The sequence below is a fragment of the Epinephelus moara genome, chromosome 9 (genome assembly GCF_006386435.1).
Source record: "Epinephelus moara isolate mb chromosome 9, YSFRI_EMoa_1.0, whole genome shotgun sequence".
Classification (NCBI taxonomy): domain Eukaryota; kingdom Metazoa; phylum Chordata; class Actinopteri; order Perciformes; family Serranidae; genus Epinephelus; species Epinephelus moara.
Window position 1 is genome coordinate 20,180,978 of NC_065514.1, and position 143,627 is coordinate 20,324,604.

The 143,627-nt window shown below is 40.6% G+C and overlaps 8 protein-coding genes and 1 long non-coding RNA gene across 11 annotated transcripts; 5 read left to right on the top strand and 4 right to left on the bottom strand.

The window, feature by feature from the left end:
- Window positions 1-2,170: 2,170 nt before the first annotated feature.
- ssh1b (slingshot protein phosphatase 1b) lies at window positions 2,171-26,762 on the bottom strand. Its single transcript, XM_050053788.1, has 15 exons — window positions 25,443-26,762; window positions 22,481-22,518; window positions 16,963-17,063; window positions 14,637-14,701; window positions 14,308-14,429; window positions 14,153-14,221; window positions 13,705-13,770; window positions 11,442-11,636; window positions 11,045-11,138; window positions 10,662-10,790; window positions 9,617-9,663; window positions 9,241-9,387; window positions 8,518-8,718; window positions 7,675-8,317; window positions 2,171-7,524 (listed from the first exon to the last, which is right to left on the bottom strand). The coding sequence occupies exons 1-15, from the start codon at window positions 25,521-25,523 to the stop codon at window positions 6,880-6,882; spliced, it is 2,643 nt and encodes an 880-aa protein (XP_049909745.1). The 5' UTR covers window positions 25,524-26,762; the 3' UTR covers window positions 2,171-6,879.
- Window positions 26,763-27,544: 782 nt separating this feature from the next.
- LOC126395991 (synaptic vesicle 2-related protein-like) lies at window positions 27,545-33,896 on the bottom strand. Its single transcript, XM_050053793.1, has 16 exons — window positions 33,779-33,896; window positions 33,429-33,556; window positions 31,745-31,830; window positions 31,561-31,659; window positions 31,378-31,449; window positions 30,962-31,086; window positions 30,787-30,850; window positions 30,544-30,669; window positions 30,341-30,469; window positions 30,145-30,218; window positions 29,236-29,312; window positions 29,033-29,137; window positions 28,706-28,817; window positions 28,520-28,601; window positions 28,344-28,433; window positions 27,545-28,236 (listed from the first exon to the last, which is right to left on the bottom strand). Exons 1-16 carry the CDS (start codon window positions 33,838-33,840, stop codon window positions 28,039-28,041), a joined length of 1,629 nt encoding a protein of 542 aa, XP_049909750.1. The 5' UTR covers window positions 33,841-33,896; the 3' UTR covers window positions 27,545-28,038.
- Window positions 33,897-43,972: 10,076 nt separating this feature from the next.
- myo1hb (myosin IHb) lies at window positions 43,973-58,825 on the top strand. Of its 2 annotated transcripts, none has more exons than XM_050053588.1 (32): window positions 43,973-44,022; window positions 45,390-45,551; window positions 45,953-46,068; window positions 47,848-48,046; window positions 48,150-48,230; window positions 48,344-48,523; window positions 48,619-48,717; window positions 48,810-48,923; window positions 49,033-49,104; window positions 49,441-49,560; window positions 49,865-49,932; window positions 50,010-50,115; window positions 50,248-50,328; window positions 50,420-50,511; window positions 50,985-51,079; window positions 52,559-52,605; window positions 52,851-52,931; window positions 53,029-53,134; window positions 53,294-53,411; window positions 53,571-53,684; window positions 53,769-53,845; window positions 53,934-54,002; window positions 54,872-54,956; window positions 55,048-55,210; window positions 55,325-55,408; window positions 55,613-55,706; window positions 55,947-56,002; window positions 56,082-56,217; window positions 56,344-56,414; window positions 57,944-58,041; window positions 58,155-58,254; window positions 58,339-58,825. In XM_050053588.1, exons 2-32 carry the CDS (start codon window positions 45,426-45,428, stop codon window positions 58,363-58,365), a joined length of 3,075 nt encoding a protein of 1,024 aa, XP_049909545.1. In that variant the 5' UTR covers window positions 43,973-44,022; window positions 45,390-45,425; the 3' UTR covers window positions 58,366-58,825. The 2 variants fall into 2 exon arrangements, with proteins under 2 accessions (XP_049909545.1, XP_049909546.1); XM_050053589.1 differs by having other exon boundaries at window positions 55,953-56,002.
- A 2,098-nt stretch (window positions 58,826-60,923) lies between these two features.
- Window positions 60,924-73,372, top strand: LOC126395831 (sushi domain-containing protein 2-like). Its single transcript, XM_050053570.1, has 16 exons — window positions 60,924-61,167; window positions 61,333-61,528; window positions 62,154-62,305; window positions 62,394-62,561; window positions 62,650-62,824; window positions 63,210-63,411; window positions 64,864-64,949; window positions 66,208-66,476; window positions 66,563-66,697; window positions 66,853-67,011; window positions 68,181-68,429; window positions 68,935-69,118; window positions 70,328-70,422; window positions 70,504-70,683; window positions 72,431-72,527; window positions 72,699-73,372. The coding sequence occupies exons 1-16, from the start codon at window positions 61,104-61,106 to the stop codon at window positions 72,730-72,732; spliced, it is 2,445 nt and encodes an 814-aa protein (XP_049909527.1). The 5' UTR covers window positions 60,924-61,103; the 3' UTR covers window positions 72,733-73,372.
- LOC126395834 (uncharacterized) lies at window positions 68,303-77,609 on the bottom strand. Of its 2 annotated transcripts, none has more exons than XR_007570498.1 (3): window positions 77,433-77,609; window positions 71,613-71,712; window positions 68,303-68,427 (listed from the first exon to the last, which is right to left on the bottom strand). It is a non-coding gene; the product is annotated as an uncharacterized LOC126395834 (long non-coding RNA). The 2 variants fall into 2 exon arrangements; XR_007570497.1 differs by lacking the exon at window positions 68,303-68,427 and adding an exon at window positions 69,023-69,112.
- On the top strand, window positions 75,927-79,357 carry LOC126395832 (heat shock protein beta-1-like). The gene is made up of 3 exons (XM_050053571.1): window positions 75,927-76,519; window positions 78,322-78,385; window positions 78,585-79,357. The coding sequence occupies exons 1-3, from the start codon at window positions 76,129-76,131 to the stop codon at window positions 78,742-78,744; spliced, it is 615 nt and encodes a 204-aa protein (XP_049909528.1). The 5' UTR covers window positions 75,927-76,128; the 3' UTR covers window positions 78,745-79,357.
- Window positions 79,358-83,689: 4,332 nt separating this feature from the next.
- Window positions 83,690-94,895, top strand: taok3b (TAO kinase 3b). Its single transcript, XM_050053728.1, has 8 exons — window positions 83,690-84,672; window positions 85,485-85,721; window positions 85,863-85,991; window positions 86,143-86,346; window positions 87,495-87,734; window positions 89,778-89,990; window positions 90,264-90,446; window positions 92,379-94,895. Exons 2-8 carry the CDS (start codon window positions 85,536-85,538, stop codon window positions 92,538-92,540), a joined length of 1,317 nt encoding a protein of 438 aa, XP_049909685.1. The 5' UTR covers window positions 83,690-84,672; window positions 85,485-85,535; the 3' UTR covers window positions 92,541-94,895.
- A 1,949-nt stretch (window positions 94,896-96,844) lies between these two features.
- m17 (IL-6 subfamily cytokine M17) lies at window positions 96,845-98,470 on the top strand. Its single transcript, XM_050053201.1, has 3 exons — window positions 96,845-96,954; window positions 97,404-97,552; window positions 97,709-98,470. Exons 1-3 carry the CDS (start codon window positions 96,900-96,902, stop codon window positions 98,162-98,164), a joined length of 660 nt encoding a protein of 219 aa, XP_049909158.1. The 5' UTR covers window positions 96,845-96,899; the 3' UTR covers window positions 98,165-98,470.
- A 2,686-nt stretch (window positions 98,471-101,156) lies between these two features.
- On the bottom strand, window positions 101,157-106,945 carry tescb (tescalcin b). Its single transcript, XM_050053005.1, has 8 exons — window positions 106,675-106,945; window positions 105,958-106,027; window positions 105,631-105,711; window positions 105,370-105,509; window positions 105,218-105,279; window positions 104,691-104,798; window positions 104,560-104,607; window positions 101,157-102,727 (listed from the first exon to the last, which is right to left on the bottom strand). Exons 1-8 carry the CDS (start codon window positions 106,736-106,738, stop codon window positions 102,650-102,652), a joined length of 651 nt encoding a protein of 216 aa, XP_049908962.1. The 5' UTR covers window positions 106,739-106,945; the 3' UTR covers window positions 101,157-102,649.
- Between the last annotated feature and the right edge of the window lie 36,682 nt (window positions 106,946-143,627).

Here is a 143,627-nt window from a genome sequence, read left to right on the forward strand (position 1 = left end):
TGTTTGTTTGCTATGACGTGGCTCCCAGCGATCCACGACAGATGCGTGCGCTTGCAGCTTTAGTGTATCTGAAGTGTTATTTCGGGATGGATGTGTTATAATGGCAGCAGTGGGAGGCATCTGTGACATTGGCCTGTGAAACTCCCTCCCTCATATCTATCTGTCCAGCTCCCGTTCTTGTGTCTCTCTAATACTGAGCAGACAGTTTATAAGAGACTTGTGACTTTGAGTTCACAAGCTTTCTAACGCGGTCTCAGGATAGGTTTTGTTTTTCCCAACAGAATACTGTGCCCTTCCTTTAGAGCAGTAAGTGTATCACATGCAGTGAAGTCAAATTCAAATACGCAGTATGGCAGGGTGATATTCAGACACCTAATCTAGCTTGACAGTAAAATTTGTACAGCATTCTGTTAGGCAGAACTTAGAGTCATAAAATTATATATACTCTATGTACTGCTAGTTTACAGTGGCACAATGGATTCATGCAATGTACCAGCTCACAATAAGATATCTATGTGGTTTGACTAACATAGTTCAGTATAACCTAACATAACCACAAATGTACAGTATCACCACATACCAGCATGTCATTTTGAACACTGAGGAAGGAAAACCTTTAACTGACCTTTAACATTTAAGCCCTCCTGGCCTGTTTCTATAACCTTTACCATAACAGTCAATACTGACTATATTTATTAAAACTTCTATTCAAACAACTTACCTGTTACCGTTTCGGATGTTATCTAATTAACTTAAACTAACACTGACATGAAATCATCACAGATAACAGGTAGATACTCACTGAGGCTGATGATCTGCCTGTCGTTGTCCTGTAGGACTTTGGTGTTTCTGGGAGATCGTCTCTCCTTCAGCTGTCACCTGCCCCATGATCTCAGACCGACTTCATTTGACTAACTCAATAAAGAGAGCTCTCTGCCCTGTCCATAAAGAGAAAGAGAAGGCCAGAGGCAGACAGAGGCTGATTCATATTATCAAGGATGTACTGTATCTTGCAATAAAGCTTTGTTAACAGGGGCCATTTTTGCATCAGTTATGTTAATTAGCCAGGACCTCTCGTCAGGGGGTCTGGGGGGGTCCTTTTTAAAAAAATAAATAAATAAATAAAAATACTGAAAAAAATACTGCTCCACTGTGCAGTGGTTTGGGTTGCTGGTTTGAGCCCCAGGAGGGAGCCCCTCTGTGCAGAGTTTACATGTTCTCCCTGTGTCAGCGTGGGTTTTCTCCGGGTACTCCGGCTTCCTCCCACAGTCCAAAGACATGCAGGTTAATTGGTGACTCTAAATTGGCCGTAGGTGTGAATGTGAGTGTGAATGGTTGTCTGTCTCTATGTGTCAGCCCTGTGATAGTCTGGTGACCTGTCCAGGGTGTACCCTGCCTCTAGCCCAATGTGTGCTGGGATAGGCTCCAGTCCCCTCGTGACCCCGAACAGTATGGGCAGTTATGGAAAATGAATTTGTGAATAAACAAATTAAGGAACAAGCTCTGTTTTGATGATTTTAGTGTACTATTTACAGTTAAGATACAAAAGAAAATCCCAGTGTGAATAACAGGGTGTCTACAGGTATCACACATTATTTAAATGTAATGCTTTTTAAGACCTTTTCAAGACACATGAATATGTATGTGCATGCAGAGGTAGGTTTTATGTAGAAATATGGTTAGTAGAGTCAGTTAGGTTTATCTACATTTAGCCACATTTAAATCCAAGAATAAAGGAAAAAGACAGTATTAGGTTTGGAGGTGGGTTTAAAGATATGTAACATCAAAAATGTATACTTTCATGCAAAAGAGCTTGATTAATTTTGACAAAGAAATTAAAAGATGGGTAAATTAAATTAGATAAAGTGTTTGTGGTAATTAAGACCACACAGATTAAAATTTAAGACTATTTAATGATTTAAAGCCTAAGATTTGGAAAATTTAAGACATTTTAATACTTTTTAAGGACCCACAGACACCCTGGAATAAATGTATTTTTTTTATTGTGGATTAGAAAATGGTGGGCAAGCCATCGGGGCACCCTATTGGATCCAAAGTTGAGTATCACTGTTCTGCAGGGGAATCTAAATATAGATCCCTTTTGTAAATCAAATTGTTTAAATACCAGTAGCCTACAAGCACAGGAAAGCAACTTAACTCAATCAACAGATTATGCAGAGGAAATGGTTTATTTCCATGATAAACATTAGACTGGACATCATTTTAACAAAATGTAAAAAAAAGTGCATTACACATGAACATTGGCAATGTACAGTACAGTACACAAAAGTTAACAAAAAAACAATTAACAAAACAAAATCTTACGCCCAGGTAGGTTTTTCATGTTCTACATTTTCCACTCGTCTCAACCTCGCATGCTTTGGGGCAGACTTGTGCTCTATAAATACACTCTATAAATGCCTGCATCCCCCTTGTTTTAAATTACAATATGTCTTAATATCCTTCCACACAAAGTCCTCAGCGTCTGGCTCTAAAGTAGGATTGTCAGTTTGATGCCTGCTGCCTGGGAATAATGCAATAAAAAAATTCAATCGTTGCCTTTTTTAATAGAGCCTGAAGACGTTTGCTTAAATTAGAGATGGCCCAAAGTCTTTTTTTTTTTCTTTTTTTTTTTTGCTGTGGTACAAACACGAGAACTTAATTATGAGTACTTCTCAATACACAGTAGCATTATCAGTGCTTTTCTTTATATCGACCACATCTGCAAGCTAATGTACTCCATAGCAAATTGTAGAGAAAAATATATACAGACTGGTAAATTTCAAAGACTGAAATCGATCCTATCTAATGTTTTAATGTAAATGATAGTTCTCATTCCAGCAAGGTTCCTCAGCCAGCTATTGAACCAATACAGTGTACCACACGTTTCAACAATATCAAACAAATACAATATTATTATAGGCTATTAATAAATGGAAGTCCATCAAGTATGCGTGTTTTTCGGGGGAGGTGGAGGAGGCTGCTGTGCATGAGCTTATGTGTGTTTGCATACGTTATTATTCTGTGCCGAGTTATACATTTGCAAGGAGCGCGGTTAAATTTCGGGAGTGAGGGTTAAGTAATGTACAAAAAGCCAGACCATCAACACACTCACAGAAACTGTTGCGACGCCTGTGATGCTTTATGATGGAGCTAAGGCCAAGGTTAAGGCACTTAAATACAAACACAAATTCAAAACATGGAGCAAACAACCAAAAGTAGTGCTGTGGTCTGGGAACGCAAACAGAAGGAGTTAGTGCTTAGCACATCGCGTGGATGTCCGGCACACTGATCAGGCCCACCTGTCGACACACTGACAACAACAGGCTTAAATTAGAAACACATTAATAATATATTAAAGGAAGAGTACAACATTTTGCTTATTTGCTTTCTTTCTGAGATGACAGCATTGATACCACTCTCATGTCTCTATAGGCTGTCACCGTGTAACATTTCCCATTTCTTTTAGCTGAATATTTATCAACAACTTCATGGTTATTTTAACATTTTTCACATTTTTGGACATAGTCTGTAGTATCAAATGCTGTCAGCAACTTTGCAAGTGCCTTATGTTACATCATGCTCATGTGAGGGAAAGAACAGGCTAAAGGAAAAACTAAATTACTCAAATCTAACTAGCGGAGCAAACCTGCAGCTCCCTGGGGTCCAGTGAAGGGAGGGGAAGGAACAGGGGGTGCACTGTCGAGGTTTCTACCGATCTAACTAAAAAAGAGCTAAATCTACAAAAAAAATAAATAAATAAAAAAAAATACAATAACCCCATGGTTAAAGATGTTTAAATAATTTGCATTCATTCTTTGCACAGTTTTCTTCTGAAGCACTCAGATCTTTAAACACAGTTATGATAACACTCGCATGTGCTTTTCCTGCGTACAAACAGGCATTGTTCAGCACACCCAGCGTGCCAAAAAAAGGAGGAACACAACATCAGTCAAACAGAGGAACTTGTAGAGCAACACCCTGTGGCACAGCAACTTTGGATTGGTGGCACAATTTAAACAAAACATGCCTCAAGCTGTCTGAACATGTAGAAAAGTAACTAAATAAATGATGTGGAAAAGACTTAAAGAGTTAAACAACCTTTGAGTGCTGGGCTTTGCAGTTTCTTGATCAGTTACTTGCTCTGAATTTAAAAATCAAGGAAATCTCGCATTGTAAATAAAGAATATAATTTCTAATGTTCACACTGTAAATATAAATATTTCAATTTGTAATTTTAAGAGTCGGAATTATAATAATAATATAGAATTCTTAGATCAAATAAACTATAATCACAAGGGTGGACTCTACACTGCAAGCCAAGAGCAGAACTACTTTAATGTTCTCAAATGAATTTGTTTAAACGTAGCTACAGATCTGAAACGTGTCTGTGCGCTGTGTGAACGGATACTAGAGTTGTGCTCAAGTGCTAAATCTATACATGGTTAGTGTGCCTTTGCAAATGTCTGTGGGTTTAGGGAAAGGTAGCTTGTGGTTTTGTAGCTTGTGGCCAAAAAGTTAACTGGGTGAGCCATGTTTACTGTGGGAGCCGCTTAGATTAAAGGGATAGTTCGGGATTTTTGAAGTGGGACTATTGTTAGTTAGTTTTCGTGTAGGAATGCGGAGTTACACGGTTGAGAAAATGTAGCGCCAATAGAAAGGGCAAAGTAAAGCAGTGAAAATACTGTAAATATAGTGTCCACTTAGACTGATATCGATTTTTTTAGGTGGCTAAAAGTTTTGTTGTTAACCCTAATCCAGAGCAATGCTTAGCTGAGTTTCTGGGGTGCAAGCTCTGTCGGTTTCTGCAGACAGGGAGTGCACTGACCGCCATCTACTGTATGTAATACACTTACTATTAATAAGTATCTCATCCACCCATCCATTTTCATCTACTTATGCAAGGCTGGGTCACTGGGGCAGCATGCTAAGCAAAGCACTCCAGACGTCCCTCTCCCTAGCAACTCTTTCCAGCTCCTCCTGGGGGACCCCAAGCCATTCCCAGGCCAGATGAGATATGTAATCCCTCCAGCGTGTTCTGGGTCTACCCTGGGGCCTCCTACCTGCGCCCAGGAGGCATCTTAATCAGATGTCCGAACCACCTCAACTGATCCCTTTTGGCGCAAAGGTGCAGCGGCTCTGCTCCGAGCTCCCTCTGGATATCTGAACACCTAACCCTATCTCTAGGGCTCAACCCAGCCACCCCACGAAAGGAACTCATTTCGGCCGCTTGTATCTGCGATCTCATTCTTTCAGTCACTACCCAGAACTCATGACCATAGGTAAGAGCTGGGACGTAGATGGACCAGTAAATCGAAAGCTTCGCCTTTCAGCTCAGCTCCCTCTTCACCACAACGGTCCAGCCCAGCACCCACATCACTGCAGAATCTGCACCAAACTGCCGATCCATCTCACACTCCATTCTACCCTTGCTCATGAAAAAGACCCCGAGATACTTGAACTTCTCGGACTGGGAAAAAAAAAAAAAAAAGAACTATCCCTTTAATGACTAATGAGATGCAGACTGGGTAAAAAAGTAAGAGAAGACTTTAAATCATGACGGTGATTCACTGGATCTGGCAACAAGATATGGCTTTGGTTACATCAGGAAGTGATCAGATCAGGTGTGGAAAACAAAATTACATTTGAGCTTCTGAATGTTTCCTGACATTTAAATAAATGAATTCCAACAACTTAAAGTATTTCTTCGGTCTTTTTTGTCATTCTTCCAGGCATAAGACGAGAGGTTAGGTCCAATTCAACCAATTTATCATCCATCTGATGAATGAATGCTGCTCACTTAAACTGAAGAATGACACATTTGAATGTCAAAACTTTGTTTTTTTAGTATTTAAAAAACACGACTTAAATATGTTTTCTTTCTAAGCATGTTGATATGTTCTGTAATACTGCAAAGTCATGCATGGGGCTAAAATGAGTGCTTTAAGTACATGATTACAGTAACTTTAATGGAGGAGGTCAGGGTGAACCAGCCACTGAGCAGAGACAACAGAAGAGTCTTTGACCAAAACAGTTCGAGATGCTTGTGGTCCGAGGTACGACGCTTTACAAAGAGGCATAAAAAGGCTCACATCCTTTTTAAAAATGATTATGCTTCCACGTGAAATGCCCTTCCGTGGTGCGGAAGCAGCTGCAGCAGGGAAAACATAAGTGACGGTTAGAGAGGACTCAGCTATCAGCGGTAACATGAGGAGATGCTGGATGCAATCAAAATGGCTCAACTGCAAACATTCATTGAGCTCCTTCATGAATACTGTTGATGAGTTAGGATTGAAAAACATACAGTACACTGACAGAAGCATGTTACTTCAGGTATTTCTCTTTCCATCAACATCAAAGTGCTAGCTATAGCGTTCTCAGTAGTTAAAAAGGAACAACCAGATCTTACAAACCACCACTGTCTCCTATCTTGGGAATATGCCAAACCTGTCTGTTGAGGGTAAAATGGCAGCATAACGCTCATCTCCACTGGGCTGTGGGGAAGTGTGATGATCCTGTATGTGGTGTGGGGCTGACAGGCTCAGAAGAGACCAGATCGGCCTCAGTCAGGTTTAAGGGAGAAGTGGAAGGACACAGGAAAGTCTCAAGTCCTTAACTGGCCAAAAGCGTCCAAGCCTTTAGCGTATGGTCAAAACAAGCAGCCTCATCTTGGTCTTAATGCCAGTAGATAATGACAGGAGACTCTCTGGAAGTACAGAGAGGCCTTTTGCAGCTTGTGACAGTGCAGCTATGAGGCCAGGACATAACAGTACAGGTCAGAGCAGAGCTTCGTTTCTGGTACGACACCACAGCGGCAGTCATCTACAGACCCACAGCCATCATAGTGTACCTGCTGGAGGCATCTCATCCATGTATATGTTAAGGCAGGGGCCCCACTGGGAGCTGGCCCTCCATGGCCAAACTTGGCAGCTTCTCCAGCTGCTCTGCCCTTTGTCGCATCAGCTCCAGGCCAAATTCTATACCCAGTCCTGGCATTTGCAGCTGGGCCAGTGCCTGCTGCTGGAGCTCCACTGCACCATCAGGTTGTAATTCTAAACCTTCAGCCGAAGTCGCACTGATGCCCCCTGCATCCTCCCTCGTTATTTCTCCTCCCACGCCGTCCCCCTGTGGTTCATCCATGTCCTCTGTCTCCACCGAGCTGCGGTCAGGAGGCGTCTCCTCACAGCTCATGGGTGAGATAAGTTTCTGGTGGTTGGTTTGCGGGACAGGTGGGACACCGGGGGTGCAGGTGGCACAGCGGTACAGATGACTACAGGGCTGGACCAAGTTAGGTGGGACAACTGCAGGGGTTTGGAGGGACTGCAGAATTGGGGTGGAGGCAAAATTGGTCCCGGGCGGATCTATGCATATTGTGGGGACAGTGCAGTGGCGGGAGGGGTTAAGGCGGTGAGAACGGCCTCCTGCTGGACGGTCACAGCGCCGCCCTTGTGGTAGACGCAGGCAGTCTTTACAGGACTGATAGGAGGGCTTCACTTTTAAAGGGTTTCCTGTGCTAGCACTGTCCTAAACGGAGCAACACAAACACAGTATATAGTCAGTGGCAGTGGGATGCACAATATTCAAAATGCTTAAAAAAGAAAGCGGTTTAAAACAAGATTGCTAAACACAAAACATGACTTTACCACAGTTAAAAGTTATATTTTCTTAACTCACGTCAAAAGCTGCAGGGCAGCTGCGCTTGGCGGCCAGGCGGTTGCTGTTGTTGGTGTTCAGGTTGGCCAGGCCCAACCGGCTTTCCTCCGTCCTCTCGGCCTCATCCCCTGCCCTCTTCCCATCCGAATTTCCAGGCGTTTGAGCCAAGGCCGCCATCTCAGCCTCCTCTTTCTTGGCCTCTTCCTCATCCTCTTCCTCCAAAGTGCTGATCTCGAGCCTCAGCCTCATATCCTCCAGGGGGTCGAGGCGCCCACACGTCTGAGCTGCCGTGCCCTCGCCAGGCAGGGCTAAATGGGCCATGGGGAAACCCTCGTCCTCCAACAGGGCATCCCTCTCTACGTCTTCAATCTCAATGAAAACTCTTTCCATACCGAGCAGAGGGGGACCCCGCACCGGGGTGGAGGGCTCACTGTCTAGTGCAGAATCTGACAAACGTCTGAAGTAATAGTTATAGTTGAGAGAGTCAAGGGGCTCCATCTCTAGACCCATACCCCTGCAGGGAGAGGCTCCGCAGCCTCCCCAGGCTTCTTCCCCTCTGAGCACTGGTGTCTCCTCCCCACCAGTGCAGTGACCAGAGGCTTGCAAATCCTCTGCTCCCTCCTCATCTGTTCCAGGCCTCCATAGCTTGTTGTGGCGCTGTTTACTGTGAAAGCAAATCATACTTTAGCTCATATATGAAGAAAATAAGTGACTCAGAAAGCTTCAGAAAGCACAACTGACGCCAGCAGATGGTGTGTAATGGATAGATGAAACCTCATTGCTGCACTACAGTGGAAAGAAATACTCCCAGATGCAGGTAGCTGAGGAAAGTGCAAACCTGAGTGAAACCGTAGACCTGCTTACCTTGCGTCCAGGATTCCCTCGTACTCTGCCAGCTGTCTCATGAAACCAGCGTTCGGCTGAGCTATACTCCGTTTCTGCTTGACAAAGTTGTAGGCTTTCTCCAGGGACCAGCCGTATTCCTTCATTGCATAGGCAATTACTGTAGAGGCAGACCGGCTCACCCCCATCTTACAGTGCACCAGGCACTTGGAATTGTTCTTCCTATTGGACAGGAAACACTTCATTTACATCACGTATATTCACAGTGATTAGAATATTTTTTTATCATCTTGTTTTTTTGAATGGTGTTTTTCAGGATTCTGCTGTGAGCACTCCACGTCTCAACTCCAGCCTCACCATTTTTATTTTTACAAACATCCTTTTTTTTTTTTTTTACCTCAGGTTAACATGCTTAGACAGTTGCATAGCAACCAGACTGATTGCGCCATTTCACTTCTCTCTCTCTCTCTTACTCACAGCTGTGTCAGGCATTCGAGAAAAAATGTGTCGTCCTGTGTAATCACAGCTCCAGCACTCGGAGAGAATACATGATGTGAGTCAGTCAAACTGTGACGACTTCGAAACGATGACTAAAGATCACGTCTATTAATAACAAAGTGCTGTGGGGGCACAGTGCTGTTGACTGTTGTTTCTTGGGTAACAGTCTAGTGTTACAGTTTATGATCTGTATAATTTTTCTATCAAAACACGCATCCTACAGCCCCCTCCCCTTTCTGCCCTTACTTGGCTTTGACTATAAAGTTGTAGGTGTCATTCCAGTGGGCCAGCAGGTCGGTGGCATCCTCGTCGTACACGCGGACGTTGTGATAAGAGAACATCCCTGGGAAGAAGTTGTCAATCTCTCTGGTAACATTGAGGATGTAGCCCACTCTGCAACCAGAACACGTCGACATCAATCAGACTAAACATCTATGAACACTGCTTCACTGACTATATAATGAAAATAATGAAAATCATACAGAGACACATGGCTTAAAGATAGCAGCAACTTTCAGGTAAAAAATATACATGTATAGCCTTTATTCAATCCTGTATAAGAATAAACATTTCACATTAAATAAGGATAACACTGTCTGTTAGAGTTAAACTTTCAGCTCACCCGCAGTCACGTAGTTCTTCCAGGTTGGAGGCGTTCCACTCAGAGCCCTACGGAGGCAAAAAGACAGAAACTTATCAGAATAATAGCTGAATATTACTGTTAAGTTAATCCCTCTCATCACTTATGGCCATCTAGAAGTGTGTCGCTGGATTTATCTGTCCTCTGCTTGTATTGTCTTCTTATTTTGCTGTGTTCGGGACGTTTCTGTGCGCAAAGCTCCCGTAATTGCGCACAGGTGAGGTCAACACCAAATAAAAAGGTGAGGACCAGGATTCTCCTCAGAGCAATCCCTGAAGGGTTTGAGGGGAGGGCCAAAATGTACCTATTATAAATCCTGTTCAGGGCTGCAATTAAATGTATCACAATAAGATGGTTGAATCCTGAACCTCCAACGTACAACATCTGGATTTTAAAGAATATGGGAACTCATCTTAAACCTGGATAACCTGAAAACTCTGTACAATGATCAAAGTACTATGCACTATATAAGTTATGTAAAAACTGTATTGCTTGTATAAAATGCCGAAGTTAAAAAAAAAGTGAGGACCAGGTGCCAGAACGTAAGCACCACAAATCCAAAAGGAAGCTATGAAAACTGCGTGCACAGCGCAGTAAAAATGCAAATATAGTGAGTTGAAATGCCAAGCAGACGAAGCTTGTTCCAATTCGAGAGTGAATCTGGGGTTGTCTTTCACTTTTGCTGGCAAGCTCTGAAGGAAAGGATGAAGAGTGACGCAGAGTTGGTCTGTTTTCAGTTGGACAGGTAGGTGCCGCCGGATAGCTTAGTTAGGTTGCTAAAGATTCAGCTTTTCCATTATAACAAACGTAATGTTCCTAGCAGCGGAGGAGGGGCCAAGTTTGAATGTTGTGTCTATAAACGACAACTGACAACTCCTGCTTAGCATAACTGTATGTTACTGAGGTAAGTACTAACAACAGTGTGACAGTGTGTGGGTCTCAGTGTGGAGGAGAAGTTAAGAAAATAATGCTGAAATATGAAAACAGGTAAAGGTAGCATAAAAAAAGATGAATAACCCATTCTCACCAAGTACACATGATCAAAGATAAGTGTGGGCTTGTCCATCTGACCCAGGATCAGAAGCATCTCGTTGTCGATAAACTCTTTGTACTCTTTGAGGTTACAGCTCATATGCTGCTCCAGCTCGTTACGGATCTGAGGACGAGGATTGAACATGAAACACTTTACACTCCTAAAACAACAGCGATACACAGAGAAACACTAAAACACACTGGATCTTTACTGCAGAACAAAGCTCTCCTCTCTGGTTCTATGTACCACACAAAGTTTCACAGTGTATTCCAACAATAATCTGATGTATCGTTTTCTCAAACCTCTAAGTACAGCATTATAAAACGATCTGGACCAATCACACACATCGCTCACTGAGGTGTTGATCTGGCACATACCTCCTTTGAGGTGATGTTCTCCAGGTCTTGAAATGTCATGATGGTGCGTAGCTTGGCTTTAATGAGGCACTCTGTTCTCTCTCGCTCAGTCGGCCTGCACATAATGAGTCAACACATCAGTGCTGCTGTCTGAATGGAAATTAGCATAACAGTGAAACATGTTCCCACAGCTGAAGACAAAGGGACAACAGCTGGTGTCCAAAGCTTTGCAATCTATGCTATGACTAACGACATACACACGACAGGCATGTTAGAAAGCAGCAACAATTGGTGTGTTTGGCCACATGACAGATACTGTTTGGAATCCCCCTCCAGGGTACAGGGTAATTACACAAGAGTGTGAATTTTATCATAATTACAACAGTTATGTTACATGAAGCAGGCTGCTGGGTCTCACCGGTCGACGAACATGGTGGGCGAGTCAGGCCGGGTGGACTCCAGGTCGGTCATAGCGTTCCACTCATTGATGCAGCTTTGCTCTGAGGTGATGCAGCTCTCATAGAAGGCCATCCACGTGAGAGCGATGCCACCTTGGAAGTAGTTGAAGCGGCGCGACACCTCGCATGCCTTGTGGAGGACCTGCAGAGCAGACCTGCAGAGACACAGAGAAAATGCTTTACCATCAAAAATCAGGGCAAATAAAACCCTTGCAGACTTATAGGTAAATTGGTCATTCTGAGAAGTGACCAGCAGGTGGCATGAGGAGGTCTTGAAATCTTTGAATAAACAGTGGCAGAGAGCAGCTCAGGAGAGAAATCACAGTGGTGACCATAGTGAAAAATGATTATCAAATGCCCAGTACTTGTTTGTTATTTTACCAAAGCCAGTAATTTTCTTTTCTAACACTTGATTTTTTTTATTGTTTTTACAAAATATTATATAAAGGAAGAGAAAAAGAAAAGAAAACAAAAAAAACCCTGTCATACTGCCTAAGCACAATACCATACATGATCTAAGTATATCACCGCCCCAAATTTTTAACTATAACCATATGATCATTTACCCATAACTGTACAATTTCAGCACAGAGCCAACGCATGTGTATGATCCACATTTATTGCCCCACATCTTCTCCAACATGGCCGTGCTATAGACAGATATGTTCACTTAATTTGTGGTGTAATAAAGAATCTAATTATATTCTTCCAACAGTGCTCTCTCCAAGTAAAACCAGTAATTATCAATAATTTTAATTTGGTAGATGTGTGAGGTTGAACAGTCTATAGATAATGGTACTTTTCCCTGATGCTGTGTGTGCATGGGATAAAGAGCACCCACACAATGACAAGGCACTATTTAAGGTGTCTACAGGTTTCAGTCACTAACATTCATGTTTTTAAGGCAATTTTAGGATGATTTCTTAACCAAATTTAAGACTGATTTTTTTGGCAAATCATCTATTTTCTTATTCAAGCATTTAAGTTAAGTATAAAGGTAAGTACTACACATGTGGTCCTGTGCAGATGTTGTTTTTTTATGTAGAAATACTATTAGAGTGAGTCAGGTTAATCTACATTTCACCAACAGGTAAGTGTGAGTAAAAAGACACTATTAGTTTCAGTGCTAGGCTAAAAGATTAGTGACATCAGAAATGTGACTTTCATGCAGTAGAACTTGACTCATTTTGACAAGTAGTTATTAAAAGATGGATAAAAGAAATTAGATAAAATGTTTGTGGCAATTAAGACATCTTAAATTCAAATTTTAGACTATTTAATGACTTTTGAAGCCTTAATATTTATAAAACTAAATTATGGACCTGCTGACAAACAAATGAAACCTATCCAATGAGCCATAGCTAGTCTAACACATTTACATATTCACGAAGTCCCAAATTCCAGCAACAAAGAAATCATGTTTACGTCTAAACCCCCATTTGCACAGGACTAGTATTTGTAATAATTGCGGAGGTCTCAACTCTGTGTGAATCTGCCATTCTGTAATTTGTCAATCAAAACTTTCACTGCAAACTACCTACCACATTTCACCAAACACAGAGCGAATCGGCATCTCTGTGATTTGGGGTGGTATTTAGGTCTTCTGTTTTCTCCGCGCCTCGTTTCTGCCTCTATTACAGAGGCTGCACTAGCAATTATAAGAAAGTTTTGACAGCGTTGTGGCTGCAGGAGGCTCATCTCGCGACACAGCATGGACACACATTCGCAGAAAATCCAAGCTCAGATCAATCAGGAGAGTGAGATCTTGAAAGCTGAGATGGATGACGTGACAGTGTGTGGCAGAATTGATTCGGTTTGTTTTATTTACATTTAAAAAATTGGGTTAACACTGTACGTTGCAGCTAGTAGTGCTGTGTAATGTGTTTACAGGGATGACAGAAAGTGTACTTCCAAGCATTTGACATATCATTGAACTTCTTGTGTATTTTTCATATGGACATGACTGGAATGACACATAATTGGTGGTATTTTTTACATACGTACGTTTCTTAAGCATCACACTGATCTAAGAGTACAAACATCCAAGTTTGTACTCTTAGCCCAGTGTGATGCTATACTAACAGTTATTTATTACCTTTTCGTGGTGCTGCTTCTTGATCCCATAATTGAGCTAACCAGGCTAATCTGATCATTCACCATTCTGTACCTTCACACCACAAACACACAACAGTAATCCCAGGTAAACACGAAGGATACACTCACCACATGGCCTGAACCGACACAGGCTTGAAGACATGTGACCGCCCTGCCGTGTTCACGCTGAAGCCTCTGGTGAGGAAGAGGAGGAGAAGGAGGGTCAGTTTGGGTGGAGATGAAGGATGTAAACAGACTGGACACGGCTCGTTCATGGGGACTATTCAGGACACCGGCCAGTGGAACATTCCTCCAGCATACAGAGACAATGTTAACAGGTCAGCAGGAACTGTTCCCACACAGAGAAAGAAAAATGCATGTAGTTCACTCCTCTGCCACCAGTGGGCAGCAAATCTAAAAGGCAGAGAACAACCAAAATACAGCTGGAGGCCTGCAGACACATACTGTACATTACAACCTCTCGCTTCACATTCATAGGTGTACCTTTAAAATCAGCCTGTTATCAGCCAGCTGATTTAAGTACTCCATCTTTAGGAAAGGACAAAGTGAAACTCACCCGTCTCCGTCTAAATGTATGTTGGTATCACTCCACAGTGGCAGCACCATCCCAATAGAGCAATTTTTACTGTAGATCACAAACAGTTACACTTTAACAGATCTAATAATCAGATTAAACTGCACTTAATGTGAGGCTGCGGAGAGAGTAATTACCTGTCCTTGTCTGTAAAGTCCATTCCCAGGACGATGTTTTCCTCCGTATCTTGATGGCCGTTGGTGTAGATGACGACCATGTAGCGCACCCGGTCTGACCAGCCGCTCTCTAACCGTACAGCCTGTGGAACAGAAGGAGAGCGTGCAAGAAACATGCAGTATTCAGTGGTGCTGTCATGTGTAAACATGTGTGACTGCATGATAATCAACAAACTGAAACCGACTCTCAGTAAACAACACTTCCTATTTACTGAATGTCATCAACTTCATGTGTACAGCACTCACACAAACAATGCATACTACCCAAATACTTTAAGTATCAAACTCACCAGCTTAATGCGATCTTCAGACCGGAGGATCTTGAACATGACCTGCAGGTGTTGAGGTAAATCACCTGAAAGTGAAACACACTGTCAGACTCAATGGGAAACTGAATAATTTTTCTGCAATTCAAAGGGTACGTTTACATGCGCATGAATATTCCACCATTATTCTGAATTTCATACGGGTCACGTAAAGACCATATTGCGTTTAGATATTCCGAATTAAGACCTTTGCACACTGAGGCTGTTTTTTGTGTGTTTTTTTAAATCCTTCATCCTAAAAAAAATGTTCAAATTCAAAATGTCAAGACACATTTGTTCCTTCACTTCTTTCCACTGCAGGTACCTCCCTGTCTGTCACCACTCTCTGCAGGCGTCTTGCATTTGACACGATGGCTGAAGGGGCTGAGCTGTCCTTCCTCTCTGTCTCCACACATTCATTTTCTCTGTCTGTGTGTGATCCACCTCCTCCATTACATCCTCCTCCTCCTCCTCATCATCATCATCCAACTAAATATTACTGTTGAAAGTTGGTTATCGGAGTTATGAAAGGAAGCTGTGCGAACTGTTCCTCTCTTTCGTTGTGAATGTGTCCCGCCTCTACATATTCGTCACTGCCTCTTGGTCAAACAGCTCTCTAAAGGTCTTTGACAGATGGCAAGAAACGCAGAAAAACAAACCTGTTCTGAAAACGTTAGACGTACGAAAGTTTCAGAGTCAGGTGAAACGCACCTACTTTTAAACATTTTAAAAGACTTGGATAACAACAAGTTTTTGGATATGCGCAAATATCGCAACAACAACAACCTTTTCAAGAAGGTGGCTGAAGGAATGAAAGAGGGGGGTTGTTTCTCACGGTCAAACAAGTCCGCCAAAAAATCCTGGCACAAGCAACAGCTGTTACACTTTTACATATTTTAACATGATAAACAGCATGTTAGGGCACATTAATCTGCGTATGTGCGGCTGCATGTTAACAGAAATATTAGTGGAATATTCCTTTTCATTGGACTGGATGTCTAAACTGAACTTTACGAGCTCACACAGTGTAGGAGCTTAGCCTATTACTTGCGGCTACATGGATGTTTCACCCGGCCTGACCTGGCTGACGTGATTGATGCCACAGCGTCCTTGGTTGTGTTGAGTTCAGACAATAAACTGCAGGTTTCAGTTGCAGAATAATTATCATATTCATTCAGACCACCAAACACAGGTTGAATAAATGCCCATTTTTTATCGTTCGTTCAAACTGAACACACAGCCTTCAGCACGTTGCACACTGTCCAGCTCTACAGCGGATAAAAACCTTTTGCCCTTCCGCATTGAAACACCTGACAGCAACAATGTTGTTCCTACCTTTACACACTAATGCACCAAATATCAACACAGCACCACCCTGTGTACATACAGAGTAAATACAATCAATGTCTGCTGGGTGAAATGACATATTTGGCTCATACACAACAATCCTGACAGAGAAAATGATTTCCCGCCACTGCAGTAAATAAAACTGCCTTCGGTAGGCTGAAAATATCACCAAGTTCAGACTGAACAATACAGAGCAAACAATGCACACTTTAATAACCGACAGGCTTCACTGCAGAGACACACTCTGGAATTTCTAACAGAAAAACTAAAGGTCAACTACAAACTGATCATTCAGCTTCTTCTATTGTACATTCATTGTTAGTTTTTGTCTCCAGTGGGAGGAAATATGCTCGTGGATTTATCTCAATGAGGACAAGTTTTAACTCTGTGACCTTCCAGCTGTGCTAAGCTAAAGTGTTAGTGGGTAAACACCTGAGTCACATGTGAGCAGACTTCTGACTTGTCCTGCAATTGTCCTCGAATGACTTCAGGCTAAACGAGGACGTGAGATTAGAAATCTATTAAAGAACCAAAAACACTCACAGAGGGTTGTTATTTTTAGATTGTGCATGATTATTCCACATTTTAACGTCACTTTGATGTGCAGACAAACAGCAGCAGCAGCATGGTTGTGTAATAATCATGTCAAGTAGTACTCAAAAAGTGTAAGAGCAGATACTGTCTGTATATTTCTCTGGAATAGCTTTAAGCAAACTGCTTGAGACTTGATCTTGTTTGAACTGATTTGTGAGAATCCCTTGTGTCAAACTGCGGGTCACTTCAGGTCAGACCCAGCGGGGCAACAGTTCCTAACACAATTTAGAATAAACACAGACAAACCCACGGAGAGAGAAAAAGCCACCTCAGCAAATACACTTTTCCTTTTGTCTGGAGCTCATTTGTGCTGAGAGTATAAGCGACAGAACAAGAAACAAAGCTTCTTCTGTGCGTGTTTTGTTCCTACCTGCATGCTTGTGGTGGGTCGGGGTCTTTGGTCCCTGTGCGCTGCCGCCCTGCTGGAGGAACAGAGCGGCTCCTTTGACCATGAAGAAGCTCTCACTGAGGCTGGAAAAAGCAGATGTGGGAAATACGATCAGGGCTTTTGAAACCTTAACAAAAACTTTTTACAGTACAGTGTACTCTATACCTGCACCAGGTTAATAATGTCTAACCAGTTTAACCACCGGTCCTTATGCTTCCTTCTTTTCAAAAGGAGAGTGTTTTGTGAGAGGATGGATTTATCTGATTTGATTCATTTCATCACTCAGCTCAGATATCTGCAGATTCCAGTCAAAAACCTCATCGTCATGGTCGTCACAACCCTTTAGTTTTACCTTATAAATGCACTTTAAACAACACAGGCCATCTTATTTTTGCTTTAGGCTCAAACAAGAAGAAGGTGACAGGTTTAATTGAATTCTTAATGCTACACAGACTTCACTCTTTCAAAATAAAACAATGCAAAAGCTATCGTTCTATGTTTTTTCCGCTTGTGACTGATGCTAGTCTTCAAGCAACCTTAAACCATTAAGGTTTTTTAATGTAACACCAACACTTGACAATGTTTCTAACATCATTACCTCTAATCTAGACGCAGATCCCCTACATACCAGCCTCAGCATATCTAACTCCACAATCAGTCTCTTTCATTACCTATTCTCTCATTAGCAATTAAACCAATGGATTTCAAGGGTGTAAATGTTACACCCTGATGAAGACTCTCTAGTCGAAACATGTTGGTTTATCTACGCATTATCTACGCCTCTGGTGCATTTTGGACTGCCCGCCTGTACTATGGACTTTTACACTGAGTGAGCTGGCCAGTCGTTGTTAGTGTAAGTACCTTAACCCAGTGTAGCACTCCCTATTTTGTCCTCGTAATAAAAACAGACTGACTGTTTTACGTTGACATGGTGGGATTATTTAGGCTCTTTGACTGTTAATTTCGTCTATACAACTGTTCCTGTGTGACTTACAGGAGCTGTACGTGACATTCAGAGCATATGTATGGTTCAAAGTCTGAGCCACGATTGTTTGCACTAGGCTCTCAACATGGAGGTGGGTGTGCCAGTGGCTAGCAGCTAACAGTGCTAACAGCACATACAGTGATAAAAACAAACTGGCACCAGAGGATGGGTGCTATGCTTCAGTGACAATGCCGTTGCTGTGATCAGTGGTAACCACCCATAATCACCATATGACCACAGTGTAGAGCAGTGGCGATTAGCTAGCTAGTAGGATACAAACACACACAAAACTCACATGCACTCACATGCACGCTCAGCCAGATCTTCTACCACACAGCCGACAGAGAAACTTGGATTAAAACACACACAGAGGGAGTATGACTTCATTCCCCTCTCAGGACGCTATTACTCTTCTATATCGTTACACAGAATAGCTGAAAATGACATCTTCAAATTGCTTAAATTGTTTGTTTTGTTCGATTATAACCCCCAAAGCAATTAATTAATTCATTTCATTCTTCATATCTGCTTATCCTCTTGGGGGTCACGGGGGGCTGGAACCTATCCTAGCTGACATTGGGCGAGAGGCAGGGTACACCCTGGACAGGTCTCCAGACTATCACAGGGCTGACACATAGAGACAGACAACCATTCACACTCACATTCACACCTACGGACAATTTAGAGTCACCAATTAACCTGCATGTCTTTGGACTGTGGGAGGAAGCTGGAGTACCCAGAGAAAACCTATGCTGACACGGGGAGAACATCCAAGCACGGCTGAAGCTGAAACCGATGGATGTTTTGCCAAAACATGAAACATCAAAAAACAAATTTTGTGGATTAATTTTCATCTGATCTGCAAATAAAGTCATCATGGCCAAACTGGAGCTAAAACCCAGTTTTAAATCATGTTAGTGTCCAAGAAATGCAATGACCAAAGTTGAGGTACATAAAAACATCTACAGTCAGGATACTGTGCGTACAGTGAGCAGCCAGGTGTAGGCTGCATACTTATTAAGTCCTCACTGGTTCAGCGAGCAGGACAGAGGGCTCATCAGCGGCTGAAAGTCAGCAGAGTCATGACGCAGTGACTTTTACAGCCCTGTGTTTTTATAGCATGATTAACAGACTCTACTCCAGCGGGTTCGCTGACCTACGGCGAATCAAGCGTTACACCGCGACTACCCATATGTGCTCGGGCCTTCAAAACTTCCCTCTCTTGTCCGACCTGTGTTGGATGCAGCAACTTCTGGGTCATGACTTTGTTATGAGGGCTGCAGTGAGGCAGGAGGAGAGCTTTAGTGTCTTTTCTCACACAGAACAGAGTGCAGCTTTGTTTAACCGCAGTCTCATTCCCCTGCTCAACCAACACACACACACACACACAAAGCCTGGTATGACTGAGTGGGACCATCACAAGGCCTTTTGTTTCAGCTCCCCTGCTACGTGGTATCACGGGGTCCTTTCAAACATATGTCAAAGATGTATAGCATGGAGATGACAGTGAATGAATCACAAGGTGTGATGTCAATTATTTAACCTTTAACAAGTGTACGCTACATCTGAGAAAGATTTTCAGAGTAAAAACCTTAAACTCCTGACAAGCTTGATCACAGACGTCTTTTTCTTATTTAAATTTAAAAAAAAGCATAGATAGAGTTTGAATTTAAATGTTCAGCTCCTCTAAAAAGTGTCCACTATGAAGTTGACTATCCACTTTTTGTTTGTGGTGCTGTTACAACTTACATGCGACAGATCTCCCTCCGAGTCAGAGCAGCTTTCTCCACAAAGTGAGGCAGCACGGTCAGCATAGGTTTATGTGAGGGTTTAACAACCAGATGCATCCTTCTAGCAGTTGGCGGACTATTTCCAGTCTAAAATCTCAAGAAAACCTCTCCAGTTTAGTTTCCTCTTCTCAACATCCTCCCATCCATCTTCTACACCTGCGTATTCCTGTCCGTGGCCAGGGGACCGCAGCCTCTTCTAACTTCTCTTGTTGTGGTCTTAGTAAAGCAAGTCCTTCCTCTTTTCCTTCGACAGCTTTCTCAATCCTGAAGTCTCCTCGTCTGCGCTGCCCTGTCCCCCCTCAGTCTCCGCTCACTATCTCCTCTCAACAGCACGTGCTTCGGCAATCAGCTCTCCCTACGCAACGCTCTGCCACAATACCATCATTCATGCAAGCACTAGGAGGCGGTGGAAATGTTACTTGGCGTCAAACTCAAGTCTGACATGCAGAATCCTAAATGAAGACTCTACACGCTGATGAATTACTGAGTCACAGAAACATATTGCTCATGTAGACACTCAAGACAAGGCATGACATGACTGTTTTCAACCGTGAATGACCCCCGCCCACACACACACAATCACACACACACAGTGAGCACAAAGACAGAGTCTGTGCCAAAGCTTTGCTGACACAAATCCTGACTTCTGTGACGACAGGTTGATCAAAGAAAAGCTTTGTAACCGAGGGGGAACAACGGTTTGTGTACTCTGTGTTATGTAACAGAGCAGAAGAAACATTTTTAAAACCTGTCACAATAAATCAGCTGCACTTGGGGCAGGTTTTTGTCCTTGACAACAGCGAGAAACTGCCTGACTGATACTTCTGAAACTTCAGGACTGAGGACAAGACAAGCAGCTCATCACGTGCCAAACAGGGGTGTAACGGTACACTGATTCGGATCTGTAGATCAGTTCAAATATCACTGATCTAATATCATTGATTTAAATACTGATACATATCACCATCTTTAAGATACAGCTTTCTTATGTAATTCTAAGAGGACGGCTGTGTCACCATCTCCTTCCTAAACATTCAAACACTTCCTGTGGCCTAGCGCTAAGCAGACACTGGAAAGCAGCCAAGAAAAAGACAATGAGGATATCTACTGATATCATCTCATGTCACTCACAGGCTCATAAATCGAATCAAAATTGTATTGTGGCAGACTTTGTGATGTCAGCAAATACTATATAGTTGTCCAAAGAATCAATATCATAAAGTGGTGAAACTTGTGATTCACACCCCTGCTGCCAAAGTACTTTCAACAATCACAGCAACATCACTCTTTGACAGTCTAATTAATTGCTTACAGTGAGTCAGTTAAAGTGTCATTGCCAAAGTTGTGTGTTCTTTAAACCCTCGTTCCAATTACTCATCTGTGTAACAAGCACTTGGTATAAACACGACCAAATAATATACATCACCAGAAGCCTACAAGATAAAAATCTAACCTAGAAACTAAGGGGAAATTAAAAAGTATTTTATGATGTCGTCCTTTTTACTAAGCAATGGTTTCTACTTGTACTGTTTACTTTCAGCTTTCCAATGCACTGCAATTTTATTTGGCATAACACTTTTTAAAAGAGCCTCACAAAGTGTTTTACAAATGATTAAAGGTTAGATTAATACTTAAATATACAAAAAAGACAGTTTTCAGGTTTAAAGGGACAGTTCACCCCCAAATCAAAAATACGTGTTTTTGCTCTTACCTGTAGTGCTGTTTATCATTCTAGATTTTTTTTTGGTGTTGGCGATATCGGCCGTAGAGATGTCTGCCTTCTCTCGAATTTAATGGAACTAGATGGCACTCAGCTTGTGGTGCTCAAAGTGCCAAAAAATACATTTGAAAACTCAACAGCAATGTCTCTTTCCAGAAATCATGAACCAGTTCAAGATAATCCACAGATCTTGCTGTGAGCAGTTTCATGTAGGAACTATTTTCTTTCAACTAACCTACACCTGCCAACTGTATCACTGTGCAGAAGGAAGCATGCATCTACTGCTAGCTCACCTAGCACCGATGAACTAGCTAACATTACAGCTCAGCCGAGGAAGACGCTATTAATGTTAAGATATTGTGCTGTCACAAGCATGAACCTCCTGTCCATGAGTAGATGCACCCTTCCTTCTGCACAGTGATACAGTTGGCAGGTGTAGTAGAAAGAAAATAGTTCCTGCATGAAACTGCTCACAACAAGGACGGTGGATTATCTTGAGTAACTGGGTCATGGTTTCTATAAAGAGACATTGCTGTTGAGTCTCTCAAATTTATTTTTTTTAGCACTTTGAGCACCAAAAGCTGAGTGCATTCTAGTTCCATTATATTTGAGAGAAGGCAGACATCTCTACGGCCGAGATCTCCAACACTGTACAACTTGATTTTGGACTGAACTGTCCCTCTCACTGTTACAGCCTGAAATGTTCAATAACAAGATAAACTGTGTTGTTAAGATGACGCTCTTACTGATTAAAATGTCATTTTAGAGTCGTTTCAGTCATACCTGTAGTGCGTCTAACACACAATCAGAGCCTGAAAATGACAGCTTTAAACATCTCTCTCTGCTAATCTCTCCTACTATAGGACAGGCTCATCCAGGGTCAGAAGGCCCACTGATCACATAAACGGGACAAAAAATATAAATACTCCACAAACCAGAAATACAACACGCTTGTATTTCTTTGTAAATTAGTTTGACATCTCTGTAAGAACAGACAGATCTTACCTCTGATTATTTTTCCGCTCATCATCACTTCCAAAATCCTGAAAGACAAAACGAGGCAGAGGATATAAAAGACTGCAACGGTATAATGTTGTGTAACTGCAGTGTCAAATGAATGTCGAGGACAAACTGGGAAGAGGGCTTTACATTTTCTGCCTGTTCTTAAACAACAGCCATCTTTGTTAATCTGATACTTGTAGCAGCAGTCTGGAGAATGTTCCTATTGAGCCCCAGAGTGGATTAGTGAACAGAGACTACTGCACTGAGCACATCTTACTGTAGTCTGGGTCATCCAGAGGCTGACATTCACTGTGAGCATGATACATCGTTACTAGGGCAAAAAGATACGTTTGTTGCGTTCATTTAGGACTGGACCTTGATATGAGATGGTACAGTAGCAACACTGGATGTTGAGCACCATCCCATCGGAATAAAGCGTACCAGCGCCAACTGCTGGTCCTCCCCTGTCAGTGTTGTGATCAGCTGCAACACAGCTGACAGTTGAATCATTAAGACGCCTTCAAACAGCACGAGTTCAGCAAGAACACATCCAAACATCACACTTCTCCTCCCTGCTGGCTGACTCTTGCAAAATAGTGAGCTGTGGTGCAGAAAGTGATATTTAAAATCCCCAAACTTCTCACCAGAGGAAGAATGTCACTGCTTATTTTTGTGCCTCAGTTCAGTCAGCCCACTTCAGAGCATGTAATCCACTTTCCTAAAACTAGAAACTGGAGCACTAACCCTGATGTTTGTCAAATCTGGCATTGCTCCACATTTCAATATTGACTTTGTTTTCAACTAAGATTTTGTTTTTTTCATAGGGGATTTAAAGACACAGTGTGTAAGATTTAAGGGGATTTAGTGGCATCTAGTGGTGAGGACTGCAGATTGCAACCCACATATTAGTGTTCTTGGTTCGAGAGGTTTTACCCAAAAGCCTAAATATCCACAGATGTCTCTTCCTCTCACAAACAAACAAACCAGGTGATTAAACCAGTAAAAACGCTGAATAAAGCAACTTTATGTTACAAGTCAGTGTTTCTCCAAAGGTGTTTGGCATAGCACACCTTTTTTCTCTGATAACTTAAGATCCAGATGTCCAAGAAGTTTTTACTAGCACTATATTTTCAAATGCATATATAATGGGAGACATTAAAAAGTTAATTTCGAGACTGTACAGAAGAATCACTCTGCAAAATATATTAAACAAAAATGGGAGAAAGAATCGCACATACAACAGAGGAGGACTGGACGGAGATATGCGAGACACAGGCAACTACTGCAAACTCAAGGTCCCTGATGGAGTTTGGTTGGAATTATCTTGTGCAATTCTTTCTCAATGGCACTGCGAACAGGTCTACAGAGCCGGAGCTTTTGTTGGAGGCAATGCAGAACGTCACTGGCCAATCATTATCATGTTTCTGGGCATGCCCAAAAATAGAACCATACTGGCAAGATATTGCAGGTGAGAATCATAAGATAGTTGGGATGGATTTAGTCTACTCATTTGCGACACTATACCTAGGAAAAATAACTGAAACTGTCCCACACAAAGATAAATATTTATTAAAGATACTTATGGCAAGTAGCAGGAAAGCCATGTTGATCCTCCGACATTGGCCCAATAACTGGGGATTATAAACGAAATGCACAATGTGGAGAAACTTACTTTTATTTTAAGGCTAGAGATGGAAAAATGTAGAAAATATTGGAAGGAATGGATTGTGTATGAACACCATTGAGAAAAGTGTGACACTGTATGCCAGGATTTAAGTGAAAAATGTACTGTGATTTGACCTTGTGACACCCATGATGACCTCACGTCTGTTTTTTTTTTAAATAAAAAAAGAGTTGCGGAAAAAAAAAGAAGAGTTTTTTTTATTGGGAGCTGAATGATTCGCAGAGTTCTCTTCTTTTCCAAAATGAATGGAACCGGATATTTTAACTGGTAAAACACTGAACAAAGCCGGTTCACATTTAAAAAAAAAAAAAAAATCTGTGTTTTTCAGATGCTCTCGTCGTAACTACGGAGGCTGACGTGAACATGCAAATGGCCCTATCTAGAGCCAGTGGTTCCCACTGGTGCAGCCATGGGGTCCAGATTGGACCGCAGCCCACCACTTGGGTGCCACTGATCTAGAGGCAGTGTTCTGTTTGTCTGTTTTGGGCTTCTGTAGAAACATGGCGGACTCTGTGGATGAGGACCAGCTCTTTATTTAGATACAAACGGCTCATTCTAAGATAACAAAAACACAACGATTCTTATTTTCAGGTGATTTTACGCTAAAATGAAAACGTACTTGTTAAATTATATCCCCCTAAATCCTACACACTGGACCTTTAATGTCTGATTCACAGCCTTAAAGTTGTCAAAGTCAACGTTACATCTCACTGTCAGGAGCTGAACCTGACTGGATGATAACATATAGTCACTTTTTTCATTGTGATGTAACAGTGTGTGAGGTGCTGCATACCTCAGTGACATCACTCATTAGGTGTTTCTTTCTGCAAGTTCATGAACACTTGACTGAACTGTGCTGAGCATACTTCCAAAAATTGCTGTCATTCCCCTTTAAAGTCTCCTCCCCAGCACTGAGGCTGCATTACTACATAAAAGGCCAATAACAAGGAGGGAGAACAACCTGAGTGCAACGCAGCAAATGTTTGTGCAGCAGCAAAATGACCACTTTGTTCTGACAGCTAAACCCAGCAGCCCCCCTCCCCCCCTGCAGGATTTTGTTTACAAATCCGCTCCCACAGCAGCCACAAACAACTCTGTGCTGGTAACAATGCAACACTAGATCAAGTTTAACACACAGCAGCGATGACGGAAGTAAGGTTAACCCTTCCTGCAGGATATTAAACAGCACCCAGTGTGGATTGATAGGGGCTCCTGAAGGCGCATTCACGGCGTCTCTTCGCACCGCGCACACAAAGACCGAGCCCCGGCTTTTCCACTTACCTCCCCCGCACTGCTGTTGGTCGTGCTGGCCGAGGATGCTGCACTGGGAGTGGGGGAGCGCTGCAGAGTCACCAGGGCCATGGTCGGTGGGCTGCAGGCTTGGAGGGCAGCGGAGGAGGAGAGGAGAGGAGAAGGGAGGGGAGGAGGATGTGGGAAGATGCGCCGCTGAGATTGTCTCTGTCACCGGGGAGAAAATGCCTAGTCAGACTCTCATCCAGCAGCACCTGACTCCACAGCCCCGGCGCTGCTGCTCCCGTTCGGTCCTGCTCCGTGCGTCCTCCGGTGTCACCGCGGTCCTCATGAGCGGGAAGTCAGGAGAGATTTCCTCCGTTTGTAGCGAGCCAGCAGCAGCAGACCCCGCGATTTCATCACTGCTGCGCAGACAGACAAACAAAACACGGTGCAGGTTGCAAGCGGGGCAGAAATGACATGCAGCTCCGGCGGACGCCTGTGATTGGCTGGCCTAGTTCGCGTGTGCGCTGTCATTGGGCCAATGTTGTCAAGGTGACTGGCCAGACTAGGAACTCCCAAATACAAATGTTGGTGAAATAATATTCTGCTCGTGTTATGAAACACTGTGAGGTTGACATAATGTCGAGGCGGGCACCAAATAACCATTATATGCACAATCGATTCATCTGCTTATTACAGTCTCTAATAATTATCAGCCTACATAGCCTTACATCATAAACTGTTAAACATGCCTGTCACAATCTCCTTGAGTCCTCGGTGATGTCACCAAATGTCTTGTGTGGTTCAAGCAAAACACAAATATTCAATGTACTGTATATTAAAACAAAGACAACACCTAATTTTCACATTTGAGAAGAATATTTGGCTTTTATCATGATTGCAGATTAGTTTCCTGACAACCAACTTCTCAATTAATGGAGTAATTGTTTCAGCTCTAATGACAGAAGAACCATAGGTGTATTATGAGACAATGGGCCCCTGAGGACAGATATGCAAAGAGCCTTAAAACCTCCCCTACACTGGAGCAAGACAGACTTTAGGCCCGTTTCTACCAAGCAGTACAGTACTGTGCAATTAAGTTTTATACGCTTTATTTCTGTTTCCACTGTGTAAAGTTGTGGATGTTACCAATGGGACTGCCGTACCATCCCCGTTTTTGGTCCCCCCTCTGTTGGGGTACCTAGCACACAGATCTGGTACTAAAAGGTGGAGCTGTGAACACTGCAGTTCGTTGATTGGTCAATAGCGAACAGTCGCTCTGCTCAGGGCTGAGTTGTGGCTGGTTTTATAGCCACTGTTCATACTGTGGACAGTTTTGCATATATTAGTAAACTGTAGCAGTTGTAGTCTGAGAAAAATAATTCACTGTGCCAACTGCTGGCAACTTTTAAGGTGGAGCATTTACTTGTGATGTTGCTCAATGCACGAGTTGACGATGTGAATCCATCAACACGCCTTAAATTTCACTGTGACAACTTTGACCATTACTTTAATTTTTACTGTCTCTCTCGGTTGACACAGACTTTTAGTAATGAGTGCATGTTCAAGCATTTAAAAATATTGCGACCGGATTATGTGAACTGCATAAATTCTAACCCTCACTCTGAGAAAAAATAAAAGCGTTGCAGAGTGTTGTTCCTGTAGGCTACAGCCGGCTGCACTTGCCTTAGAAGGACTGAATGCTCATACCCGCTATTTTTAAATATCCCATGGAGAGAGACTCTCACTGCAGCCTGTGCTATTTGTTCTGAAAATGTCAGCGTGCAGCCTCGTTCTGTGGACGATAAACGAGGTGCAGACTGATAAAGGAGAAAATACAGTGAGTGCTATAAGGAGCAGTGAGTGACAACAGCCCCGCCCATGTTCAAGGGTTCTGTTTGCAGTGGAAACGCTACGGTCTAGGTACCATGTCTGAAGGGTTACTTTGGTTCCAAAGGTACAATACTGAAAATGCTTGGTGGAAACGGGGCTTATGTGGTGGTTTTGCATCTCTTGTAGTCTTTATGAGTCTCTTCATGGTCAGTACGTGCTCATTTGGCATTTGACATCTTGCAAGTGAAAGTCAGGGGCCCCCCTGACACTTTGGCCCCCTGTGCCTGTGCTCAGCAGGCCTGATCAGTAATTCATCCATGAATAGAACCATGAACTATGATCCACTGACTTTATTTAATAGAGACAAAAGCATATTGGTCAACTTTAATTAGTGAAAGGCATCCTGGCTTCATATATATAAATAAATACATTAAGTCATTTTTATCCACATGTAAAATAAAGGTCTCTGTCTCTTAAAGGCAAGGCTTAAAGTGTGCAGCTGTAAGCAGAGCCCGTACAGTGAATCATCATTGTCCCTCCGTTGCTTGTCATGGCCTTGATGAAGAGAGGGTAAACAAACCAGTCCAAGCACAAGTGTGCTTCCGCTCTCATTAGACATGGGAAGTAGGCCTACCCTCAATTATCACTCCCAGCCTGTAATGAGATTGTCCCCCCGTTGTTCTTCACCCATCATCGCTCACAGGATTCATTTCAGAGTAAAACAGGCAACTGTGGCATCTACAGTTGCCTGAAGTAAACAAAATATCCTTTCTGTTCCATTTTTATTTCAGTCCTCCTGATTGTTTTATCTCTACTCCGAGGGATGTGTTGTATTATTTGAGTTGCTGGTTGGGGCGACCGTCTGCTCTCCGGCCTCCTGATCATGACCAGACTCCTGGAGAGTTCTGCCCAGCGTCTCAATGGGCAGCAGCAGGGATACAATGCCACCCAACAGACTTAAGACACAGTAAAACGACAGGGTCACAGGCAACGATGCCCGCAGCAACACCTAAAACCAAAACACAAGATGTGAGGAGCCAGGAGAAGAAACGTGAAGCCTGCGGAGTCTAATATCAGAATGCTACTGGAACTTATTTCTTGGTCACCTCTGCATACCTGTGCCACAAAGGGAGTGATCAGGGCACCCAGCCTGGCTACTGCACTACAAGTCCCCATTGCAAAGGCTCTGATTTCTGTAGGGTACACCTAATGAGAGGAGAGATGATTTTTTTCCAGTTGAAATGATCTATAAAAAAAAAACATTCCAGAGGTAAAATGATGAGTAGACCTACCTCTGGTGTGTAAACAAAAACAACCTGGAATCCCCCAGAGACAGAGGCTCTGGCAATAAAGATGCAGATTGTAATACCCAGCCTGCATGGACAGAAAGACAGACACGGTGAGTGAAGAGATCAGCCTTCATATTTTAATATAGTGCTGTTCCAATATGAAAACTAAACACGCAGACACAAACTTACCTCCCAATACAAGCATACAAGGGCAGAATGAACAAAGAAAACACAAAGAAAGTCAGAGCCATACTCTTCTTCCTGCCAATACAGTCAATTCCCAGAAGGACGATCACAATACCTGAAGCAAACATGAGAAACACACAGCAAACACTGTCAAACATTGTAAAAAAATTGAACAGTAACTGTATCCATGTTGAATCAGATTCTTCTCATGAATGCACTATGATGAATTATATAGCATGAGGGAACTGTTCCTGGCGACAGCATCATGAAGGTCTTCACCTAACAGTTTCAATTATATACTACATCTACTACTAATAGTGGGCATTTTACCTGGAAATTCAGCCATGGTCGTCCATAAAAGGTCTTTGTAGTCAGCTGATGTCAAATATTTGCATTCCAGATTACATTTCGGTTCAATCTTGGCCCCATGCGCCGCTACGTGGTAGAGGGACAGTTTTTTAATGGTGTTAGTTCCAATTTAAGACGCCACATGACAAATGTTAAGAGCTCATCCACGTAGAGCTGTTACTCACCTGCACATTTATTTCCAGTTTGGAAAAGCTCAGTTGTCAACAGGACTATTCCGTAATAGGTGAAAGCATTTACAAACCTTTGGATAAAATAACAGGAAAAGGTTTTAATTGTGTAAAAGCATCTAACACATGGCTGGATAACACACTAGCAGACACTGGAGCAAAAATCAGCTATGGTCCCCTGTTGCCCCAACTCTCTGTGCATCATATATGTACACACGTACCCTCAACTGGCTTCAACCACTACTTGGTAATCCAGTTGCTGGTAGGAATGTCAACAGTCAACTGTTAAGTGCCTCTGATTGGCTTACTCTGACATTCTTACCCTTACCCTAATAAATCTCACTCCTCCTGCCTAAGCATAACCAATCCAACCATTGGGAGCAGTGACTACTAGCCAATCAGAAGAAGATTAGGGTGGGTCATGCCTTTGCCATAGAAAAAGAAAATCTGTGTCCCGGTGGTGGTACCAGCGGTAATCATGAAAGAGCGGTGCTGCTAGCTAGCTAGCTAGCTAGCTCCCACTTGACCCGGGTGGTGTGCAGTACAGAGCATTCGAGGCTAACGTTACCTAACCACTGTAGATCAGAGGGTGGGCAGTGGGCACTATGTTTTTGCATGTTAACGTACCCAGCCAACCGTCTGTCAGCAAAGCCAACAGAAAATTCAATGAAAGGCAAGACATTTACATCACAAAACATTAAAACATCACCACCTCTAAATGGACAGCACTTTGAAATGCATCACCAAAGCTCCCACTTAGTCAACAGAGTGCCAAAGTAAAAGGAAAGGCCTGTATTTCATGTCAATTGCTTTTTAAAAACAAATAATTGGGCTATTGAAAGCAAAGTTAACCGAAACTGACATCCCTAGTTATGGAGAGGAGAAAAAAAAGTTACTCAAACTAACCAGGTAAACAACAGAAGAATAGTAGTTTTCCGATACTGAGGAGTGAAGAGATCTTTGATCCGTGCATGTTTAGTCTGCAAAATTAAAATAACAATTACAGAAGGCATGTTTGTTAATATCAACAATTGAGCATTGTAAAGGACACTTGTTCCCCTTATCTGAACAAATGTATGAACCTATTTATCTTTTACCTCACCTGTTTACAGGTGATAAGCCTCCCCTGAGGCATGGGCTTGCCGTTGTCGTTTGCGATGCGTGTTAAAGTCGCCATGGCCTTCTCCGTTTGTCCCAACAGCAAATGAAAACGAGCACTTTCAGGCAGCCACTGTGTAACACAGAAAGTTTAGTTGAGAGCTCCACTCCAGCTGGATTTATTTCATTGATAAACAGTATACTTACAAAACAGAAGCAAATAAAGATTGCCATTGGTATAGTGGACAAGCCGAGCAGCGCCCTCCAGCCGAGAGTGGGCATTATGAACAATGCCAGGAGGACCTCGAACACAGAGCCAATCGCCCAGAAAGCCTGATGCACACAAACACATCAGACAGAATGAAATCAAAGAGCAGTTTACTTAATCAGATCAAAGATTCAACAGAATGAGGTAAAAGTCATGCATTAATAATAAAAACACCACATTACCGCGATCAGCATGACGCAGATGCCTCTTGCCTTCACAGGGAGGAATTCTGAGTACAGCGTCACCCTAAAAAGAGACTGAATGTTTGTTGCTAATCATTTCATAGCTATTAAAATGATCTGGTGCACTCAGTGCAGGCTTCATCTCGTCAAAAGCGGAAGACACAGTGGAACTTACGACTGAGCCGATCCACCGATGCCAAAGCCTACGAGGGCACGCAGGACCAAGAGCCAGCCGTACACTGGAGCGAAGGCACTCAATATGCCGTACATAATAGCCCAGCACATAGACATCGTCAGACCCTGTTTACCACAGAGACATGTACATAAAACACACAAGTTTAACATCAAATAATGTACAAAAAACACCAAATCATTTCTGGGATCTCTGCCTTTTCACGTAAGCCAGGAGAGCAGCAGCAGAGACGCCCTAGTGTACAGACCAGAGCATGCATCAGTGACAACAGAAAAAAACATTCAATAGTCAGACACAGCTTGAAAACGAGGAGCTGGGGTTATAAACATAGACTTGAGTTCGGCATCTCTGAACTAACACTGTGCTCAACACTTAGAAAACCCAGACATGAGACTTACTACTCTTCTGCCGTACGTGTCGCACACATTCCCCCAAAAAGGTGCACCAAGGCCCATTCCGACAAAGACCACCTGTGGCAAAAAAAATCCAAAAAAAAATCTTCAGAGCAAATATTTTCACACATTGCAAAATCAACAAGCTGTAGAATAACACTTCTCTGAGAATACCTAAAGGGACTTTACCGATGTTATGAGAGCCACCTGATAGCCGGGGAGCCTCCACTCACAGTGCAGCTGCGGACTCAAGATACTAAGGAGCATCATCTCCATGGCGTCTGCTATCTACTCCCAGAGAGGCAGAGTGCTACATAAGAGATATATCTGGAAGTCAGAGTGAGAACTTTTCTACATGTTTTAGGATTCTTACCCATGACAGTCCGGTGAGGATAGACATTTTCCACTGGAACTTTCCAAAGCCGATGCCCTCCAGTACATCGTCTATTGTAAAGGTCTCTGTAAGGACAACACAGTCACTGCAGGTTCAAAGTCCCCTGTAGAATCGCAACAAGCACTACATAATGCATAAATAATATGTTAAAATATCTGTTATCGCACATCTCAAAAAGGTTCTTAATGATGTTAAAATAATATTTTAGTTGGGAGCTTACAACAGTGGTGGCCCCACGAATGAAAATCACATACTGATATACTTTGATTTCTTATTTTCCAGTTAGTGTTTCTCATTATGTTATGTGCACAGACTAATACTGAAATCCGATGGCCTGTCCTTGGGCCCTCCTAAGGTGTTGTCTGATGATTATGATATGTAAAACAACAGCTGATTTGTTGACTGAAGTGGTTTACTCAAACACATTATTACATCCACAGATGTCCCCAAACTGCTGTTGCATCATTTCAAATGTTCATACTTATTACATACTACATATTATCTGTAATTTCTCTGTCCTGCATGTAAAAGAACAGAGCATATTTCGCCCAATTCTTATGGGTCTTGTAGTCAATGACACTCCTGACCCTAAGTGCACTTTTGAACAGGTTACTGGCAAAAATGATAAACAAATGGCTCTTATGTTGTCGTCAGAGAAAAGAAACAGTCTGTCTTATCACCTTAGGTTTTCTAGAAGTGTTTTTAAGCTCCTAAATACACACTTCTGTCTGTGTTGATTTGATTGTCACCCATAATCACACATTATATACATTGTTTTATCTTTTTTATTGAAAAGCACCAGGACAAAACCTTAGAAAGACTGGCTGATAACTGTCTCCCTTATGAAGCAGAAGCAGAAGCAGATTAGACTTAACTATGTAAATGTGTTGCTAACAGGCCTCAGATCAGCACACAAACTCTAAGTCTGTGTGTTTTTGCTTTAAAGTACATCTCTGAGGTATTTGTACTTAAGTATCCTCTGTTAAATACAACTTTTTACTTCTACTCCAAAACATTTTAAAGGGAAATACAGTACTTTTTACCCCCTTTTGTTCACATACTACACAGTAGATACTTTAAAAATTAAAATTCAACAAAAAAACATTACATTAAATGATCAAATATGACACTTTGTTAAACAATTAAAATGATCTATATGCTGACCAACGACAAGATTGAAGGATTGCTCACATGTCAATTTGCCAAAAATACTGATCCAGTCATATAATGGTACAACCTTGACAGAGGACAATATGCTGCCTAATGAACATGTTTACCTTCAATATTTTAAGTACATTTTGTTACTAATACCTCTGTATTTTCAGTACAACTTTGAATGCAAGACTTTCACATCATGGTATTGCTACTTTTACCCAAGGAAATTCTCTAAGTACTTCCTCTACAGCTGATAGTAGGTCAGCTGATCTACTGATCACTGCTACGATGTACATCTGTTCCTCAGTTCATAAGCAAACTGTTGCCTCTTATTTCCTCAACAAAAACAAGTATAGTCAGGGTAGAGTGATTTTCAGTTTGCAAAAATTAGACACATACATTTGTACTGAAAAGCCACCGCGATGACTGTATTCTTCACATTTCCTCACATGGCAGACAGACAAGAATCAAACAGTGTACGAGCTACAATGAACAGTGTTGTACAAACCCTCAGTTTTATCACTCCCAGATGCAGACGTGTTTTCCCCTGGGTCGACTCCTGCTGAGGATATAGTGCAGATCTCATTGTCTGTTCCCTGGTCCTCATCACCTTGACCAATGAAATTTCCCTCATCCCTAAATGTCAGCACATCAAAAAGAGAAATTTAGGCAATATTAAGCGCAAAAGTTTGAGTTTTAAGTACAATATATCACCTAATGACAGCAGTTCGCCTAAGCCTGGACACACACAAGCCTGCGGCAACACTGTAAACACAGCTGACCAGGTTTTTGTCTCAGTGTTTCCGTATTAGCATTACAAACATATGAAGAAATACACCTGTCTACATGCTGTCTTACCTCAATTCAGGATTTCTCCACCGCTTGTAAGCAATCCTGGCTCCTCTGCTCAGCCTGTCCATTTTGGTGTTGGTCTCAAATAGCTCTCCCCTCTGCTACACACACACCTGTTTTGCCAAACCTGCTGGTGCAGTCACTTCAGGTTTCAGTGAGACAACCAATCAGAGAACAATACCTCAGGAGAAGAAAAGGGAGGGGTCACACCAGGAAACTAGGCTAATGTGAAAGAGTGAGTGGACATGAGCTTTGTATAGTTTTTGACACTGAAAGCGTGGGTAAGCTGTATTTATTGAAACATTCTCTCTAGAGCAGTGGTTCTCAGACATTTTTTAAATAGTGTGCTCCCTTTGAAATATTTTTTTTCAGCTAAGTGCACCATGACAAGCCCAAAACATTTTGGCCAGAAACACCTCACACAGTGAACAAAAGGAAACGTGATTGCATTTGTTGTGGCAGCTGACAGGTTAGGGCAGGGATTAACTGAACTGAAAGTAGTTTAAATATAACTGGGTTTTATTGGCTGTTTGTCAAAGTAAAACATTTGACAATAATTAAATTGCAAACATTAATCTAATCAGTGGAGTTAAATGAAACTCTAGCTTAGGTTCTTATCCAGTCCGACTTACAATACGTGTAACAGTGAGCAAAGCATAAGGTCAATTAATTGTTCATCAAAAGTTAAGGCAAACACAAAGTGTGTGTCAGAGTCCATACACTACTCCTCTGACTACAAGAGGATTATATGAGTGAATAATAAAAGATACAATGTTGAAGTAAGTGAACAAATATTTGACATGATTCACCAAGGGGGGTTGACATGACGTACAGCTCACAACTACAGCACTGTAGCTCACTAGCTGATTAGCAGCCATAGCCTGCAGCCAACAGCAGGTTGTGCTCTCATCCTTCTGGTGTTGGTCAAATAGCCAGAGGGCTTACTGTAACTGTGGAGGTGGCTGTTATCAGATGTTGCTCTTCCTGAGTTCATGGCTGTGTTTATGTTTGGACATAGTTAGACACAACAATCATTGTGGTAATGACACTTTCAAAAGCCTATTTTCTCTCTTCCAAGAAGCCCCAGGAGAGAAGGGGATTCTCTCGTTTAAGTAAAAGTATTACTTCCTGTTGCATGTATATGAGAACATGAAACTCAGACTTCATGAGGCTGCCTTTTCAGGCCAGCTGCTCCTCTGACACTGGACTCTGGGTTACCTACAGTATCTCAAACAAGTGTTTTAGTGGCAGAAAACTACAATGAGCTGAGACCAGTGGCTATATAGAATATACACAATCTATGTGTAGGATGCCTATTTGTCCTGTAGGGGTCACTATACTGTCATGGGTGTCTGTCTATATATGTAGAAACCTTCAGGGATAGGTGTTGAGTGTCAAGTCAGTGTTATGGTGAAAATGTGTTTATTTGAATGGTTTATGAACACAGATTCATGGATGTTTGCATGTTTTTCATTTAAGACTACAGTTTTAACCTGATGAGCAGCAGTAGGTTATGTCAGGCAAACGCGTCAACTACTAAACAGCCTGTCTATGTAGCCCCTCAGTGGCTTTAGGTTTAGGCTAAGCGGCTATATACACAATATGCTACAACTAGTTTCATATAACATATGTATGTGAAGACTTTGAAGGAGTTTCATAAAGGGTCTTTAGTGTATTTTTTGGCAAACGTGGTTGCTTCACACACATCTCCAACATGGTGGTACAGTCAATCTATACAGTAACCACACTTGTTAGGTGGACACCCAAGATTAGTGTCGCCAATTCAGTATCTCCCCCAATGTCTTCCCTTCTGTCCCTTCTGTTGAGTTATAACATTGAATAATGGCCAGAAAAGTGTTTTTGCAGAACATTGTGATGTCACAGTGAGGTTGACCTTTGACCTTTCGGATATAAAATGCCATAACTTTATCATTTTGTCCTATTAGACATTAGCATGAAATGTTTTCATAATTAAGAAATACATTTTTGAGTTACAGCCCCAAACATGTTTTGTGAGGTCACAGTGACCTTTGACCTTGACCACCAATTCTAATCAGTTCATTCCTGAGTCCATGTAGACATTTGTGCCAAGCTAGAAGAAATTCCCTTAAGGCGTTCCTGAGATGTCATGTTCATGAGAATGGAACGGACAGACAGTCCAAAAGCATCAAGCCTCCGGCCATGGCTGTCAGCGGTGTGGAGGCGTAAAAATATAAAACATGATGCCATGTTTCGGAAAATGGTCAGCAGTAAATTGAAAAGTACATGAGATCTCTTGTAAATGGATAGTGTTTAGAAACACTGGTACAGTCTCCAAGGTACAAAGACCCCTGAAAGTACCAATACACAATGTAAAAATACTCCATTACGAGTAACAGTCATGAATTCAACATCCTATGTATTATCAGCACATATTCATAGTTCGGACTTTTCACTTCTTTTTTTTTTTCTAGCATTTGGATTTTCTACTACAAAAACCTATATTTAATGCACTACTAGGAGACTGCTTCAGACTGCAGCCCCCTAACAAGCTTCTATCAGGTTAGGACTGACATTTTTTAGAGTGCTACTAAATGATGGCAGTTGGTGGCACCTCGTGAGTGTGGCAGAAATTAAGTTGTCATCAATGCTAGTGCTGTTAGCCAAAGTCAGCAATTTTGGCAGACATCTCTCAACAGCACTTTCTTGTATACCTAAAGTGAATTCATATGCTGAGTCCTTAAAGTGGCACTCATATCCCTTTTCCACTACTCTGGCTCTGGTTCTTCCACAGGTTAGTTTTGAGCGGTACAATTGTAATCGAGGATGTGTCATCAGTGGAGGGCGTTGCACCATGTGTAACGGGAAAAAAAACAGTAGTGGCCAGATGGCAGATTGCATTGATTACCTCTGAGCTTTGGTTCTGTCATTACAGATATTTGCTTTTATCTAAAAAACATGCATGGAAAAACGATTAATAATTAGAAGACTTCAAGACTTCCATACAAGACTCTATCCTCTCTTTACAAACTGTAGAATAAGACACGTCGACTGATGTCGTCACGGTTGAAACTTCAAGAAAAACCTATTGTTTGGTTTCAGCTGGGAACTAACTTTTCTGGCTCTAAACCCACATTCAGAAAAGTTGCATGCCACAAGTTATATACTTATAAATTACACCTTTATTTTATATCTATCATATATATATATTTTTTTTTTAGAAAATTAACTTTTGCTACAGCACTTGAGAGTACATGCCAATACAGTATGTTGCATAGACATGGCCTAAAACATATTACCGGCAGTGTGACGTGCTGGGAAGTATATACCACTTCATCTATATATTAATTTTATTTTTTTTTACTAAACTTGGACCAGTTAGATCTCCTAGTTGATACTGAGTATTTACAGCCACAGGAGGACATCTTGTCTGTGGCTGTTGGAAGCTTTCAGTCCTCTGCGCCCTGCAAGTGAACAAGGCCAACCTCAAAATAAAAGCTGTAGAAAAGTAGGACACTGTGGGGACATGCTGAGGCTGCTGCATTATGGGACGGTCATAAATACAGGTAGAATATACATCTCTGTCCTCACATCCTCCGTTCACATCAGCTGCTTGGTCAGACTCACACAGAACAACACAGAAACCTCAGCTGAGCTCATTTGCACAAAGAACTAAGACATGGATTCAAAGGTAAGATTTGACACCTACTGCACTTAAAAGCAAAAATATTGTAGTCCTGTATTTTTTATTTTGACATGTAAATGACTCATCCTGCTAACAGATATTTAATCTGTTAAAATGCCATTTGTATGCACAAATTACTGACAGCTGATTTTGTGATGCTGTACTTTAATTACTGTGTGATTTGTTCCCTGAATGCTCCACTTCTGAAACCAATAGTCTCACAGCTGGTTTTGCCCTGTCGACAGCAATCTGTTTGCTCACATGAATAAAGGATTAGCTGAAAGTTTAGTTGTTTGGGACTAACTGGGCCCGTGAATATTTATTGGAACAAGTGTTGGATTGAGGATATGTTGCGATCCAACTTGTCCTTCACTATTTAGGAACAAGATTGCAACAGCTTGTATGTTATTTATCTCTTACTACCTGTCTTGTGATATTGAGATGTTGAGGTTTTTAAGTGTGTGTTCTTGCATGACTGAGAGTTAATTCCTCACAGTGTATTATTTGAAGACTAAAATATCAGGTTTTTTGATTATTATTCAGGTGCACTATCACTTTGAACCTGCAGTGCAGGAGTGAGGCATGAAATGAACGCAAAAGTGAAGAGATACTCTACCACGTTTTTTGTGGTATCATTTAGGCTGACTACCCAATCTCAGCAGTATTTGAGGATTGACCAAATCGTGTCCAAATTACTAAATACTGAAAGCACCGCAAATTGATAGCTAATGCTCAGATGCTAAGTCTGCTTGACTTTCTATACTCTTTGTTAAATTAAATAAGTATGTTTATGCTAACAATAGAAAGGTATTTAAAAAGCATTTTTTCAGTCTAATAGCTGAGATATGAAATTGGCACGGGTATTAAAAAACTATGATACCTCAGATACTTGTCATCCTGTAAAACATACAATGGCCAAATACTTGGTGTCTAATTTAAAGCAAAACTCTGACGTAGAAATATTGTCAGATCTTTATAGATGGATGAAAGACACAAGATATAAATATGTTTTCAAGCGGAGGTTGCTAATGCATTTATATTGTAATTATACAATAGACCAGAGGTTCCCAACTTGTGGGTCCTGGTCCAAAAGTGGGCCCCAGGTCCTGTCTGAATGGACCGCAAGTGACTTGCTAACATGTCAAGTTTGTAAGTACATAATTAAGTATTTTGAGGTACGGTGAATTTCCAGCGCAGAGCTTTTACTTTCAAGTGCCATTCCCTGCTGTAGAGTGAGTGAATAATGGACAGCTACATGACAGAGACAGCAAACTAGCTCGGGGGGCCTCCTAGGGGTCATGGAGCCACTGCAGGTGGGATGTGGATGACCAGAGGAAAAATATGGAGTAAAACAAAGTTGGATATGATCTATTCAGGGAAAATAAACAAGAATTTGCTGATGCTATCATGCTGACCTTTACTTCACAGAGAGTCAACATGGATTCTTTTTAATAGTTCCTTCCCCATTTAGCCCACTGTTATTGGTTGATAAAAAAAAATAATAATAATAATAATCGTAGCTAAGGGGGGGGGCTTGAACTTTTTCGGCCTCTGAAAGGGGGCATGACAGAAACATTTTTAGAACAACTGGGTTAAACCAGCACGTGTCAAACACATAGCACTGGATTGCTGAGATATGTGGCGTCTGCATCACGTGATAATGGTCAAACTGGGTTTTTATTGAACGCACTGTAAATCAATAAGCTGTAGCCACCACAGCTTATCTTTGGTGAGCATAGTGTGTACATGTATGTGTGTTTTATTGGGCGCTTATTAGGAGAACAGTGGTCTTCTTTAAAGATTGAGTAGATCCTAAGAAACCCCTTAGTATTTGCATAATGGATTACATTATGTTAATGACGCTCTTTTCCAGCATGCTCTCTTATGTCACCGTGTGTTTCGGCCGATCTTAGGGCAGTAACGTAAGATGCCTTTGTTGATGCTTACAGGAAGCACAATGTTAAATTTTAAACAGACGGAATGAGAGGGCAATGTTACGCTGCCCGCAGGCCTGTCACAACTGCACCAGCTGAACTACGAGACAAAAATAAGATAAATAACCAGGGTGCAGAGCTGTCTTAGTTTAAAAAAACAGTATATTAGAAGTTTAAGAGCTGTTGTGTCTCTGCCCATATTTCCTGTTGGTGCTTTAGTACACCTCCTCAAATGAAGGCAGAAAATGCTACAAATTCTTAATAAATAACACTATGTGGCAGTTATGTATATATATGACATATAAAATCAGTTCCACCATGTTACAGATGAATCCCTTAGACACTAATTTAGACTTTTAATTAAGGTTTCACTCAAAAGCTTCTCTATATGAAAGATGGCACCAGCAGCATGCATAACATTTACAGAAGCACATCACTGTAGGTCTGAAACTAATATGTAATTTTGACAGCTGGTGTCACAGAATCTGCGATGGTTTAATCCCAGAACAGGTCCAATCGATGTGACTCTGATGAGCAGTTAGTAATTAGTTTGAAATGCATCTGCCTAATCAAAGATCAGTAATCGAATACCTGTGCTGTAATTTTGTGGGGAGGAGGGTGAGGACGGGTCTCTGGGAGGATACAGTTACTACATCCTTGTATTACATACCTGCACACACACACACACACACACACACACACACACTCTTCCTTAAACACATAGTGTACCCGTTCAACACTCAGGTGAAGCGCTGAATGAATGTTTGCTGCCTGGGCTCCATGAATGTTTAAGCAGCACAGTGCTCCCAGAGCCAGGTAGCTCATTACTGCCTCATTACCTACAATGCAGGGACACCGGCCCAGCAGGAAGCAGCAGTGCCACACTCCACCTCCTCCTCCTCCTCTTCAGCCTCTCTGTCCTGGGCCGTGGTACCTGGCCTGCTCCGTAACAGTTTTTGAATCAGGGATCGATGCAAACCTGAGCAGCAGAGGAGACAGTTGATTGTTGGTGAAATATCGGTGCTGACTTTAAGAGACCCCATTATGGGTGAACTCATCGGCTGCTAAAACAGCCACCGCAGGCTGTGTCTGTCTGAGTTTTATACCTGGAGGATTGACGTTCAAAGTAATTTGGATTTATCAGGGTCATCTCACAAGATTCAACCATGACGCACATGGCTTTGGAAGTGAAGGAGGTAATTTCAAAAACATTGCTTGTATATCTTGGTTGCTTAAACCCACTATAAGTAGATTTTTTAAGTGATTGTATCATCTGTCAAAGTACTTAGAGGCATAATTCTGTAATTGTAGGAGAAAGAAATACAGGTGAGAACTGGTCCGTGTGTCTCAGTCCATTCATCCGTCAGCTCCAAATATTTGGATATAGGTGCGTGTTACTGTCAATGTTCAAATTCCAAATACAAAGTACTGGCTTTAAAGCTGCACTTATCAATGTTTTTATATCCTCGATGAAACAAATGACTACATGTGATGTGTAAGAACTCACTTGTTGTGACAAATCCACAAAGAACTATCACCCGATTTTAGCTTCTTTCAGCCTGTTGTTTTGGTTTTACAGCCCACAACTTTACTGTTTCGGCTCACTCTGCCGCAGAAGCATTTTTCAACAAAATTGCCCCGAGAAACCACTGTACGCTACCTGCTCAGCACCAAACAACAGACAATGTTACCGTCCTGCTAATGTTCATTGTTGAGCATTTAGCAGTTAGAGACAGATATTTCCCTCAGCAGTTGGTGGAGACCAACAACAGAGCTAAAAGAGAGTAACTACTGGACATCAGGTGGCCAGAAACACGGCTAAAAAAATGCTAATGTTGCTCTGTATCTGTTGAATGAGGAGTTTGCTAATAGGTTCATAACAATGATTTTCTGATCGGATAATATGTGAATGTTCTGTATTCAGCTAGTTTCACTGACACATGGTCAAAAAAAGAAATCAATGCTGCTTTAAATAGAAACTAACCATATTTTACTGTCGAGAATTAAATGTTTGGCTGACTCTGTGCCAGTGAGCGATGCACACATTTAGCCTCACAGGCTAATCAGTTCATAGCATGTTACTGTATGCTTGTGTGAAACAGTAGCAACAGAGGAGGTACTGTACATGACTGGCACGATGGAGGCCTGTGACTCTCAGGTTTCTCTAGACACCTGGAGCCCCCTAAATGTGTGTTGCCCTGGGTGATGTGTGGTGTCAGTCTATGGCCCACGAGGAGCGCTATCTCTTTCAGGAGCCTAACTGCCACTTTGTGGCTACGTAACAGGATCCTGCACCATACTGGATAGACAGGGACAATGGAGCGCCCTCTCAGGTGATGGTCTCTGGGTCAGATAGACTTTCCTGTTCCGCTGTAGCTTGACATCAAAATTTGATGTTTATGGAAGTTGTTCATGTGGGATTTTTTGTGTGTTACCTTCCATATGACTGATATGCTCATTTGTGTTCACATCTTAAATCTTAAACATCCTGATTGTTGTCCAGTTTACATTAGATGGTAATATTGCCAGGAAAAGTCACCTCTTATTTTGTTAGTCTTTTCTTTGACAAAACTGTCCATCCTGTTACACCACAGTGTTGTTTCATCATCTGCCATATGCTTGGCAGAGGTCACGTTTCCTTTGAATGGCAGAAAATCTCTGCCCAGCGCTCGGTGCCTGGCCAACAGCCTGCTCACACAGGCAGCCACAGAGTGCCAACAACAGGGCAGAGTGTCTGAGACAGACACAGCGGCTTGCTGCTTGACCTCTTTTTGTTTGCTTTTGCTTTTGATGCGAGATATGTAGTGCCTTGACAGCAAAACCCAATTAATCAAAAAACTGTTGGCATGTTAGCGGGCCTTTTTTTTCAGAAAAAAAGTTTGAAAAGTTTGGGAGAGAGCACTTCTGTGATGAAATCAGAACATGCATTTGGTATGAAGTTTAATTGCGCCTGTTAATATTTTTCAGGTTACCACCTTAAGCCAGTATTTAAGGGATATGTCAGGTATTTAGAAGTATGTTTTATAGGCTTTCAATTTTTCATATCACAGAACTGCTACCAGATGTTGACTTCTCTCTTTTGTTGTGTCAATTTCTGATAAAAAGGCCTGCTCTGTCAAAGAGGCAAATCTGTACTGTTTTCAGCCAATCAGGGAAAAACTGTGCCATTTAATATGTACTGTATATACAGCATTATCTAATTTTCTGTTTTTTTTAATCAGCATTTTTGTCTTTTATGCTGCCAAACATTTTGTAAAACATGAGTACAGCACTCTAAAAACAAAAGGTATAAAAATTAGCTTTTATAACTAAGTCCAGGAACAAAGACCTCGCCCCAATGGCATCCATTTCTGCACTGAAGTATTTACGCACACCTTAACCATTTACCTCCCCTTTGACAAGCCACATCCCTCGATCCTCTTCCCTTCTTTCCTAAACCCTCTTCCCCATCATCCATTATACATAGTAAACTAATTGCAATCTATAAATCCTCAAATTAAAGTAAAACTAAAGAAAATCAGCCATTTCTTTCTGAACACATACATGTTAGAGAATACTAGTTTCAAACGTGAAAGGACTGTGAATTATATCATGCTGCATTGTGGAGTTAGACCATTAAACTGTTTTTCGCCAGTTTCATGCTCAGGATTTTTTGGGCGGGCCTGAAGTCATGGCTTGTTGATGCACTTGAGCCATCCTTAACGTAACCCCTCCCCTATGATATGAAAACTAACGTTAGAGCGCATAGCATCAGTGTTGTTATGTTTCAGTCCATGGGATTTCACTACTTCCACAAGCTCTCTTAGCTCTTTCAGTCTAATAATTAATTTCATGAATACACAACTTGGTTAAATGCCACAATCACATAAACACAACCAAAACAGCCTTGATGTAGTACCAGTTTTCCAGCTTGAATTGGCTACCCAGCCTGGCAGTTACTGCTCACTGCTATCGGTTTGTGGTTTATGCTAGCGTTAGCTTCTAAATGAGAGTCTGTTGCTACTCAGCGCCTTCAGCAGATACACCATCAGCATCTCAGAGCAAAGGATACTGCTCATTCTTTTACAATTTTGAGACCTAATTTAATACTTTTGCTGATTTTTTAGTTATTCAAATTTGTCTCAGTATAAAAAAAAAAAAAAAAACACCCTTCTCTATGATATGACAAATACAAAGAGACTTTTTTTCTAGTCATGAAGCATATCTGTTATATTTTGTAAAAGCAGTATGATTGTGGAGTTTTTTATTTGATTAGCAGGATCAATAAGTTCCAATTTTTTCGATGAATTACTTCTTACATTACAGCCTTTCCCCGCCTTCCAACTCTCTGTGTTTCAGACTTAAAATCATGAATTGATGAAAAGTTTCATCCAGTAAATTCTTCACAAGTATTTGTATGTTGTCAAGTTACATCTAAAGTAACCTACAAACCCAAAAACAAACACACATGCACGAACACATATTCTGAATGAGATTTGCCTCCATTGTTGCGTGCTCACTACATTATTAATGGTTTCCTATTGAAGGAAGTGGAGACTGTAATCTGTCAGTGTTTCCTGTCATACTACTGTCCCTTCCCTTCAATAAAAACCAGATGTTCAGTTCAAGAAGGGTACAGAGGTACAACCACACACACACCAGGGACCTCCAGGGTAGGTAACTTTTTGCATTTTTTTTTTTCCTTCTGTAAAACACTGTTGGGCATTTTAACGATCACATGTGATTTTTCAGGACACAATTTATTGTGACATTGTGCTGTAATTTTCTGCTGGGTCAGTAGAGCAGCAGGTTGACTCACTGGAGAATGATCTGCGAGTGTCAGTTACTCCGACTTGGTGACAGGTCAACTTGGCAGTGAAGAGAGCCAAACTACTGAAGCATAATACTGGGTGGCTCTTTCATAGCACCGTAATTAAAGTGCATTGATTATTTTACCTGGCGCTCCTTCAGTTGTGTGTCTTTAAGTGGCGATCATATCCTGTGCTCATACATATTATCATGTCTGTAATTAGGTCTAGATTTCACCATCAGTTATTGTTTAATCGTGTATTAAACTGTAGAATATATCGAGTTTGTAGTGTAGATGGAGTATGACGTGTTCGTTCCGTCCTTGCCATTAACAAGACTGATGGCTCTTAAGAGAGCACAGAAACAGATTAGATAGTGGTGGCAGAATTTAGACTTGTCATGGGCATAGAGGATGTAGCCAAGGCCACTTAGGGCTCTGCCTGGAAGTCACAGATATACAGACAAACTGCTGGAAATGAGTCAACCACTGGGATATATATATCCTAGATTGTCCCTGATTGTGAGCATGTGTGTGTATGTGTTCTTGAGTGGTGACAGCCTCAACAAAAACTGATGTCTACTGAGGAAAACAGGACACAGAGGAAAAGGATGGGACATATAGGTCTTGACAGAAGGAATGAAAACTGGGAAAAAACAGTAGATTTTGTCATTCTTACCTGTGGCCATTAAACTGTACAACTCCTCCCTCTGATGATCGGACTCATTTGGCTATTTATAAAACAAATCACACAATATAATTACTCATTCTTATTTCATTTATAATGCTACAACCATTTCATTGTATATTGTATATATTTCAGATTGTCTACTTTACTGTTTTTATTATTTATTTTACTTTATTGTCTACTTTAATATTTTATTTTATGTTAATGTCTACTTTAATATTCTATTTTATTCTATTTTATTCTAATGTCTACTTTAATATTTTATTTTATTTTATTTTATTTTAATGTCTACTTTAATATTTATTTTACTTATTTCATTGTCTATTTTAGTATTTTATTTATATCTTCATCTTTATCTCTTGTTTCCATTCATGCTGTATTTCTATTTCTACTTTGCACGGAGCATTGGAACAAAAACAATTTCCCCCCGGGGATTAATAAAGTATTCTGAATCTGAATCTGAATCATCAAGGTCTCATTAGTGCATGACACAGTTCTGACATGTTACCTTGTTGTGTCACTGATGTGTTTCTGTTTGGGTGCAGAGCCTGGAGGAGCGGTGTAACCAGATCCTGAGGAACATGGAGGCCTCCCTGACAGCTCGGGATCGTGTGGGCATCCAGGATTTTGTTCTCCTGGACGCCTACACGAGTGAGAGTGCCTTCCTGGACAACCTGAGGAAACGCTTCCATGAGAATCTCATTTACGTGAGTCTTCCTGTGCGGTGTAATGTTGGATAACCTGGCTCTTTCTCTTACTCTAATTAAACTTCGCACCCTCGACCTTCAACCCATTGAGGTCCTAATGCTGCGGCGCCTTCTGCTGAATCCGGCACCTTGTGTTGCTGAAACAGCAGCTCTTGTTCTTTTTATTTGCGGAGTGAGCAATCTAAAGGTCACCGCCGTTCGTGAGGTCATGACAAGTGATTAACCAAACTTATTGCTTTTGATAAGAGGAGCAAAATTACTTATCAGCAGAGTGATACATGGACATGACACTGCTGGAAGCGTTCCTTTGATGCCATGTTATGTTGGAGAAAAACAATCTCCTGTGTTATCAAATGTGCAAGAGTTGCAGAACATGACTTCCTTTCCTTGTCTTATTGCAGACCTACATTGGGACTCTCTTGGTGTCGGTCAACCCATATAAAGAGTTAGACATCTACAGCAAGAAGCAAATGGATACGTACATGGGTGTGAACTTCTTTGAGCTGCCACCCCATATGTAAGATTGTTTTTTATTCTTTATTTATTCATACTGTGTATTTGCACACAGTAGAGTGGGTGGATTGCCATGGAATTTTGTATAGACATTCATGTTCCCCAGGGGATATATCCTACTGAATTTGGTGATTCCCTGATTTTTCCTCTAGCACCACCATGATGATGATATGCTTGGTTTTAAGTGAAATGTTTAAATAGATTGCCATAAAATCCAATACGCTGGAGCGAAAGCCCTGTTGTCCAACAGCTCGTTATCATGAAAACATACATCCACTGTTTCGAAAAAGCACACTCTCCTAAAGAGATCGTTGGATGTTCCCAGGTGCCGATGTTTGTTCTTTCTAAGGCCATTCCTATAGTGTGATTGGTTAGGGTAAAAATAACAGGGTAGAAGCAGAAGCAGGGTAGGGCGGGTTGACTCTTTACAGGCCATGAATCTGCCAACCACAGGGAGAGTGTGTATTTTTCTGAGCAATGGGCCTTCAGAGCAATGGGCATTTGTTTTTGGGATGACGGGCCGTCGGAAGAATGGGCTTTAAATCCAATGGTATATTTTTCGTAATATTGGGGATTCAGAATAATGGGACAATTCAGGACAATAGCATGGCACCAACTTGCAATGAATTTCATAAATAAAAAACAGACATCTTGCATACCTGTCTTGGAGGCAGAGGGCAAATTCAAATCCCGCAAATCTCTCCATCTGTTCAATGAGCAACCGAGGTCTTCTTGTGTTTTTTTGCCTGTGCTCTATCACTGTTCCTTTCAGCTTTTAAAATTATTTGGTCAATTCATTTCTTTTCTCTTTGCTGATTCTGCCAAAGTATCAGCCATAACCACAAAATAACTTAAAAAATAAAATCCTCTAATGGAAAATACTCCTCCAGTTTCATTGTAACTGGCTGATGTACTTATTCACTGCGAAACTTTGCCTGAGAAAATTTAAACATAGGCTCCTCTAGTCTGTGTGACGTAAATTGTGTCATCTGATTTTGCAGGGAATTACACTTCGGGACAGGCGGTAGGAACAACTATACAGAAATAGCAAATCTTCTCACTTATGCAGGTCATTCAGATGCATCAGTATTAAATTGGGACTGTTTCATAAACAGCTGAAAATCCCTGTAACTGCTTTAAAAGCAAAACCTGCAAAACTAATGACATTCCTGTTCCCATCAGCCTCAGCTGTACTTTGTGTTTAGTGCTAACTAGCAAACTAATATTTGACCACGATAAACATTTTACCAGCTGAAAATCAGCGTAGTTATTGTGAGTTCATTAGGGTGCTCACAACAGCATTCAGCTAAAGGTATCCCTCTATCCAAGTCTAGCCTCACAGAGCCAGTAGTGCAGCTGTAGGCTCTTACTCTTGTTATAAGTATATTAAAACTTTTAATCGAATGAAGCATTATCACATTAGAAGGAAAAAAGGGAAGGATGTCAACATGACAAGAGTTTATGAATTATAAATGCAGGGCGTCGTGGTGGTCGAGGGGTCAAGGTACCATCCATGAACCACAGCGACAGGGGACTTGTGTTGAAGGTTGTGCGCCATCTCTCTCCCCCCTCATTTCCTTTCATCTATCCGCTGTCAGCTAGCCATCTGATAACGGCACCACAACGATATGAAGTTTTTATTTTTAAGTCTTAGTGTAAAGGAAGAGAGGATGTTATTACACAGGAATTTTCAAAACTACATTGTGGTTAAGACAGATTGTATGTCTATGTTGGGACTGATTTTTTTAAGGGGGATGACTTTGACCTGTTACTGTACTTTCAGTTACGCCCTAGCAGACAACGTCTTCCGCACCATGCAGTCTGAGTTCAACAACCACTTCATCCTGATCTCAGGGGAGAGTGGAGCCGGCAAGACCGAGGCCTCCAAGAAAATCCTGCAATTCTACGCTGTCAGCTGTCCAAGTACCAAACTCCTGAACAACATCCGGGACAGGCTGCTTCTCTCCAACCCGGTGCTTGAGGTCAGTGACAGGGATGTTTGTGCCAATGTTTCTGTCATGTTAACCCGTTTTTAGAGTAAAACATGATCTTAAAATGAGGCATTTTTTGTTTTATATCATCCAGGCTTTCGGAAATGCCAAAACCCTGAAGAATGATAACTCAAGCCGCTTTGGGAAATACATGGACATCCAATTTGACCACCAGGTGGACTGAAATGTGCAAATTACAATGTCAAGATAATACAACACAGCAATGTGATGATCAAAACAGTCACACGAAGCACTGAGTAGGGGTTAAGGATTACCTCTCTCCCTCAGGGTGGTGCAGTTGGTGGTCACATCCTGAGTTACCTGCTGGAGAAGTCCCGTGTGGTCCACCAGAACCATGGAGAGAGAAACTTCCATATCTTCTATCAGCTGGTGGAGGGGGGAGAGGAAGAACTGCTCCGCTGGCTCGGCCTGGAGAGGAACAGCCAGCACTACAGTTACCTGGTGCAGGTCAGTGGAAAAAGAAACACAAACACTTCATTTATCTGGTGACTGCTGCAAGAAAAACCTCTTGACTCAGAGTTTTTATTCTTTGTCTCCTCCAGGGTGATTGTGCCAAAGTTAGCTCTATCAATGATAAAAGTGACTGGAGGATGGTGCGGAAAGCTCTCTCTGTCATAGAGTTTGGTGAGAGTGATATTGAGGTGAGGTAGTGCAGTAAATCTTTATTAAAACTTTGCATGGTACATTCTGCTGCTGACTCAAGTGAAGTGTTTCTCTTTGGGTGTAAATGCAGCACCTGTTTGGAATAATTGCCAGTGTGCTCCATCTGGGAAACATCAAGTTTGAAGCAGATGCTCGAGGATACGCCTCTCTTAACAACAACCAGGAGATGCACTGGGTGTCAAAGGTGAGCCCCAAACAAACTGCACATACATCTGTCTCCATGCAACATTATGATGGAGACCAGGAAGAGATTTGGTGCTACATGTTGTTTTTGCTTTGTATTTGCTGTGCAGTTGCTGGGGATTCCTTCTCAGGTGCTACAACAGGGCTTAACCCACAGGAAGATTGAAGCCAAAACAGAGGAGGTAAGGAGACTTGTATCATTTAATTTTAGAGCTGTAGGTCTAGTGCGTAGGATTGAGTGACATTACTAGCTGAAGTTGCAGAATTTAAACTTCTCCTGTACATCAAACATGTAGCAAAAGTACAGTGGCCAACATGAAAACACAAATCGCCCTATCTAGAGCCAGTATTTTGTTGGTCCATTCGGTACAACTGTAGAACACCACCCTAAAAAACATAATCATTATAAATGAAGCTTCGAACTATTTAGAAGAGCCCTATTTAATTTAAAGTATAAAATATGTTTAACATGTTTGCAGTATTTATTTGTAATCATCTACATTTCTCTGATGTTAAAGGTGTTCAGTCCCTTCTCTGCGGACCATGCAGTTTATGCCAGGGATGCCCTCGCCAAAGCCATCTACGGCCGCACTTTCAACTGGCTGGTCAACAAGATTAATGAATCTTTAGTTAACAAGGTGAGGAAAATAAAGCAATCTACTCTTTCTAATCCTGCTAACCCAGGCCTGTCTCATAAAAATCACGGAATAGGGGAGAAAATTGGGGTAATGAGATTTTAGCAGGCCTGGGGCAGCCATCTGATTGGTTGTGAGTGTGAAAACACCCAATTTCAGAAACAACACATCTGGCTAATTTTTCTTTGGGCTGATTTTTTTTTCTCAAACAATGTAATTTTATTGGTTTAAAGTAACACTAACATATGAGGTTGAGGCCTGGCTTCACAATAGCAGATTATCTCATATCTGTGTGAATCATCTGCAGGATTCCTCCAGGAAAACAGTGATTGGTCTGCTGGACATCTATGGTTTCGAGGTTTTCAATGTGAACAGGTGAGATGGTGCACAGATGCGCTGATTCAGAGTGACATGAATAATCTGATACCGACAGTGCCTATGATTTATTTTAGCTTTGAGCAGTTTTGCATCAACTACTGCAACGAGAAGCTGCAGCAGCTTTTCATCCAGCTGACCCTCAAGTCAGAGCAGGAGGAGTACGAGATGGAGGGGATTGAGGTAATAACGCTATTAATCCTTATGTTTTGTATTCGGTTGTGGCTCACAGTGCTACTAATGTGTAAAAATAAACTTACATACAATAAAATAACGTTCCCAGCCACTGATGCTTTTCTGTGTGTTTACGCACAGTGGGAACCAGTGCCATTTTTCAACAACAAGATAATCTGTGATCTTGTGGAGGAGAAACACAGAGGAATCATCTCTTTATTGGTAAAAAGATATAATCCTACAGAAAGACAAGAGTACACTAACCCATAAACTGGAACATGGCTGAATTATTGATGCTTGTCCTCTCACATAGGACGAGGAGTGTTTACGTCCTGGTGAGGCCACAGATCTCACCTTCCTGGAGAAGATGGAGGAAAAGATTAGCGGTCACCCTCATTTTGTCACGTGAGCTCCACACTGTTGCTTTACAGAAAGTGCACTTTGTCTACACAAGGGTTACAGCGATATACTGGTTTCAAGGTATCATGATATAAAAGTTGACGGTTATTATACCATGTACATTTGCTTATCTATGATGTTAAAAAAAATGCAACTGGACAGAGAATCACCCCTTTATTTTAGTTATTTTCAACGGGGAGACTTTTTACTCACACTTCCGTTAACAAAATGTTTAAAAGTTTCAATTATAGTAATAAAATGGTTGCTCAACCACAAATAACACTTCAGTTTTCATTCCTTTATGGCTTATTCTGATTGATATAAATTCTATCATACCATGATACCGCACTATTTTCAGAGATGGTTATCATACCATAAAAATCTCATACCGTTGCAACTCAAGTCTGCACATGGTCAGACCAGCACATTGCATGACCACTAACATTATAATACCCAACACTATCTTCCATTTCCTGCAGACATAAACTTGCAGACCAAAAGACGAGGAAAACACTGGACAGAGGGGACTTCCGCCTCTTGCACTACGCTGGGGAGGTTACATACTGTGTTGTTGGTAAGGGATGAAATACTTCTGTATTTTGAATTATGTCTTTTTCTATTATGAAAGCATTAAACGAGCCTATGTAACACTAGCCCATTGCTAAAAAATAGTATAATAATAATAATGTTTATTTATATAGCACTTACCAAATCGAGCAAGTGCTTTACAACAAAGGCATTAAACACATTATCAAAAATACAGTTAATGTTTGGCTAAACTGGCAGGCATGAGTAAAAAAAAGAGTTATAAATGTGACAACAACGGATGTTTTAAAACCATAAACAAATCGCAAGGGAAAATGTCAAAACAATGTGTATAACACTATCACAAGCAGAGAAGATTCAGGAATTTAGCAAACTGACTCAAAGGTGTCAGTTACACACCAATATCCATATAAAGTTACAATATAACATTGATATAATAATAATTGTATTTTCATATAGTGTTGTTTTGTCAGTATTGACTCATTTCAATAACAATATGCCTGGAAATAACAATATTTGATTCACTAGTAACATTTATGAAGATTTATAATGAATAAAATTGATTTTTTTTAACTCTCTTACAAGATATGTGGTGTAAATACATGCAATTTTTCATACAAAACATTTGTAACACAAAGGATGGAGAAATATGTGGATAACTGACAGCAGGCGGCATGAACACCAGTTGCTATGGTAACGTTACCTTAGCTTGAGATTGGTAAGCTAGCATGTTACAACAAAGTGCTGTACTCGATAAAATTACCTTTTTAAGACCAGTTAAAATACAAAACAACATCAGACTAGGTTTTTGACACATAGAAAGTAAGACTTACACAGCTATTTAGCGGTTGTATCACCATTAACAGGAGCACTCCTGTGGACTCACCTCTCCTTAGCCTCTCCGGCTAGCAGTTAGCATAACTGGAGGCCATATAGCTAACAGGGTCAAAGTTCATATGACCAAAATAAAATTAACGAGATAAAATCCCCACAAAACACGTAGGGACCATAGACTGTAGGCTATATAAAGAGAGACAAATATATACATGCAAAATAATGTGCATATATAAAATAGGGATTTTTGAGAAAATATATCTTTTTACTATATTCATTTTAATGTTTATGAATTCAGCAGTGGTGGAGAAAGTATTCAGGTCTTTAATTAAGTAAAAATACTAATAGCACACTGAGAACATACACTGTTACTAGTAAAAGTCTTGCATTGAAAATGTTACATAAGTAAATGTGTGTAAGTACTGTACATTCAGGAAAATGTATTTAAGTATTAATGCTGAAAAAATTAAATCAATATTATACATCAAAAATAATTAAAAGGAAAACAGCAAGTCCTCATATTTAAGAAGGTGGTACTATGAAATGTTTTTGCATGAAAAATAATTAAAACAATTATCAAAATATTTCTGTCAGTGAATTAATCAATCAATCAATCTGCTAAAATTTTAGCTTGTATAATTTAAGTTTCTCTTTGTTTTTAATTTTTTTCCAGGATTCTTGGACAAAAACAATGATCTCTTGTATCGAAATGGAAAAGAGGTAATTTAATCTAATTTTTTAAATATGAAACCAGCCAGGTTGAAATCAAAGGTGTTTGATTCTTCATTACACAATACTTGTTCTTAGTCTACTGTACTGTACTGCTACCATAACACACCAACATAGAGCTTAAAATATATAAATATAAAAGTAGAGGAGCATAACTTTACATTACATTATTATTAAGGTATATGTTGTATGTCTGACATGTTGGGTGCTTATACAGTGTTTTTATTGTCCATAAGGTCATGCGGCAGTCCAAGAATGCTATCATCAAACACTGTTTTCCTTCTACTGAACCAGACAGCAAAAGGAGACCTGAAACGGTCAGAGACAATTCAGATAATGATTTAATCATTTACAAAACTTCTATAAACAGAGTACTGACACTTGTGTACCCACCATCTTTCTGTGACTCCGCAGGTGGTGACTCAGTTTAAGAGCAGCCTGGTGGGCTTGACTGAGATCCTAATGTCCAAAGAGCCCTGGTATGTCCGCTGCATTAAACCCAATGAAGCCAAGCAGCCAGGTGTGTCCTGAAAATCCTCCATTTGTGAGAGGACCTTAGAGTCCAAGCTGAGCTAATACTTTTTACTGTATGCTCAGCCAACAGTGAGCCAGCACATTAAGTTAGACCAGACAGGTTTGACCCCTCAGCTCTCTAGATGACCTTTGGCGTCCCCTGCAGGGCGCTTTGATGATGTGTTGGTGAGACATCAGGTGAAGTACCTGGGGCTGATGGAGCATCTGAGGGTCAGGCGTGCCGGGTTTGCTTACCGACGCAAATATGAGATCTTTCTCCAGAGGTAGCTATGACCGCACTGTCACTATTGTTTTCTATCAAAATGCACATGAAGCAATTCTTCTGGTCACAGAAGACATTTGGCATGTTTTGATTTTTGTCTGCTGCTGTTGGTATCAACTATAAAGCTGCGTGTGACTGAGCGGTCTCCCTCTATGCTCAGGTATAAGCCTCTGTGCCCAGACACCTGGCCCAACTGGAAAGGTTCAGCAGCAGAAGGTGTGCGGTGCCTGATCAAACACCTGGGCTACAAATCTGATGAGTACAAGATGGGCAGGTAGGAAGATGTTAACACATGGGTGCCACAGACCAGCTCACCTGAAAGAGGTACCAGAACTTCTTACTGTCTCTTTCCCTCAAGGACAAAAATTTTCATCCGGCACCCTAGAACTCTGTTTGCAACAGAAGATGCATTTCAGGACTGCAAACATAAGCTAGGTGAGACTGTGTTTGTACATTTAGTTGTAATACTACATTTAGCATCAAAACACTACTGGGGGTGAAACTGTGACTGTCATCGTTGCAGCAACACGGATTCAGGCCAAGTACAAAGGCTACAGAGTCAAAGGAGACTACAGGAAACAGAGGGAGGCTGGTGAGTGTTTAAATGCCCCAAGAGTTGTTCATAAGCACAAACTAAATGCTTTTCCTTGATTAAATGTAGGTGAATGGCTGACATGATGAGCATTGCAAAGGGACAGCTCACCCCAAAATCCAAAATACATGTTTTTCCTCTTACCTGTAGTGCTATTTATCAATCTAGATTGTTTTGGTGTGAGAGTGTTGGATATATCAGCCTTAGAGATGTCTGCCTTCTCTTGTTGAATATAATGGAACTAAAGGGCACTTCGCTTGTGGTGCTCAAGGTGTCAAAAAATACATTTGATCAAACTCAACAGCGATGTCTCTTTCCAGAAACCGTGACCAGGACGGACTTTGTTGTGAGCAGTTTCATGTAGGAACTATTTCCTTTCTCCCAAACTACACCTGCAAAGCCTATCTCGGCGCAGAAAGAAGCGTACATCATGGACGAGAGGCGCAAGATGTTAATCTAAATGGTGTCCTCCTTGGATGAGCTGTAAAATTAGCTAGCTCAACTGGTCCTAGGTATGCCATCAGTAGATGCACGCTTCCTTCTGCACAGTGATATAGTTGGCGGATGTAGTTCAGTAGAAAGAAAATAGTTCCTACATGAAACTGCTCACAACAAGGTCTGTGGATTATCTTGAGTAATTGGGTCATGATTTCTGGAAAGAGACATTGCTGTTGAGTTTTTCAGATTTATTTTTTGACGCTTTGAGTGCCACAAGTTGAGTCCTATCAAGCTCTGTAATACTGGCGAGAAGGCAGACATCTCTACAGCTGATATCTCCAACACTTGGCAACTCACACCAAAACATTCTAGATTGATGAACAGCCTTACAGGTAAGGGGAAAAACATGTATTTTTGTCTTACCTAAATAGCCACTAAGATTGAGACCTGCTGGAGAGGTCTGCTGGCCAGAAAGGAGCGTGAAAAGAGAGCATGGGCTGTCAAGGTCATCAAGAAGTAAGTTCACACGAAGAAGTCTATTTGATGGTATAATGCTGAGTATCATAAGTATATGTTGTGAGGTTACCTGTCTGTTGATTTGTTCTAGGTTCATTAAAGGCTTCATGACCAGAAATCAGCCAGCCTCCCTTGACAACAGTGAGTACCTGGCGTACGTGAGGCAGAACTACCTCACACGGCTAAAGGACAACCTTCCCAAAACAGTCATTGAAAAAGACTCTTGGCTTACCCCTCCGCCTATAATGCAGGAGGTGGGTGATGCATTTTGTTCAACTGTTTCTTTGTATAAGGGTGCACGCATGACGATGCAGGTTGGCGCTTTTAATAGCTGAACCCTGTAAAGGTGTCAAACTGTATTTTTCTAGGTTTCCCAGCTGCTGAAGAAACTGTACATTCGCAACATGGTACGGAAGTATGTTCGAGGGATCACTCCACAAAGGAAAGCACAGGTACAATCCACCCTCTGTCACACATAGTGTTAAAAGCGTGAGCGTAAGAACCACAATACATGCACTTACAACATTTTTCATATAAAACAATAACTTTATTTTTGGAAATAAATTTGTGGGCAACATTTGAGTCCCAAACAAACTGACTGTATAGTATCTTAACTTAACTTTCTTCCTGTTTTCATACTGTTTACCTGCTTCCAGCTTCTGTTAAAGGCAGAGACGAGCTCCATGTTCAAAGGAAAGAAAGAAAACTACCCTTTCAGTGTGTGCAGACCGTTCGTGGACACCAGGATAGGTAAGACTGCAGATTTATTTTATTTTAATGGAGCGTACTCATGAGAATATAGTATTAACTTTGTGATTTTGTGTGCACAAGTACAGTATACTTGCAATTTGACCAAACAGAACATATTATAATAGCCTGTAGAGACCATTGATACCAGCTCTGTACATTATGCAGGTTTCAGTATCTCCGGCAGTTTATTTGTGAAATCCTCTCTCATGGATTCTCAGTAGTTTCTGTCATTGTTTTAAGGTGCAGAGGACATCAACATCAAAGTGCTTCAGATGATTCGATATGAGCACATCAAGGTAAACTAACATTGGAGTTTACTTGGCATCTTTATCCGTCTTCATCTACTCTAAAGATGTGAATGCTTCCCTCCCACAGTACAGTGTGCCAGTGGTGAAGTATGACAGGAACGGGTTCAGGCCTCGTCTCCGGCAGCTCATCTTCACCCAGGAAGCTGCCTACCTGGTTGAGGAGGCCAAGATCAAGCAGCGGATAGATTACATCTCTCTGAAAGGTGTCGTGTGAGACAAAATAGGCATCATTATCTGAAGGGAGAGCTACACACACTTGAAACTTACTGTTGCATACACATGTGTGATTAAGGGTTGAAAGGTAACTCTTTTTTTGTTTGTTTTTTAAGGTGTGTCAGTCAGCAACCTGAGTGACAACTTCTTGATCCTTCATGTTACATGTGATGACATCAAACAAAAGGTATGCCCATCAACAGAATGGCATCTATAAATATCTAATGACTTGGAAAAGTACCAATATTTCTCTTTTTAAATGTCAAAACCACTTGTGCCACATTCTTATCCAATCTGCAAAGCCAATACAGACATTCCTTAGACTCAAACCATTCAATTAAAGGGACAGTTCACTCCAGAATCAAAACTACATGTGTTGCCTCTTAATTTGTTGTGCTATTTATCAATTAAGATAGTTTTGGTGTGAGCTGTTGAATGTAGGCGATATCTGTTGTAGAGATGATTGCACTCTCTCGAATATAATAGAACTAGATGGCACTCAGCTTGTGCTGCTCACAAAAGGAAAACAAACAAAACAAAACAAAATAGAAATAAATAAAAAAATGAAAAATTCACAAAAAGTCACTTTCCAGAAATCATGACGTGGTTACTCAAGATAATCCACAGACCTTGTTGTGAGCAGTTTCATGTAGGAACTATTTTCTTTCGACCAAGCTACAGCCGCCAACCGTATCACTGTACAGAGGGAAGCATTCAACAATGCTAGCTTATGTAGCACCACTAGGCTAGCAAATATTTAACCTCATTTGAGGATGCAAAGCCTGTGTATTAAAAAATCTTGGGATACGATACATATCACAATAAAGGGATTTTGATTCAATATATGGAAATATATTAGAATAATGTAAGCAAGGTGATATATTGCAACTTTTAAAATCTAATTTGAGCAAAACTGTCATTGCTAATGGTACATCCCTCATGACTCTGCCTGTTTCATAGGCCTGTGTTCCTTGTGTTTATGCAAGCAATACGGAGTGGAAGAGTCAAATGGCTGAAACTAGATTACAACACTAAAGGATCTGCTGTCGAGGCTTTAAACACAACACAGAACTAACCACTGCCACAAGTCTTTGTATGTAAACTATTAATTAAAATCTGAATATGGTGTTTTTCAGAGCCAATACAGTATCATAAAACATAATACTGCAATACTCAAGTGTACTGATATTTTTTTTACACTCCCAGTGTCCCATTTACATCACGAGCATGTGACTCTCGTCCATGAGTAGATGCCCACTTCCTTCTGCATGGCGATTCAGTTGTTGGTTGGTTGGAAAGAGACATTCCTGTTGTGTATTTTAAAGGTATTTTTTCGGCTCTTTGAGCACCACAAGCAGAGTGCCATCTAGTTCCATTATGTTCAAGAGAAGGCATCTCTACAGTCAATATCTCCAATACTCTGCAACTCACACCAAAACAATCTAGACTGACAAATAGCACTAAAGGTAAGAGAAAAATATATATTATTGATTTGGGAGTGAACTGTCCCTTTGAATTGGCTTTCACTTTATCATTCAGACACAGTTTGGAGACAGTATGGAGCACAATGCCCAGTTTAGTTTGAGCTGCCCTAGGGTGATGCTGACCCCAGAGTGTATCAGAAACAATACTTAATGAATTGTTTCTTCCAGGTTTAGGGATCATAAATACATCATGTCCTAACAGTTGAAGGACTGATGCCATTGTTTCTTCTAGGGGGATCTGGTTCTGCAGTGTGACTACCTGTTTGAGGCCCTGACCAAGCTGAGTCTTATTGCCAACAAGCAGAACTCCATCAAAGTGGTCCAGGGCAGGTACGGTATCTGGAATTTATGTATTGATATTATTTTGAAAGCTAAGAAATGGTAAAATGGTAAAAATTATAGCAGTGATAAATTTAGTGTGAAATTGTTTTTCCCACCTGCAGCGTACGATTTGACATCCAGCCTGGCAGAGAAGGCTTTGTGGACTTCAAGAGTGGTCAGGAGTCTATGGTCTACAGGGCAAAGAACGGCCATTTGACGGTGGTGAGTTCATCAAAGGATCATGCTATGACATGTAAGATTATAATTTGTATAAACAACTGATCAACCCTTTACTTCCCTCTTTAGGAATCTACGAGAAGCAGGTCCAGATGATGCTACCAGAGATCTGGGATGATGTTGCTGCAAATTCTAGCAACAGCCGTGTTTGTTCTGTAATCCTGCTCCATGGTTGTTGCCAATTGTGTTGTATGTCAGCTGATTTTTAATTTTTGCATCTTCACCACAATGTTATCAATGTATCCGATAATGACAATGACGCACTGCCAATATCTTAGTTGAAGACAGTAGACAACAAGCAAAGAGTAGAGCCTTGCCAGAATATGAGTTGGTCTGCTTGTTCCTAATGTCTGGAGATTAAATCATCTGATCCCAGCTCAGAGTCATGGAAATCAACTGCCCTTAATGACCAGAGGCACTTGTCATCTTTTTTTGTATTAAATGTATCTGAAATCCTGTTTAGAATAGACAAAAATATATGTGTGCAGCCATGAATGTTTGTAATACCATGTTGTACTATTACATTAAAACATATTAAATCAAGATAGGCACTGCGTGTGAAAGACAAATCAATTTTGGGGTGAACAGTACTTTAGTACAGAGTAAAATACACCAGCACAGTTCAAATGCACGTTTCAAAGTCTATGAGATGGTTCCTGGGGTAGCAGCTCCCCCTATGGGCCTACTGCAGGCCCTACAGGTCTTCAGATTGTATTTAGGTTTCTAAATGAAACCTCAGAGGGAATCCAGCACAGTTTTGTGATGATGTCATGTGAAGAATTATATTACTACTGCCCTCTACTTCAAGGTGATGCCAATTTGTTGGCCAAGACACAAATAAGGACATGAGGCATTAAAGTGTAATTTCCTCTGAATTATTAATTTTGTCTCAGTGAAGGCAGTGTTGTAACTTAATCAGCAGCACACTCACCTGGACAACACAAATACCAACATGAAAAGAAAATATTAAATTCAGAGAGAAATGGAAAATTGTCAGTCCTCAAAAGACTATTATTGGTTCCCCATGAAAAAAAGAAGCTTTCATCAGTCTAAGTTGTCAGCACTTTAGCAAGTTGGCAACGTTCAGGCTGACAACTGCTTGCTCAAATGCAGTCTTTTTTGTTTTTAATTCTATGAATCGTTGTGTTAGCACATATTATCTTCTTTAGAATATGAAGAAAAATGCTGATTGAGAGTAACAAAATGTAAAGACTGGATATGATTTATGATTGTGTGGCTCCCCTGCCTTCTCAAATGTCAACTTAAGTTCACCATGCACAATGTTAGCAATGTAACACGCTAATGGGGACAGTATGGGGTCAGTTGGGACAGGGGGACACTTGGGAAAGTGACTTTTTAGCCAGTTAGAAAGCAACAATACCTATGGCATTCACCATTCTCATACTCAGCCACACCCTTGTGAGAGCCCTCTGACTATTTCCCACATTTTAGTCACAGTTTTGAAATCTACACCATGGAAGTTCACTTTCTGGCTCTTTTGTATATTTTTCTTCTATCTAAATGTTTTAGTTATGGCGCATAGAAAAAAACATATTGTTGTAAAGTTGATATCAGTTGTTGTTAGTGTTAGCTGTCTGATTTATTGTTGATAGCTGCACAGGAGTCCAATGTGTGTCTGCTCTCCCTGGGATGGTAAAGATAGTTACTCTGGGGCAGTTAGGACAGTATTGCTTATAGATCCTACCTTGTTACAGATTAACAAAAAAGACAAAAACAAGACAAAGGCTTTTCCTAAGTGATTAAAACCCATCGTGAAGCCACTGAGTGAATGTTTACTACATGAACCTCATACAACCCAACTGTAGCCTATGTTAACAACATTGAGCTAATAGATGCTAATGAAGTTAAGACTCAGAAGACAGACACATTCCATATCTCAGTAATTTATGAAAATATAATAATTTTACATTTTTTTCATTTTACTCAAAGAAACACATTAATAATGTGACATCATAAATATAAGGTGTTAATTTATATCTATATCTATCTATCTATATATATATATATATATGTATTATCCCAGAACAAGGTGTGTCAACCCATCCTACCTATATTGTCCCAGGGATTAAAAAGGAGGCCAGGAGGTAAAATGCACATTTAACGAAATTGTGCCTTTCACGCTTGGGTTGGGCTCTAAAAAACTTAAAAAGTAAATAAAAAATAATAATAATAATATTTTTTAACACATGTTCAGGGATCAAATTATTTTCACTACAGCTGAAATAGTCTGTGAGTAATAGAAGATTCATTTGTGTTGATGAAAAAATATCCCAACTAACCCCGCTATCCCCTACATACCTACCTGGCTAGCTTGCTATATTTTTAACTGACACAGTACATAATTTTAATAATGAATTAAATACACAGTATGTCATGTATTTCATATCATTGCAATATATATATATATTTTTTAATATCATTTCACAGGATGGATTTTTGCTGCACCAAACATAAGATATTTAGCTATTATCTTCATAATTGTGTCTTTACAAGTGGAATCTTTATCTAACTATAATGAGTAATGTTGACCAAGAGCCAAGATGAATTCCTGTCACATACAACCTAAAACTAATTAGTCCTTCAATAAATCTTATGCACTGATTGGCAGTGAAGTGAGATATCAAAGGTCAAAGATAGTCACGTGAGGATGAAGTGCGTTCCTATCATAATGACCTCTGGTTGATGATTAAACAGATGTTTGTAAATGCCTCTGTTGAGAAGAGCCAAGGTTTAGGAAAATGCTGAGTATATATACCTGGGATGAAAGGAGCTGAGAGAGCAGCAGAAACCTTAGCTGGCATATTCACTCTGTTATGATGGACAGACTAACAGCGGTAATATTTGTCCTCCTGGTTTCATGTATCTGCAGGACATTAGGTAAGTACCCATACATTTCTGAATTGCCACATACATTGTGTTTTGTCACTGTCATTTAAAGTAATACCAACCTATAACTATAACTTGCTTTTGGATTTATCAATTTTTAAAAAATGGTGGCACAGTCCACACTCCATACGTAAGATACATCTCTTTTTCGGACAGGACTGACATGTGAAGGAAGCTGTGGGCTACAATTTCTCTCATGTTCATGCCACTCAACATGTGAGTCCCTGAAGACCTGCTGTACAGACTATAAGGAGTACTGTGTGGAAGCCCTTCCGTATTCCGGGTCCATTTTGGGTGGGACAGATTTTACTATCCTTGAAGCGAGTTTCAATAGTTCAGAAATCATATGCAGGTAAGACTTTGGGTTACACTTTGGACAGTCCACCCACAGATAAATGATAGGGTATCTGTAACATTTCAGCAGCTTGTTAGTTGAGATTCAGCTGTTTTGTTTTGTCTGTACATAAGTGTGTGTTCATGAATTTTCACGTAGACACATATAGACAAAGCAAAATAGTTCAATTGCTGATTGAATCTCAGCTAATAAGCTGTCGAAATGTTACTTTATAAACTATCTGAAAAATGTTCCATCTGTTCCTTTAGTTGTTGGTTTTTGTGGATTTGTGTCTGTGTGGTACATTTGTGTCTCCTTGTGTTTGTTTTGCATATTTTCGTGGTTGTTTTGTATCTATTTTAGGGAATTTTTGATCTTTTTGGTCTTTCTGTGTCTCTTTTGTGTCATTTTGTGTCTCTTCCTGCTCTGTACGTGTTGATTTGAGTGACACTTTGCATGTGAAGGCCCGGGAGCCCTGTCACGTTGTGCACCTGGGCCTGTGCCTGGTAGGCCTGTTCAGTAACCCATCCTTGTTCTTGAACCTGCTCTGGTTAAATCTTTGATTAGTTAAATGACTGAGAGAAATTACAACTTTATTTACTTCATAGAAACCTGCTGACCATTCTTTTATATCTAATGGCAGGTTCAACTACGGTACTGATACTGTGGGGTATGTGGATGACCACAGTAGAGGCCATTGTATCTCCCCGCTACTGTATGAAACAGGATGGATTCCCTTGGACATCTCCTCTGATAATGGCACCACATTCAACAGAGTTGGCAGCTGGCTCTCAGGTATAGTTACTGTCTAAAACTAAAACACAGTTTTCTATTTGGTGTTGAAATGACAGTAACATTATTTGATTCAAATGTGTTGCTGCAGTTCATACTGGCAAGTTAGATGCTAAGTTTAAGGCGACTCTGGTCAACTCAACAAAATGGCAGTACTATGGTACACCTGATGTCGGAGGCATTCTTGAGATGACGTGGAATACCTCTTTGGTCATAGCGGACAGGGTCAATATAGAGCTCTGGGGATACAGGGAGACAGGTGAGTACACCTGTTTATTTGTACTTTGTAGATCACATGACTATTAGCTAAGTAAAAACAAAGGATTCTGTTAAATGTTTCTCTGCAGGAGAACCCTACTCAGCCAACTGGCAGGGTGAGTGGAAATACCTGTACTCACTTGCAAAAGATCAGCCCAACAATGGCTCCTTTAGCTTCTTGCCTAAACCAGCAGAGAACGGTTTTGCAAGTTGGGAACTTGGCTCTCTACGCATCAGCCCCAGCAAGTACCCTGATGGCATGTGGTATGTACAGTACACCTCCTATTAGTGTTGTCACGATACTAGAATCTCTAACTTCAATACAATACATTGAAAAATATCAATATTTGATACTATTATCGATACCATGAGGAAAAATTGACAAATTTGACTGAATGAATTTGAATTTTCTTGGTTAGTAGCAGATAACAGCAGAAAGACTGTAGTAAACATTAATAATAAGAGAGAGCAAGAAAACACAGCTGATATCTGCGTATCTATACTGCAGAAAATGAGTACTGAAACAATTTCACATGTTCAGAATCATCACGAATCAATAATACAATATCTTTTAAACAATCCTTCCTATAATATAGAAAGACTGTATTATTCTGGTTGTCAGCTGTACAGTATTTGTCATGTCATTTAGGAATGTACAAGCCGCATGGACCGAGGATCACGCTCTGGCCTGGCATCTGGAGGAGAAGTTCAGGCAGAACTCGACAGTTTGGGCCCTGGATAAATGTCTAGCATGGGACAAGCTGGAAGATAAGCTGCCGAACTTCCTCAGCGAGATCATAGACTGCCCCTGCACTCTGGCTCAAGCGAGAGCAGACACTGGGAGGTTTCATGTAAGTGTGAAGAGCAGCAAGTTTGGCTGCAATCACATGAGACAGCCTTAAAAAATAACGGTTTAATGATTAAAAACTGGCCCAAAATCACTGTGAGATGATTCAAATTACCTCATGCACATAAATGCAGTTACAGGGATACTTTGCCATTTTCAACCAGCTTTGTATCATAATAACATGGGTAGTGTGTGTAAATCAGCATTTTTTTCCTGGCTCTTGGGATCTCGCTCAAACACAGACCAAACTCCAATCAAACATCAAAACTAGGCGGCGCTGATCAAATAAAAACATAAGATCCTTTTCCTGTATTGCCCATTTCTTGCCTAAAATGTCTTCAGGAACATATTTTAGTGCACTGTTTGGCTGTAATGTGAGAAATCGTGAAGTTCTGTATTGTAACAACAGAGGCCCAAAAAACGGTAGCGGTGGTGCTAATCAAATATGAACCAAGATTGTGTTACTGTGTTGCCTCTTTCTCGCCTAAAAATGTTTTCAGAAATATATTGTTCAACTGTGATTCGAGATCATTTGTTATCAGCCACCTGCATATTGTTTATGATTTCAAAATAGCCAAGCTTGTGTTTTGCCACCTGCCAGTGAAAGCGCTCACTGGTGTGTCAAAGTGCATGCTAGCAGATGCGGTTTTCTTTCTTTTTCCTCTCGAGCAAAAGTGAATGCCACAGTCCCTTTTCTTTGTTTTCTCAGGTCATTTAGCAACAATACGTCTACTGCATCTTTCCAGCAGTGAAATATTAAAATTTAGGCAGTGGTGCCTCGGTAGCTCACCCTTTGATTTTAGAAACAAATGTCTAAACAAGATATTATGACTGCTCAATTTCCTCCCCTCTCTTTTCCTCCTATCCCGTCTATCTCCAGCTGCCCTATAATAAAGGCAACAAACCCAAATCATAACATCATAAGTTATGTCAACGCAGGCTTAAATAGACAATCATCACACAATTTAAATAACACACATGCAATCATATGTCTCAGATGAACAGAAAAGAGACGTCATAAAAGTATTTTTATGTGCTTCATTAACTATGTAATTATTTTATGTGTTTATGGTGACTGTCAGTGGCTGTGGCCTTTTACTAATGCTCTCTGCTTATCAGTTAAAAGTCAAGGAGAGGTCTCCCCTAATTGTTTTTACAAGCATTCTTGGAATGTTGACCACGTCTCAGCACTGATCTCATGCCTTTTATCTGACACATTTACAGTAAGGGTTAGGCAAAGCCATTACTGTCTTCTAATGACTGTTGAGTGACGTGTGTTAAATCTGCATGTGAGCCTATAGTGACTGAATGTGTTGATGTACTGATGTAGTACGCCTCTGATCTGCATGTGTGAAGCTAGTGTGTGTATTGATGAGGATTATTTTCTCTCTGGATTACAGTATACATATGAACATGGTTGGCTGCTTGGTCACAGAGGCTTTCTCTTTCTCCTCAGACTGACTATGGCTGCGATATGGAGAAGGGGAGTGTGTGCACATACCACCCTGGGAGTATTCACTGTGTGAGAGCGATACAGGCAAGGTGAATCCTTCACTCAGACTTGCAGAATATTATATTCTAAATATTACAACTGCATTTACATCAAAAGCCATACTTTGAAACACAAAGTATTTATCTAATTTGCAAAGCAGGCTTTATTAATTAATCTTTATTTTCTGTTCTTTTATCTGAGCTGTTAATTACACATATAACCTCAAAGAAATGCCCACACCTGGCCCACCCTGCCTCACCCCAGAAGCAAACAGTAGTAAATACCCCCGTAATCCTCCTTGTACTCACTTGTAAGTTAGTGCACTAATGGTTAAACTCTGCACCCGCCCTCTTTATGAAAGCTTAACTTGAATAATGACACCTGACACAGTAAAATTTTACTCTGTGCACTGATTAATGGAGTCACCTGCCCATAACTGTACATTCATACCTAAAAATATATCAAAAGCATCCTGAAAGTAGTACTATACTACAAGGTAAACAGCTAATTAAAAATTTGATGTAACTTTTAACAATACTGCAGTAAATAAAATGTAAAAAAATGATGCGTAATCTACATCAGTAGATTTCATGGGGAGGATGGAGGATGTTTATGGGGAGATAATTGGTCAACAGTACATGCCACATTTAAGTGGTATACATCATCTCAAAGCTGGGCACCTAAAGAATAATTTGAGATACAACTCAACTCTTCTGGGTATTCATATGTAATAAACATTGTGTTTTGGTTAGGAGCCTGTATAAGGGCTTAGATCATTATAATTGAAGTATATGATGGCCATTTCCATGCTCAATTATGTCTCAAAAGTTTTTGTGGATACTTTTAGGTCGATAGTATTTGTCACATAGTTTTGGTGCTAAATTTAAGCATTTTTGACCACTTGAGAATTGATATAAATGGTCAAAAATCCCTCGAAAATAGACTTACCACATTAAGCCACCAGCACAGTAGAAAAATACATGCTGTGATTAGGTATCAAAACTTTTCTATTGATTGGATGATGAGCGTTTTTGTAATGGAAACTGCTGAGAAACCCCATTATTGCCAATATTAGGTACACACTTTCATGTCCTCCTCAAGATTATCAGGTCAAAATTTGACTTCGTTCAATACTTTATGACTGAATACCTGCAAAACTAATGACACTCCCATCAGTCTCAGGTGTACTTTATTTTCATTTCGAATTAAAAAAATGTTAGCAAGGTAACACTCTAAAATAAGATGACAAACATAGTAAGCATTACTGCCTAACTTTAAATTAAATTGCTGACATGTTTCTATCAACAGTCCTAGGTACGCAGCGGGACAACAGTGTTGCTATGACAGCACCGGCGCTCAGGTTCTGACAGGAGACTCCATTGGGGGAAGCACCCCAGACCGAGCACACGACTGGGGCTCACCTCCATTCAACAGCCCCCCTCGGATTCCTGGACAGTCCCACTGGGTCTATGACGTCCTCAGCTTCTACTACTGCTGCCTGTGGTCTGACAACTGCCACTACTACTTCAAACACCGGCCCTCCAGTGACTGCAGGCGTTACCAGCCACCCAGCTCAGGTGAGTCAACCTTTAATAATGGTGTTATCTGTTTCATAAGATTATTGTTGTACTGTGTGAACTTAAATTCTTGTGTGAAATGCCAGCTGTGGTGTTTGGAGATCCCCACTTCATTACATTTGATGGTGTCAGCTACTCCTTCAACGGCTTTGGGGAATACACTTTGGTGACCTCGAGAAAGAAAATGCTGACAATCCAAGGCAGAACAGAGCCTGTGAATGGTGAGTTACTGAAGGCACTGAGCTTTTCAAAGTTTGTCTTTCTCAACAATGATAATATCACTTGATAAGTGTGACAAATATTTCTAAAACACACTGCACATACACTATTATAATTCCTCATCCCTGCATCATTGATCTGATTCTTCCACTGTTAGAAACCTCAATAAAAGCAACAAAGTTGACGGCTGTAGCCATGGAGGAAAAACTCTCTGATGTTATTGAGGTGCGGCTGGCCAGCGGTCACAACAGTCTTGAAGTGCTGCAGAATCAGAGAACCCTCTCCTTTTCTGAGCAGAGCTGGATGGACCTGCACGGTGAGACCCTGATTCAACTTTCTGCTTATTATTTTCGTATCCCTGATAAAATCTTATAAAATGTCTTCCCTTTTTAGATTTTGTTTGACAGTAAATGGGAATTTGGACACAGTTGTGACACTGTGATTAAGACAAAGTATTAAGAATGACCTCCACCTTGAGCAACTACAACAATAAATGCTGCTTACACATTCAGTAAATGTATCAATTATAATCCAGTAATCCAATGTACTTTATATTAACATAACACTCACAGGGTCGATTTTTGTGTGTGAGTGCTTTTACTTATGAAATTTTCCTTCAATACTTCCTTCCACTGCATAAAATGTTGCCAGTATACCCCAGGTACGCTGCTAATTTGTGTTGGTGACATCATTTGGAGCCAGAGTCTCCACGGTATCAATGTTCTGCCCATACTGTCTAACCAATTGCGAGCAGCACCATTGATTGTGAGCACAACAATTGGCACATGCAACTGTCAAGCATGACATCAAACCCCCTTTTTATAGCATCAAATCGCTCGTTATATCCAAAATTATCAGAGAGATTAACCTTTAAACGAACGTCAGCGAGATAAGAACTACCTCAATTGACAGACACAATCTTTGAGAAAAACTTTGATCTCTAAGTTTTGCCCATGTCCTATCCCAGGGGTCAGCACCCTTGGCTCTAGAGCCACATGGGGCTCTTTAGCCCCTCTCTGGTGACTCCCTATGGCTTTGACAAACAAGCGTATTGAAATGAATAACAGTTATTTTTTAAGATTTTCATTTTCATTTGTTGCTGTTGTAGAACTACAATGATTCATACATTCTCCAGTTGTAAAAATGTGTTGCCTATACACCAAATTAAAAAAATATAACACACACATTTTCTGTACTTTTACTTTTTCAATTTTCAAAGCAGGGCTTTTATTTGTGTGTAAGTATTCTTACACAGTTGTGTCACTACTTTACTTTAGTGAAGGATTTAAATATTTCCTCCACCCCTGCAGAAATGTGAAATGAAAACTGTTCCAACTTTGGCATAAATGTGTGTGTTCCTGTAGGACCCACACAGTAAGATGCTGATTGAGAAAATATCCTCTCAGGGTCTTCAAAGTGAGGTCTCGATATCATCTTGTTAAAACTAAAAGAACTGCCTTTATTCTGACTTAATCTCCCTTCTAGGTGTGTTTGTGTTTTCTCCGTCCTCTACAAATGTGACCGTGATGTTCCCCAGTGGAGCCGGGGTGGAAGTCCGACTGAGAGAGGGAACCATGACAACCACCGTGCTCCTGCCAGAGGGTTTCAAAAACTCCACCCTGGGACTGCTGGGAAAGATGAACGGTGACCCCAGGGATGATCTCGCTCTCACCAACGGCCAACTTGTGCAGAACCACAGCAATCCAGAGGAGGTGTTCAGCTTTGGGGCAAGCTGTAAGAAAAAAATCTCACAATGCAGATTATGTGCTGTTCTTCAAAATGAATGTGGTGTTTACATCTGTATATTTTACATAGACTATGAATCCCATGAAATTTGGACTATTAGATGAAACCACCCACATAATAAGAAGCAACTCATTCACTGTCTTATGATGTGAAATGGTTGAGTAGGAAATGATTTATTTGATCAATAAGTAAAACAAATGTAGTCAAGGCCAATATAAGGCAACTAGGAGAGTAAGGTCAGGACTATTATCAGGTTAAAAATGGAAACCTGTAGTCATAAATTTATTCCTGACTCCTGAATTATCTTGGATATTAGTCAGGAAAAATTACACGCAGGTCAAAGTTTAAGGTCCTCTTGTCACACCGCATCTTGTCATACTGCTTCCTGTTAGGGGTCATGTCATACACCCTTTGAATTTTCATGTTGCAAAGTTTCCACTTAACTTGAAGCACTTGTAATGGTAACTGTCTAATGTTTCTCTCTGTCTTACAGGGGCCATCTCCAACAAGTCTGCCTTATTCACATATGATTCCAACTATCTTTTGAACACATATCTCTACTATCCGAGACACGACCACACCTTTATTCCGGTGTTTTCTGTCCCTGAGAGTCCAGATGATCCATTAGCCAATCAAGCAGCTGAGATATGCTCTGGAGAGGGCGCTCAGTTCTGCAGGTATGACAAGAAAATCTTTAATAATGTTGGCTATCTCAGTAAGAATGAAGTCACGTCTCTATATGGGGAGGGTTACACATCATTAGAAGTACCACTCCTGAGGAGAACTTTCTAAACCCTGATGATGTCACTGTGATGTCATCAGTGTTATCTTCAACCTGTCCTCAGTCCCAGGTCACTGACACTTTGTCACACCCATAGGTGTCTGATAACAACGCACCCAGCGCCCTTTAGTGTGTCTACGTGATGCACAGCTGACAAACATTGCAACACGTGGTTAATGTTGTGAAATGGTCACAGTTAGGTTTAGGCAACAAAACTACTGGGTTAGGTTTAGAAATAAAGTCATTTTTTGGGTTAAAATAAGTATGTTTGTAAAAAAAAAAAAATCATTGACCTCAGTGAGACTTATTTTTGTTAAAAATGGGTTAGATAATAAATAAAATAATAGAAATACTGTGACAGAAATACATCATGTGATATCAGTGTGGACCTGTGTAAATTACATAATGTTATATAAAAAATATTCTGACTTTTGATTTAACATGTGACAAGAACTGTGATACCCCTAAGTCTTTTTTCCCCCTTTATTTCTTTTAAAAAACAAAACAAACAAACAAAAACCTTAATCTTTCAAAAGAGTTTAAAGTCTGGATATTAAACCTGTTTCATTTCAATATTTAGATAAAGCTTTTTGCACCTGTACTTGTTTGTCCCCTGTTGCTGACAGACCACCTAGTGGTTGCATGTGGAATCAATCAAGACGGATCAAGAGAAATGATCCAGATTTCAATTAAAGTGTTTCTCATCTACCTCCCCACCCCCTGTCCTTAGCAGACTTTCTTGCTCTTTACACTACGTCAGTTGCGCCATTGGTGTCAATATTACATGTTAAGGATATCTGACAGTGTTTGACAACCTGGGAATGAGAACAGGCCATAATTTCGGCTTGTTGAATACAAAAAGGTTGCATTCTATATTGGAAGTATGAGTTTGAAGGACATGGGTAATGACCAAGCAAAGAGGTCTCACAAAAAGCATGTAAGGAAATGTAGGACGCAGCATTTTTAGATTTTGCCCCATACAGGGAATAAAAGTAATATCTTAGCTCCTGATGATGCATTCTTCAACTTTGTTTAAATGCACTGAAGTGAAACAATTTTCTTAACTACAGCAGCTCACTTTCTGATCAGTATCTCTGTGCTGTAGGTATGACATCCTGGTAGGCCGTAGTCCAGCAATGGGAAATGCCACCAAAATGTCTTTCCAGAGTCACATTTTCCTTGTGAAGGATCTAAAGCCAGGTGAGTTTATAAAAACACACAATGAAAAAGTGATTATAATAGACATTGGCATGACTTCACAGTTGTTGTTTTGCTGTGCAGTGACATCCTGTGGATGGCTTTCACCGCCAACTAATGGGAGGAAGGAGGGGACCACCTATTTACAAGGAGCTAAGGTGAAGCTGTCCTGCGATGACGGGTACAAACTCAAAGGATCAGAAGTGCGCGTCTGCCAGTCGAACGGCCAGTGGTCTGGACAGGACACATCCTGCGTGATTCCAAGTATGAAAAAATTATGAAATCAGTTTTGTCTGATAATTCTGATCTTCACAAATCAGCAGTGGCAAATGTGTCTGTATTTGAGAATGTATGTGTGTGTGTGTGTGTGTGTCCTTCTGTGCATCATTTGATCCATCGAATCAGCTCTATAGTGTTGAAAAAAAAAATCAGATCACTCATGACATTTTTATACAAATATTTATGTAAGCAAGAATTGTGGCTGCATTCCAATCAACTATGGCACTGGGCTTAAAAGCTGTGCTGCTGTGCCAAAGGTCGGTCGGTCACTCACGCTCGCCTGAGACTTTTTCATGTCACAACTGTGGCGTTCACAGGCTCAGCCACTTTTTCCCGTAAACTTGAGCAGACATTGATGTTTGCCAGTGTGCAGTTCATCCAAGAAACATCAGTGGCAGGTGACTAATGTGGCCATTTGTCCCACTCTTACGAGAAACACACCGCTTCACAGGAAAAAGGAGGGAAGCTGTCGGATGCAGAAAAGTGAGACCTGTTCCAGTCCAGAGTAGCTGCTTTTCAAAAACTTTTTGTGCTCTTAATGCCATTGAGTGCCTGTATTTGTGCTCATATTTGGCACAGAAAATTTGCTCCTTTTTTCTGTGTATAATTACTGACTTGTTCGGGAAGGTTTTCTTGTGCGTTCTTGGAAACAAACCTCTTCAACTCTTAGGTGGCTTATCCGCCTGGTGGGTGACACTCTTACATGAATGTGAATGCAGTAGCAGGAGATAAACCTGTGTTAAGCATACTAAACTAAAACCTCAACACTTGATGGTGCTAGAAGAAACATTTAGGGATCATTAGTGTTTACAATTCATCCTCTCAGGGACAATGAGAGGTTGTACAAAAATTTGTTGCAGTCTATCCAAAAGCTGACAAGAGATTTCATTCAAATCTACAAATGTTAATCTCACCTGTAGTCAGAATCTCAGAGGATAATAAAAGTCAGTAAAGTTCATCCTCTGGGCACCATGAATGTTGGTACAAGATTTTCTGCCAATCCAGCTAATCAGTCTGGGAAAAAAAGGCAACACAACAGACGTATCAACAGACATTGCCATACCAAGAACCATGCTTTCAACTGCCTGCATGGCTGGGAAGTATATTACGGCCAATCACAAATGACAAGAATTAATTTTTTCTTGCCTTTGTTTGAAGCAAATACATGCACTCAAAGGGTACACTTAACATACTGTATTTTTAATTCAATACATTCCAATGCATAGGTGCAGATTTCGGGGAAAGGGGGGATGCAGGGGAATGCTCCCCCCAAGAAAAACATGAAAGAAACAAAGGCTTTTTATTCTGACAAAATTGAAGACATATACACATCATAAATTGGTCTATAAAAGGCGCACATTGGTGCATAAAAATAAGTGTTTGACGCTCAAAATTTTCTGGCAGAAGACCCACAAACCCCCTATTCAAATGTGTCCCCCACCAACTCAAAGTGGAAACTGAACCTACACCCTTAATCAGTAGCAACACAAAAAATACTTAGGAGACATACGTACAACATTAAGCCAATGTGTTCCACTGAACTGGACAAGAAAAAAAAAGTACAGGCATGGGATGACTGTGTCAGCAGAACAAAGTTCTACCTGGTTGGGGATCACTGTTGCATGTACTCTTACTTTCTGTCTGAATCTATGCAGTTAACTATTAAAGGTAAAAAGGTAATGAAACTTCCTAGGAACTTCCTCTGTTTTAAAAACATCTTTGTCATTTGCAGGTAACGTCGCAGGAATTGTGGCGGGTTCAGTTGTTGGAGCTGCAGCACTGATTTTAATTATAACAACAATCGTACTCCACTCCAAGAGAAAGCAAAGGTGCAGTATCTTCAGTTGATGCGTTATTAATCTGCAGGACAACATCTTTTAAATTCATTAACTCATTTAATGAATGTGGAAAAGTTTCACAGAAGCTTTGTATAGTCTCCTCATACAGAATGAAAGTACATTACCCTCTAACTGTTTCTATTCTTTTTTATTTTATTTTAGAAAACGAGACAATGAGATGACATCAGCCTTCTAACCACAACTCCTCAGCTACTGGAAACTGTGTACCTTTAAAATGAATCGTTCACAAATATATGCTTTCAGTAGGTAAAGACACACATAACACAAAAGAGACATCTTGTATTGGTTGTAAGTCTTGTAAAGCACAGCCATGATCCAGGCTAAATATACAAAGGTCTCTGCTCAGTTAAAGAGTAACTATTCACTCCATCTTTTACGTGGCTATTATTGCACTGGCTTTTTGAAATTATAACTTGTGTTGCACTTTTGACCAGACGCACCGTCACTGCAAAGCATTCTAACATACTGTAAGCCTGTTCAATAAGTTAACAATAACTGATAAAAGTCTCATGAAAGGTGAAACATTAATAAAAACAAAAAAACCTGCCACTGTCTGAACACTCCATTATCATTGTTTTTGGTCTACTGAAGAAAAAGAAAGTCTTTGGTCAGCTTTTCAGGCCACCTGTATATTTATATATGTATATAAACACACACATATATGTATATACAGAAACAGGAAAAAAACTATAAAATGAAATGCTTGTTGTTTGTGCATTGTCATCAAATGCTGATGAATACTGTCATACAGTTTACTATGTTTAAATATGTTGGACAATAAAGTTTTTCAAATACAGTTTATTGTGTAACTATAATTCAGACTCAGTGTGATTTATGATTTTCTTCTTTTACTGTGCATTCTGCCAAGCTACAGACATAACAACATGTTGTTGTTGAGATGTTCCTGACCGGCCTTTTATCTCAATACTCCACTACAATGTGTATTTAAATGTTTCTTATTGTCTTTTCTCGTTATTTATCAGTTAAAACTAACAACAATAATATTTGGCAGTGGTAATTTATTGCTTTAGTAGGCCTATTGTTGTTTTATACTGTAATGAGGTAGGCCTATACTCTTAGAGAATATGGATAAGTTTCTCCTTACAGCAAAAGTTGCAGTGGGATACAAATGATTTCAGACTACATTTTCAACCCGCCACAAAATGTATCCCCGCTCTATAAAGCACAGACACAGCCCTACTATCAAGAAGCCATATTATGCATGCACCAGATAATTATCAAAAAACAGAAGAAGCTTTAACCCTTAACATCCTAACTGTTTGGTAGAGCACATTTTGAGTCACTATATCTTAATGAAAAATTTGTTAAATTTTAACTCAACCTGATTGAGCTACATTTGGTTTAGGCACGTTATGCTAAAAAATTCCACTAGATGTCACTGTGTCTTAATATCATATGCCTTGTCAGTTCACCTCCTTCAGACACAACGGCTCAGTGTGGTGGGATTTTCAAAGGTAGGCAAGTTTATTAACAAATTATAGTTTCAGAGGTCTTACTGAACAGGTTTGAGTAACCTTATACAAAAAATAAAAATCTAATAAGGGTCAAATAATTTAAAAACAAAAAAATCTCTGCAAAACAATTCATTTGTCCTTGAATGGTAAAGGCAGAGAAGCTAAGCTAATATAATTAAAACTGACAATCTGCTAAGAAATAAAACATCTTCTGATCATTTATTGTTGTTAAATGATACATTTAATGTTATCCATTTTATATATATACATATGTTTTTTTACTGCCTAAAGCTATGCTCAATGAAATGGATGAATTGGCCTTTAATGGCAAAGGTAGTGATGCTAAGATAATCAATTTGCAATTCTTATGAAATAAAAATATGAATGAATGAATATTCATTGTTGTTAATACCATAAATTTAATATTATTCCATTATATATTTGATGAAAACAATTCTATCAACATGATTTTTTTTCACCATTTTTGAGATGCTTTTGAAGTACTGCAATGGTAAACATCTAGAATACATACATGGAAATAATAGTAGTACTGGTATTACTACTAATTCCATGGTCACAAATTGGTATATGTTGGTAAACTAACACATTTCTAACATTATAACAGAACATGATTTGTAACTTTTTTCCTGTTGTACCATTACCATGAAGGGCCATCACAGCTGTGTGGTAGAGGCCTATATTTAAAAAACTATGGGGTCTGCTAAAAAAAAATTAAGATTGATTTTTGTTATTATAAGCAAATAAAAAATGCAAAGAAAAAGTTTTTCCTTTGATTTTTTCTTAGTGAGGACATTAAAGGGCTAACCTTTCAATAAAATAGTCCTTTTAACTTTTTCTTTTTAATCCTCAAGTCAGTTTTGTCATATGCGGGCCTTGAATGCACGTATGATGGAAGCCCTGCAAACAAATGTCACACTGAACATGGAAAACAAATAATATGCGTTTGAATAAGATGCTTTCAGTAAGAAGGTGCACAGTTTCATTCTTGATGAGGAAGAAATCATGTGTCCTAAAAAGGTAACAAAATCTGTGGACTGTCAGACGGCGACACTACAGTTTGGCCTGCAAGACACTGTATCCCTCTATAACTTAAAGAGGAAACTTCTCCATATTTACCAAGGTTATCACGATGATCTCAAGTATATACAAATTAAAATAGCCTATTTGATGGTAATTCAAGATGGTGTTGCTGACAATAGTCTAGTAGGCTATCTAGTTAATATCTTGGTCTGATGCTTTGGATGAGTGCAGATGGAAAGGCTTCAGATAGTGCCTCATAAATAAATACCATTCCTCTCTAATGCCAATGGTATGATTTATTTCTCTAAAGCTCACTTCATTATTTGCACAACATAACACCCATGAAGACGTTGCTCTGGATGCAAAATTCCTCACCAGCACTCGACAGCGTCAGCACCTCCGTCCATCACTTTGTCCTGAATGTAAACATGTCATCAACGTTGTAATTTGCCCTACATGCTCACAACAGAATAATGTTTGTTTGGAGTTCTTTTCCTTCAGTCTTGTGTTGAGAAACTGGAAGTAACTCTGTTGTTTACGGTGTGACTCTGAATGTACGTGCTGTTCCCTCACATAACACAAGGCTGTGATTTCTATGGACAATGAGCACCAGTATGTGACAAGACTGCAGAGGCCACTGCTGAATAAACTGTCTGCTTGCTGCTTCCAGAGTCACTCACCAACAACTTGCCACAGACACTCCAGAGATATAAATACTGAATAGTTAGCATTATCCTCTCCAGGTCCAGGGGCAACGGAGGAGTGACACCACAGTTCATGACATACAAGTCATTCTCATCCTTTAGATCACACTTAACATTGGACAAGTGCTAGAATGAATCAGCTGGGTATATAAAGTGTGTGAGGAGAGCACTACAGATGCCAGAGCAGCCTTTTCCTCAGACCTCGTGCTCACTTTCTGCCGGGAATAAAAATACTGCTGCCCTATTGTTTAGAGTCCAAATCATCAATCTCGACTTGTTTGTTAGGGTGGAGCTCTAAGCCTTTGCAGTTTCACCATCCTTTCCCTTCATTCTGAGCTTATTTTTTAGGATATGGGGGACCAAAATAAAATACTATCCCGTCCCATTTTCCGCCGAGATGTCAAGTGGGATCCCTTCCCAAACTGGACGCAGCCGAGCCGAATCTTTGCGCAGGATTTTGGCCTCCCTCCATTCCTGGATCCAAGTGATCTGGACTGGATAGAGTGGTCAAAGAGGAGACTGGCAGCTTTCTCCTGGCCTGGGCACACACAAACTCCCCTTCTGCCTCCATTCAGCAGTCAGCACCCTGCGGCGTTGAACCAAAAGGATCTGAGGCAACTTACGAGCGGGGTGTCAGAGATCCGAACTGGGCAAGACAGCTGGAAGATTAATCTGGACGTCAATCACTTCTCACCAGAGGAGATTACAATCACGACCAAGGAAGGGTACTTGCAAATATCAGGTACTCTGCATGTGCTATTTGTGAGATGTGAGAACTTAAATGTCCAGTGTGCAGGATTTAGGGGGATATGTTGGCAGATATGTAATGTATATATTATAAGTATGTTTTCTTTCGTGTATAATCACCTAAAAATATGTTTTTGTTACATCAGAATGAGCTGTTTATATCTACATGAGGAGTGGGTCCTCGTCCATGGAGTCTGCCATGTTGCACTGCCATGATTCTATGGTAGCCCAGAGCAGACAAACCAAACACTTGCTCTACACAGGGCCATTTGTGTCTTTGCTGATGCAAACACATGAATTCATTGTATTTGAAACTGCTTTATTTACTGGTTTTAATCACAGGTTCCATTTGTTTTGGAGAGGAAGAGATCTCTGCAAATAATTCAGCTCCCGGTAAAAACCTCTTTAAAGTCTGAATCTGGATTCCCGTGTTGGCCACCATAGTTAGCAGCCCTTCTGCGACGAGCTGAACACAGTCTGTAAACGTGAAACTGCTTTAGGGTCCATTTGTTTTGTAGAGGAAGAAACCTCTGCAGACATGCATTACTGGACAGGTCTTCCGAGCACAGGCCCAAGGGCTCAAAGTGTCAGTGCCCTGTCTTTTACCTGCAAAATATCACCTAAATTAACACATGCCGACAAACAAGAGACTCAAAATGACCACAAAGAGCTGCAAAGGAACTGCAAAGATACACAAAATAAGTACAGAGAGGGCCAAAACAATCACAAAGAGAAGCAAAAAGCACACAAAATGACATCAAAGAAACAAACGACTACAAAGAGACACCAAACTAAACCATTAAGGAGTCACAAAATTACCACAAAAAGATGCGTAATGACTACAAAGACACGCAGAGCAACAACAACAACAAAAAGGGCAAAACCACCACAAAGTCTGTGTTTCTTACCTCTGTATTGGAGAGTTGGTGGGGCCTTTTGCATAGTGGTGCCCAGGGGCCTGGGGCTGTATTCACAACCATTCTGAGAACACTCTCAGAGAACATTTAACTTAGCCTAAAAAAATAGTGAGGATTCCTAGCTTAGGGGTGATTTAGGAGAGCAAGGAAGGGACAGAAAGTATTTCCTTAGTGAGGAGGTGTGGTTGACCCCCTTGCTAGGTATGAAGCATTCTTTTAACAGTTGTGATTGGTTGTCACAGACACACCCCTGTGTGAGCCTGCAAGGTGTGGACACCCAGTGGAAATGAGATGAACTGCATCACAATGTGAGAATGTGAAAGTGTTGTCATTGTCAGTGTGATCACTCTGCTGATGGAAGGTTGACACAGACTCAAGTCATCACTGCTGCACTGTTGCATTTTTCCGGTTCAAATATCTTAGTGTTGTGATCATTTTATTTCTGGTGTTATAGAGTTATTGCGTTGGTGGGAAATGTGTGTATCTCTAATGAGATCTACCACAAATCTGCCATTTTCTCCTCTGCTTACGAAACTCTCAAAGTCCTCCCTACTCTTTTAAGGTCTAAGATGCTCTGTGAATAGCTTTTATCTTTACAAGGACCTAGTCTTAACTTTAAGGGGAAATTCTAAGAAAACAAAAGAATTTTCTTAGAACAGGTCTTTGTACAGGAAGCTTTGTGAATATGGCCCCAGGAGTTCATACTTGGCCCATGGGGGAAGTTTCAGCTGGAAACAATCTACAATCCTCACCGGTAGATGCTACTAAATCCTACACACTGCTCCTTTAAGTAAAAACATCCTGATGAATCTAATCAATTTGTGCTTTATCATTAACATTAACATAGCTTTTTAAAATTATTTCTGTTTTTCATTACAAGGAAATCATGAAGAAAGGCAGGATGAGCATGGATCGGTTTCAAGGTGCTTCACCCGGAAATACAAGTGAGTTCTCTCTGTGAATGTGACAAATGTTGAAAAATGATCTTGGTGAAATTCAATATAATTGCTGGGTATTGAGTTCAGTTCAGTTCAGTTCAGTTCAGTTCAGTTCAGTTCAGTATTAAGTCTTATTATTGCAAACAAATGGTGAAATGTCTAAGAGGCAAGAGGACAAAATAAACTTTCTCCTCATTTCTTCAAGGCTGCCGCAAGGGGTGGACTCACAGCACATCAGTTCTTCACTGTCAGGTGATGGAGTTCTGTCCATAGAGGCCCCCGCCCCCAGGACATCCATCACCGACTCAGCCAATGAGATTGTCATACCTGTTCAGATCAGGCAGACGCAGGACGGTGAAAAGTGAAACCAGTAAGCAAGAATTTGAAACTACAATCGGGATGTAGCCCAAGCTGTGTGCAGCAACTTTTTGTAGCAACTGGCATGTAAAAGACAAAACTAGTGCATAGTCACCAGTAGAACACCATGTTGCAATCACTTTTGGTTTCAAAATCACATGCAGACTCATCGTCATACTGACTCTGACTCTGAATAAAGGAATTATTTTTGCTTGTCAGCTCTTGAAAAGGACTAGCGTGACTTTGCATTCCTAACAACATGCCATCATTTCTAATATCCTTATTAGACGAAAACATACATGCTGACAGCAGGTAGTTGTGACCTTACATGACCTGAGGGACTGTGGAGCTTATGGATGACAATACTGGCCGATAATGGACAGTGGAAATGGACTATTTATATCTAAACATCTTATTTACTTCATGATAAAAAGGTTGCATTGTGCTTCTGTGTAACATGACAATCTAATTAACAATTAATTTGGTTGAATTTTAATTTGCTTTTGAGAAAGAGAAACACTGTAAAGGTTGTAGCATAGACTCATTGTGTGTGTTTGTCCTGAAAGTTGTATATTGATGTATGGAATAACCAGCCTAATGAAGCTGTCCTCATGTATAATCTTATACAAATGTATTAAACAGCTTCAGCCATATAAATAAAGACAGAAAGTAATTTTCTATAGTGTCTCTCATTACTGATGCATTTGTCAGCAGATTAAGGGATTACTAGGATCCACTTTAATCTGTATTAATCAATTATACATTGCTCTATTTCTCACGGCTTTCAAAAAATTGTGGTCAAATTATCCTATTAAGGTCAAACAGTCCACAAGAGGGCACCAATGTCATATTTAACGCAGTATCTGGACACTGTCTTATTTCCTGTTTGTCTGTGGTATTCAAGTTAATTTTATTTCTTCATGTTGACATTAATCTACAGTTTCCCTCATAGACCTGACAGAGAGAAGGTCAGCTGTTTTGAAGTTATCACATTGAATTTACTTCCTGAAAGGTACTGCTGTAAACACATACCCTCAAACACTAATGCGCCAAAAATCTGTTTTGAACCATATGATTTTCTACCATACATGTGTTGACAAACCTTAAAGCAGATGTGCAGCAGCTTGAAAGTGCAGTGGAGGCTGAAAGGGTCAAAGTCAGGTGCTGAGCGGATCTGATAAAGGACACTTCAAAGTAAACAGTGACACTTAGTGCCATAAGTTGGTATTACACTTTAACCAGGGTGTTGTATTTGTTCTGTATATCAAGACATGGACATAATTGCTTTAAACACAGAAAATATGGTGAAAAACGAGGATTTTGTCTGAAATATGTGCACAAATATGACAGATTCTGATTGATCTCTCGGCTTGGTTTGTTGATTGTCCTGCCAGTGGTTGGTTGTTGCATGCAAATAGAATAGAATCACTCAAGGACAGTTTAATAAAGTAAAAAAAATGATTTAATGTATTTTTAGTACATGATAAAAGATGGAAAATTAACTGTCATGACCTTCACGTTCCTGTATTTAGAAAATGAAAATAGTGTGGGATGAAATTACAAGTTGATTTAGAAGATAGATGCATCATCAAAGTGACAAAAAAAAGTGGAAAAAAAAAGATTCTTTAAGTGATGCTACCAATTTTTTCACATATCTTATGAGGATTGTTGTATTAATTAACACATCACCCTGAATCTGTCCTTTGAGGAATTCAAGCCTGCAGTGATGACATGTCCCTGCTCTTGCTTTGGATTGTTATTGACTGAGGATTAAAGCAAGCAGGGTGGGAAAATCCCTTCAAGTTTTGCAAAACAACATTCTTTTCTTCCTTCTTTCATTCCTTTGTTTCTTTTGTCTCTCCAGATCCTTACAATGGAAATTTTCACCTTACTAAATAGTTTGTCAGTTTAGATAAAGACGAGCTTAAAATGTCTTGAAATCATCTAAGACAACTAAAAAAGTTTTGCTCTGGCCAACAGACTATTAACATGCATTAACACATCCAGCAGAGGCTCTGTGCATCCATGGACTCACTTTATGCTGCAACCTCATCGCCAACGTTCACATACAGAACCCTCAGATAGCCTGTCATCCTTCCTCCATCCATCATCAACCTCACTATCAACAGGATAAAAATACAAGCCATAAATTCAACCACTGGACTTATCAGGCCTCAAGCCAAAAAAGTGCTCAGTGTTGTTTGTATGTTTCAGCTGAAACAGATCAGATAAACAGCAGATCAGTAAAAGTTCCAGTATTATAGATCATATTGAGTGCATACACTCTTTAGTCATACATAAGACCTTTAAGCTAAATTGTGATTCATACACAGGTTAAGTGTAAGTGTTTTAACAGGTGTAACTTGATGCTTAAATAACCCACAGCAAGACAAACATCCTGTTGTGTGGTGTGGAGAAGGTGGACCCAAACACAAGAAACAACAGTTCACAGGAGCTCAAAAAGATCACTTTCTATTCCACAGAAACACCAACTGAACATCAAATAACCAAACTCAAGGAGCCAAGACTGAAATGAAAACCAGTACTTAAATACAAACTAGTCTGATGAAGGGATGAATCACAGGTGGAGAAAAAGGGTGGCAGCTCAGGTGAGGTAAAGTCATGAGGCAGAAGAACAGGCAGGGAGCTGACTGGCTGGGAAAAACTCAGAAGCAGGGAAGGACTAATGAGGCTAACACAGGGCAGGTGTGCGACTGGGTAAATGAGGGAAAGGCACTAATTGGGGGAGTAAGAACAGGTGAGTGAAACTAATCAGGGTGGGACTTACAAAGACTAAAGCAGGAAAACACACAAAGACAGGAAATAAAAACACACATGATACATAAGGAGTGAATCTAAAAAACAAAACAAGAAATAGTTTTAACATAAATGAACATGAAATGAGGAAGAATGCAAACAAGACACCCCAAACAACATGAAACCCCAGAGTTAAGACTACAAAGAAAAAACCCTGGATCATGACACATTCAGGAACATGAACCTCAGCTCCTGCTCACACACTCACCAACAGACACAAGTGGAAAGTAGTCAGATCAACAGCAGCACAAACTAGTGAGCAAAATTTCTCTGATTAAGATTTAACTGAGGTGTTGCTATAGATGCTATATGTGTTCTGGGTCTGCCCCGGGGCCTCCTACCAGTGGGACATGCCCAGAACACCTCTAATGGGAGGTGCCCAGGAGGCATCCTGATCAGATGCCCAAACCACCTCACCTGACCCCTTTCAACACAAAGGAGCAGCGGCTCTACTCCGAGCTCCCTCTGGATGTCAGAGCTCCTTACTCTATCTCTAAGGCTGAGCCCAGACATCCCACGAAGGAAACTCATTTTGGCTGATTGTATCCATATCTCATTCTTTTGGTCACTACCCAGAGCTCATGACCATAGGTGAGGGTTGGAACATAATATAACGTCATGTATTGTGAGTATTTTAATAAAGTGGAAGGAATTTTCGTCAAAGACTGAACAACAAAGATATAATGGGTTAAAGTGTGATTTGCAGTGCCTGCCCCATTGACTCCTGCAACACTGTCACTGTCATCATGACCATTCCTTCTTTTTTATTTCCCTTGGTTGAGATATTTTGCAGTGTATGTAAATTACATCAGCTGACAGGAAATAAAAATGGATCCAATCTGTTGCCAAGCAATGCAATTCCAGTGGAACAGTCTAGTTGGCTGATATGGGCTGCTAGATTGTTGCTAGATTTTTTTCTCTGTATCTAAAGAAGTTGCAATGGTACGCTGTCACTAAGTGGTTGCTAAGGGGATTAGAATTTCACGCAGACTTATCAGGGCATCCAGGTTGCTACAAAGGAACCTATAGACCGAATCACAATGTTTATTTACAATAACTTCTGGGTAGAAAATCAGTGTCAGTTAAGCTACACAACTGTATGGCGCTGAGCAAACGTTGCCTAGATTCGTTTTTAGCCATGTAAAAAACCCACCAAAAAAAAAAAAAAAAAAAAATCAAGATCAGTTTTAGTGTGCTATTGTAACAGACTGTTCTATAGGCCTATAGTATGACCCTCTTGAGTTGCCATAGGGCAGAAAAAAGTGTAGCCTACGGCAGCCAGGCACTCACGCATGCACATCTTTCAAAATACGCTTTTGTTTTCACAGGAAATTTAACATTTACATACAGTCTCTTTCAAAGTAAACACACGTCAGTACAATACCCCAAATTAACCTGTTTTTTTTCCCCTTTAGGTTTGGTTTAGGCAACAAGAACTTTGGTTAGATTTAGGAAAAAAGAACAGGGTTTGGCTTTAGAATCTTACAGGACGCAAGCACTTCTCACCCGGGTTAAAGTCGGTGTGTGGTGGAGCCATCCACCGCACTCGGACTTTCACCGCCTTAACTGTCGTCCTTGTCCTGCTGCATTTCCCCCTGATGCTGCCAGGCACCATTTAACTATAACGGCAACTGCCCGCATATCATGCGGACGTTTTGTTGGTTTCTGACGCTGCAAGTCACTGCCCAAGCACCAGATTTTGATGACATCAGAGTGACTTCACTTTTCAGGTTCTGAACCAGTTTATTTTTGGTCGAAATGCTCTGAGCAGTTCAGAAGTAGGTGCGGGAACCAGACCAGAACCGGTTCCATGTTAGTGGAAAAGGGTTAACAGTGACTGCATTTAAATATTTGTTTCTTTCGCCCTCATGTGGCCACATGAAGTAATGACAGGAATAATTAGAGACGCAAAAATGTAGCCTATTAAAAGTCTCTTTGCTTCATCATTACTGCAAAAATACAAATAAGGTTCACAGTCCACAGAGAAAAACATTTTCTTATCTTTTTTTTGCATCAATATGGATCTTATTTTCCAATCTCCCTCTGAAAAAAAGAAGTATTAGGAAAAAGATATGTTTATTTCTAAAAGTATAAACGTTATCATATAGCTGCTCCGTATATAATATGATGAGGCTGAATGGTTTAAAAATAAAAGAGTGGATTTGGTGAAAATATCCAGTAATACAGATAACAACGCAATTTTATTTTTAAAATATTGACATGTCACACTGCTGTCACGAATCAATTTTTATTTCTAAAGAGAATAATCTGGTGATGGATCCTTATGTGAAATAACTTGAGGCTCGTCGAGATGTGCCTGTAGTATTGTGGTGTCTCTTTAAAGGAAGGGGGAGTGTAGAAGAGGGACCGAGGAAAGAGATGAATAGAAGGCACCAGAACCACCTACCATGACCAAGTGCGCTGTAAATGTAGGACAGAAATTCGAGTGGAATACAAAAGGATCATCAAGCGACATATTCGAGGGAAAACCATGTTTGGATGTGCCTTATCTGATTCCAACATTTTTAAATATGGCACCACATGCGATCACTGGAACACAGGGAAAGTGGTTTTCCTCCCAAACATTTCTTGCATTTTGAAACGGAAAAGAAGAGTGGCAGTAAAATACATCCCCGTGCTATCTTTCTCCGATTATCAATGGTAGGCATTGCATAATTCAACCCTTATCCACCGGAGCCATTTGGTTCCTCCTCTTTGGGAAGAGGGGGACGCCAGAAAAAACGACTACATCCAGTAGCTGCCTTCTCGGTGGTGCCTGCAATTGTTTGGCAATGCCCTTTTCTCTCATAGGAAGAACTTGCAGACAGTAGCGGGGGAACAAGCGGGGGAAGGATGCATTTAAAGCTGGATGTGTGCTGCATTCAGGGAGATTCGGCAATAATAGCAGCTCTAGCAGAAGCAGCGAGTGCGGAGGGCCTGGGAAGCACCCAGCCCCACTATCTCCTCCTTTTCCTCCCCCCCTGCAGGACCATGCTTGCGTGAGGGATGAGGCTGTGCACAGGGACACCAGGCCAGAGCTGCGGCCTACTTCTCACAAGAGCCGGTCTCTCGACTGCAAGATCTGTGAACACATTGCCACCATCAAATCAGCATCTTTGGTACGCAGCTCCCTCTCTCTCTCTCTCTCTCTCTCTCTCTCTCTCTCTCTCTCTCTCTCCCTCGCTCCGTTTGCATAAAAAAAAAATACGCGTGTGTGCTCGCGCGCGCGTGTGTCAGTGTATGTGTGCGTGTATGCGTGCTGGCGGCGGGGGGTGAGGAGGGGAGGGACGGGGTGTCTGTGTTCTCAGCTGTACATCTGTAGTCATGGCAACCAGATCCTGTTAATGGATGTCATTTTTTCCATCCTCAGCTTCCCTCTCTGCCTCTGCTTTTATGTGTGTGCATTGCATTTATATGTAGGCTATTCCTTATAAATCTCTGCCTCATGTCTGTTACTGATGAGATTTTGTTTTTTGTCAGGTTGTAAATGGTGCATTTGCACATCTTCTGACATGTCTATCTTAAATGGTCTTTTTACAGATTGGTCCTGAGCCTGATACTGGCATCATAAATGTTATGTTTGGTGCTAAGGTGATTGATCAATTCATGTTGCTTTCTAGTGTTAAAACAGCAGAGCCTTTGTATATTGATAAACTTTACCTCTTTTGTGTGACACTGATGCTGAAAGGCACTGACACTGTCAACCCTGAAGGACTGTCAGACTTCTATATCAAGTTCTTGGATGTGCAATAATCTGCAAACCAATTACTTTCCAGTTTGCACAACTGCATGTGGTCTGTTTTTAGGCCCTAGCCTCTGACTTACCATCTGTCTGTCTTCCCTTTTTGTTGCCCCGTCTCCCCCACAGCAGTTGTTTCTCTCTCCCTGCTCCGTCTCTTTTACTTCCTGCTTCCTGTGTTCCTCCGTCTAGGTCATCAGGTAGATCCAGGAGCATGAGCAGGACTTTGAGCTGCGGGAGCAGATGTCTGGGTATAAGCGCATGCGGCGGCAGCACCAGAAGCAGCTGATCGCCCTGGAGAACAGGCTAAAGGCCGAGATGGATGAGCATAGGCTCCGGCTGCAGAAGGAATTAGAGACACAAGCGAACAACACTTACATTGAGCTGGAAAGACTGGCCAAACGCCACGCTGCTCAAACAGACAAAGAGGTACAGCCTCAGCAGCAGGTGCTGTTTGTGAATGAGGCGGAAACTACAGAGTGACTGAATTCACTTCATGCCAAACTTGAGTCTGTGTGTTAGGAGATCAATAAAGGGTGCTGATTTGATTGTCTGAATGTGTCCTCACAGATGAAGGCAGTTGCAGCAGAAGAGAGGAGGATCCAGCAACAGATTGTTGCTCAGCAAAAGAAAGAGCTGACTACTTTCTTAGAGAATCAGAAAAAGGAGTACAGGCTTTGCAAAGACAAGATCAAAGAAGTAAATATCACCAACAAAAACACTGCAAAGTTGATGACTTCATATGCTTGTTCAACATGATACAAATTCTCTATGAGTGTCTTCAGATAATTCACACTCCTTTCAATCTGTTCTGTTATTTTTGTGTTTTTTATTTGTGTCTGTGTTAAAGGAGATGAGCGAAGACCCTTGTACACCCAAGGAGGAGAAGCAGGAGCGTCTGTCCAGGCACAAAGAAACAATACAGCGCTCTCAGGCTGAGGAGGAAGCTCATCTATTGGCCCAGCAGAGGCTGGTCTACGACCGGAGCTGCAGGGCCCTCAAACGCCGGAGTCTAGTCAGGAAGCACGAGTTTGAACAGGAGCAACTGAGAGAGGTAATGTGACTTCATGACATTTAATTGATAAGAAATAAGTGATTTCTACAAACTGCTACCCTGACTGACTTCAACAAAAATCTCAAGGTATTCAATTTACATTTTTATGACATAAAAGAGAAAAAATAAAACGACATACGTCACATTATGAACCTGGAACCAGTTAAGATATCCACATTGGAAAAGGGTCTTAACAAGGTGGTACACATGGTGGCCTTCAGAACAGCCCTTGTTATGCTGAACAAAATAGCTCATTCCCCTACTATAAAACACTCTCAATTTTCTATTTTTAAGAAATTGTATTTTCTAATACTTTAAACTGTGAGATTAAATGACAACTAGAATGCAGAATTTTGCGTTTTAACATTGTATTTCACAGCAGAGGTCGGCCACCATCACTAACACAATTAAAAAATGAATATACTTTTGTGAATTATAACATTAACATACAGGTACACAGAGTAAAGGCACAAAATTGCATGCTAAAATTATTATTATATTTAGTGTGCCTGTTGTTTCGGCCGTCATTTCCTAATTACAAGTAACAATCTGGATAACTTACCACCTCGGTTACATAAACAATTCCCACAAGAAAGTGGAGGTCTGTGGCTCAGGAGGTAGAACAGGTTATCCACTAATCGGACAACTGGCGTCTCCTCCTCTAAGTATCCTCAGGCAAGATACTCCCTAAACTGTTGTATGAGTGCATGTGAATGGTTAACTGATTAACAACTTGTATGACAGCCTTGACCACCAGTGTATGAAATTGTGTGTGAATTGGTGAATGTGACATGTAGTGTTAAGGTGCTTTGAATAGACGGACGATTAGAAAGGTACGTCCATTTACAATTTAAAGTTGTGTGTCATCTGCATAGGTGTATAAAAGAAGACACTTCAGTTCTGAAATATATCAGCAAAAACAAGCATAAAAGAAGAAGACTTGACACGGAATAAAGAGGGACACCAAATTTAACCAGTGGAAGCAGTCAAGCTTTTATAAGAAACTATGTGCAATGTAGTAAATGGTGCTAAAATACACAGCTCTGGTCATTCATCTGTACCTTTTAGTATCCAAAAGTAAATCGGAATATTTAGGGGCTGAATTTGTTATCATTAAAAATGACATTACATCAAACTTGTCGTCCCAGGAGCTGAACAAGAAGAGGACCCAGAAGGAGATGGAACATGCCCTGATGATCCGGCAGGACGAGTCCACCCAGGACATGGAGCGCAGGCAGCTGCAGATGCTGCAGAAGTTGCGAATTGAACTCATGAGGCTGCAACACCAGACAGAGCTGGAAAACCAGGAGGAGTACAACGGCCGGCGGCAGAGAGAACTACACAGGAAACACACTCTGGAGCAGCGGCAGCAGCCCAGAAACCTCAAGGTGTGTGGAACTTCCTCTTTGCCACTGTGTGGTTATTTAGTGAATTGTTATCCAGAAGACTGCATTTCAGTAAGTTAACAAGTTTGTCTTTAAAAGGGACGGGACATGTTTCATGACAGGAGGATTACATAATTGGTTTGATATGAAAGCTGTGCAGGTGCTGTCCCCTCGACTATTCTGCACTTCTGACATTTGGTTGGCCTAATATGTATCTTCTGTTCTTATTCTAAATTGCCCATCAGAAATCTGTAGTAACAATCATTAACAATGTTGCCATGACAACTGCTCCTTCCATGTCCGTCTGTCCGTCTCTTTCTCGTGAATGCAAATTTTCAGGAACACCTGGAGGGAATTTCTTTAAACTGAATTTAAGATTAGATCTTGTTGGTCAAAGGTCAAGGTCACTATGACCTCACAGAACACGTTTTTGGCCATAACTGAATAATTCAAATGCTAATTGTGACAACATTTCACACATAAGTATAGTAGGATAAAATGATGAAGTGAAGACATTTTATATCCAAAAGGTCAAAGGTCAACCTCAAATTCTGGCCATGATTCAACGCCATAACACAGGAACAGAAAAGGAGACATTTGAATTGGTGACACAAACTTGGGTGTTCACCTCACAACTGTTTTGATTGTGTAGATCATTTGTGCTTTCAGGTTAAAGATGTGTGTGAAGCATCCACATTGTCGTGGCTACAACTTTGTGTTCCGTCCTGTTCCTCTGGTAGTCCACCACAAGCTCACTGGTTTTGCTGATATTAAGCTTCAGGTGATTGTCACTGCTCCATGTGATGAAGCTGACTAGCTACTGTGATGCCACGTATTGTTTATGGACTCCTGTTTTGAAGCCTTGAGTTTAGCATTCCAGCTGTCACCATCTAGGCTTTTGGAGCCAGAAGTGACAATATTTGGACGAGAGGGTGGTGCTCTGGAGGAGCAAGGAAAGTATCTGACTGAGAAGCTGAGGACACTATCCGAAGCCAGTGTGTCACTCAAGGCAACCTGTCCGTAATTATGTGTAAATTTAAGTGCTATTTAAATGTAAAAGGTTATATGAAGTGATATAAAAATTCACCCCCTGTACAGTTGTCATGAAAGGAGAATTAGCAAGAGACCAAAAACGTTTTTTGTACCTGCCTTTAAACATTTTTATTATTGCTGTAAAGTTGGGGCATTTTAACATGAGTGTGTATGGGGATTGACTCACTTCTGGCTTCAACCCCAAGTGGCCATATACGGAACTGCAGTTTTTGGCACTTCTGTGTTGGCTTCATTTTTTAGTCCTGGTGGTTTCCTCCTTTGCTAACCCTCTTCACTTTAATCAGCAGATGACAAGCATGACAGGAGCTTGGCTTTGGTCTTTAAGAGTTGTAGCATCTATTCACTGACAGAAAGCCTAAATTGCACACACATTGCACTGTCACGTTTAACTTCATGCCCTCAGCTCAGGTCACCGCAGCCTCATTGTCACATCAGGGGCACGCCTCATGCTCTCTTTCTCTTTCTTTCTAGGGGCCCCATTTAGGGGGGTTTGGGGCATTGACAGTCCACAGTATAGTGCCTTTATGGGATGTTTAAAGGGGTTTATAGCTGTCATTGGAAAATGTGCTAACATGAGTGGACACTGGGGGCCCCAAACATTTGCCCAGTGTGCCTGTTGTGATGGTGCGCCACTGCAACTGTAAGGTGATGGTTCTGGTTTGCTTCAGCTACAATGTTGAGCAGTGAAGGCTCACTTTCGGTATGCAAACTGAACTGTTCAAGGGCATTGCGAATAAATCCATAAATCATTTTACCACTTAATCCACAAATTGTTTCGTTGTCAATCAAATAAGAGGGATACTGCAAGAGAGTAGCTAAGTGTTTACTGTAATTTAAAAAAAACCAGTAGAATTATTTTGCATCCATGTTAAGGTCAAATTGAACTAGTGACAAAATCTGGTTTATGCTGTACCTATAACTGGATGACTTTTGATTGTGTGTAAGCTGAAAGAACAGGACGCTAACATTTGTCTCTCTGTTAACCCTCTGTAGACGCTGGAGATGCAGATCAAGAAACAGTTCCAGGATACTTGCAAGGTGCAGAACAAGCAGTACAAAGCTCTTAGAAACCATCAGCTGGAGGTTTCTCCCAAAGGTGACCATAAGACCATATTGAAGAGCCTAAAAGAGGAGCAGACACGCAAGCTGGCCATACTGGCTGAGCAGTATGAGCAGAGCATCAACGAGATGATGGCTTCACAAGCGGTACGAGGATCCTGAAGCATCTTGTCATGAATAGCAAAAAGTGGGCCTCATTCATGATTTGTTTGTTGTGTATTTATTCGTACAACACATTTGATCTTCAGCTCAGACTGATGGTAACACTCATGACTACATGTGCATCCATTTTTGAAAACTTAATTTTGTTTAATTCAGATCTTTTGCAAAAAGTTGTCGGCCTGCAGTTTGATAAATGAGGCCCAACCTATGCTTGTTGTTAATGTGTTTGTAACTACCTCTGTCTTGCTGGGTCTCTAGATGCGATTAGACGCAGAGCAGGAGACAGAGTGCCAAGCTCTAAAGCAGCAGCTGAAGCAAGAGATGGAGCTCCTGGACGCCTACCAGAGAAAAACCAAGTCGCAGATGGAGACCCAACACGAGCGAGAGCAGCAGAAACTTGAGCAGAAGGTCTCCATACGCAGAGCGCACCTTGAACAGAAGGTAGGTTTAAGCTCAAAGCCATCCTAAAATACTTTAAATGAATCCAGCATGACAACATACTGTTCAAAGGAATGACCTCAGGACAGATAAATGTCTGGAGAGACACCTTATATGTTAACAGCAGCACTTCCGTTGGGAAATGGACATGCATTTCTGGACATGCAATGCATGAGAAAGCAGTGGGTGGCTCCTAATAGTTGGTTGGAACTCTGGAATCCATTGGAGGTGACATGTCACACCCTCGTCCTACTGGTAAAGCTCATAGTAGACAGCTACAACAGTAGGGTGAATTTAAAGGATTGCGGTGCACATGAATGGGGCATTTCAAACTGGAGGAAAACAGAGCAAAGAAGTTTGGTTTTTTGAGAAGTTTGGTCATGGGAATGGTGCTGGAGGAAAAGCCACAGGGTCATTTAAAGGGTTAAAGGCCTTTATTTGTTCATTAGCTTCACTGCCTCATTGTTAGGGGCCCCACAGACCCCAATGCTGTGTGTATGAGATTAAATAATAATTGAAAAAAGTTTTTTTCCCCCAAATATTTTAAGCCATACGTGGACCTAGTGGCATGGCTCAGGGGATGGTGGTGTTGGATGTTTGGTCGACTTCTTTGGTCCAGACCGAAAAATCTTCAACTATTGGATGGATTGTCCCAAAATCTGGTTCATATATTCATGTCTTCCTCAGGATTAGGGGGCCACCATCAAGCCAAAATGTCCAATATTTTGCCTCAGCTGCACTTTGTGTTTAGTGCTACCATACAACTTCAATTAATAGCCCAGGTTATGATTTGCTTAAAGCACTGAAATCGACAAGCCTATATTTGGGACAGGCTTAATACCTTCCACACAAAACTGTTGCTCAGCAAAGATCAGGAAATACAATCAAATTGTTTATTTAAGCCAGTATGAATATTACTTGTTTAAAAATTAACTAGGCTTTTAATTGAAGTCTTACAGTAATTAGCAAGCTGAAGTAATATGTTGAACATGGTGAACACTAAATTAATTTTATTATAGAAATATTTTGTGTTCAAAGCTGACACTCTGGTCCAAGGGAAGAGTATTCTAAAGGCCTGATTTTCAAGACCTGCTCCCAAACCCGAATCAGGACATGCAATACTGTACCTGCCCTGCCACCTGCACATATGACCAATTAGTTCGACAACCTGACCTGACCCTCCGATACAAGATCTGTGGCTTGAGCTGTTTGAATAATAATTCAGTTAGGCAGCACGTTTCAGGTGATTGTTTTGGAACATTTCATACATGTGACACGAAGATATTATATTAAGGTCAGGAAACACTATTAAATTAATATGTTTTGCTTATTCTCATAATACTGAGCAGCACATCTCCACAGTTGAAGTTAGTAACACACCTCTCATATTCCAGCTGGTGCAGAAGACAGAGCTGACACAAAAAGTCAGTGGTAAGAGGATTAAAACATTAAAATAGTCAATAAATTATTATCATTTTCATTTTATTTTAATATATTTATCATCCAACACTCCAAGAATGATCTGAGAGAAAAGCCACTATAATGTACAAAATGGACAGGGCTCATACACTCGGGACTATCAGTAGGCATACTGTACAGTGCTCAGTAAATACCATTGCATCTGCTGATTGGGCTTTCAAAGAATATGCTTTGAGTTAAATAAGGAAGTTCATTATGAGGTGATTGCAACTCACAATTCATTTTTTATTGATTAATTGTTTATAAAATGTCTGAAAATGGTAAAAAACAACAAACAAAAAAAACAACAACTATCACCTACAGCCAATGGAAACTAATCTGGAGCTTTTGTGACACCTTACTGCAAAAGCATTGGAGTTACTGACACCAAAGCCCCCTCTCTGGCAGGGTAAAACAAAAGCTTAAAGTTAAGAGTTCACGTAACAAAATAACTCCCAGCATGTCCTTCGATTACAGATTGAAGAAGAACTGGCCGCACTTCAGAAGGAGCGCACTGAAAAGATCAAGCACTTGCTGGAACGTCAGGACAGAGAAATTAACGCTTTTGACACAGAAAGTAGAAGCCTCGGCTTTGGAAGCCTGGGATCTCTGGACTTCCCCAAAGAAGACAACAGATGAAAGTGGATTTATCTCTAGAGGACAACATATCCGTGCCCTTTTCGCGTCCACTTGACCCGTTTGTCACGCACCACGGTGGCAAAGCTGGATAACTTTCTCTATTGCTTTTCTTCTCTCTTAGATATTGCATCTTCGAATCGAGGTGTCACGTGCAATGAGAACTTCTTTTGTGAAACTTGAAGGGGGAAAGTAAAACAAAAGAATCTACAACAACATGTCAATAAAAACCTAGTCAGTGTAACTCAAAACTTATGTGTTAAAAATAACAGACTCTTTCCTCCATGCCATTTCCTCCTTTTGGTATGAATTGAATAAATCAGGAAATTTTAGTAAAATTGGCACTTTGATATGTTTAAGTAGAATCCCATCATGTTCGTATGATGCTTAATGTGTGTGTTACATGGAGGGACATTGTGGAATGTGAGCTGCGGACTCCCCCGTGGTGTTAAGCTGCTTTGTCTTTTTTTTATTACTTTTATTTTATTATGTTCTTTTTTTTTATTTTATGCTCTGAATGTGAATATTACTGTATGGGGTCACTGGATAAAGTCAGAGTTTATTCATTTAAAATGTTAAAAAAACTTTTGGTCATACTTCCATATTGTGCTTATGCATACAGTATACTGTGGTCCCTCACTTTTCTAGGCAACAGTTCTTACCTTTTCTTTTTTTATTTGATATGTAGGATCAATTTGGCGTTAGCTTGATCAATCCGTTTATCTTATCACAACTCAAGATCCCACTTGGTAAAACTGCTTATTATTGCATGCACTTTAAGGACAAATTCAGGTTGTGAAGTGAAGCATGAATCTGTCAGAGATTTTAGCTGTTTGTAAATAAAAGCATTTCTTTTTTTTTCTTTTTCATTTTAAGCCTATGGATACTGGACATAAGCGGCGCCATATTTGATATGATAATTTTCACAAATGCCTTTATTTAAGTTGTGCCTGAAGCAGATTTTAGTTCCGTGTTTGTTATATTCTATATTTTATTTACTGAGGCCGGCACCATTTTGTTTTGGTTTCATCTAAAACTTGTGAATCATTTAATGTTCACTAATCAAAGTTCTTGTAAAGGAAAATGGTGAGAATTGTGCTGTATAACTTTTGATATGAATATTTGTACATGAGAATATAGCTAGAACATGCAGAGACACTGGTCTATTACTGATAACAGAGCTTAACGATAAAGATTTTGCTTCGTTTTTGTTTTATAATATAGAGATATGGTCATACGATAGCTCAATATATTGCTAAGTCAAATCACTAGACTCTCAGATTGTATAAATGCTGGTGGATGGAACCACAGACTTCTTATAATATCAGCACGGTGATCGTTTACCGATCGACGGCTCCACAAAAGCAAACACAACGTGTGGGTCCAGATTGCATTTGAGTAATTAGTGTCTAATGATCAGATTTACATATTTTTTGCCATGTTCATTATGGTCATTGAACAGGTTGCACAATGTTTCCATTTATATCAAATGGAAAGGTAATTGTTTGGTGCTTAATTTCTAATACCACCTTTAGCCTTGTAGTTTTTTGTCTTGGAGAGACGATTGATTTTTACAAAATGTAAACGTGAAGCATTTTGAAACCCCCTCTGAGTCAAAACACTACTAAGTTTTTCAAACGCTCATGACATATTTAGAGTACCCCATGCAGTGAAACCCTCTAAAAATGAAGTATATGTATGGAAAAAAATAAATACTATTTTATCACGGGTCAGTTTTTGAAACATTGTTTAATGTGGTGGTCTTGAATGCAACCCTGTTACGTTCGGCAGGTATTATTTCACCTGTTTCCTCTTTTCATTTGAGAGCCACGACTTGTATTAATGTTCAGTCATGTTCCTCACAGGGCTGAAAGGTGGAAGACGTCCCCCTGAATTTAACAAAGTATTTTAAATAGAGGAATATAATGACATTCTATTTCTGATGGCAATATATAAATGCTCTTGTTTTACACGTAGAAAACCTAAAAAATTCTGAATTTGTTCTGTTTGACCAGAGTGTGTTCTGACGTTGAATGGCTCCTCTAGATTTTTCAGCCTTTTACATTTTCACAAACTTTCTGAAATTTGATGAAAAAAAAAAAGTTTCTCATATGCAGTAAGGCCTTTTTGTCTGGTCGCATATTACTGAAGCCTTGCGAACAAATGGTTCCATAAATAAAAGTGCTACTGGGGTGCTTGAATAAGGTTTGCCTGAGAGCTTCAGAACGGTTATGAACCTTACAATTTGTGTGAATTTTAAGTTTACTAGAAAGATGTATTTAGTTAGAATAAAAGGGGACTTTCCTAAACAACCTTATTCACCATTTCCTGTGCAGTTCAAAGACAAAATAAAAGAGATTCTGTTGAAAACAAAAGGGAGTCTCAATCAACATCCTGCATCTTATGACAGTGCATTTCTTACTGTTTGTGGTTGAATTTCCCTGTAATGCTCACTTATGTGGTCTGGGGCTTCTCACTTTCGCTCTTTTTCAGTGTGATGTGTGACCTACATTATTTTAAATGCTGTTTACTGTAATTTATTGTAAATCCACACGTGCAGGTCAAAGAGAACTTGTGAAAACCAGAGCCTTTAAATAATAACGGGAGGTGAGAGGGAAGTTACACTGCAAAGCGTCCAGTGTTTTCAAGGCTTCCTCACATATCAGGGTCAACAGGCTTGATTTAGGGTGTTGATTGGGGGCTTTTCTGGGCATGCCTGCACTGTATATATTGGCAAGAATACCACTGAAGTTTCCTTGAATTGTCGACGTCTGCGGCACCATCTGCAACCGTTGCCCGCCTCACCACAACCCCTCTATTATCCCCTGGGGCAACTGGAAAGCCCCGAGGGTGGCAGCAGAGTGGTTAGCCTTTACCTGAAGTAGTGCTGACAGTGTTGTGGTGTGTCGAGTTCCCCCTGTCTTTTCTTGAGCAGTCAGTGGTTTGACAGCGATGCGGCATCTAGTGTGGATGCTTGAAACAAACATGGTTAAAAACACAGACATCAGGTCAGCTCTCAACGTGTTCCTGTCTTGTAGTGTGACCTCTCATTAACCCTGTGTTGCAGAAGGCTAGCTAAACACATCATAGGGTGACTCGAAGCAGAAGTGACCCTCATTTCTAGAAGTTTGTGGTGGTGGTGACGAAGATGAGATTAGACAACACGTGAAAAACCCTATTTGTGTTATTTTCAAAGTTTACATATTCCTCCTGGTCCCTCCTCACACACTTGCTTAAACGAGTCACTGGGGGATGTGACACCACCATATGTCACGATGAAATCATCCTCTGCGAGCACTCAGAAGCTTGAACTTGTGGTGTGATGACACTGACATATTGCCTACTTTGGCTCAACAGACCCTCCCCTTTACACACTTGTAAAAGTTTCTGATTGAGAAATGCATTTCCTGTTACTGCCAGCTTCCTGCACAAATGCCCACATGAAAATATTGCTGCATAGAGGCATACGTGGTGTGAGAAACAGTTAACGGTTATAATGACAGAAAAATCTGCATAAAAATCAAGAGAAGGCAGCTAAAACTGTCATTATGATCTCAGACTGCTTCTCAGGGAGTGTTTTCATGACACATCTCATTTGTTTCAGACCCAATTCTGCTTTAAAACACACTTCTTGTAGCATCTAAGCACCAAAAACTGCATGAGTGTGGTTTTGTTGTTGCATTATTAAAGTTGGTGAAGACATGGGAAGAACCACACAATCTCTTTTTGATATTAGACTGTTAAAGTGTGTTTTCTAAGAGAACATCTACATGTTTCACCTGAATATAAGCCACTGCATGAGAAACATCATAACTGTACAAACCAGTGGGTGTGAAAAAGTAAAAGTGAGCTCCCCTCAGCGCCCAAAGTTCTCACCCTCACACCCACACTCTCTAGATGGCTGTAAAAAAGCACCACAGGGAACTGTGTCAAAGTGCTGACCTCAGTCCTTTAAATTATGTTCATGCATGCCTGACATGGCTTTCTAAGATTCACGTTTCTCAACTTAAATATATCACGTCTCTAGTATATTTTTCCGTGCCCAAATAAAAAAAGGAAGTGCTATTAAAAACGCTACACTGTGTGGTCACACAAGTCATAATAATTAGACAACGTCCCTTCATGCCTGGTGTGCGACCAGGCATGTTGGGACATTGCCCACTTCTTTGATACAGAGGAAAGAGAAGACAAAAAAAATGCACATCTGAAAAAAAAGGAGGAAATTCTGGGAAATTTGGTTGCCTCACAAAGTGCACGTCATTTCCTCCTATGACAAATGTGTGGTTTCTGTCTTTTAAAAAAGTTTTAAAGGAGTGTGATTATGACGAGTCCGTGCAATTTGCCTGTGATACTGAGTGGAGAATGAATGGTCATGTAAAGAGCATGCATTTTCAACAGTTTATGGAACCAGCAACAAGTAAGTTTATTTACACCTACTTTTCTATTAAATATTTTTTTATAAAGGTGCATCTTTTCTTGTAAATGTGCATGTTTTTGTGGTTATTTTTCACTGCCTTGCACCAGTTGTGAAACTGACTCAAGTTTCATATTCAACTGTCTCACAGTTTCTGAGCACAGCCTAGTTATTTTCATGAAGTAATTAGATTTTAAACTGTTTGGAGAATCTGGCCAGTATTTAAAGAATCTGACAAAGTTTGTTGCATCTAAACATAATTACAGATTGTTTCTATATAATGTCTGAGCTGATATTAAAGCACACTTCTGATGTTCTCTTTTGACTTTGCTGAGTATTTGAGAAGTCTATTTTTGTCACCCCTGCCTTCCACTTGTGGCTTTGTTACAATGAAGTTCCCCTCACCGCTGGGATGTAGGTTAACCTTAACTGACCAGTTCCTTTCTCCGCAGCATTACTCTCTCTCCTGCTGGTTATGGCTGTTGATTCAACAAGAACTGTGGCAGCGAGCAAAAGCCAGCAGGGTGGGAATTCTCTGCAGCAGACTTTGAAGCTCACCAGACTCATACAGAAGGAATCCGTTGACCTAATCAAAACATATGTGAGTACAGGCATAAAAGTGCTGTATCTTATTTTGCTTTGTTAAATCCTCATCTGCTTGTTCAGTACTCCACCCTGCTTTGAAAATTTCCCAGCTATTCATGCTCCTCTTTTTAAGATGTGTGGCTTAATTAGTGTTTGATTTCTGTTTTTGCAGAAAGCCTCTCAGGGAGAAATGTCAGAGCTCTTCTGCAAGGTGTCAGTCCCCGACGTCCCTGATCCCAACATCTCCGGCATGAAGACCTCGGAGAGGATAGTGAGCATCTACACACATCTGCAAGACTTCTTCCCGCATTTCAAACGGGTGTACGAGCAGCAGACGGACTTACAGTCACCCACCAGCCCACTGTTGACCCAGCTTAGCCGTGTGACAGCTCGCAGCAGGAACCTGGCTGCCCTCATAAACAGCTTCTATCAGAGCCTCTTCCCAAACCTGCCTTTACCAGAGCCAGTTGGACGGCCGACGACGCTACCTCCACCTCAGAACGTCTTCCAGCAGAAGGTCTACGGCTGCGTGGTCCTGAAGACCTACAAGGAGCTGGTGTCGAATGTTTCTCGGGAACTGAGGACTCTGAAAAGCAAAGGGAGGACACAGATCAACACACTCTTCTGAGGATGACCTAAGGCTGGTCTTAGACAGTTAGTGTTCAACAACACTTGTACTCACTGGGTTGATAAAGACTTTTCAAGATGTGTGAGTATGAAGGTGGCGGGTACATCGGTGTAAAAAAGCCTATTTATGGTATTTAATATTTATTTTGTTGTTTCTGAAAAGAGGAATGCTGTTGAAAGAGTGTGAAGGTGTCTCCATGCGAGTTATGTATATTTAATTTGTCTAATATGTTATGTAAGGTTCTACTTTGCTAATGTAAACTTATTTGCTGTATGCAGAATTATTAAAAGATACTTTGCAGCTGTACTTCTTTATGATCTTCATTTCTTAGTGTGGTTGCATCAATAATGTACAGTGTCCGCAACATGGCAGTGTCTGGAAAAAAAGACAATCTCCACAACAGATTTTTAAGCACTGCATGTGTCTTCTTATTTGCCAGACTCGGTTGGAGTAACAAAATACCCATTTCCACACTTTTAACAAAGATTTTCCGTGCAAAACGTGTAAAAAATATATACAAAAATAGTCACATTTGTGCTGGAAGCATCATGTGCCTTGTTCTGCAAAGAATAAGTCCATCAAGAGGGGTTAAAAGAAAATCAGGAAGCTGCTGAGACGCTGACTGTGTGATATCAGCTCAGAATGACGCATGTGTTCAACACAAGGCAGTATCGGATAGGAAAGATTTCATGAAACTGGCGGGCTGTCTGGCCAGTCACAAGGTGTGGGTGTGTGTGGGTCAGATAACTGTATGTGTTGTTTGTGCACTTGCATCCTCATATAGCTGGAGATGCAAGTGTGTGAAAGGTGGGATGGGGAAAACAGAAGAGAAGTTGACATTTTGCAGAAAATCCCTTTTTTTAAATAGATGTATGACAGACACTGCACGCCAACCTGTCATCTCAATATGCATTTATATATATATATGTAACATAGACACCAAATATTTTGGCTGTAATCAAGTAATGCTTCACTAAACTTTCCTCAGATCACAAGCTCGCAGGAAACTGGAAGTAGATGGGGGATTCACTCTGGGTCATGAATCAAGTTCCCTGTTATAACTTGCCGTTATTTAAAGCGCAAACACAGAGGGTACCTCAGGGCAACAGTCATTCTTCAGTCTACATTATTTATCCATTTTCACTGCCCACTTAGTGCTTAACAAGACCACAGAGAGCTGTGATGTTTACCCCTGCAGATACAGCGCTTGTGAAAATGCAGACACCTTGGACTTGTCACAAGACGACCCTGTAAAACACTCTAATCCACCTGACTTGGAGAAACTCCAGCTAACCTGCATAGTTTTAACACCAGCAGGGGAGAACATGCAAACCCCAACAGAAGTGGGCTGGTCTGGAGACTGAACCCAGGACCACAGATCCACCTGTTATCAGCACATCACGGTGAACATGTGTCGACTTCTGCACAGTTTGTCAAACTTTTCCTGACCTTGGAAACAAAGTCAAGAAAAAACTCACTCTAACTTGCATTGTTTTCCATCAGGTATTCCCCGCAATGACATTAAAAACAAGACAATGAGTCTACAGCCATGCTATGTTCACCATCTTAGTTTAATGTGTTTGCATGCTAACGTGCTAATTAGCACTAAATGAAAATGAATGTCTTTGGTTTTACAGGTGTTTGGCCATAAACCAGAGTATTGAAACAAATTAAACTTGTGATCTGATGGTGGCGCTAGATGTTAGGGGATCACCAAGGTTATTGCAATTTATCCTGAGGGGACACAATGTTTAGATCTAATTTTATGGCAGTTTATCTTATATTTTAAGATTTCAACCTCATGATGGCACCACAGAAAAGTCAGGGGATTACCAATATCATGAGGATGCATCATCTGGAAACCATGAATCTTAACTGTTTTTTGTGCCACTCCCTCTGGTATATACCTGAAAATATTTCACTGAGTAAGGGGAAACTTTGACCTGCTTGTGGCATTAGAGGACAATCAGATAATCATGAAAGTGGGTAGAATTTATCCTCTGAGGACCTTGACTATCCATCGCAAATTTGATGGGAATCCCTCCAATAGTTGTTGAAATATTTCTGTCTGAACCAAAGACAAATATTGGCATCTCATCTGTCATTAAAACTGTGCACTTGAATCTCCTACATTCTAATTCCTCCTGGGTGGGCAATATACCAATATTATATCAATATTGTGAAATAAGACAAGACATTCTCTTAGATTTCTGATATCTTCATATCCTAAGTGTTGTCTTTTTCTGGTTTTAAACGCTGCATCACAGTAAAGTGATGTCATTTTCGGAACTTACCAGACTAGTTCTATTATTTCCCTCTACCCACTTAGTCATTATATCCACATTACTTATGATTTATCACATCACATAAAACCCCCCATGGCGGGTGGCGGTGGTGTGTATTCCTCAAGCTCAGGTCCTCTACCAGAGGCCTGTTCCTAGGACTGCACTCTTCTGGAAAAAGACCTCAGATGTTGGACATGGAATCTGCTGGAGCCACTCTCCCAGTTTGGGGGTCACAGCCCCCAGTGCTCCTGACACCACTGTCACCTTTACACCCTACATTCTCTCTAGCCTCTCTTTCAGCCCTTGGTATTTCTTGAGCTTCTTGTGTTCCTTCTTCTTGATATTGCTGTCGCTCAGGATTGCTACATCTATCACCACTGCCTTCTTCTGTTGTTTGTCAATCAACACGATGTTCTGTTGGTTAGCTATCAGCAGTTCATCAGTTTGGATCTGGAAGTCCCACAGGATCTTAACTTGGTTGTTCTTAACCACGTTAGGAGGTGTCTTCCATTGTGACCTTGGGACTTTCAGCCCACACTTATTAACCTGCTGTTCTAGTGTTTTAGGTGGATGCTGTCGCACATTTACGGCAATATTTCTCCACAGAACCACAGAAAGATGGCCAAACTGAAAGACAGATCTATTTACAATGTGAATGTCCACCAAAGAAGACAAGAAGGCAATTAAAAACCTGAACCACAGTTACATATGTCATATTTTATTGTAAAATATGGATAGCTTTACAAAGAAAAAGCCTAAATGATACAATGACAGCTTTAAATGTATGAATTGTAATTCAGCTTATGAGCACCTGCACTAAATGACCCAACATGTGCCATGCTTAAAAGCACTGCATCGTACATTTTTCATTTCCTAACTTAAAAACACCAACTAAAGAAATGACATAGGAATATTTTTAATGCATCAGGTGCAGGTTAATTATCATTCATCATGCTTTACATGTTTTGACCTGTGGAGGGCAGTATACACCCATGACTGAACACATTACACCACAGTGCTGATAGGTACAGTATCTTTGGACATTCTAGACAGTCTGTCATTTGGCATTTACAGGAAATATTAAAACATGAAGTGAAAGTTTACATCCAACACACAACCCAATGACTCAGTACCTGTTCATACAGTGATGCAAAGAGCTGGGGACAAAATAAACAGGTACTGATGACAGCTTTATTATTGATAGTGACACTAGAGATGGACAAGAAACATGAGGAGAGAGACCTCCCAGCTGCATTTATTCTTAAAGTGCTTTCATACTGATTTTTCTTTTTCACCCCAACTTGCCTGTTAATGATTTTGGACCTTAATGAGGACTTAAATTAGATTATTGTTCTTTATGATGTTGCTAATAAATCTGTATATTTGCCACAAAATTCACACCAAAACTTCGGAGTAATAGTTAGCTGATAGTAGCTCCTGAAACAAGCTTATGTTAGCCTCTGCTATAAAGTTATTCAAACCTCTGACATGATGAGGCTGCCGAAGCCTTTGCTCACATGTTGCATTATAAGTTGGATTACAGAGGGTCTGCTGTTTTACGGGCAATTAGGCCACACCTTTTACCATCAAGCATCTTAAACAAGGATGAAACAGATACTGCCTTCAAGCATTTAATCTTGCATGACAGCACTCCCGTTTCCTTTTTATCAGAACTACATAATGAACTGAAGTCAGATCTGTTTCATGGGGTTTTTATTGTGCAAATGTCGTGTGCTGAGCATGCACCAAGTGTCACCTTTATTACATGAATAAAAGGCATTTCAAATGATTGTATTGCTATTATTAGACACACCCATATATATTTAAAGACAAACCTTTATATCCCTGAATATTAAGAGTTATTGATTTATGGCATTGACATTTATAAAGGTTCTTTGAGCATCAGTGTTTGCATGCATAGTCATACTGTCTGTTCCTTCAGATATGATTATTGCTTAGTTCAGCTACAAACAGGCTGATTGCTATTTGACTGATATTCTCATATTATTGCTTATAGTTTAATGAACTACTTCTACACCTGCAGCATACATGTTTCCATTGTATTTGCATAGTTATTCAAACATTAGTAAGGCAATATTATTCACTGCAAGCGACAAACTGGAAACAAAAGACGGTGAAGCCATATATATGCGTCTTCAGAGTTTTCCCAAAAGTCACTGCATAGTTTAGTGTACCAGCCTCACTTGCACAAGGTTGTCGTGTCCATATTCAAAAAGCGAATGTTCATTTTTGATTCAATCTCAAAGCCTTTCAGCAACTAAAAACAAAAAGCAAACAAAACAAAAGGTTTTTATGTTGTTTAAAATGTATTTTGCTATTAATGTCACATTGAATGTGTTAGGACTGATTCTACTTAGGGTTGGAACTAAATATTTATTTATTTACATGCACTTTCAAAGTATGGTAATTAACCATTAAATAAGAGTATGTAGTGGTTATCAGTGTAGCAGATACTATATATGTTAGAAGCCTCAAGCTACAAGAACTAGCATGTTCAAAATGTTGTCATCAGCTATTAAATGGCTGTGACTTTCATTATGTGACAACATGTACATGAGCTGACTTTGACATCAGGAGGCAGAGGGGATGATGGATGGCGTGACACAGGCAAGATGGCTGTCAAACTGCAACACCGGTTGTTCATTAGCAAGACATCGAGATGTGTTCAGAGGTGTTTGTGGCCCCACACTGCAGCATTTCTGCCCCCAAAACTGGTTATTTTTACAACCTGTCACTGTGTTTTCAGTGGCGTTTCTGCCCCCAAACATGGATACATTTTAGGGACCTATCGCTGTGTTACCAGTGGTGTTTCTGCCCCAAAATGTGGGTGATTTTAAGGGATTTGTCACTACATCTTCAGTGGAGTTTCAGCCCCAAAAGGTGGGAGTTTTTTTTTTTTTTTTTTCGCAAGTTGTTGGTGCATTTACAGCTGTGTTTTTGCTCCAAACATAGGCCTTTTATTAGTAAATTGTTCCTGCTTTTTCAGCAGGATTTCTGCCTTCAGTGTGGGCGTTTTATAACGACACACTGTTGCGTTTCCAGTGGCATTTGTGCCCCCAAACATGGATGCATTTTAGGGACCTATCGCTGGTGTTTCTGCCCCAAAATGTGGGTGATTTTTAAGGGACGTGTCGCTGCATTTCCAGTGGAGTTTTAGCCCCAAAAGGTGGGAGATTTTTAGCAAGTCATTGCTGCATTTACAGCTGTGCTTCTGCTCCAAACGGGGGTCTTTTTTTTAGCAAGCCAGTGCAGTGACATCAGCGGCATTTCTGCCCTTCAGTGTAGGTCTTTTTTTTTTTAAAGTAAATTGTTGTTGCTTTTCCAGCAGGGTTTCTACCCCCCAACATTTTTTGTTTTTTTGGGGACTCATCGCTGCATTACCAGTGGTGTTTCTGCCCCCTAACGTGGGTCTTATTAAGGCAAATTATTGCTGCATTTCCAGTGGTATTTGTGCCCCCCAACATGGGTGTTTTTTAGCAACACATCGTTGCGTCAGACACAATTCTGCCCCCAGAACTTGCATTTTTTCAGGGATCTGTAGATGTATTACCAGTGGAGTTTCTGCCCCCTAACATGGGTGTTTTTTAGGAATTGTTGCTGCATTTTGAGCAGGGTTTCATCCCCAAAGGATAGCATTTTTTTAGCAAGTCATCACTGCGTTTCTGCCCCAAACGTTTTTTTTTAAGTAAGCCGTTGCAACATTTCCAGCAGTTTCTGCCCCTAAAGGTGGGCGATTTTTTTTTATAGCAAGTCATCACTGCATTTACAGCTGCGTTTCTGCCCTCAAACGTTATATGCTAAAACATGATCTTTTCTTAATCATAACCAAGTGTTTTTGTGCCTTAACATAACCACACATTAACAACAGCTTTGCTGAGACATAAAGTTTTGCCAGTGGCCATTTAACAGGGTGATAATGGCACTCTAAACATACTAGTTGGTGTAGTAGGAGCCTTCTAACCTACATCTACAACACTGACAACCACTACTAACACCCATTTAAGAGTGATAACATTAAAAATGAGTGAACCAGCTAAGAAAGTAGTTTTAGCAGACATTTATATAATAGTGTGTGTTCTGTGTACCAACCTTAAGGAAATGCTCAAATGTGATTCCCTCATAGAATTCATCAGGTTCCTGCATGTGGAAAAGTCAAGTTACAGACAAACAGTGAATAAAAAGTAATGTTATCTTGAGTTATCCTCCAGCTGCTTACATACCATGTGACCCATTGAAATACTGGCCACCTCCAACATGGCTGCATCAGCAATGCTTTTGGCTGTGTCCTTCTCCAGTGTCTCGCTAAGAGATAACAGCTCCTCCACCACCTGGACAGAAGTGAACAAGTTACAATAAAATTATATTACTACAATGGCTGCAACACTAAAAATCCCTGATCTGATAAAGCTTGAGGACAAGAAATGCCTCCTCTCTTGCCTCATTAGTTTGCAGTTGTGTTGCAGAAAGGCACTTGACTCTCAAGTGTTAGAGGGGCGATGCTAACCAAATGTGTGTTACATATCTTCCTCCTACCACAGACAATCTGCACCTTCAATCACCTTCAAAATTCATCTGAAGATGATCGAACGATGCTGATAAGAGCAGAAAAAGATAACAGTAAAACCCACATGATGAACTCATGATGATTTCCTCAGACTGTGAGTCCAGACTGTTGTAACCGTCACCGTCACCGCCTAAAGGTCATTAACAGATGTATTTTTGTCAGCAGAAGTGAGAGGAGGCTTACGTGTCTGTATTCCTCAAGTGTTATCGTCCCATTGTTGTCTGTGTCGTGCATGTTGAATAAAACTGCAGAGAAAAGAAGCAGCTATCAGTTCAGCAGCTGTGTGTCAACCACAGATAATGTCAAGCATGTGATCATGTGATCTGAGTACACACATCTCAGTTTCTCCTTCCTGATGCTCTCGCGCTGTTCCTCTGTCATTTGCAGTGACGGGGGCCTGAAATGGGACATGACCACCAGGAACTGCTCAAAGCCGATCTCCTCGACCGTGCCCTCGACGTTCTGCCGAAAGTTTCTAAAGAAATAAAGACATCAGCCTTCAGGTCGTGCAGTTCATACACTTGAAGCAAACTTTTGACTATTAGCTTAATATGTATTACAAGTTCAGGCAGCTTTCAAACCATCTGTCACTGTACCTCCTGTCAAAGAAGGCCTCTACGATCTGCGCCCGGATGGGATTGCAAGCTAGATCTGGAATTCCATTGAAGTGATCTCTCCTGAGGGTGGAATAAGGAGTGGCATACGCTATCATCAGATACTCTAATATATAATCATGGCTACAAGTTGCAAGCTGTATGTACAGACGTAAAGCCTGTTAGGCGGGTTTCCACTTCCAAGGAAAGTTGATGAGACGCCAGGATGATTTGCTTAAAGAAATAAATCCAATGACAACAGAAGGCAAAGCTGAAGGTGACACTGAGAAATTCAATTCAGTGCTTGAAAAATTATTAAAACAAGCTTACCGCAGAGTTTCTTCTTCGTGGCTCAGCTGCTTGAATCTTTTGTGTAAGATTCTGATCTGTTCCAATGAGACTGAAAACAACAGTGAGACACAAAGCACACCTATTAGAGTCATTTTGACAGTATGTTTGTTGACTGTCTGATGGTAATAGCTCTTTAATCACCCACAAGTTTTATTGGAGGCTTTCAGGAGAGCAGATTTGAATATTCATATGCTATGTAAAACACTTGGCTGCTGTCACCTGCAGCTATACCACCTCTTTCAGACGAGGCTACAGGTGCATCAAAGCAGCTGTTGTTGCATGTAGCAAACAGTCAAAATAGACATGTCTGCTCTTACATTGTTCTGTCAAAGCTGTCAGAGCAGTGTCTGATCTATTATTAACAGCACCTCCATCTGTAAACTGACTAAAGTTACACTTCTATTCACTTACAATGTGAATTATTCATCACTGCTGCACCACACAGACTGGTTCTCCTCATGCTTTACATATGTACTTATAGACTAAAGGCAAATAATGATCATGTGTTTACATAACATGTGTCATAGGCTAAGGTTAAAATGGTCAGCTTTCCCCTTTAAGGTTAAAATTAGGCTGAATTAAAATCACATTTCCGGTGCAGTGAGCTCATGTTTTGACACATCCTACATGTCCGACTGATGTCTTAATAAAACTAAGCGCTTAACGCCAACGCAAACACCAATGGTGACTACTTACAGCCGGTCTTTTCCGCCAGATCAACGTATTCTTGTTGACCAGGTAAGGACTGCAGCGCACCCATTCCTCTTGGATGGATGATCTTACCGGGACCGGAGATAGGTTAGAGATGAGCCGAAGTGTTGGAAATGAAAGATAGGCTATGTCAGAGGATCATGTCTCAGACTGATCCATCTCCACCTGAGTATATGTATGACAGACCTGAAGACGGCACTCCTGTTCCCTGTGCGGTCGCCAGGCAGGTCTCATCCCCTGCAAACCGTGTGCAGGCTACTTCCGCAACTACCGTCCAGATGACGACACACATTGAGGAACAACAGGCTGCAGTTTGAATTATTTATCCAGACTGTTTTTATTTATTCAGAGGCTGCGACTATTGAGTGTGTTTGTTTGGACTGTACCAGGCAGGGGAGGTGGAGAGTAAGAAGAGGCTCTCAGATATCATAACACAGGCTTAGGTGACTGAGAGATGAGAGATACTGTTTCGGATTTCACAGGTCATTTAAAGATGGGATTATTTGTATATATTCATGTAATGAATGACTGGCATAATTTAGGCTTTGATTTTAATCCTGCAAGCTCCACAGGTGCACCCACCTGTTTTTATTTTTGCAACAAAACTTTATTCAAAAAACACAGACTGTACAACCACAAAACCTAATTTTAAAGGGACAGTTCAACCCCCAAATCAAAAGTGGCCTATATATTTTCCTCTTACCTTTGTTGTTGTTAATGAGATGTTAAAGGGACAGTTCACCCCATATCAAAAATGCAAATTTTTCCTCGTACATGTAGTGCTATATATATCATATATCGTGATTGTTTTGGTGTGAGATGCTGAGTGTTGGAGAAATCATCTGCAGAGATGTCTGCCTTCTCTCAGATATAATAAAACTAGATGGCACTCGGATTTTTTCTCTCACAAGATGCCAAAAATACATATGATGAATTCAACAGCAAAGTCTCTTTCCAGAAACCATGACCTGGTTACTCAAGATAATCCAGGAAGGAACAGACATTACGACACAGCCAAGGAGGACGCCATTAATGTTTACATCTTGTGCTGTCACAAGCATGAACCTCTTGCCCATGTTTCCCTCTGTGCAGTGATACTGGACAAGACGTACAATATTTTTCTTTGAGGCGATTTTGTTGCTATAAAAATGTTCCATTTTTATATTGGGTTGTACAATATGAGAATATGAAAACAATCTCACCTCAAGGTTAATTCCGTAGCCGTCTAAGAGCTTTCACTAATATCCCATGATCTGCATTCACAGGTAGAGTTTTCCACTTATCATAGAAATATTCAACTTTATAATTTTCGCTTCAAGAACTTTCTCATTGTGGCTTAAAGGGAAACTTAAGCATTTTTCAGCCGGGCTCTATTTTGTCCAAGTGACTGATGGTAACAACAGTTTTTTAAATTGGTCCAGTACTGAGTGAGAGTGCTGCAGCCAGCAGCCGCAAAACAGGCTGCAGTATAACCCTTTAGAGCAATAACACACCATCAGTGTATGTCCACTAAAAGTGCTTGTTTTTGCCACTGGCAGGCTCGGATTGTTACTGTAAGTGTCTGACAACATTATGGAAAGGACCCTACTGAGAAGTAAAATGTACCTCTTGCTTTTTCGCTTGATCTGGTCTGTTTGTTAGTGTCTTTCTGCAACAACTCTCACAAGACTTCAGAACAATACTTCACCTTGAGAAAGACATGGCTAGACACAGTAACAAACAGACTGGATCAAGCAAAAGGTAAAGAAAAATGTTTTATTTCTTTGTCAGACACCTATAATAATGTGAGCCTGTCAGTGGTAAAAACAAGAACTTTGAGTAGACATACATTGGCAGCCCTGAAGGATTACATTGCAGCCCGTTTTGCGGCCCCCAGCGTTCTCTCACTACGGGACCACTTTCAAAAATTGCTGTTAGCATAAGTCACTTAGACACAAAAACATGGAAGAATAGGGTCTATGTTGAAAAGCACTTAAGTTTCCCTTTAAAAGTTTAGGTTCAAAGTTCATTGTTGACCTTGATATGATTAAAACTGTCAACTGCTGTTTCCTGTGTCAAGAACAAAGTTTGACCCTTCATGACAGAAGAAGGTTGAACATTGTGCAGTGTTAATTGTAGCGTGCTGCAAGACTGATGACTTCTTGCATCTTGATCTGGAAGTTAAAGTCACTGTAGAAATTAAGAATTAAACAGCATTTTCTTGTATTTTTAAAAAGAAGGAAGTTTTAACTTCTGATATCCGATTCTGACTGCATGACTGAACCTGTTGTCAAAACCTCCAGAGCGTGACAAATTTGACAATCTGCGTCCACTATCAGTCCCTGTGCCTTGGACTGGCTCAGATTACACGTCTACTGGGCAAATAAATGCTGCTGCATTGGTTTAAACCATCAGGTGTGTTGCATATCAGGCCACTGTTCTCTGGATAAAAACCTGTTGTGACATTTGGGGTGTGGCCTGAAGAACAAGAAGTCTGAATGCTTCAAACCACAGAGGAGTCAGCAGTTAGCAACAGGTTTGTCCCCTGTGTGAGTCACTGTTAAATAAAGAGCCAGACCACCTAGAATATGTCATTAACCGCACCACAAGCCCTACAATTAGCTGCAGTGTTTTTCAACTGACTTTTGCTTGTCAGACAAACAAAGGGGAAAAAAAATCACATGAATTCATCCGTATGACCTTCCAGAGCTCAGGCAGGATTTGCACCTGTTGAACTATCAAGTGTTTGATTTTATCAAAAAATATTCCACTGATGTATCAAACGTTTATTCTATTTCTTGTATTTTTTTCTTGATTGAGTTTGTATTTCATCTCATGCAGAACTGCAACTTTGGGAAAATGTGTCCAAAAGACTATCTGCTATCTGAAATTTCCATAAATTATCACAGCCTGATGACTGCAGTCCTGGCTCTGATATTTGAACTTTGAAAGAAACTTGTTCATAACAGGACTGTACGTGCAATCATTGAAATAACAAAAGTTAAAAAAAAAAAAGTTAGATGCTAAATATATTATTGATTAAAACTATATAGTACTAGGGTTCACCACATGGTGGCAGCATTTTGTCAACTATGTAACACCAGTATAGAGCGGTCATTTATCCCTGACGTCTGTTTTGTTTTCAGCAGAGCATGGGTAAATAAAGAGGTGTGTGTGTGTGTGTGTGTGTGTGTGTGTGTGCGCATTAACAACCCTTTATTTGTTTCATCTCAGTCTAGGGTGGCATTTACGGCTCCATATAGTGTCATTCTCTGTGTACATTGATTGTGTTTAATGCATTGTTAATCACAGGGTGTATCAGTATTTGTAAGGCGCAGTGTGAGTCTTTATTAAAGTATAATCAGCTGATCCCAACCTGTTCTACTCCGCAGCTGTTTCCAAAGCTGTCGAGCCCCACTGTCTGTAACTGTTGCATCCCCCAGTCATGAGCAATTAGGTATCACTGCTAATGGTGAATCAACAGGCGTTGTAAGGACAATAGCAACACAGTTGAACAACAATAATCTTATCCTACTAGTCTCAATTTCTTTACATTTCCCCTCAGTCAGATGTATTTGTGAATAATATTCCTGCACAAAACTGTATTCACACCAGAGGATTGTTAGGAAATTGTCACTTTCAAAGCTCAAGACCTCAAATAGTTTTGCCACCTTCCCTTGTCCTCATAAACTGTCTATCAGGAAATATTAAAGCCCCGTTATGACACTTATCAATTATTAAGTAAATGAAAGTGCGGTAATAGGACAGTGCTATATCGTGAGCACTGGGAGGTTACCAGAACTCTTTATACTTGTTACGATACAACTTGATTAATTCGAGTCCCCCCTCCTGATCGGCTTGTGAGAGCTCTTTATGCTCTCTGTGCTAATATTGTGTGACTGTGATAAAATGCAAACGGTGTCATAACATTTGTCCTTGCACTATACGGCCAGTTATCAAGTCAGGAGGGTAATAACTTGTTCTTGGGCCCCTTTGTTCCACCCTCCCCTCACTCCTACCCACAGACAGGAACCAACCATTACCTGTGATGCTGCAGCCCAGTCACTAGAAGAAAATGTTATTGTACGTTTCCTCAAACCACAAATACGTTACAGTGTTTCTGAAGCGAGGTAGTATATGAGCTGATGTTGTCACTGGGAGGTGGCGGAGGTGGTGGATGGTATGACACCTAGGCGAGATGCCTATAAAGCTGCAGACGACTCTTCAAGACCAACAAACAACATACCCAGTTGTGATTTAGAGTTATTGCTGTGTTTCAAGTGACTTTTTAGGCAACATTAAATGGATGTTTTGTAGTAAACCATCATTCTTTTTCCAGCAGAGATAGTGCCTCAAAAAGTGATTGCTTTGTACAGAGATATTGCTGCTTTTCCTGCCTGCATTGTGCCCCCAAAACCAGGTATATCAAACCAAAACATGATCTTTCCTTAAGCATATCCAAGTTGTTTCTGTGCCTAGACCTAACCACACATTAACCATTGTTAAAACATAAAGTTTCAACGTATCTGCTACATAATAACATACAAATGGAACATATTTGTGGTCTCACGAGTGGATGCTGGAACACTTCTTGGCCCTACGTTTTCTGTGTGCCATTCAATCCCTTGATTGAACATTACTGTGTTTAAGAATTTGCGACACATGAGCACAATAACTAACCAACTAAAATTAAGTCCTCCATTTTGACACACTCTACAAGACAGAGACTCAAGATCAAGATAAAGCATGACTTGCTTTAGTTGATATTGTGCTTTGGTGGTGCAAGTTCTTCAGGGTTTTTGGAGACCACTGGGGTCTGGGATCCCAGGGAAACTGATCACTTTGTGAAGTTGGTTGATCCACGCCTTGTGCAGTAAAACAACTATTAGCAGTTTTAATGGGCTCAACCACAAATCACTCAAACCCAACAGCTAGCTGGGGCCCTTGTGTGTGGAGTTTGCATGTTCTCTTCCTGTCGGTGTGGGTTTTCTACGGGTTCTCCAGCTTCTGTACAGTCCTAAGACATGCACATTAGGTTGATTTGTGACTTTAAATTGCCTGTAGGTGTGAATATAAGCGTGATTGGTTGTCTGTTTCTATGTGTCAGCCCTCTGATAGTCATGGTGACCTATCCAGGGTGTACCCTTCCTCTTGCCCACTGTCTGCTGGGATAGGCTCCAGCCCCCCGTGACCCTGATTAGGTTGAGTGGTTACAGATAATGAATGAATGAATGAATTAACCACTAACTGTAGAGTAGATTATATCTTTGCATACAATTAAAAACAGGTGAATGCACAAGGTCATATTCCTCATGTTAAATATCGGACCATGACATATTGTGGATTTAGTTTTGGTCTGTTTTGTTAAGCCATTTATAATATGAGCAACCCATCAATAAAAAATAATAAAGCTTATAAATGTTTCAAATTGTTTAAATATTGGTAAGGCATGGGCCTCTGGAAGCTGGGAATAAATTCAAAGGGTATTCATGGTTGAAGGAGGTTGACCAAATCAGAATATATTCCAATATTTCTCCTATAAGCAGGGGAATTGATGCATCTAGTTGTACACAATCAATCTGGCCTGCAAAAAAACAATAACAACAATTTTCTTTTCTTTATCAGACTCTGCCCTTGAAATGTTCTTTCCCATAAAATTGTCTCACTTGCAGCGCGTTGCGTTTGTGTGCATTGTAACTATTACTGAGCGCACCACGTTTGATGGCTTGAAATTGATTTGAATAAAGACTCCGCTTCAGAGGGAGAGGGGGGGAGGAAAATAAGGAGGTGTCTGTTATATATGGAGACAAAAAGGGGCGGAAAAGCGTGGCCAAGGAGAGAGGGCAGCCTGAGCCTGTTTTGCATGCACGGGGGCTTCTGTGGGAGAATGAGTTGACAGGGCGCCGCAGTGCTGCCTCCAGCTCTCAGACAACAGCTGCTCAGAAAGAGGAGACGTCCTGAGGGTGCTGCGACATGTCTCGCTCTTTCTCCATCTCTCTTTTCACCTGTCTGCCTCTTCCTTTCACCAGAACAGAAATACGCTTGATACATGTGCCACACACTGCCTTCTCCACATCCACACACACCTTATTCTCAATGACACACACACACACACACACACACACACACACACACACACACACACACACACACACACACACACACACACACCAAACACACTCACATCGGGGCATGAGATTCATAAGAAACTGGCAGGCTGCCTGCACTCAAACAAAAACACAAAATAAACCAGGTAAAGCTGAATTTTTGATGGAATCTGTTGTTTGTTCTGCTCACTTGGAAAGGTGTTGATGAAGAATAATTATCAGTTTAATGGATGTGAAATATTCGTCCTCTGCTGTTTTCCGAGCCGCTGATGACAGAAATTCAACTAGACGAGCCTTTGCATTAACATCAAAAACTCATTTTGGTGTAATTTGGTTACTTATGAAGTTTGCGTGATAGCTTTTGATCCATTTCCTCATGCAAAGAATAGAAAACCAATTTCAGCTGAGTGATTTTATCCACAACCTGAGAAACACACACTGGAATATTTTTTATTTTTATTGTCCCAACATTGTGTTTGAAAGTGCTGCCTTTATATTTCACAATAACATTGGAAGATTGTTTGATATGACAGCTCACATTTAATTTAAGATTGATGAAACCTTTTCCTCTTAGCAAAAGCTCATTAAAGAAAGACTCTGTAACAATATTTTAAGTTTTCCTACTTAGTATTCATAATGAGTATTCACACATGTAGTAAATGGTTTATAAGACACAATAAAATGTAGTTGTAAGCAGATATTTATTAATATATTTGTCAACAACTGTAACTCATCCTGTGGACATGCATAAGCGGAGGGTGTATGAAAAGATAATGAAAGACAATATAGTAAAACACAAGTTCAGGCTAATATTATAAAATGTGTCTTCATATGAGAAGTCATAATTGCCAAAAAAATACTGTACATTAATAAGCACTTAACCATGCTCTCATAGCTGCATACAAGTACATTATAGGGTTTAATAAACCATGAAATAAATATTTGGATTCTGTTTTTAAATGCTAAACAGAAGGTCTAAAGTGAAGCATCAATCTGTGGTGCCTCTGAAGTTTTTTTCTTTAAACCTTTAAAGTCACTGTTTGTAACTTTTATGAAAATAGATTTGTGTCACATTCACTGAAACTGTCACTATACTCTTAAAAAAGTACAAGAGACAGATCGATCAAAAAAATCATGCGCCTCATTCTTTTTCTGTTACCTCTAATGGCATTTGTTAGAATCTACTGTGGTGTACCGAAAACCAATCAGAAATGAGGAGTCTCTAATGCAGCTGACAGTCAGTAGTCAAACTGTCCAACTAGGCAGCGCTGATCAAATATGAATCAGAAACATATTTTAGTGTACTGTTTAGCTGTAAAATGAGAAAGTGAAAACCAAGCACTGCCCACTTGCTGGAGCAAATTTTCTCATTTTGTAGCTTAACATCCATCCATCCATTTTCAACCAGCTTATCCTGATTACGGGCCAAGCAAAGCACCCCAGATGTCCCTCTCCCCAGCAACGCTTTCCAGCTCCTCCTGGGGGACCCCAACGCGTTCCCAGGCCAGATTAGATATGTACTCCCTCCAACATGTTCTGGGTCTGCCCCGGGGCCTCCTACCCGTGGGATGTGCCTGGAACACCTCTATAACAGGAGGCATCCAGGAGGCATCCTGATCAGCTGCCCGAACCACCTCAACTGACCCCTTTTGACGCAAAGGAGCAGCAGCTCTACTCCAAACTCCCTCCGGATGTCCATGCTCCACACCCAGTCTCCAAGTCTGAGCCCAGCCACCCTTCTGAAACTCATTTCGGCCGCTTGTATCAGCAGTCTCATTCTTTCAGTCATTACCCAGAGCTCATGACCATAGGTGATGGTTGGGACGTAGATGGACCAGAAAATCGAAAGCTTTGCCTTCTGGCTCAGCTCCATCTTCACCTCAACTGTCCGTTTCTTAAAACATTTGAGGTGAGACATTGGCAATGCAGCAACAGAATCTTGATTTATATTTGATCAGTGCTGCCTAGTTTGACAGATTGACTGCAGTTCACTGAGCAACTGACGTGATTGACAGCTGCATTAGAGACTCCTCGGCTCGGATTGGTTGTTTTCATTCACATGCGGTATAGGCCATTAGTAGCGCTACAAGGCGACAGAGTAGGCAGAGGAATATGATTTTTTTTTTCACAGATTTTCTGTCCCATTAAGTGCTGTTTGAATATAGAGACAGTTTCAGTAAATGTGAAAAATGTGTTATCTTTTCCTTAGATTAAAGCTACCAACAACAGCTTTAGTTTCACATTAATACAAATGAATTAATATAAATGAGCGCATTACAAATTTATGGATGGTATACACTAATATAGACGGGTATGAAATAAGATTGAGAAGCAAGCTTTTGTTTGGGCACTGTTAATTACTTTCATCGCTTTTAGAGGTGACCCACTTTTGAAATCAAAACATCCAGACGGGGTGCTGAGAATTGAGTGAGACATAATTATCGTCCGTACCTCATGAGAAAGATTCAAGCTGGAAAATACCTTCTGTTTATGTGCCTGAAAAGAAAAAAAAAAACACTTCACAAACAAAGTGTCCGACAGTGAGTGGGATGACAGTGCATGCAGTGTCATCGTAATCTTATCCTTATTGCAGTCCATTAGAGCAGGAAAGTCTTCTTTTTAATTGATAGAGGGATCAGATAAAGGACAGAAAAGTGTGTCTTTTTTTACTTTTTGCCCTTGGTTTGTCAATATAAAAAAGGGACTGCAGAGGCGTGGATGGGGCATGCTCTGATCTCCAGACAGAAAGAAATCAATTTCAGGGTACAAGCAGTTTAGAGACAGCCAAAGACAGAACTAAGTTACAGTGCAAGACAGTAAGGTTGTAGAAAGGTCGGTGAAGTTTTAGAAATATAAAAGTCATTATATCATGATCAGGAAGACTTTATTAAGATTAAAAAAAGAATCCATCAAAGCTATCCAGTTTCAAGTGATTGCAAAATGGTCGTTTCCTTAACAACTTGTTCCAGCTCCTCTGGGGGGAAGCCTCATCTCTCTGAGGCCAGATGGGAGATTTAATCCCTCAAGTGTGTCCTGGCTCTGTTCTGGGGTGTCTTCCCAGTTGGTCATGCCTGAGGACACCTCCAAACAGAGCCTGGCATTTCCATTAGACGCCTGAACCACTTAAGCTGCTTTCTCACAATGCAAAGGGAGCAGTTGTTCAATGTTGAGGCTTTCCAGAATCATTGAGCTCTTTTTAAACCAGAGGGAGACCAGCCTCCCAGCAGAGAAACCTCATCTGCACTCTCATTCTTTCTGTCACTATCCAAAGCTTTGAGGATTTGATTGAGGACTGACTGGTAAAAATTGAGAGTTTTACTTTATAGCTCAGCTCTCACTTCACCGCCACATGCTCGTACAAAGCCTGCCGGCCGCTGCCCCTAACTGATAATCAATCTCACAAACCCATCACTCTCAATACCTCACCTGAACTCCTCCACTTGTGGCAGCTGCTCCCTCCTCACCCAGATTCACCTTTTCCTGCATCACATTCAGCTTCAAACATCACCACAGAACATCGAAAGTCACAATCCTTTGAAGCCAAAGGAGAGCGTCATCGGCAAAAAGCAGAAATGCCACCATAGTGTCACCAAATGTCAAGTGACCCACATTTGCATTTGCATTTAACTTCATTTGTTCTCAGCTTTATTATTGTTTGAAGTATTAACAATTAAGAATTAACAATGCTTCAATCGAACAGATAGCAGGACAGGGCCTCTAATGCCCAATTCAGACCAAAGATTTCCAACAGGACAAAACCATTGTTGCAGTGATGTGAACCGGCAGGTCTGAGCTTGACTTAAGCCGGCTGATGGTGCCACCTGCAACTCCGCCGGCAAAATTGCCATCAGCTAGTTTTAGAACTTAAAGCACGTTGTCTGTTTCAGCAGCCAATCAGCTTGTAGTGAAGTCCTCTGGTCAAGTCAAAATGACCGCAGATGGCGTGTTCGCTTGCTGCGGCAGGTGATCTGTCCCCGCTGAGCCTTCTGTTTCTATCTTAATGGTGTGCCGGTGTCGGACGGTGGGTTGCTGCTCGCTGTATGTGCTTATGCCCCTCACACACACACATTCTCACTGACTGATTAGTTGGCGCTGGTTATTTATACTATTGTGGCGTATTTTTTATGAACACAATCCATCTGATGCTCGTTTTGTTTATGTTTTTGCCATTTCATCACTACTACAAATACAGCTGTAGCCAGTATCTTACTATCACTGTCCTTATTCATATTTTAAGAAGCTACAAATTATATTCAGCCACACAATAAGCCTGAAAAGCTGAAAATCAGAAACAAAGTATGGAGGGTTGTTGCATAGAGATGATACACCATCTCATCTAGTTGCATTGGTGTGAACTGGCAGGTTTTTAGAACGTTACAGAATGGTGCATTGCAAGTAGTTGCCTCTTTCAACTTGTCTTATCCCAAATCTTTGGTCTGAACTGGGCTTAATGTTAGCGTTAAACTCTGATGGCCTCCAGGACTGGCTTCCAATCACTGGGGGAATACTTAATGGTGGGAACACAGTTTTTTTGAAACAGCTCAAACTAAAGTACCCTAGTCAGTTAATGATGTTCTTCTTGAGGCGGTTTCGGACCTAACGGTTCTGGGGAATCCCTGAGAGGAGCTCCTCTGAGAACTACATACCTTCAAGGGCTTTTTTCATGTTTGCATTCGCACCATTAATAGTGACTTACTGCAAGCCGGCCAGTGGTTGGTATAGACAAGTCAAAATCGGTCAATTTGTGCATTTTCTTACACTTTTTTTTTGTTTTTGTTATGAGCTGTTGTTTGTGTTTGTGTTAGCTGCTGTTCACATGGCTAACAGGATTGTAAAATTTGCAGTTCCATGTGTTGCATTGGCTGTGTTTGACCAATCACTAAACGCCTATGTCATTCATGGTTCCTTGTGTGCTGGGAGAGTAACAGCTCTGAAATAGGAGCTATAATGTTCCTCAAAACGGTGCTCTAAGAACCACAATTGTTTCTTTCCGTGCACCCTATTAAGCTGGGCCCTAGTGCACGCTATCATGCACATATTGTCTCATCACATGATCAGAGACTTGACATTGGATAACATCCATGTACATTTTACCTAGCAATTATCATTACACATCTGTATGTAACAAAAATACCAAAGAAAATAAGAAATTCTAAATTTAATTTAACAATTTAATTGTTGATTTATAGTTATAGAATAAGCATCTTATTTTGGAATATTTTTTAAAAAAAAGAAAAGAAAAAATAAACATGCCAGATGGGTTCGCCCTTTTCAAGGGCAAATAAAGCAAATTGCACTGTTTTTCATTGACTTTGTCTTTGAACACAATTTTATCAAAGTGGCAATCACTCATAAGAGCCCATTCTACACCCAACACATTGTTGGAGGGCTGACTCTCTCACGGGGGCCCAGTGCAACCGCACTGCCTGCACAGTCTATATTTACACCCCTAGAGCTGCTTTAAAATATTCTTGTCTCGCTGTTTTATATTGTATATTGTGATAATGCTGTGACAATCTGTGTCTCCACCCTACTCTATGTCTGTGAAGTGTGGACCCTGTATCGCCGTCACATCCATCAGCTGGAGAACTTCCACATCAAATGTCTCCAGCGCATCCTTGGACTAACTTGGCGCGACCGTGTACCACACACGGAAGTCCTGAAGAGAACTGTTACCAAGAGCATGGAGGCCACTTTTCTTCAATACCAGCTGCGGTGGGTTGGCCACACCATCAGGATGACAGAGGACAGACTTTCACGGCAACTGCTGTATGGTCAGTTACGCCATGGTCAGCGAACTGCAGGAGGTGAAAAGCGGAGATACAAGGACCAGCTCAAAACAATGCTCAAGAAATGTGGGATACAGTACACACAGCTGGAAAGCACTGCCACGGACCGTCCTCTCTGGAGGAGACTTTGCCAAGCTGGCATTCAGCACCTGGAAGAGGAGAGGAGTGAGGCGAGGGAAAGGAAGTGCCAGGGGAGGAAGATGGTCACTGCAGCCAAGGCGACAACAATTACTGACTTCATATGCCCTCACTGTAATAGACCTTGTGGCTCACGCATTGGACTTAATAGTCACCTCAGAACTCACCAAAAGAAGAAGTAGAAGGTCATCATCGGATACGATGGACTACCATAAGCAACGCTGTGGCACAATAAGCACTTGTTCAGGGTTGGAATAGGATCATGGCTGGGGTTAAAATGATCACTTGAAACAGGGTCCGCGAATCTTGGGTCACCATCTAGACATGACCGCTAGTTCGCAGGGCATGCTGACATTTGCAAATGAGAGCGGATAAACACACTGTTAAATCCATTCTTACACATCTGCTTTTGTGTTTCTGGTTTTGAAAAAGGCTGAAGTAAAGGACACCACCGTCCATCTTCTTTAAATGCAGAGTATAACTCTCACTAGAGCTCCATGCACACCGAGAAATTCAAAGCGAAACAGACCTGCCATGCCTAGTTAAGGCTGCTACGGTAAGATTCTATGTATCTCCTTGTTACAGAGTTTCCCTGAGGTTACAGAGAAGAAACCGAGCTGCTACTAACTGTATAAAATTTGCAGTTTTCCTGCTGCTCCTGGGAGACAAAAAAAGTGTGCTCTGTTAAGATGGATTACCCTGTTGGCCGCTATCTAAACTATAATGTTTATTGGTGAAGGGCATTTTGGTCTTGTTGTTATTAAACAGAGAGTGTGTCAGAGTTAGCTCAGCTTTAACCTACTGTAGAATACACAGTAATGTCTTATTTGCAAATGTAATTATCTAAATATCAAGTCCAGGAAATGAATGTTTTATAAGCTGGAATGTTGCTTAAGTGGCACAAAATTGAGTGTTTCCACTGATTTCATGGTAAAGGAATAATAATATGCAAAGGTCATGTGTGTAAATACTAATAATAGCATCCATATCGTTCCATTAAGACCCTCACAGCTGCTGATCTGACAGATCCAGTCCCGTTGCTCTGACTTTAAATGTAATCCAAGTCTATAAGAGAAGTGTTTATGAACTCTCCCTCTGAATGCCAGCATATTAACTGATTTGCTTGGATGTTAATTTAGGATTAAGTGATGCTTTAACCTGGTTGACCTCACATAATTCAAATCATAAACTTCATGCAAGTCTATTGAGCTTGAATTTAAAGTCCAATGATGCAAAATATGTGACACTAAATTGCAGGGAAATATGCATAAAATAATGATAAGACATGTAGAATTTTTCATTATAGCTAAAAAAAAAAAAGACAATTTCAAAATTTCCCTCAGTATATACAGTACGTGAGATGCATACGTTTTGCCATCAAAAGCAAGGACAGCTGTTCACACCTTAAGTGAGAGAATATTGAGTAGACAAGGGGCGTCACAGAGGTGGTAGACCACATACTGCAGATGAATATGTGATGATTGGACGGAGCAGGGGAACCTGTGATTATGAATTACAGTCGACCCATCTGGGCCAGGTTCTGTCCCCCGTGTCGTGATTTGATTACTAATTTTAGAGTAAACCAAAGTTGCTGTTTTTTTAAATGTCAACATAAAGTGCTCTCCTGGTCTGATGTGACCCCCTAAATTAATCTGAAAACAGGATGAAAAGTCCTCGCACCAGTTTCCTAAAAGAGCTTTGAAATACTTGCTTGGACGTTCAAGGCCGTTCCATGTCCTTCCCATTAACACTAGTTCAACAAGCGATCCAGTAGTGGAATAAGGTTAATCACCAGAAAAAATGTTGGCATTGAACGTTTCTGCAAACCATGGATACGTTAAATGTGTACGTTTACGTTGAAACTTTATGTTTCAATAACAATATGGTCAACGTGTGGTTATGTTCAAGCACTAAAACCACTTGTTTATGGTTGGGACAAGCTCATGTTGGCTTGAAATACCCTAATTGGAGGGCACAATCCTGGCAGGAAAAGCAGCAATGTCTCAGTAAAAACACTAACAGCTTTTCGTGGCACTGTCAGAGACAGGTTGGCACAAAACACCCACAAATGGAGCCTAAAAAGCCAGTGGAAACACAGTGACAAGTTGCTACGGAGCACTCACCTTTGGAGCTTAAAAGCCACTCACAACACAGTAATGATTCGCTGAAACACAACAAGTTTCCTTGTTTGGTCTTGAACAGTGTTCTGCAGAAGTCTGCAACTTGGCAGCCGTGACACGTCATCCAATGTCCCTTTCATCTCCTGATGATAAAGTCAGCTCATAGACTTAACAAACATTAATATGGTACGTATGGAACGTCCAAATGTAAGGTGTTCCTGGTTTGCAGAAATGTATCAAGAGTTTGTGCCAATCCATCTAATAGACAGGGATGCATGATATTGGAGTCTTTGCCGACATCCAATATGCTGATATGTAACAGCTCATGTGGCTGATAACTGATATCTATCTCTATCTCCACATTTTCCCTCCCTAATTTTAGTGACCACCAAATCATGTCTGTGGTGGAATTCACATCATATTATCCATGCATACTCTTATCCCGATGGCCCACCAGCAGATGGAGACATGAAATACAATACTTTTCAATGTATGTAATATTTATTCACTGTGCAAAATAAGAAAAAGCATGTTGGCCAATTATGATAGTTCATTTTAAAGCCAATATCAGAAGATACTGACGACATGCCGACATTATCGTGCATCCCCACTAATAGAAGTTGAGATATTTCACAGAATAAGAGGAAATTTTGACCTGCTAGATGAAAAGCCAGGAGATCGCCAAACTCTGTAGGTTTCATCCTCTGGGGACCATCAGTGTCTGTACTTTGCCATCCATAAGGCCACTTCACCAGCCTGGCTATAAACAGGTTTATTAGAAATATGCATCTAAGCAGAATATGAACGGAAATAATAAGCTCTGAAACTATTTGGACAGAGGGACTTAAAAAAAACAGGTACCTTCTTAGTACAAACTCCAAAACAAATTTGCAATTGATTAAATAGACCAAACCAGTTGACATGCAGTAAACCTGGGAGAGCTGCCCACTCTGTTAAGTTGGCAATCGAGCCTTATACAGCCTTGTGAACACTCTAACAAAATATTTCCCTGGATGTTAAGAAATACTGTAAAGCTACAAAACAGATATTGTTGTAGTTAAATCTGCAGCAGGAATGATTCTCTTTGAGTCTTCATTACAGATTTTCATACATGGTCAGATGCATAACCCCCTACCTAAACTTTTTGTCTGTGTCACTCAAATGTGTCTCCTTACTTTTGTTCTGGTGCTTGTTTGTTTTTTTCCCACAGAATCCACCCATCTGTGTCTCTGCTCTTCATATAACATCATAAATAAAGCTGATGGCAGAATATGGAAAATGGCATCTTCAAGCCGTCAACATGTTCTCACGTAACATTTTGGTCATGTTTTCCTTTCTGTGATGTACAAACTGCTCTGCTGTTGAGTACACACAGTCTGCTGTAGATGTGTGAAGAACATTTTTAATTTTTTAATGCTGTCATTTTAAGCATTTAGAGACCCTGAAGACTTGTATTGCATGTGATTCATGATGACTTCTGTCCTTAAGGACTTGAGATGTGACTTGAGATGTAACCTGATAAGACTTGAACATAAAACAGCTTTTAAAAATGGTTGAATTACTAAAAATGTCATCCAAAATGTGTTCACTGACTCTTGCATTATTCACATTACCTAGGGTACCACCTCCTGTAAGCCAAACAAACAGGGGCACTGGGATCAGGACCGAGAACTGCTGTTAGCTCTAATACCAAGGTGAGAAACCTGACAAATGGTTGTTGTTCATCTTAAATGTCTGCCCATTGGTCTTTGTTGTGTCTGGTCAGAAACATAATCAAATTGTTTTCCATGACATATGCTGCTGATCCCCAGCAGATGAAGTCTAATGATGTTGCTGAGACCCCCTGCCCTCTGTCTTGCACCAGGTCAGATTATTTTTTTAGTCGGCAGATTGCTATTAAATTTGATATTGAAACATGGACTGTATAAAAGAAGTGGAAGTATCCACTGTGGCGTCACCCGCTCGTTTGTGAACTCCTGTTTTGAGGGCTCAAGTTTGGCATTATGGCCATCACCATCTTGATTTTTTTTTTGGATCCAGAAATGACCATATTTGGATGAGAGGGTGGAGCTATGAAGGAGTGAGGGGTAGATCTGATTGAGAATCCAAGGATAGTGTCTTAGTAGTGAATTGTCAATCAAAAGGTAGCAACGCCCTAAAGCATATCCTGCTTTATTATCTATCTTTTTTCTCTAAATGAGACAATCATTTACGAAATGAACATCATGCTGAAAACATGAACAGGTAAGGAGAATGTTTACTAAGATAATACATCAAGTGCAAAAGAGGGACATTTTCTCATAAATTTTTATACAATCGGACTTTGGTTTGCACCCCCTGCTGGCCATTAGAAAGAATGCAAGTTTTAAGACTAAACTATGAAGTCATAGCGTATGTATACAGTGGAGAGGTAATGGTGTTTGTAAATTAAATCAGAGGGTCATTACTTCCTCTTTATCTGTTTTGGTAAACTTTGATGTGCTAACAAAGCAAACACACAAAAGGCACAACATAAAAAATACAGAGTGTCTATTTGCGTGGTTGAGAATAGTCACACTGCAGCTATTCGGCTATCAATACCCATCCCTACTGCAAGCTGTCACTGGTTAATATTTGTCATGTCGATGTGTCGAGGTCGGGAGTAGTTAAGATTAGGGCAAAGAGGTCACGGTCAGGGCTAGTACGAACCAATCTCTGATATTCTCTGAAATTAAAGTCGTAAATTTCCGAGAAAAAACTCACAAATGTACTGCCAGGGAGTCAGGTGACGTAGTATAAAAGGTGACACAGTCCACAAAGGGAATAAGTTATGATGGGTGAATGGGTTAAGCACAGGACTCTGGGGTTTACAAGTCAGTGTATTATTTTAAGACTAAGCTGACTTTTATTTTCAGTTTTTAGGACGTATAAAGCTGCTGATTGCACACTGTATACATACACATAAGCACAATAGCTGAACAGATTTGTTAACGCAAACGTCATATTGCAACGTTGCCAGGATGCCCAGAAATATACACCCAAGTGCAAAGAGCATTGTTGGCTATGGACACTATAGTGTGCTTGCCTCTGCCATGATGCTTTATACACCCGGTTGTAAATAGCCACATTGGCCATTCACCCCGCGTGCAAATAGCATTGTTGGCTACAGACACCTGGGAGCAAACAGCATCTGCCCACAAAATAACACCCCATTCAATAAATTTCAATATATGCTACTGAGGGTTAAGGTTGTATTCGTGTAAGCAATGTAATATCCCACTCTGAATAAAAAAAAGAAAAAAGGAAAAAAAAACACCTATTCCTCGCGGTCTGAGTACACAGCAGTTCTTTGTATTCGACCTCAGAAAGTAAACAAGACACTCGTGTAAGCTTACATAAAAATGCATTGTCATGAGCCAAGGTCGGTGCTGTGATAGTAAACACACAGAGCTCCTCGGTCATACCTGCCAGGAAATATACACTATTTACCTGAAGGTTTTACCTGAGTTTTTGATATGTGGAATAATATATCCTATTGTAGACAATAAGAAGATGATTGTACCAAACACTGCAGTCACTGCATTATTTATTTCAACTGGCAGATGTCATCAAACAAAACCTACCTCACTGTACAACTGAGCAAACCTAAATCATGCCGCTGTGTATATTGTTTCATGATGAATCTTCCCTGCTATTTATTAAGTGTTGGTGACATGTGACCCAAAGTACCGTTGTCTGAGAACAGTTCCTGTGTCTTGTGCAGCTTCCTGAAGGCAGTCAGGGGGAGCTTCAAACGAATTTTGGCCATCTAGGGAGTTTCAATTGGTTTCCTCCTCATCTTCCTGTTGCTTTTTTTTTTTTCTGCATGGGGGACAAGAAGCACTCCACAGAGACAGCAGCTTTGTAGTTTGAAAAGGACACTTGTTAATATTTAAATCAAACAAGAAATGATCAGAAGATGGATAACATACTGACTTCAGAATGGATTTAGATAATGTAAAAGTAACACCTGTCGAAATTCAGATAATGAAAGGGCAGTTGTATTTCCAGCAAAAGGCTGAAAAATGGCTATTTCCTGGTGCTTAAAAAATGATGGAGCCCCTGATGTGATAGATAGAGCCACCCTGGGTCTGTGCCAGGTTAATGCCGGTACGGAACAAATGCTGTCTTGCATGTTCACCTTGAAGAAATTCTTTCATTCAGTTTAGTCAGAGAATTGGTGCACCCCAAAGATGCTGACTTTGACTTGAAAGTTGAAGAATCCCCCCTCTTCCTCCCTCCTGCTCGGCGCTGTGGTCCCTCTGCATCAGTGCAATATTGTTTGTGACCTGTGTGTCTCCTCCTTTATCTTTCTATTCACTTTCCCCGCACTGTGTGAAAGGCTTGACGTGCAGTGCTTCAGCAGGAAGGATGGGCTCTCGAGCAGCTATATTATGTTATCCGAGGCTCAGCTTCTCCCCGGGTCCCTGCTTAGCGCTCAGAAAAGACCTGTTGTGTTGAGATACCGGCCCGTGTCACGCTGTGCTGTGGCGCGGCAGTGATCGGCTGTAATGTTTACCTGCTGCAATGCAGTCAAGGTCAGTGGATTGTGATGCCTGTAGCCAAATTTATGGGCATCAGTTGAGACCTGTGTGAGGTGGGGAGCTGTTGAATGTTTACTAAACACACAGATCAGCTTGTGTCTGCTGTTTCACCCACAATCATTTTCAGCTGCAGGCTAAGATGAATGGGGATTTAGTGGTGGATCTACTACAAGTGATTCTCCTGCAGGATGGCAGGAAGTGTGTGTTGCTAGTGACGATTAGCTCTTATGAGTCTTCTTGGCAGGGGTGTGCACACCACATAAGCCTGAGATCTGTTAGGAGAGAATGTCTAAGTTAAATACACCTTGTAATCCTATATCTACAACATATCTACTTGGCTAATCTGCGATAAGCTGAACATGCAGACAAGCTGTTGGACGCAAAAACATAAAGAACAAGGTCAATGTGTTGAGCCCCTTTAAAGAGTTTCTCCCGTGTTGATAGACCCAGGCTAACCCTCGCTGTCTGACGTCTGTTGTGTTCTAGCTGCAAACACGGTTTTTAATTGTTTATCAGGGTCATTATTATTCAGTCACAGTCTGTGACGGCGGCAGTAGATCCATAATAGGGTAGCAGTAGGGTAATCAATCACAGAGTGTCGGGCAGCAACACTTGACACATGGCATCTAAAATCCAAAATGCGTCACCCATATACGCAGCTCTGTGGTGCTTGGAAGCTTTTCTAAATGAGTTTCAAGAAAAAGCTTCAAGGAGAAATTTGCAGTGATCTCCAAATCCCAGCACTCTTTCATACAGTATTACATCTGGTCAATCAGATGTGGGCAGCAGGAAAATTCAGCTGATCCAGAGGGCAACTTTTATGCACTGCCTCACTCTCCAAAAAGGTTGGAAAGTTGGAAAATTTGCCACATGTCTGTATTTTTCCATATGTTTAATGTTTTTTTAATGAGCCAAACAAGTTACACAGCTTGAATATTGAATAGATCAAAATTATATTAAATATAAAGTGATTAGCCTGTCTGTCTTTACCAAGCTGTGTTTTTAATCTGAAAGGATCGCCTGTTTAGAAATCAGGCCACGATTTAACCTGCAGACATTTAAGCCCTGCACACTCACACAGGTGTCTTCAATAATTCTGTCTGATTAGACCTCTGCTCAGGTTCAAGTTGTGGAGATATAATGAGAATTACACAGGGGCACCAGTGTGTTAAAATGATGTTAAAGGGACAGTTCACCCCAAAATCAAAAATACATATTTTTCCTCTTACCTGTAGTGCTATTTATCAGTCTAGATTGTTTTGGTGTGAGTTGCCAAGTGTTGGAGATATCAGCTGTAGAGATGTCTGCCTTCTCTCAAATATAATGGAACTAGATGGCACACAGCTTGTGGTGCTCAAAGCACAAAATAAAAACATTTGAAAAACTAAACAGCAATGTCTCTTTCCAGAAATCATGACCCTGTTACTCAAGATAATCCACAGACCTTGTTGTGAGCAGTTTAATGTAGGAACTATTTTCTTTCCACCGAACTACACCCGCCAACTGTATCACTGCGCAGAAGGAAGCATGCATCTACTCATGGACAAGAGACCCATGCTTCTTGAGACAGACTCTTGATATGAGAACTCACAATTAAAACAAAGACAAGTGGTTCTTCAGAAGCTCACTAATCTTGTGGATGGGCATTACCATGGCAACGACACTAACAGCTGGATGAGCCATCTAATCAGAAGAAGATATGGTGGAATACAGCGTCTGCTGCCCAAGGGTAAGTAAACCTTAGTAAGTAACATTACACAGGCAAAAACATGTAATTCCATCAAAAATAACGCAAGGTTTTTTGTGGCAAGTTTGCAAAGTAATATATCTGACTGTGACTATACTTCAGTGTTTCCCACAGTTTCTATGTGTGGTGGTGGCAGAGGGACACGGATGTCATTTAGTCTTCAGTAACCCACTGTAGCAACTAGAATTCAGCCAACGCAAACCCCAGGTCTGATCCCGGACCATAGTGACTCCCCACTGGTGTCCTCCTCTGCTGAGCTGTAACATTAGCTGGCTCAGTGGTGCTAAGTGAGCTAGCAGTAGATGCATGCTTCCTTCTGAACATCTATTGCTCCATTATATTCAACAAGAGAAGGCAGACATCTCTCTGGCTGATATCGCCAACACTCTGCAACTCTCACCAAAACAATCAAGACTGATAAATAGCACTACAGGTAAGAGGAAAAATATGGACTTTTGATTGTGGGGTTTCTTTAAAAGAGGATTTTCTTTTGCACTTTTAGATGCTTTTAGCTAATTTTTGATCCCCATTTCATAGTGCTGTCTTAATGATTAGTGATTTATGATGGCTGCCACATGAGAGAATAACTTGAGGAGTGTGAGAAGTCCTCTCTGTAGAGTTCTTTAAACAGTGAATGGTGAATAAATGAATAATTTTCATGCCATGGCGCTGAAAGGAGGTCTCATCAGGTAAAGTGTGGGTGGACCTTGACAACACATAGGGCCAACAACTGCACATCTGTATTGAAAAACCAAGAGCAAACAATGAATAAAGCAAGGTTGTGGTATTTTGTGAAAGGTTGACAACCTCTGTTTAAGCACAATTTATGATATTCAGCTGCAAAAGATCACATAACAGCACGGTGCATCCCTCAACCTAATATCTGTTATCTGTAGACAACAGCTTCAGAGTTCCCTGTGATGCCCCATCACATCAAAACAAAGTAAATAAAGGGAAATCACGGCTGGCGGGTTATTGAGTAGACATGTTGTTCTGCTGTGTTTACTGCTCAGTCAAACAGGTGACAGAGAAGGATTTCCTCCGTAGTGACAGGCATGTTCTCCGAACTGTTTCTGTTTGTAGATTTCCAAGAAAAGCCACGAGAATGGGCCTTCAAGTGTGCAGCGGGAGAAACCTGTGTGTGTGCGTAGGCTGAGTCACAGCAGGTTGTTTTTATACGTCAGGCTTCAATCTGGATTAACATCCCCTGCTGAATAAGATAGGTCTCTTTGTGGCATAATTAATGTGCAGTCATGAATAATTTGTCATTTTTCTCAAGGTGAGGAATTCACTTTCAGTCAAAGACAGACCTGCAGAGGCAAGACTGAGGGAGGAGAATAAGAGACCTGTTAGTTTAGTTATGAAAGTTAGAAATACTTTGTTGTTTAGTTTTAGGATATTTTTCAAGTATCTTGAAATCAGTTCGAAGGATTTGATTTCTCACACATACCTGAGCTGCACTGCATCTCAAGGAATGGTTTTTTACTGTTTGCCCACTGCATGAAAATACAGAATATTAATAGTGAAACATATTTGAAGTCTGTATCAATTATAAACTCACAAACCCAGTGAGGAAAGCTGGAATTTTCATTCCTCTAATGCAGCTGTTTCTCCCTGTTAACCTCCTTCCTGTTGGTTAATTAACTAAATGACCAACAGCTGACGCCAAGAACGAGGTCAAGTTCTGTTTTCCCCAATTAGTGAACAGGAAAATATGAGGACTGGGACCAGAATACATCAACATGTTTGAGACATTTTGGGCTTGTACTGATAAAAATTTAAAGGTCCAGTGTGTAGGATTTAGGGGGATATAATGGACAGTGCGATTGCATTGGAGCCCCTGGGAAAGAGGGGCCTGTAGAGAGAGGGGACCCATGCGGGTGATTTATATTGCCACCTTTGAAATAAACCTGTGTTCAAAGAGGAATGATTAAAAACGGTGACATTTGCGATATATGTCCTCAAAAAGACAAACCCCTCTGCATCATGGTTTTCATTTTTATTTTTTATTTTTTTGAACAGTCAGTAACTATTGTAAACAAAATGTTATCCTTTTTCTAAATAAGCTATAAAACATATATGAATAAACTATAAAAACTATTCAATTAAATGATTATTGTCTTGTCTATTGTCTTTGTTTGATTGATTTATTTTTTTGTCAGATATGCAGTGATGATTGTGCGGTGTTATGTATGTTGTTGCGGTCCACTGTCAAGTCTCTATTTGTGTTAAAACAACACATGGACGCTAGTGTGCACTGGGGTCCATCGTAACGCCACTGGCTATAAGACCAGTTTATGTCTACACACCTTTTGTTACTTTATCAAATTCGAATACTGCCATTGGTCATTTTTATGTATGTATTGTTTAGTACTGTTGCCTCGATAGAGAGACAAATAAATCAAGTTAAGGAGACATGCAGTTTGGGATTGTGGACCCAGTCGTATTTTCTGGACCGTAGCTCCACAAACTTGGCTTGGTGCTGCTGAGACTTTACATCTCGAGCCCCATTACAGCATGACATTTTTCGAAAAGCAATAGGAACTTAATGGGATCCCATGAAGCAGAAGGCAGTCAATCAAAATCTGATTGCGGCACAGCACCTTCTACAAGGATCCACAAAATACATTCACAAAATAATCACAGAAAAGTGTGACTTATGTGAAAAGTAGCTGTTGAAATCTACTCAGCTCTGCAGCGAGGCCGAGGCTGACTTGAGACAACTGCAGAAAAATGGAGACTGACAAGAAACAATGTGCAAATTGACAAATAATCTGCATTCTGCCTGCTGTGATTTCATCCCAACCACAATGACATAAAGGTGCCACGAGTGGAGTTTGAAACTTTTTGAATATCTCATTGTTTTTTAGTCATTTTGCAAAGACGACTGGGACCCAATTTTGTCCCCCTGTGTCCTGACGATAAATGTAAACCAGCCAGAGTGGGATATTCTATAATAATCAAGTGTGTAAATAGGCTGCAGTGGCAGCAAATCAACCCTACCTGTAAACATGACAGATGGAGTGAGAGGAGGCAGTGACCCCCCCCGCTTGTTTGGAGGGAATCCACACGGATACGACAGAAGACAGACATTTTGACAGACACAGTTCTTATTAAATTAGTGGGCAGGGGAGAGGTTTAGAAACACTGGCTTGTTTTGCTCATCCTGCCAGAATTCCTCCATTTGCTCCTTGTTTTTTCAAGCGTCTTTATTAGCTAAATGTAGCTTAATGTTGATGAATTAACCTATTTCGAAAAAGCTCAGATGGCTTTGAGCTCACATTTTAAAGAGAATTCATGACTGTATTTTCTGACCGTTTCATATGTAGATGGCAGCATTTCATTATTTCATTTTAGATTGCTTTGTCATGGATGGTCTTATCATTCATGAGTCTAAAGCCTTTGACTTCTGTGGGGGAGGACAGTTATCTGGATGCTCAAAATGACTCCGGGTTCATATCGCTTCAGAAAAGGACAATGCTTTCTCTTTGGATGGGCTCTCTTGAAACCTTCAGTGTCTTTGTCTCATATCACTTTCAGAAATTAAAAAAAAAATGACCTCAAGTAGCATCTGGGTGTCCTGATTCAAAAACACAATGCAAAATGAGCCCCGCTACCCACACGCAATCTACATGATTGAAAGAGCAGTCCACTCCTGGAAGCTGATGTCTCTGTGTGATGTCAGAGCTCATGTGCATAGAGGAGATTAATATGGCAATTGCGTTGAAAGACCAGCCTGTTCATGAGAAGTGTGTTTAATCGCGCTGCTATATCTAAATCAGACAGCTGCTGTCTGCACATAAATCTTCCCACTTCGATTGAACAATGCCACTCCTTAATTGGCCGGGCGGTACGAGGAGAATATAATCACCTGCAGGTGCATCATAAAAACCACGCATTGTTTGCATTCCTGAGATGTGACTGAGTGACTTGTTCAGGGATTTACATTTGTAACTTAAAGATATGATAAATATAGGGATAAGGGAAGAACATATATGGGAGCAGATGGTAAAAAGACATGAAAGCCAAACAGAAAAACAAAGACAGAAGACAAAATTAGAGACAGGGAGACAGATGTAATGGCTTATCCAGAATGGAGTTTCGCCATTGTTATTCATAGAATTGCATGCTTGGATTAGGAGAGGTTTCTCACTCACATAACATTCTCATGGCCTGAAATTGCCACTTAATTCAATGACAGTGCAATGAGATCTGGCATGATTAGAAGAAAAAGGCAGCCTTGGCAAAGCCTGGCAAGGAGCTGGGTGGTATAAAGACATCTGTAGTTATTTTACAAAGACAGGAGGGAACATAACACACCTAATAACATTTTTCTTAAATTGCAATACTGCATTTTACTCTACCCAATCCACCATCTGTGGAAGTCGACTCCATTTTACTTTTTTTGCATGCACTGTATAATTTCTTCATTATTTGTTTATCTTTCTGTTTATTTTTTTTTTTAATTGTATTTTGGAAGTATTTGAGAACTAAAAGTGGAAACGGGGATGAAAACTGAAACTGATGCAACAAACCTGGGCCACATTCAAACCCATGTTACGGTTTCATGGTTTGTACTTTGGCCCAGTGAACCACTAGCACACCATCATCTCTCTCTTCACACACTACCCCTTGATATAAGAACACTGTTATTATCACCTGCTGGACCAAACAGACTTATCAGAATCCTCTGATGGTGAAATCTTAAAGGTCCCATGTTGTAAAAAGTCAGATTTACATGTCCAAAACAGGCAAAGTTATAAAAAAAAAAATCCAGGGAATCAAACACAAAGATTGCTAAAAAGCTATGACACAAAGGAACAAAGGCAATCAGGCAAAGGAACAAAGGCAATCAGGCTGATGACAGGCAGGAAAACACAGGGAACTGCAATGACACAAGAGGTAAGTACAGGGAAGCATCATAACAAAATCCAGGTTACAGGTATAGGTGTTACCTGAATACTGGAAGAGTATCATAAGGCTCAATCCACAGGGAAATGCACACAGTATTCAGAAACTGTGCGTTTAAATGATCCATCAGGACTTCCTTAAAGTTGTGATGTCACAACACACTATAGACTGGATCATCATGATGTCGCACTAACAACAACAATCACTTCTGGGTAGATAACAGGCTCTTTCAGCTGTAACTGTAACATTTAAAGATGTTACAGTTAGAAGACGCCTTACTTTATGTACTTTGTTGCTATGCTAGCATCTTTGATAATGCAAATCTACCAGCATAGAAGTTAAACAATGTAGAGCTGTGGACAGGGGCTGCAGCAGAACATGAGCTATTTAGCCACCAAAAAAGACCCAGTGTGTTGTGTACAGCAACTCCTTTGTTACAGAAGTAAAATTACTGTTTTTGTCAATGGAGTCTGGTTGCTTTGAGATAACAGCTTCAGTTTCCCTTTGGCAAAGGGTGTCTGACAGCAAGGTAAAGCAGTGAAAATATCCTAAATACAGTGTACACTTTCACTGATATTGATCTTTTTTAGTGGGCTTTTTTTTTTAGCTGGCTAAAAACTAACCAGCTGAGGCAGTGTTTGATCAGTGCTGTTTCATTTCATGTACGTGACGTAGGAATTTTCTACCTGGAAGTTATTGTACACGAACACTGTGGTTCGGTCTCTAAAGATAGAAAGTACCGTTACAGTCACCTCCCTGGCTGCAGTGACAGTGCAGAGATGCCAAGAGGGCAGATGTGGAAGACCCGGAAACACTGACCAATCAGAGCAGACTGGGCTTTTTCAGGAGGTGTGCTTAAAGAGACAGGCGTTAAAATGGAGCGTTTCAGACAGAAGGTGAATACCAGTATATTCAGGCAGACAGTATGAGGACATAATGTGTTTTTTGAACATCAAAGCATGTTAACATGTTCTAGTAGAAACCCAAAAACAAGCACGGACCTGAAAGTTAGCATAATATGGGACCTTTAATGCATCTTTAATGATTACACAATCCTACTAGCTCCTGAAATATCACTGTTACTGCAAACTCGTATCCTGCAGCAACAAGCACAGTCCAGAGAGACTGAGTGTATTTTAATGTGCACATTACCAGATAGGCATTGAAATAGTGCTACATTAGAATCTCTCACTGGAGTTGCAATGGTGAATGCAAAGTATATGTATGCTGTGTCATAAAAAAAAGTTACATTAATCAGACTTTTATTTCATATTCATTGTAGGGAAGGAAGTTTGAGCTTATTATCTCAGCTATTTTGCACATCCATCTCCCCACACTCTAAACCTGCCTCTCAGAAATGAATCTCAGTATCAATCAGACATGATTTTGCTCCGTTTGATAGGACAGATCAGTGTGTGACTCAATCCGGGGAGTTATAAGGCTGAGTCTGTAAAGCTCAAACACAACCAGATAATCTTCGCTGACCGCGAGTTCTGGCAAAGCATCTGATCCCCCCCCGTGGGTACCGATGGCCAGTGTCCTATCAGGAACAGTCCTCGTCCAGAGGCATTTTCCAAAGATAACAGACCCGCAGGAGAGCAGGGACATTAAGCAGATGAAAGGTCTGGGAGGAGCTGAATAAACATTGAACTCAATAATATTGAATCTGTTGAGCAAACTCTGCATCTCACTGAAAGCTCATTACGCATACAGAAAAACCTGAAGCTATACTGTACATAAATCAAGTTAATCATTTGATACCTTAACAAGAGCTGCATAGATATGAGATTAATTTCTGATTACTGTTTAATATACATGTGTTTCTGACATCTTGTCAACACTGCTTCTCTGTGCAAGACATTGCCCACTGACGTCAACACACACATGTGCTTCTGCATAACTGCTTTGATCTTTTCTGCCAAGAGCATAAGATTAAACGAACAAAAGTGCAAAAAAGTCCTGCAGCATTGGGACTTGGCTGAAAAGCATGGGACAGACTAAAAAAAATATAGTTTATTTAGTAGTTGCACAGCAGGAGAATGCACGTCTACTTGCGATGAGACACAAAATGTACAAGAGCAGAATTTCAATCCAAAGTGGGACTGACTGCAGCAAAAAATATTTATAAGCAAAAAAAAACAAACCAGCAAATAAACCCTTGGCTTGGAGATGAACACAGAAAACCATTCATGCATAAATACATAAATGCATAAATTGTCTTGCAATGAATTAAATACAAACTTTCTAAAGTAATCTTCATATGTTCAACTCAGCTCACTCACAGCTGATACATTTCACTCCTGCTCCTAATGTAGAGTAACAACGTTACACCACTGCATCTGCTGCTTAGCATGTGCTTCTACTGCCGCTGTCGGGATTTCCTGTCCTGCCACTGTGGTAATTGAAACTGTGCAGGTGTGAGGCCCGGTGCACAGGGACTTCATTAGTAAAGAGAGAGATTTTACCTGACCCATTTTTGAGTGCTACAGAGAGCATTTTTGACATCCCAAGTCTTGTTTTGACATAAAGAGGAGGGGTGATTAATTTATTGCTATGGCATGTGAATCCTCAGAGAGCATTTCTGGGTCTTCTCCAGACCTTGAATCTAAAAGGTCTTAAAGGCCAAGGTCATTACATTTGGTCATCAATCATCAATTTCTCTTCTAAACATCACATTCACGCCATAGATTTTTGCCCAAGGCATGAAAATCTCCCATGATGCAAATGTGATTAATTCATGAAACTGTTTTTTTTTGTTTGTTTGTTTACTCTACAAAACATCATTCGAGGATAGAGTTGGAAAACTCAGAGCCAACTGTTCCAGTCAAGCTGAGACGGACAGATGTAGATCTTTTAAAGATCTCCCTGCTGATAGATTTATGCAGACGAGCGCATGGAATTGTCTAGTTTGGAAATCACTTTGCTTTGAGATGACTGTCCGCTCAGTGGAAGGAAGCTGGCGGGCATGAGCGGAATACCAAGTGTTGCACAGATGGCAATCATCGTTACTACTGCTGGATTCACAATGCACCATATGAGATCAATAACGGGGTATTCATTAGGAATAACCTGTCAGACGTGTCAAAACTGGATAAGGATTTCAGTAAGTTACCTGCATAGACGAACAAACCAACCGACAATGACCTTGTGTTTATTAATGTTTATGAGCAGGCACAGTAAACATGTTTAATAGCTCTTCTGTTTGCATTAAAGCAGCTACAAGGAGTTTTTAACTGGTTATTAAACAGTCACAATATAATACTGATGCTTCTATATGATCTACATAAGCAAACAAGACCATCAGCTGGAAGATTAGCTATTTCTTCATAATTATTCTCAATGCCTGTTTAAGGAGCAGGTTAACTGCAAAATCAGATGAAATGATTTATGGCACGCAGACCTGAGCCTGTGTTTACATTCTGACAAAGTTACATAGTGAATACATCAGTAGTGTTTTTAAAAGTGAGTGATTTATACATATATATCGAAATATAATATAAATAAATATTTGAATCTGTTTCAGTATTCATTTTCTGCAGTGTTGATACATGAGTACCAGCTGTGTTTTCTTGCTATCTTTCATTGTCAATGTTTATTACAGTCATTCTTCTGTTCTCTGCTACTAACCTAGAAAAGAAAAGTCATCATCGTCGTATTATAGCATTTTTTTATTTGGCGGGTGTGTCTCAAAGGTAAACCGAGTCATTCGCCAATCGGGTGATCGGCGATGCAATCCCTAGCTCCTCCAGTCCGCATGTCGAAACATCCTCCGGCAAGATTCTGAACCCCAAATTGCTCCCAGTCTGTTCCATTGGTGTGTGGGTGCGTGTGAATGTTTACTGAGTGGCAGGTGGCACCATGTATGGTAGCCTCGGCAACCAGTGTATGGATGTGTGTGTGTGTGTGTGTGTGTGTGTGAATGGGTGAATGTGACTCATAGTGTAAAAGCTCGTTGAGTGGTTGGAAGACTAGAAAGGTGCTGTGCAAGTGCAGGTCCATTTCACCATTCTTTGAATAAAAAATTTAAACATTTTGCTCTCAATGTCAGTTTTCCCAGTGGTATTGAAAATACGTGATTCAGAAATTCCAATTCTACAACAACACTATAAAGTGGTGCAGCAGTGAGTCTGAAAACATGTAAATGAGTTAGCATTTCTCCACATCTGCTTCTCTCGTCTCAAAGCCAGTACATTTTTTGAATGGGTTTTTGTTGTCTGTGATTCACAAATGCTTAAGAGATATCCATGTTTAGTTCTACAACATAAAATACATCAGTAAGTACCCCCCTCCTGACTTTTGAAGTTTTTACGTGTTTTAATAAAGGCAGTTGCTAACAAGTGGCTAAATGAGACTAAAGAACATCATAACGCCAACCACACCTTTACAGCCTCGTTGTGGTGGCGGCGTTAAGTCATACGACTGTGGTGTAGTTTCTTTATTGCGTAAAATTAGCCTTTTACTTCTGGCAATGATACGATACGATACGATACGATACGATACGATACGATGCAATACGGTGCGATACAATACTATACGAAATGACACGATACGATACGATACGATACGATATGATACGACACGATATACTTCATTGTCCCCGTAAGGAAATTTGTCTTGGACTCAGGAGCTGCACAAGTATTGCTGCCTTACAATAACAGTCCAGAAGAAATGAAAAGCATACACCATAAAAACATAAAAACACACACTACACAGAGCAGTATTGCACATCAGCCACTCTTGTATTGCACATAACACCAGCACACAACAGAGCACCATAAGCAAAACACAACAAAACCCCTAGGCATCAAGGGGGTTAAAATCTTAATTAAGGTTGGCACAGATGAAATTTTAAAACACACTTTAAATTTGGGCATTCCTGTATCGTCTGGAAAAATCCCATCGGATTTTTGACAAGGGAACCAGGGGCGCCGCTAACTTCCATGTCGGCCTGCAAAGAAATGTCATCCCTGCAACTCTCTATATGTAAAAACAGAATCTGTGGAGGGGGAAGGTTGAAAACAAAAGATGAACTTTCACGAGATCTTAAAAAAGTACAGTTTTTTCCTAAACAAAATCAACACAAATGAAAATTCCCTGTGGTTGCAATCATGAGCCAGATCTCAAAGAACAGAAAATTGTTCACTTGATAATGATTTTGTCTTTCTTATGTCACACAACATAATCAAATTATCTCCAAAATGAAACTGTTGTTTGTCTGCACTAATCAAGGGAAGTTGTTGCTGCAAAATTTCGCAACTTGTTGTTTAACTACAACTGAGACACTCATTATTGAGACAAAACACACTGAGACAGAAGTGAAGCATCAGATGAGTAGATTTTATACCTTGTCCTAAAGAATCTTTGGTTTATATGAGGGAGCTTGACAATTCATGACAATATGGAGCATTTTATGGGGAAAAACAGAGCCGTGTATGTGACAGAAACTTTCAGGTGTACAGTATGCAAGATTACCAAGAGTATGACTCATTGAAGAATTCCCCCTAAAACTCCCTGTCTTATTAGGGGGAAATGCTGCACAGAGATGCTGTGTGAAAATGAGTCATTTCCAGACATTAGCTGTCAGCTGTGACCAAAGACTTACATTCCGAGTGTATGCCTTGTTTTGGTAAGCAATGATTATGATGCTGCTTCCTCTCCGATAAAATTGTCCTGGAGTTGTGTCCGATCCTTAATGAGTCTGGAGTCGACAACTGGCACAGACGTAGCGGGTCATGAAAAGCTTATTTCACTCTGTGTCAACTAGGGAGGCAGATTTTGATTCATCCCAAATCTGCATACCCAATTTACATTTCAAAAGGCAGCAATCCTTTTAATTTCCATGAAATTGGGTGTCTATTAGAGGGTGACTTGGATACATGGAATACACGAGTCAGTCCAATAGGATTCTGACTCAGAGGACATCACACGTGGGAAATAACCATGCAGATTATCAATGTGTCAACCTCCTCTCTTTTTTTTCTACCATTCACCAACATCACCTTTATAATCCTCATAATCAATAGCTTTTTGTATCACATCATAGCCAGGGGTTTCTGTGGTGGGGCTGATAGAAAACTTTCATGTTTTATTAGGTCAGGCTTTGTAAAAAATAATCATCTTTTCCTTATCAATCGTTCTCCAATTTGCACATGTTCGTATATCTAATGGTTTTGCAAATGCCCTCAGTGGCTTGCGTACCGATTTAGTGGTAGCTGAAATGTTTAATACAGCAATATGATATTGCCTTTTTACGTCTGTTGCCCTGGGATCAGACTCCAAATTATGTAACTTCTTATTCTGCTCAGATGGATCATCCTCTGATGTTTGCTGGGCAAGCCAGAAGTATTTCGTGACCTAATTCTCCAAATACACAATCGAGTGCTTACATGACGGATCTGGGAATGTAGGTCAACATACCAATTTATGGGTCAGTCCTGTTCAAGTGCTGCTGTCCTGCCTATGTATATTCTTTTCAGAATAACATTAACAAAGTTCCCTGCTACTCCACCAAAGACTGAAACTTATGGCTTTAATTTTGAACAATAGAAACTGATGATACTCGTCTGCATGAAAACTGCCTGTCTGTGATCCAGACGCTGATATGAACGCATTTGTTCCCATATGAGAAGACACTCTCAGAGACACCATCCCTCACATGAAATGACCTCTCACATGAATTCCCCTTTCTTCCCCTGAGACACTGTCACCACAAAACTGCTCAGAGAGGTCACAAATTTAGTTCTCCCCAGTGTCTCATATCTAATAAATAGTTCCCTCACCTCTGGCTCTGTTCCATTTGATTTTAAGCACGCTCTCGTCTCGCCCTAAAGACAGTCTGCGTGTCCTTCTTTTAACTCAAACAAATTATTTCAGTGTGGCACAAGTTTCAGTGTGACATTTTGCCATGCCACAGAGCTGAAATATTCCCCTTTAAAGGTCCTTGTGATCTATGTTTAGCATCTGTTCCTTGACAATGTTGATTATTAGGCTTCCTTTGTGCTGCATCTGATACAGTAAATCAACAGCCTTCCCAGGAATAGTTTTACATTTTGGGAACTATGAATATTTGCTTTTTTGCTAAAAGTTACATGATGTCTGTGAGCTAAATATGACAGTCCAAAGACATGCAGGTTAATTGGTGACTCTAAGTGTGAATGTGAGCATGAATGGTTGTCTGTCTGTATGTGTCAGCCCTGCGAGAGTCTGCCAACCTGTCATGGGTGTACCCTGCCTCTCGCCCAATGTCAGCTGGGATAGGCTCCAGCCCTCCTGCGACCCCTAACAGGATAAGCGGTTACAGAATATGAATGAAGGAATGAATGAATGTCCCACATGGGACTCAAACTTCAGTGTCCTGACTGGTGCCATCATTCATGTCATTTATGCACCACAACTTTGTATCTACATGGACTTTGTAGCTTTGAATAAAACATCACCGAACTTTCTGGCAAAAAGCCCTACAAGCTAGGGAAGCACGATATTGGATTTTTTGCCGATAACAACTCATTTGACCTATAAGCGATACCTATATTGATATATCCACTTTTTTCCCACCTAATTTTAGTCATCATCAAGTCTCTTCTGCAGTGGAATTAACATCATATTATGCATGCATACTCTTATCTTGACGGCCCACCAGCAGATGGAGACATGAAATACAATACTTTTCAAGGTATGTAATATTCATTCATTGTGCAAATTAAGAAAAAGCATGTTGGCTGATTCTGATATTTCATTTTAAAGCCAATATGGGCCGATGCCAGTGACGTACTGATATTATGATGCATCCCTGCCTGAGGTTACTTCCCCCATGTGCAATCAGAGACTGCTCAGATAAAGACTTTTGGCTCTTACAAAGACCAAAGGTTTAAAACAATGATGCAGGAATATATATTACAAGTACATAAACATCTATTTTTATATTTACAAAATGGGCTTGATTAATTCTAGTCTTTGGACACAAAGTGGATGTCACAGTGTTGCTGTCTGATCACAACCGTTTCACAACCAATAAAATGTCATTGTATTAAATAAAACAAAGATACATGCATTCACTTTAGTAGCAATAATATGATCAATATTCCTTGTAAGAGACGGTCTGAGTGGACCATTATTGGACATGGAGACATTGTCACTATCTGGCTGTCTGCCTCCTGACCACGTTGCAATTTTTGGCGTCCAACCGGGACCATTTTCAGTCAGGGACACGATGTCATTGTCTGACCAGTGTTTGCTGGGTTAGATGATAGCTGGCAGCTATCGCTAACTTAGGTAACGACAGTCTCATTGAATTTACAACGTGAATGGAATAGTTATATGCATGCCTGCCATAGTTTACAGGACTGTTGTGAGTCCATGTGTCTCCCCGTCTCAGGTGGCTAGCTGGTCTGGTTGTCTCGTAGTAAATTTAACAGTTGCAGCAGAGACTGAAAAAATACGCTGCACACTGACAGATGCTAGTGCGAGCTGGATATACAGGCTGATGCCAAGAAACACAAACAAGTAAAAGAGCAGATGGCCAAGCGCGTGGCGTTTCCTGCCCTGTCCATGCTGAAACTGAATATTAAACTGCTTGTCTGTGCTCTAAATTTTAGTTGAAGGATCTGCTGCTGACATAGCCGTGTGGAATAACTTCATCTTAGTGTGTCTCAAGTTGTGTTTTATGATGTGTGCGTTCCAACTATGTTCTGGTCTTGCTATGTTTTGCAGGGGACTGAAATATGAAGTAAAAGAAAGTAACACAATCTGCCTTCTAGCATGTATGGACCTTTGTTTAATACATACAAAACACAAAATGGATAGAGAGATAAGAAGACAATGTTGCTACACCTGATTTGGATGTTATCAGTCTATTGAAAGGCCATTAAATGGTTTTTAGCCTAATAGATACAGAAGCAGGCCTGTCACACCTACTGTAAGATTAAAAGGTCATTATCAGACCGTTAAATGGCTGTTTGTATTTCTAATGTTTTAGACAGCTGCAGTTTCATTAGGTTTAACCTTCACTTTTGTTAGGTTTAAGTGAAAACTACATGCATTAGATTTAGAAAAAGACTTGTTATGTCAGTTAAAGTCATGGGGCCCTCTTGGATATGCTTTATCACATTTTGTATTTTCTCTCTTTTCATATTCTGCTATCATACATTGGTGTTTGTGGATGTTGTGATTAGTACAATACTCACTGGAAAGGTCATTGTGATTTGGTAGTCAGGCCTCTGCTCCTCAGAGTTGATCTCATCTAATTAGTGGCACCAGCTGACTGATTCATCACACCTGTGTGTGTAATCAGTCTGTGTCTATATCTGTTCTGTGAAGCACTCATGTCAGAGGCACTGATGATAGTAAAGGACTGAAATGTTTGCTGCTGTTTTTATTCACTTTTTATTATGTTTTGCACTGTGAGCACTCTTCTTTTTGTGCACAGATACTCTAAATAAATTGACTTTTTCGGCATTGATCTCAGCCTGGCAACCTTTTTTGTGGCTGTCCAGCCCAGTTGTATTGGTGTGCAGGTATCTCCTCTGCCATCCTCCGTCAGTTTAAACAAGCATCTCTGCTTAAAATAAGTTGGTTTCACATGAGACACAAACATCGCCCTTTTGAGTGAAAGTCTTAATAGTCTTTTAGCCTTTATACTATGCAACCTGGCTTCCTCCTTTGCTCCCGTCATAATTATTAAGGCCACAAGAGGTTACTGCCTATAGTGGAAGTGAATGGCAATTTCATGACCAGATAATGACCTTATGAACTTAATAGTAGGTGTGACAGGCCCCTCCTGACATATCTATGATGCTTCTAATCACTGATAATGGTCATTTAATGGCCTGAGCTGTTTCTGTCTGCTGTCTTTATGCTAAGATAGCCATCTGCTGGCTGTGGTTACATGTTTAGTGAACAGACTTCCGAGTAGTATCGATCTTCCCATCTAACTCCCGACAAGAAAGCAAATAAGTGTATTTCCAAAATGTCAAACTATTCCCTTAAGAGTGTGGCTGGCATTTTGGTCTCTACTCTTCACTGGTTCTCAGTGAGCTTGGTCGAGTCAGAGGCTAAAGCTGAAGATAAGGAGAGGGGTCACAGTTTGTCGGTGAATAGAAACCTGAAGATGTCGAGGGCCAGATAGAAAGGAGGCAGAAATCGCTGATGAAGAAAGAGATGACAGCAGATTAGCAGGATGGAAAGATGAATTGGTCTTGCTTGAAGGGCATGAGAGTACAGAAGATGGTGGAAAGAGATTGAAGACAGCTATGGTACAGTAGAAGAAGAACACACTCTGCTAAAACAGAAAGAAGAGGTTAATCAAAATGGTAACGCACAATAACGCCTTTGTGGAGAACCCAGTGTTTGAATCTAAACAATGTCTCATTTTCCAATTAAATCTCTTTGACAAAGACAGGGGGTGTTGAAACAGAGAGGCAGCTTTAGAAGAGTGGGATAAAAGAAACACGAAGTATGCAATTACACGGCTAGTTAAAGAAAATTAATGGAAACAGTTAATTTGAAAGGTCATCTGTAACTCCAAAGCCATGACAAAACTTTTTTCTCCCTCTCTTGCTCTTAGATGTTCTCAGCCTCAAACATATTTTGGAGAGAAACCATTAAAAGCATGCCTGAGGAGCGGACAGAGGAGGCACAGGTGTTTCTGCAAACATCTGTCAGAGATTTCTGGAAAAATAAGAGAAGAGGGTTCAGAGATGCGGTTAAATTCAACCACCACCATCAAGTAGATGCTTTTACTATCATCCTTTTCATATAGAGACTTCTTTATATCAGTTTTCACAGCCTGCTTTCCTTGATACTATCTTTTACAGCAGATGGGTAAAAACTGTTAAGTCAGAGTGTCCTTCAAAGCGAGTTTTCACTCTTTTGTCTTTGATGAGATCTACATCAAGAGGACGTGATTACGGACTATGATAAGAGGCAAAATTAAAATATGGGGACTGTCCTTGTCTGACCAAACAGCCAAGCAAACTGTGGTACTAATAGCCGGAGGGATAATTGCAATGTGAAAGGCAATTTTAATGTTTTATGACTCAGTTCTGAGAAGACGATCATTTCCAGATGATCATTTAAAGGCAGTAACTCAAAGATGACCATTTAAGAGACATTTAATTGAACATATCCTACAGCTGTCTTTGGTTCTTTTAGTTGTTGTCAAGGGTATTTAAATAGGCTGAGTCAGAAAAGTTTCAACTTTCAAATTCAAATATGAGCTCTGTACCAACTCCACACATGCTATTAATATCTCAATCAGGACAGACTCGTTCTCATATGTGCACACAAGTATGAGAAATGTGAAAAGTCTAGCGATTAGACCCCATCGTGATGTCATCTATTTCAGGAGGGTGGTAAAGACGTAGTAGAATAGGGAAGCCCCCCTATGGAGTCTAGACGCTGATAGTGGTAATGGTGGTGATGAGATTAGGAGGGAGCTGAGGATTTGCATGTGAAGAGGAATGGGCTTTTGATGAGCTTGTCCTATGCCCTGGATAAGGTGACTTGAGGTGAATGGGGTGAAGGGAGGGTGCAACAATTCCACGTAAAATGACAGCTGACAGGAGCAGAGAAGAGAACAGATTTAAAGT

Coding starts and splice junctions, on each gene's coding strand:
- ssh1b (XM_050053788.1), bottom strand. CDS start 25,523: ATGGCCCTGGTGACTCTGCAGCGCTCCCCCACTCCCAGTGCAGCATCC. Junction 17,064..22,480: donor GAGCGGAAAAATAATCAGAG/GTAAGATCTGTC, acceptor TGCTTTTTCCAG/CCTCAGTGAGAGCTTCTTCA. Junction 11,139..11,441: donor CCCACCATGTTCGTCGACCG/GTGAGACCCAGC, acceptor CATTATGTGCAG/GCCGACTGAGCGAGAGAGAA.
- LOC126395991 (XM_050053793.1), bottom strand. CDS start 33,840: ATGGACAGGCTGAGCAGAGGAGCCAGGATTGCTTACAAGCGGTGGAGA. Junction 33,557..33,778: donor TGGAGAAATCCTGAATTGAG/GTAAGACAGCAT, acceptor GCTGACATTTAG/GGATGAGGGAAATTTCATTG. Junction 31,087..31,377: donor ACACGTACGGCAGAAGAGTA/GTAAGTCTCATG, acceptor TGTGGTAAACAG/GGTCTGACGATGTCTATGTG.
- myo1hb (XM_050053588.1), top strand. CDS start 45,426: ATGGAGGCCTCCCTGACAGCTCGGGATCGTGTGGGCATCCAGGATTTT. Junction 53,135..53,293: donor CAATGAAGCCAAGCAGCCAG/GTGTGTCCTGAA, acceptor CGTCCCCTGCAG/GGCGCTTTGATGATGTGTTG. Junction 54,957..55,047: donor GCTGTCAAGGTCATCAAGAA/GTAAGTTCACAC, acceptor GATTTGTTCTAG/GTTCATTAAAGGCTTCATGA.
- LOC126395831 (XM_050053570.1), top strand. CDS start 61,104: ATGATGGACAGACTAACAGCGGTAATATTTGTCCTCCTGGTTTCATGT. Junction 66,477..66,562: donor TTACCAGCCACCCAGCTCAG/GTGAGTCAACCT, acceptor GTGAAATGCCAG/CTGTGGTGTTTGGAGATCCC. Junction 68,430..68,934: donor GTTCAGCTTTGGGGCAAGCT/GTAAGAAAAAAA, acceptor TCTGTCTTACAG/GGGCCATCTCCAACAAGTCT.
- LOC126395832 (XM_050053571.1), top strand. CDS start 76,129: ATGGGGGACCAAAATAAAATACTATCCCGTCCCATTTTCCGCCGAGAT. Junction 76,520..78,321: donor AGGGTACTTGCAAATATCAG/GTACTCTGCATG, acceptor TTTCATTACAAG/GAAATCATGAAGAAAGGCAG. Junction 78,386..78,584: donor TGCTTCACCCGGAAATACAA/GTGAGTTCTCTC, acceptor CATTTCTTCAAG/GCTGCCGCAAGGGGTGGACT.
- taok3b (XM_050053728.1), top strand. CDS start 85,536: ATGTCTGGGTATAAGCGCATGCGGCGGCAGCACCAGAAGCAGCTGATC. Junction 85,722..85,862: donor CTGCTCAAACAGACAAAGAG/GTACAGCCTCAG, acceptor GTGTCCTCACAG/ATGAAGGCAGTTGCAGCAGA. Junction 89,991..90,263: donor AGATGATGGCTTCACAAGCG/GTACGAGGATCC, acceptor CTGGGTCTCTAG/ATGCGATTAGACGCAGAGCA.
- m17 (XM_050053201.1), top strand. CDS start 96,900: ATGAATGGTCATGTAAAGAGCATGCATTTTCAACAGTTTATGGAACCA. Junction 96,955..97,403: donor GTTTATGGAACCAGCAACAA/GTAAGTTTATTT, acceptor CTTTCTCCGCAG/CATTACTCTCTCTCCTGCTG. Junction 97,553..97,708: donor TTGACCTAATCAAAACATAT/GTGAGTACAGGC, acceptor CTGTTTTTGCAG/AAAGCCTCTCAGGGAGAAAT.
- tescb (XM_050053005.1), bottom strand. CDS start 106,738: ATGGGTGCGCTGCAGTCCTTACCTGGTCAACAAGAATACGTTGATCTG. Junction 106,028..106,674: donor TCTGGCGGAAAAGACCGGCT/GTAAGTAGTCAC, acceptor TGTTGTTTTCAG/TCTCATTGGAACAGATCAGA. Junction 105,712..105,957: donor CACGAAGAAGAAACTCTGCG/GTAAGCTTGTTT, acceptor TTCCACCCTCAG/GAGAGATCACTTCAATGGAA.